The sequence below is a fragment of the Phoca vitulina genome, unplaced genomic scaffold (assembly GCF_004348235.1).
Source record: "Phoca vitulina isolate PV1807 unplaced genomic scaffold, GSC_HSeal_1.0 scaffold24, whole genome shotgun sequence".
Lineage (NCBI taxonomy): Eukaryota > Metazoa > Chordata > Mammalia > Carnivora > Phocidae > Phoca > Phoca vitulina.
This window is the reverse complement of record NW_022589727.1, coordinates 21,332,052-21,476,230: the sequence shown is the minus strand read 5'-3', so window position 1 is coordinate 21,476,230 and position 144,179 is coordinate 21,332,052. Positions and strand designations below refer to the sequence as shown.

The following is a 144,179-nucleotide window of genomic DNA, read 5'->3' as shown; positions in this document are numbered from 1 at the left end:
GCTTAACCGACTGAGCCGACCAGGCACCCCTACTCTATTCACTTCTTATAGCAACATCTATAACATGGAAAATAACTCTGTTTCCTTAATTCCCCAAAGTATCATTATCATAAAACAGAACTTTACTGAAGGTTTTGAAAAACTGAGAAGATCATGAATAACCATATTTTTGTTTCTTTAAACTTGATGCTTTAATATCTGCCCTCCATGCATTTGTTGGACATGCCTTATTCTGGACCACCCAGTAATATATTTGAGTTACCTTGACTTGGCCTCTTGACAGATTCATCACCCCTGCCTCCTAAAGAGGAGTCCTCCTCTTGGTCTGCTTTTCAAATACAAACCAACCAATCCAGAGTCCATACCCCCAACCACTTCCTTAGTCTGGGCCACTATCCAAAAGCCCAGGGAAAAAATTTAAGATGAACAATAATGAAGAAAAATATACATTATGATATATTTAAGGGTATTATAAAACTATATTTCCCAAAAAGATACTTACACCCGAGTGTTCACAGAAGCATTATTCACAATAGCCTAAAGAAGAAAGCAACCCAAATATACATCAGCAGATGGATGGATTTAAAAACGCAGTATATACACATAACAATATTATTCAGTTGTAAAAGGCATGAAATTTTGATACATGCTACAATATAGATGAACCATGAAAACATTCTGCTAAGTGAAACAAGCCAGACACAGGACAAATATTGTATGATTCCAATTATACGAGGTACCTAGAATAGGCAAATGCATAGAGATGGAAAGTAGAATAGAGGTTACCAGGGCCTGGAGTGAAGGGAACAAGGAATTATTGTTTAATGAGTACAGAGCTTCTATTTGAGATGTTGGAAAAGTTCTGGAAATGGATAATGATATAGTTCATTGTTAATGTAGTTAACACCACTGAATTGTACACTTAAAATGATTAAAATGGTAAATTTTATGTTATGTACATTTTGCATAACATAAAATAGCAATTAAAAATAACGAAAGAAATTAATCTGAACAATGTAATATTGGTGCCTTCCCTGCAGACAGACCAATGACCAATATGAAAAGCCCAAGAAACAAATCTAAGTATTTCTTTGAATTATTTTTGAACAAAGACTATATTTCTAATACACACCATATTCCAAAATAGGTTCCAGGCAGATACAAATCTTTTAAAATAAAGCACTAGAACAAATATGTAGAATAATTATATGAACTTGGAGCATGGAGATTTTTCCTTACTATAACAGTAAGTGGAGTAACCACAAAGGAAGAAGTAAATAAAGTTGACTATATCAAAATATTGCAATTTTGTAACTCAAAAAACATCATTATCATAGTTAAAATGTAAATCATAAACTGGGAAAATGTCCTTTCTATGTAAAGAGACTTTACAAAAAAAATAAAGCAGACTCTTCAGTAGAAAATTGGCCAAAGGATATAGACAGGCAATTTCCAAAACAAGAAAAGGAACAGGTCAATGATATATGGAAAAGTTTTCAATAGTTAAAAAATGTTCACTGGCATTGCTTAGTGAATTATGACAGAAAATCAGTGGAGAGACAGATACCCTCATGCTCTACTGATGGGAGCATAAATCAATTCAACCTTTGAAAAAGAACTGCATGGCAGACTATATCAAAAGTCTTTCATACAGCAATTCCACTTCTAGATACCTATTGTAAGGAAATTAATGATCAAGTGCACAAAGTAAACATGCAAGAATGTTCATTGCAGCAAAGTTTATAAGAATTGAGAAATTCTAAAGTGTACCCAACAAAAAGAGATTAATTGAATTAATTAAATAAATTATGGCACATTCTTACAATGGGATGCCATGCAGCCATTAAAACTATATGAAGAGTTTATGAATCAAACTTAAAATGTTTGTGATAAATTGCTAAGAAGAAAAAGGGCCACAAAAATGTTTACAGAGTATGCTTTCCTCTTCATAAAAATGAGTAAGTATGCATATATGCATATATTTGCAAGAAAAGGTATCTAGAAAGATATCAAAAGAGAAAAATAAAAGTGTATTACACAAACTTTATAATGACAACAGTGGATATAAAAAAGACAACACTCATCTAAGTTTCCATTTTTGTCAAAACAAAATCATTTTGTTTTCCATATTTCCATATTCCCTGATTTCTGTCTTATAAGCAAACAAAATTTGACAGAGTCATCATAACCACTGACAAAACCTTCCTTAGAATTCTACTGTGTCAGACACAAGGAAAAACCACTAAGAGAAATAGATGGATGGATGGATGGATGGATGGACAGATAGATGGACAGATAGTCACTCATAAATCGGCAAGGCACTTACTTTTTTTTAAAGATTTATTTATTTATTTTAGAGAGTGGGCACTAGCCAGGGGAGAGGCAGAGGGAGAGAGAGAGGATCTCAAGCAGACTCCCCACCAAGTGCAGAGCCCAATGCAGGGCTTGATCCCAGGACGCTGAGATCAAGGGTCGGACACTTAACCAACTGAGTCACCCAGGCACACTGGCAACTTAATTTTTAAGATCACAGTTCATAATAAGTAGAAATCATCATCACTATCACAATCAATTTCCATGGAGTTTTATCAAGATTCAGAAAGTGTGGTTGGGAGAGAGCAATGCGAGCTGTACCTTCCTGAGCAGAATTTCACAAAGGAAGTCTTTCCTACAACTGAAAAAAAAAGTTGACACAGCTATTGTTAAAACTATGCCAGAAAAATCACTAGAGGAAGCTGTGGGAAAGCAAGACCATGAGACTCCAGAGAAGTTACTCAAAGGGTGGCACCCTGTCCATCTGTTGTCATCCTACCAACTGGTCCAGCTTCTTCCCCAAACTGGCTCTCCAAGAAGTTGGCACTTGTTTAGCGAAGCTGTTGCAAAGACCACACTCATGGGAAATGGCTCCACTTGGTTTTGTATCACGATGTAGAACAAAAGACCTGTCCTATCCTTTAGAGCCTTCATGGGGTAATTTTACATCTTTATTTAGACGATGTCTGTCTCTGCAGCTAAATGGTAAGCAAGCTGAGCCTGGAATCCATCTATGTTTGCACACCTCCGAATCCCTAGCACAGTGCGTGACACAGATGGCCTCTCAACAGATAGGAGTGAGTGAGTGAAAAGCCAGGAAACTAGATCTAGACTGCTCTCCTTTACGTTTCAAGCCTTAATATCTTCATCTAAAAATAAAGGTTTGCCCATGACAAAGGATTATTGCAAGGACTAAAATTAAATAAGGTGTGTTCCATGGCTATCCCAGTAAATTCTTCATAAAAACAAATTCTCTCATACTTTCTCTTCTTCTCCAAGTTATAGTTGGAGCTCCATGACCTACCAGATATGTAACTAAATGCGATTGAATCTTCCATCTGTAAAATAAGGGATTAGGTGCTCTTAAAGCCATGTCCGCCCCTAACATTCTCTAAATCAATATAAACGCCCCAAAAATTGTCCCCGGGAGATGGGCTCACAATACATTCTGGTGGCTACAATTGGATGTAGCACTTAGAAGGAGCCCAAGGTGTGGAAATAATACAGAAAACATTAATAAAGGATAACATCAAACTTCAAACGTTCTATTTGGGGGTGGAAAGGGGAATTAGTTGTCAGAATATATGTATCTCAAACAAAGGACGATCATTAAAATCAGATTACTCATCAACAATGAGTAGAGTTTTAAGACTGCGATCTCTCTGCTCTGAGGCAGAGGGTTGGAAATGGTCTCTTCCGCTCTGACTCGCGGAAGAGCCGCCAGAGAACAAAAAGCCCCAAAAACTGATTCTCGCTGAGCCCATCCCCCACCACAGGGGGGCAGGACAACTCTGCCCAAACAAGGTTGCCTGAGTACCAGTGCAGCAGGCCCCTCCCCCAGAAGACAGGCTGGGAAAATAAGAGGCCAGCAACCCTAAGGTCCCAAGAAAACAGGTGCATCTTGCTTGGGTTCTGGTCAATAATTTGGACTCTATACATTCCCTCAAACACCCATCAACAGAATGACTAGGAGGAGGAGCCCCCAAAATAGAAAAGACTCAGAGATTATGACTTATTCTGCAGATTTACAAATGGATGCAGATATAACCAAGATGTCGGAGATGGAATTCAGGATAGCAATTGTGAAGACAATGGCTAGAATGGAGAAATCAATTCATGGCAACATAGAGTCTATAAGGGCAGAAATGAAAGGTGAATTGGCAGAACTTAAAATGCTATCAATGAGATCCAATCCAATCTAGATAATCTAACAGCTAGGGTAAATGAGGCAGAAGAACGAATAAGCGACCTGGAAGACAATATAATAGATAAAAAGGGAAAAGAGGAGGCCAGGGAAAAACAACTCAGAATCCATGAAAATAGAATCAGAGAAATAAGTGACACCATGAAGCGTTCCAATGTCAGAATAATTGGAATCCCAGAGGGAGTGGAGAGAGAGGACTAGAAGATGTATTTGAGCAAATTGTAGCTGAGAACTTTCCTAATCTGGGGAATGAAACAAACATTCGCATCCTAGAGGCAGAGAGGACCCCTCCCAAGATCAAGGAAAACAGGCCAACACCCCGTCATGCAATAGTAAAACTTGCAAATCTTAGAACCAAGGAAACCATCTCAAGGGCAGTTAGGGAGAAGAGATTCCTTTCATACAGAGGGAGGAACATCAGAATAATGTCAGACCTATCCACAGAGACCTTGCAAGCCAGAAAGGCCTGGCAAAACATATTCAGGGTACTAAATGAGAAGAACATGCAGCCAAGAATACTTTATCCGGCAAGGCTTTCATTTAGAATGGATGGAGAGATGCAGAGCTTCCACGACCGGCAGAAACTGAAAGAATATGTGACCACTAAGCCGACCCTGCAAGAAATATTAAGGGGGGTTCTATAAAAGGAGAAAGACCCCAAGAGTCGTATACAACAGAAGTTTACAGGGACAATCTATAAAAACAACATCTTCACAGGCAACATGATGACAATTAATTCATATCTTTCAATAATCACTCTCAACGTGAATGGCCTAAATGCTCCCATAAAACGGCACAGGGTTGCAGATTGGATAAAAAGACAGGACCCATCCATATGTTGCCTACAAGAGACTCATTTTGAACCTAAAGATACATCCAGACTGAAAGTGAAGGGATGGAGACCTATCTTCCATGCCAGCGGACCTCAAAAGAAAGCTGGGATAGCAATTCTTATATCAGACAAATTAGATTTTAAACTAAAGTCTGTAATTAGAGACACAGAAGGACACTATATCATTCTTAAAGGGTCTATCCAACAAGAAGATCTAACAATTGTAAATATCTATGCCCCCAACATGGGACCAGCCATCTACACAAGCCAACTGTTAACCAAAATAAAGAGTCATATTAATAACAATACGTTAATTGTAGGAGACCTCAATACTCCACTCTCAGCAATGGACAGATCATCTAAGCAGAAAATCAACAAGGAAACAAGAGCTTTGAATGATACATTGGACCAGATGGACCTCATAGATATTTACAGAACATTCCACCCTAAAACAACAGAATACTCATTCTTCTCGAGCACACATGGAACTTTCTCCAGAATAGACCACATACTGGGTCACAAATCAGGTCTCAACTGATACAAAAAGGTTGAGATTATTCCCTGCATATTCTCAGACCACAATGCTTCAAAACTGGAACTCAATCACAAGAAAAAATTTGGCAGAAATTCAAACACTTGGAAGCTAAAGACCACTCTGCTCAAGAATGTTTGGGTCAACCAGGAAATCAAAGAAGAACTTAAACAATTCATGGAAACCAATGAGAACGAAAACACATTTGTCCAAAACCTATGGGATACTGCAAAGGTGGTCCTAAGAGGGAAATACATAGCCATCCAAGCCTCACTCAAAAAAACAGAAACATCCCGAATTCACCAACTAACTCTACACCTTAAAGAACTAGAGAAAAAGCAACAAACGATGCCTAAGCCATGCATTAGAAGAGAAATAATTAAAATTAGAGCAGAAATCAATGAATTAGAAACCAGAAACACAGTAGATCAGATCAACGAAACTAGAAGTTGGTTCTTTGAAAGAATTAATAAGATCAATAAACCACTGGCCATACTTATCCAAAAGAAAAGAGAAATGACCCAAATTAATAAAATTATGAATGAAAGGGGAGAGATCACGACTAACACCAAGGAAATAGAAACAATTATTAGAAATTATTATCAACAACTATATGCCAATAAACTGAGCAATCTGGATGAAATGGATGCCTTCCTGGAAACCTATAAGCTGCCAAGACTGAAACAGGAAGAAATTGACAACCTGAAGAGGCCAATAACCAGTAACGAGATTGAAGCACTGATCAAAAACCTCCCAAAAAACAAGAGTCCAGGGCCTGATGGATTCCCTGGGGAATTCTACCAAACATTCAAAGAAGAAATAATACCTATTCTCCTGAAGCTGTTTCAAAAAATAGAAACAGAAGGAAAACTTCCAAACTCATTCTATGAGGCCAGCATTACCTTAATCCCCAAACCAGGCAAAGACCCCATCAAAAAGGAGAATTTCAGACCGATATCCCTGATGAATATGGATTCCAAAATCCTCAACAAAATCCTAGCTAATAGGATCCAACAATACATTAAAAGGATCATCCACCATGACCAAGTGGGATTTATCCCCGGGATGCAAGGGTGGTTCAACATTTGCAAATCAATCAATGTGATAGAACACATTAATAAGAGGAGGGAGAAGAACCATATGGTCCTCTCAATTGATGCAGAAAAAGCATTTGACAAAATACAACATCCTTTCCTGATTAAAACTCTTCAGAGTATAGGAATAGAGGGAACATTCCTCAAGTTCATAAAATCCATCTATGAAAAACCCACAGCGAATATCATCCTCAATGGGGAAAAGCTGAGAGCCTTTCCCTTAAGATCAGGAACACGTCAAGGATGCCCACTCTCACCACTATTGTTCAACATAGTACTAGAAGTCCTAGCAACAGCAATCAGACAACAAAAACAAATAAAAGGTATTCAAATTGGCAAAGAAGTCAAACTCTCTCTTTTCACAGACGACATGATACTTTATGTGGAAAACCCAAAAGACTCCAACCCCAAATTACTAGAACTCATACAGCAATTCAGTAATGTGGCAGGATACAAAATCAATGCACAGAAATCATTTGCTTTCTTATACACTAACAACACAACTGTAGAAAGAGAAATTAGAGAAATGATTACATTTACAATAGCACCAAAAACCATAAGATACCTCGGAATAAACCTAACCAAAGAGGTAAAGGATCTATACTCTAGGAACTACAAGACACTCATGAAAGAAATTGAAGAAGACACAAAAAGATGGAAAAACATTCCATGCTCATGGATCGGAAGAATAAACATTGTTAAAATGTCTATGCTACCCAAAGCAATCTATACCTTCAATGCCATCCCGATCAAAATTCCAATGACATTTTTCAAAGCGCTGGAACAAACAATCTTAAAATTTGTATGGAATCAGAAAAGACCCTGAATCGCCAAGGAGATGTTGAAAAAGAAAAACAAAGCTGGGGGCATCACGTTGCCCGATTTCAAGCTATATTACAAAGCTGTGATCACCAAGACAGCATGGTACTGGCACAAACACAGACATACAGACCAATGGAACAGAATAGAGAACCCAGATATGGACCCTCAGCTCTATGGTCAAATAATCTTTGACAAAGCAGGAAAAAACATGCAATGGAAAAAAGACAGTCTCTTCAATAAATGGTGCTGGGAAAATTGGACAGCCACATGCAGAAGAATGAAACTTGACCATTCTCTAACACCATTCACAAAGATAAACTCAAAGTGGATGAAAGACCTCAATGTGAGACAGGAATCCATCAAAATCCTAGAGGAGAACATAGGCAGTAACCTCTTTGACATCGGCCACAGCAACTTCTTTCAAGATAAATCTCCAAAAGCTAGTGAAACAAAAGCAAAAATGAACTTTTGGGACTTCATCAAGATAAAAAGCTTCTGCACAGCAAAAGAAACAGTCAACAAAACAAAGAGGCAACCCACAGAATGGGAGAAGATATTTGCAAATGACACTACAGATAAAGGGCTGGTATCCAAGATCTATAAAGAACTTCTCAAACTTAACCCCCAAAAAACAAATGATCAAGTCAAAAAGTGGGCAGAAGATATGAAAAGACACTTCTCTGAAGAAGACATACAAATGGCTAACAGACACATGAAAAAATGTTCATCATCATTAGCCATCAGGGAAATCCAAATCAAAACCACACTGAGATACCACCTTACACCAGTTAGAATGGCAAAAATGGACAGGGCAAGAAACAACAAATGTTGGAGAGGTTGTGGAGAAAGGAGAACCCTCTTACACTGTCGGTGGGAATGCAAGTTGGTACAGCCACTTTGGAAAACAGTGTGGAGGTGCCTCAAAAATTTAAAAATAGAGCTACCCTATGACCCAGCAATTGCACTCCTGGGTATATACCCCAAAGACACAGATGTAGTGAAAAGAAGGGCCATATGCACCCCAATGTTCATAGCAGCAATGTCCACAATAGCCAAACTGTGGAAAGAGCCGAGATGCCCTTCAACAGATGAATGGATAAAGAAGATGTGGTCCATATATACAATGGAATAATACTCAGCCATCAGAAAGGATGAATACCCAACTTTTACATCAACATGGATGGGACTGGAGGAGATTATGCTAAGTGAAATAAGTCAAGCAGAGAAAGTCAACTATCATATGGTTTCACTTATTTGTGGAACATAAGGAATAGCATGGAAGACACTAGGAGAAGGAAGGGAAAAATGAGGGGGGTGGAATTGGAGGGAGAGATGTACCATGAAGAGACTATGGACTCTGAGAAACAAACAGGGTTTTAGAGGGGAGGGGGGAGGGGGAATGGGTTAGCCCGGTGATGGGTATTAAGGAGGGCACGTACTGCATGGAGCACTGGGTGTTATACGAAAACAATGGATCGTGGATCACCACATCAAAAACTAATTATGTATTGTATGGTGACTAACATAACATAATAAAATTAAAAAAAAAAAAACAATGAGTAGAGTTTTAAAAATGTAATATTTCAATTGCATCAAAACTGGCCTTGTAAAAAAAACCTTTTTCCTCCTCCATTCAGCTACAAGTATGGCTTGTGTCAGCCCATGCACTGTGGCATTTGTTCACTGAACCATTGTCCTTCTCAAGAGATGGTTTTTCACCCCAACAAAAATAACTATGGATCACTGGTTCTAGGAATATTTTCTCCCTTGTTTTGTTCACAGTATGAATGACAGATTCCAGTGTATTTATTTCTTACATAAGCAAAAGCTGTCATTAATCTGAAATGCTCTATATTGCAAACACAAACTGTTGCTTCTTATTTTCACATTTGGGGCAACTATGAAGTTCTAATTCGGAGTTCATAATTTTCCTCAAGGAAGGATATGAGTAACAAGGGCAGGGAGGAAGCCTACTGATATTTAAAGTTTTTCTCCAGCTCCAACTGTTTATGTAACTTTAAAGGAAAAATATTCCCTTCGTATTTATTTCTGTAGCTTTTCTATAGCATCTATAATCAAAATGTTGAAAAAATTTTACATATGTTTCCATATTTCATAAAGGAAAAAAACATTTAACACAGACACACAATGCTTTTTCCTGTTTCCCCTGTTAAAGGATGGTTTTTTCTGTTAAACATCCCTGTGAAATTGAATCTAACTTGTAGTTTTTCCTTGTAAAGTTGCTACAGTATTAGTAATTTTCATCTCTATTGCTACATTCTCTCAGAATCTTGTATTTCTCCACTTAGATCACATACCCACATATTTTTGTAATTGCTTGTCTAATTATCTGACTAGAAAAATGTAATCTCCTTGAAGGCAGAGCACATTACTGGTTCTCTGAATATATGAATACATCACTTAAAAGAAAATTAACGAATAAATTAATTCAAAGGGAATATATAGGCAACTCTGTAAAATACACCATATCCTTACAAGAAGATTATATAATTCTTTATTGTCACACTTATGATCCAAAAATTCTAATGTGAATTTAATTTTTTCAGCTTTATTGAGATTTTATTGATATACAGTACATGGGCGCACCTGGGTGGCTCAGTTGGTTAAGCATCTGCCTTCGGCTCAGGTCATGATCCAGGGGTCTGGGATCAAGCCCCATATCAGGCTCCCCACTTCTCCCTCTCCTTATCCCTCCCCCTGCTTATGCTCTTTCTCTCTCTCAAATAAATAAATAAAACCTTTTAAAAAATGACATACAGTAGATGTAAGTTTAAGGGGAACAATGTGATAATTTGATATATGTGTACATTGCAAAATGATTACCACAATGAGGTTAGTTAACACCTCCATCCCCTCACATAATTACTTGTGTGTGTCGTGTGTGTGTGTGTGGTGATACTCCCTTAACAATTTTCAAGTATATCATACAATATTTTAAATATTGTATTTTAAATTATAGCCACCATGCTGTACATTAGATCCCCATTTATTCATCTTATAAAAGAGGTCTGTACCCTTTGAGCACCATCTCCCTGTTTTCTCTACCCCCTCACCCCTGGCAACCACCATTCTACTCTTTCTTTTAGTTTAGCTTTTTTAGATTCCACATACGGATGAGAATATACGTACGGTATTTGTCTTTGTCTGACCTTCTGACGTGATTTTAAATGTACCAAATAGAAGGCCAGTGGTTTCTAATACATTGGCAGCAAAGATGAAGCCTAAGATAATATTATAATAAACAGTTTCATCATTTCTTTAACTAAAACTTCAAAGTTTTCATTCCATATCTTGGAATTCCAGGAATGAACATAACTTCTGACATTAAACAAGAGCATCATTCAAGAGCATTATTCAACAAGAGCATTATTCACATTAAACAGGAGTATTATACCATACTATAAACATTCATAACATTCATACGCCTTTCTGGTAAATTGGAATAAAATTAAATGGCCTTCAGGAGCTTCTATGCTTGGCAACTGCTTAAAATCAGATAATCACAGACTGTTAGAATTAGAAGGGACCTTAGTGGTGTCCAATCCAAATCTCTCATATTGCAGCTGAGAACAGGCCCAGCGAGTGGGTGTCTCACCCAGCAACCTTCCAGCTCCTTTTTCAGGACCCAGTGCAGAGCTCCTGCCACCTCATGAGGCCAGCTCTGGCCAGCTGTTCTTTTCCATTCAGCCATCAAAGTCCTCAGTCTCAGGGAAAAAAAAATTTTTTTAAGATAGTATTTATTTATTTGACAGAGAGAGACAGAGAGAGCGCACAAGCAGGGGGAGTGGCAGGCAGAGGGAGAAGCAGGCTCCCCACTGAGCAGGAAGCCCAATGCAGGGCTCAATCCCAGGACCCTGAGATCATGACCCTGAGATCATGACCCCGAGCTGAAGGCAGACACTTAACTGACTGAGCCACCCAGGCATCCCAGTGTCAGGGAAATTTTAACCATCCACTGGAAAGAATAAATTAATGTAAAAAAATTTTACGTATAAATCTCAACAAATTTTGAATTTTGCCCTTACGCTTCCTTTCCAATTAAAAACAAAAACCATCATGGTCTTTAGACAAACAATAGTTTGTTCACTCAACAAATCACAGCCTCGACAAAGGGTTAACAGAATATCCAGTTACCAGATATATTACATATAAAGACCACCTTTGCGTGGGCCAATGGTATTGCTTCTGAGCACAGACATCAGTGATCAGTTACCTCCACACAAATATTCCCAGCCCTGAAATAGAGGGCGGACAGCATTCAGCTCCTATGGTGCAGCACCACCACCTAGTGGCCCATTTAAAGGCCTCTTTCTCACTGCCAAAAGTGCTGCACTTGGCCTTTGTAGGTTAGCGATCTTTTTTAAAGACCATCTGCACCAAGATATAGTCTTGAAACTACTTCTACCTTATTATAGGAAATCCTCTGACTCACAGAGTACAATCCACCCAGCAAATAGGAACCATCTATCATAAAGCCAAATGAGACCAGAAACAATTTATACTAGTGAGCAAGAACTTCAGCCTTCATATCTTTCACTTTAAATAACTCAATTATTTAAATTGCACTTTTTTTTCCCCAGCTGCTGCCTAACTGAAAGGAAGCAAAACTGAAATTGACAGAAGCAATTTGAAGTGTACCATTTCACAGAAACCTTCAATACGACAGAAAAGAGAACACAAAAATGAAATGGAAACATACTACATCTATGTACTTACCAAAGTTAGTATCTTGAGCCAAGGAAGCGCTTGGTTATTTCTGGATATAGTCAGGAAGGAGAAAAAAAATCAGAATTTTTTTCCAGGTTTACTTGGATGTTAATGGCATGCTGACCTTGGACTTGAGAGCACTTGTTCTTGTTCTATGTATTTACTTGGGCTCATGGTCTTTTGATGTAAGGCAAAATAACATTTTAAAAAAGCAAATGTCCTCTCCCTTAAGGACTGACGGTTGAGGAATCAAGCCTGAAAGAGCCTTTGTTGGATGGTAGATCCCACATCCACAGCCAAACCTCTCTGCTTTACATGCTTTATCTGCTGGGTAGCACACACATTTTATTCCGCATAAAAGAAGTTTGCCATTCTCTTAAGGGGTGATTACCCCCTGAGAAAGACCATAAGGTAACTTGGAACAACCTTTTACTTGATTAATGTAAGAGCGAATTTGGTCATTTCCGACCAAAAAATAGTAGAACTGCTTGAGTTAGTACCTTAAGGGGAGCTCATTAATAAGAAAGAAACCCGGCAAGTCCTGTATGTGCTTTGGTGAGTGCTGTGAATTGTATAAGGCTGATGAATCACAGACCTGTACCCCTGAAACAAATAATACATTCTATGTTAATAAAAATAAAATAAAATAAAATAAATCTAAAAAAAAAACCCAGAAACCATGGGTACAAACAACACTACAACAATGGAAGGGTCTCCCACTTTCCCTGTGTGTGTGACTCCTTCACACAACTGTCCACAATTATGTGATTATGCCCAGATGCCTCATGTCCAAAGTCACCTTGGGTTTTCAGAAACTGGAAGACTATGAAACCAGATCTGATTCTACGAGAGGAGAAGGTCTGAGAAGGTCCCTTGCACCTCCTGAGCTAATTCTTTATTCCCACATCTCATGAGGAAACAGTGTTCGCTGTGAGCTCAGGGAGCCTTGTTCAGAGTGAGATTCCCCAAGCTGCTCGTCCTTATTCCACATAGAAAGTGGCAGGTCAGAAACACAAAGCATTGCCTGAATTGTAAATGTCACTTAATAGTCAGCCACGGAGAGGTAAAAAGAAATCTTTAAGTTGTCAAGTGCAGAGGCTTCTAAGTGTGAACCACCAATTCTAGGAAACATTTCTGCAGTTAAACAGAAGCAAAGAGAACCAAGTTAGAAGCAGGAAGTAACTACCCAAAATATGAGTGTGCCAAAAAAAAAGGAAGGGTTTGGTTTCTATCATTGCTGTCCCCCTCCCACTTTAGCAGATAGCTCTGACTGGTTGGAAATTAACTTGTGTGAACACTCCCTGTACTCAGGAGGCCGGTGCTTCTTTCATGGTCGTGAATTGAGACATTTGCTGGAATTTCCTGCAGAAGAAAGGGAAGAGGGTATTTAGTATCTCCAAAAAAATATTTCAAAAACGAAAGCTTCTTCCTGAAAATTTCCACAACCTAGTTTATGAAAAAAGGAGCCACTTTAGAAGCAGAGGAACTCCCTTTGATTAAGGAAATCACCAATTTCAGTATAAAAATTAGAAAACAGCATCCATGTTTTTCTCAAGTGTACCCTCATACGATCGTCATACGACCATCCTAGGGGCTAATCATTCTTTTCTCATTATCATTCTTTTCTCAATAAGGACAATTTGTAAGAATATACATTTTGCTTCCAGGTGGAATTTCATATAGCTCTCTTTCATTCTACATTTTTAAAATGCTCCAGGGGGATTTTTATTTCCCCTTGGTTTTCCCTAGTGCCATAATGAAATGCCAGATTTCTTTCTGTGATGCAGCCTTGCTAGGAGAGTCTCGATGAAAGATAAAAAAGAGAGTGCTGAGGAGGAAAACCACCATGTGCCTGGCCTACAGCACATCCCACTTTTCATTCAAGTGGAGTGGCCCCGTGCTTTGCTGTCACAGCTCGCCATCTGTGCTTGTTATCGTGGGGAGGGAAAAGCAAACCAGTGTCAAGCAGTGGAACCTTTAGATGTTAGAAGAATGGGCTGGGGTCTCTTTTATATAAAAAGTCAATGATCTTGGTTGCTAAGGATACCTTTTCACAACAAATATGTAGAGAGACCTTGACAAATGGTTAGGGACTCTGAATAGAATTTTACAATGAGGCTGCCTGTTTCTTATTGTTTTTCTTACACTTGAGTGTTGTTTTTTTTAAAATGGTATGACAGTTTTAGATGGCATAACAAGCCCAGATTGCTAAAAAATAATTCCGGGAGTCTAAGAAACCAATCTTAATAAAAAACCAAATTCTGCAGCCTAACCTGCAAAACAGGAATTACTACATCTAGTGCTAGAATTTTCGGATTTTCTACACTGTTAAAAGTGAAGTAAAAACTGGAACTGGATTAACCAGACTGAGGGCCTGAAAAGCTGAAATTCACTAAATATCTGTTAAGTTGTTTCATTTTCTGCTACCTATCCATGGTCCAAGAGATAATTCCACACAAAATGAAAAGAAGGAAGGAGAGAGAAAATAATTATGATGCTAATTCTCTTTATATCTAGAAGATGGACTTTATTACTTGGACTATAAATTAAGAAATTAATCCCTGAAAAACCTGCAATGTCAAAACAAAAGAATAATAAGTTACAACTGCTCCAGAGTGGACTACTGCTCTGAGAACATCTATGTGAAACATAATGAGCATATGAAAAACAAATGAGAAATCAAGTAATGTATGAATTTCATGTATTAAACAGAGGATTCTTCAAGAAACACAGCATGTTGCTGGTACAAAATAGAAAAAGCAAGTTAAGAGTTTCAGAGGGGGAAGCTTTAGAGAACATATCACTTGTTCCCATCTTTTTTCCCCAGTTTTATTGAGCTATAACTGGCATACAGCACTATATAAGTTTAAGGTGTACAGCACAATGACTTGCATATACTATGAAATGATTGCTGGGGCGCCTGGGTGGCTCAGTCCGTTAAGCATCCAATTCTTGGTTTCGGCTCAGGTCATGATCTCAGGGTCGTGAGATGGAGCCCTGATTCGGGGCGGGCTCCACACTAGCAGGGAGTCTGCTTGAGGTTCTCTCCCTCTCCCTCTGCCCCTCCCCCCACTCACGCACATGCATGCTCTCTCTTTCTCTCTCTCTCAAATTAATAAATGTTAAAAAAAAGAAATGATTGTCACAATAAATTCAGTTAACGCTCATCATGTCATATAGATACAAAAGGAAAAAAATGTTTTGTTCCTTGTGCCCATCCCAGAACCAGGAATGTGCCAATCCCCTCTTGAATAAATGGAACCTAAAGTTCAGAAGATGGAGAGGTTTCCCTAAGGGACCAGGAAAGGGAGGAGCATAGTGGTCCTGAACCTATCTTCTTTCTGTTTCACATCAATATCAATTCCCCACACAGATCTCTCTCCCCAATGGAACACACACAGGTTTCCTTTGGGCCAAAAGGCACCTTCACAAAAATGGAGCCAACATTTAAAAATTAGAAGATCTCATACAAAACAAAGCTCAGCTTCCTGCTTCTTTTAAAAATGAGAAGATCTGGGGTATCTGAGTGGTCAGTTAAGTGTCTGACTCTTGGTTTTGGCTCCGGTCATCACGATCTCAGGGTGGTGAGATCAAGCCCTGCATCGGTCTCCATGCTGAGCATGGAGCCTGCTTAAGATTCTCTCTCTCCCTCTCCTTCTGCCCCTCCCCACTCACTCTCTCTTTCTTAAAAAAAAAAAAAAAAGTTAAAAATGAGAAGATCTGAAAAGACATCCAACAGGTATATGAAAAGCTTCTCAACATCACTAATCATCAAGGAAATGCAAATCAAAACCAGAATAAGATATCACCTCACATCTGTTGAATGGTTATTATCAAAAACACAAGAAACAAGTATTGGCAAGGATGTGGAGAAAAGGGAACACTTGTGCACTGTTGGTGGGAATGTATGTAAGTTGGTGTAGCCACTGTGGAAATCAATATGGAGGTACCTCAAAAAATTAAAAATAGAACTACTATATGATCCAGCAATTCCACTTCTGGATATATATCCAAAGGAATAAAATCACTATCTTGAACAGATATCTGCACTCCCTTGTTCATTGTAGAATTATTTACAATAGTCAAGACATGGAAGAAACCTAAGGTCCGTCAATTGATGAATGGATAAAGAAAATGGAATATTACTCAGCTATAAAAAGAAGGAACTCCTGCTATTTGCAACAACATGGATGGATCTTGAAGGCATTATCCTAAGTGAAATAAGTCAGACAGAGAAAGACAAATACCATATGATCTCACTTATATGTGGAACCTTGGAAAAGGAAAGGAAAGGAAAGACACAGAGAACAGATTGGTGATTGCCAAAGGCAGGGGGTGAGGGATGGGCAAAATCAATGAAGGTTGTCTAGTTATAAGATAAAAAGTTCTGGGGCAGTAACATACAACATGGTGAGTATAGTTAACAATACTGTACTTCATATTTGAAAGTTGTTAAGAGAGTAAATACCAAAAGTTTTCATTACCAGAAAAAATTTTTTACTATGGGAAGTGATTGATATTAACTAAAGTTACCATGGTAATCATTTTTCAACATATGCACATATCAAATCATTTTTTAAAATAAGAAGATCCGGTAGCAGTGAACAGCAACCCGACAGAGCTATGACTACCAAGAACTAGAACAAACCAACTAATTTTCCAAAATTTTCAACAAAGTCATTGCGCCTGGAAGTATCCACATATGATTGATTGACTGAGGGGAAACTTACTTTAAAAAAAAAAAGTCCAATATGAACTTCCTCAAGTTCTAAATACAAATGTGTTTATGGAATTGACCAAAACCTGTTGCAGTTTAACCGGTGAGTAGAAATGTTATGGTAGGTAGAATTCTAAGATGACCCCAAGATTCCTGCGCCTGTTGAACACACTCTGTACAAACTCTTCCCTACTGGGTGTGACTTGTAACTGAGGTGGAATAGGGACTCCCATGATTATATTACATCAGATGGCGGAAGAGATTTTGCAGATATAATAAAGGTCCCTCATCAGTTTACTTTGAGTTAATCAAAAGGGAAATCATCCTGGGTGGGCCTGACTTAACCATATGAGCTCTTAAAAGTCACTGAGCCCTTCCTGAAGGAAGAAATTTGGAGGATGAGAGAGATTCTCCTGCTGGCCTCACAGGGGCAAACTGCAGGGAAGGCAAGCAGCCTCTAGAATATGAGAAGGTTGCCCAGTTGGCCAACAGCAAGAAAGAAAGTATCCTACAACCATAAGGAACTGAATTCTACCAACAACCAATGAGCTTAGAAGACCCCAAACTCCACCGGAGATTGAAACCCTGGCCAAAACCTGATTTCCACTTTGTGAAAGCATAAGATCCAGTAAAAACATGCTTGGAATCCCATGAGATAATAGAAAATATATATATTGGCACAGAGCTCCTAAAACTTTTGTGACTTTCTAAGTAATAACAGCACTAGAAACATCTTTGTTCTGATATTTGGTCTTTGACTCCAGGAACAGAGCTCCTAAATCCCTTGGAATTTCAAGGTGACAGAAGTGTCTTTTGTTCTAATGAGATGACTGGGGGCTCCTGGAAGGGGGCTGGTCACCAGAAGGACCAAACCAAGAGAAGCAGTTTGGAATTTTCAGCCCCACGCCCATTCTCTAGAGAGAGGAGAAGGGATAGAAATGGAGTTAATGATTTATGCCTATGTGATGAAGCCTCCACAAAAATCCCAAAGTACAGGTTTCTGAGAGCTTCCAGGTTGGTGAACATGTGGAGGATTGGGGAGAGTGGTGCCCTCATAAAGATGGAAGCTCCATGCCTTCCCACATACCTTGTTCTATGCACCTGTTCCATCTGGATGTTCATCTGCATCTTTTATCATGTCCTTTTCTAATAAACTGGTAAATATTAAGAAAACTATTTTCCTGAGTTCTGTGTGCCACTCTAGTAAGCTAATTGAACCCAAAAAGGGAGTCATGGGAACCTTGGATTTATAGCCTATAGGTCAGAAGCACAGGTGACAACCTAGACTCGCAATTGGCATCTGAAGTGAGGATGGGGGGCAGTCTTGTAGGACTGAGCCCTTAACCTGTAGGGTCTCATGTCATCTCCAGGTAGATGGTGTCGGATTTCAGTTAAATTGTAGGACAGCCAGCTAGTGTCACAGAGAATTGCTCGGTGGGGGAAAAGCCCCCACATATCTGGTGTCAGAGGTGCTATGAGTGTGGTGGTCATGGGAGAGGAAAACAGACTCAACTCCTGACCCACAGAAACTGTAAGATAGTAAGTTGATGTTGTTTTAAGCTGCTAAATTTGTGGTAATTTGTTATGCAGCAATAGAAAAAATACACTCATTCAATCCTTACAACAGCCCTATGAGACATGTACTATTAATATCCCCACTTTACAAATAAGAAAAACGGGGCAGAAAGATTAATAACTTGCCCAAAGGATTTAAATGCCAACAGTCTGGCATAAGAGCCTACCCATTCGGGGCACCTGGGTGGCTCAGTCGTTAAGCGTCTGCCTTTGGCTCAGGTCATGATCCCAGGGTCCTGGGATCGAGCCCCACATCAGGCTCCCTGCTCAGCGGGAAGCCTGCTTCTCCCTCTCCCACTCCCCCTGCTTGTGTTCCTGCTCTCACTATCTCTCTCTCTGTCAAATAAATAAATAAAATCTTAAAAAAAAAAAAAAAAGAGCCTACCACTCTCATGCACATCATTCATCATCCTGCTAAAAATCCCCAGATCTTTACTACTCAGACACCTGTGGTAGATGCCCCAAGGCTCAAACACTACAAAACAAACTCCCAAAAGGATATCATAAATAAAATCAAATGACACACCATAGACTGGCAGGGGAAGTCTATAATGCATATAAATTACCAATGATTGGTATCTAGAATGTACTGAGAAACCCTACTAATCAAAGACAACAACAAAAAAAGACAAATAACCCAACAGAAAAATGAACAGAAGATATGAACAGGCAATTGTCAGACAGGTTAAGTCAAATAGCCCAACATATGAATGGGTGCTCAATCTCACTAGTACTCATGTAAATTTCAATAACTATAAAGTCCTAAATGGCAAGAATGTGAAGCAACAAGGACTTTCATGTCCTACTGGTGGGAGAATAATGTGTACAACCCCTTTGGAGAATGATTTAGGAACACTAAATTGAATATAAGAACGTTTTTCGAATCAAGAATTCCACTTGAAAGTACATGTAATAGAGAAACTCTAGCCTTTGTGCATAGGAAGAAGAATATGAGAATATTCACTCAGTCTTATTTGTAATAGGAAAACGAATTCAGTGCCCATCAACAGAAGAGTCAGTAAGTGGGATAAATACATAGGCTTTCCTCTCTCAATGTTATCTATCTCTCCACTAATTTAGGTCCTCCTCAAGGTTTCCAATAAAATTTGCAATTGGTTTTATAGTCTAACCTTAAGTTTAAATGGTTTTGATGTCTATTACCAGTCCTTTATGCCATGATCTCTCAATTCTTAAATTTTAAATGTTGGTTTAACTCTTGATGAACTTGATCATATGTCTAAGCAATTTTTTTTTCCATACAAGTATTTATCAGGGCTTTTGCACACATGATAACACCTTCCTTTAATTTTCCCAAACAAACAAAAAATCTGGCCAGCCATAATTTTCTCCAGCTACACACTTTTCTCTACAGGTGGTGTTAGCATCAGTCTGTTTTCTTCCAGTATCCATAGAAGTCTAAGCCCATGCTTTGTTCCTTTTAAAACATCTGTTTTTCTCTGCCTGGGCCTTTGCAGTATTTCCTCTCTGCCCATGTTGAAAGGATGAAATCTCTTTCAACTGACTAAGATGTGGTACTACATCTCTGTTAGATAGAGTATACAGGTCTTGAAAACAAAAAGTAGAAGCTGTTCCTGTCCCTGCAATTTTAGGTTCTCCTTGACCACTGAGACACTTCCTCTGAGGAATTAAGCAATAGTTCTACTGGAGCAAAAGCTCTGACCGCCACGGGAGCTTCTCATGCTAGTAGATCAGAAAGCAGAGTGGACGGGGCACCTGGGTGGCTCAGTCATTAAGTGTCTGCCTTTGGCTCAGGTCATGATCCCAGGGTCCTGGTATCGAGCCCCGCATCAGGCTCCCTGCTCGGCAGGAAGCCTGCTTCTCCCTCTCCCACTCCCTCTGCTTGTATTCCTGCTCTCGCTATCTCTCTCTCTGTCAAATAAATAAAATCTTTAAAAAAAAAAAAAAGAAAGAAAGAAAGCAGAGTGGAGCTACTATACTGGTGGAAGTAGGTGACCCAGATACTGTGAGGAAATAAGATTGCTGCTGCATCATCGAGGCAGGGAAGGATATGTCTGCAACTTAGGGATTCACCAGGCCACCACTTGCCATTTCCAGACCCCTCCAGGAAAGGGTTTGGGTTTCCCAATGGCCAAGCAACCTAGACCAGCAGAAAGATGAGCTAAGGGTGGGGAGAGTCTAGAAAGGTGGCAGATGAGGGAGATGGTGAATATTAGCTGCAGTTTGGGGACCAACTACAGCAGAGAAAGCTGCAGCATGAGCTTCCAACCATCCTGTTACAAGTGTATTTTTTAGAAAATCTGACTGGCCAATGCAGAAGAATTGGTGACAGTGGGGCAAGTATGGACTTGCCCTCGAGGCAGGACCCACATCTCCCTCTCAATACTCCAGTGCACACCAGTCCCATTTCCAACTGCTGGCACCCACTCTGTCCCCTACAGGCCAGAGGTGCCCCAGAAATGATGCCCCTGAACAAGCTTCAACCAGTGACTGACAGGAGATAGTGTATACAAACACACCCCAGTCTCCTTGCCCTTCACCTGAGGAAGTCTGAGCTTCATGTTCTATGCTATGTCCTAGTTCCACGGGTAGGAGTGAGCACATTCCTTGACTTATTTTTCTTCTCTCTCTCACATTGCCATCCATTACCAGTATTGCCTGGAATTATTTACCACATCCACCACTTACATTCACACCCTCATCCCCAGTCTTCTTCTGGGGAAATCCAAACAACACTTGAGCAGATTTACCATGAAGCTGATGAAGCATCAGGATCAGAACCCCTCACTGGAAGGGCCCCAAAAGCATAGTCACACAATCATATATTTTTGCAAAATTTACAAAAACAATCTAGTTTTAGAACACTTTTTTGAACCCCAAAAAGATCCCTTGTGACCACTGTAGTAAATCTCTGTTTCTACCCCCAGCCCCTGACAACCACTCATCTACTTACTGTCTCTATAGATCTGACTTTTCTAGACATGTCGTATCAATGGAATCATACAATATGCAGTCTTTTGCATCTGGTTTCTTTTATTTAGCATAATGTTTTTGATGTTCATCTGTGTTATGACATGTGGCAATAGTTTGTTCCTTTTTATGACTGAGTAGTATTCCATTGTAGGCACAGATCATATTTTATCTATTCACCAGTTGACAGACATCTGGATTATTTCTAGTCTGGGGACTTTACAAATAATGCTACAATGAACATTCATATATAAGTCCTTGTGTGAATATATATTTTCTCTTGGTTGGATACTTAGGTGAGGAATTGCTGGGTCACATAGTAAAAGTACATTTAACTTGTTAACGGTTTTCCAAAGTGGCTGTACTATTTTACAAGCCCATCAATAATGATTAACTTCATTTCTGTACCTGCTCCCATCTCTTTTAATCTAGAACACACTCTACCTCCTACCTATTTTCATGAAATTTAGTTTTTTAAGAGACCTGGCCAGTTGTATTGTACAATCTCCCATATTCTACATTTAACTTTGTTTTTTTTTTTTTTTAAGATTTTATTTATTTATTTGACACAGAGAGAGAGAGCACAAGCAGGGTGAGGAGGAGAGGGAGAGGGAGAAGCAGGCTCCTTGCTGAGCAGGGAGCTCGATGCTGGACTCAGTCCCAGGACCCTGAGATCATGACCTGAGCCGAAGGCAGACACTTCACCAACCAAGCCACCCAGGCGCCCATTAACTTTGTTTCTTTACAATATTGTTTGGTTTAACTTATTTTCTATTCTATTTCTAGGAACTAGAAGACCTAAAGACTTGATCACATTCAGGCTAACATTTTTGGCAAGTGGTAATGTGTACATCATATTGCATGTATCAAGAAGCACATAATGCCTGATTGGCCTCCTATTAGTGATTATAAAATTGATCATGGTGTTGGAGTTGTAAAAGCCAGATAGCATCATTTTTAAGGTATTTTTGCCCTTGACAGTTAGCAAGTAATCTGTGGCGTAATTCTATGCCTATGGCCAAAAAAACCACAAAAAACAAAAAACAATTAAGTGGGAGGGGATGTTTTAGGGAATTTACAAAATATTAAAATACAAAGTAATGATTAAAATTAAAAATGTAATATTTTAAGGAATAATATGTATACTTAGCATCTGGAATGAATTAAGTAGTGTAGTTGAGTCTGTATTTGGCCATGAGTTTTCTGGTAACCAAAACAATAAAGCGAAGACATTTAGTGCAAGGTCTCACTTCCAAATAGAATAAGGCACATAGGAGGGGCGGAGCAAGATGGCGGAGGAGTAGGAGACCTGGATTTCGTCTGGTCTCAAGAATTCAGCTGGATAGGGATCAAACCATTCTGAACACCTACAAACTCAACAGGAGATCCAAGAAAAGAATAGCAACAACTCTCTGAGCAGAAAATCGACCACTTTCTGGAAGGTAGGACGTGCGGAGAAGTGAATCTGAGGCGATATTCGGGAGGATAGACGGCGGGGGAGGGGGCCTCTGTCGGCCGCTTCTGGCAAGTGATAGAGCCGCGGAGCACAAAATCGGAACTTTTAGAAGTCGGCTCCGCTGAGGGACGTCACTCCGGTGGCTAAGCGGGGGGTGGAACCCTCGCGGGACAGTGTGGTCTCAGGACCCTCGGGGTCACAGAAAGACCGGGGGTGCCTGAGTGCGGCAGAGCTCCCAGGTATCGGAGCAGGGAAGCCGGCTGCAGAGACGGAGCCGAGGAGCGGGCTCTCAGCTTGGGGTGGCCATAAACCGTGATCCGCAGCACAGTCGGGCCACTTCTCCTCCAGCAGGGACCCAACAAGCGGCAGATCCGGGGAGACTGACCTTCTTCCCCTGGGAGGAGAGGCGTGGGAGCTTACCGCAGGGATCTGCGAGGTTTGGAGACTCCACCCGGGGTGGGGTGCCAGAGATAGAAACGCGCGGTCACAGGCTGGGTAAGCACAGAGTGCGGCCGGAGACCGGGGAGACGGGAGTGACTGACTACTTTTCTCTGGGGGCGCACTGAGAGCGGGGCCCCAAGTTCTCGGCTCCTCCGGCGCAGAGATTGGGAGGCCGCCATTTTCACTCTCGGCCTCTAAAGCTGTACGGAAAGCTTGCAGGGAACAAAAGCTCCGGAGAGCAAACCCGAGCAGATTACTTAGCCCAGACCGGGCAAGGGCGGGGCAATTCTGCCACCGGCAAAGACATTTGGGAACCACGGCAACAGGCCCCTCCCCCAGAAGATCAGCGAGAACAGCCAGCCAAGACCAAGTTTACCGATCAATGAGAACGGCAGAACTCCAGCGCTAGGGGAATACTGCACATAGAATCCATGGCTTTTTTTACCATGATTCTTTAGTCTTTCAAAGTTAATTTTTTTTTAACTTTTTTTTTTTTGAATTTTTCTTTTTCCCTTTTTCAACCAACATCTTATCAATCCCTTTTTTAAAAAACATTTTTATTTTTCATTTTTAGAGTCATATTCTATCCCTTCATAGTAGTTACCCGTATTTTTGGCATATATAATAAGTTGTTCTCTCTTTAAAATTTTGAGATAGTTTCTTCTAACAGATCAAAATATACCCTAAATCTCTAGTGTATGGTTTTTTTCTACTCCCCTGCCTGATCACATTCTCTCCCTTTTTTTTCTTTTTTTTAAAATCCTCTTCTTTCTTTTTTCAAACAACTTCTTACCAATTCCTTTTATAAAATTTTTTATAATTTTCATCTTTACAGTCATATTCCATCCCTTCATCATATCAACCCTTATTTTTGTACATATATAAGTTTTTATTTCTTTAAAATTTTGGGAGGCACTTTCTTCTAACAGACCAAAATACACCCAAAATCTAGTATGTGGCACTGATCTATGTACCAGCCTGATCATATTTGATCATATTCTGTTTTTTTTGTTTTGTTCTGTTTTTGTTTGTTTTTATCTTTATCTTTTTCTTTTTCTTTTTTTTTTTCCTTTTTCTTTTTTCTCTCTTTCCCTTTCTTTTCCCCCTGCTTCAGGTCTTTTCTGATTTGTTTAGAGTATATTTTCTGGGGACGTTGTTACCCTGTTAGCATTTTGTTCTCTCATTCATCTATTCTCCTCTGCACAAAATGACAAGACAGAAAAAATCACCTCAACAAAAAGAATAAGAGGTAGTACCGACTGCCAGGGACCTACTCAATATGGACATTAGTATGATGTCGGATCTAGAGTTCAGAATCATCACTTTAAAGATACTAGCTGGGCTTGAAAAAAGCGTGGAAGTTATTAGAGAAACCCTTTCTGGAGAAGTAAAAGAACTAAAATCTAACCAAGTCGAAATCAAAAAGGCTATTAATGAGGTGCAATCAAATATGGGGGCGCTAACTGCTAGGACAAATGAGGCAGAAGACAATCAGTGATATAGAAGACCAAATGATGGAAAATAAAGAAGCTGAGAAAAAGAGAGATAAACTACTACTGGATCACGAGGGCAGAATTCGAGAGATAAGTGATACCATAAGACAAAACAACATTAGAATAATTGGGATCCCAGAAGAAGAAGAAAGAGAGAGAGGAGCAGAAGGTATATTGGAGCAAATTATAGCAGAGAACTTCCCTAATTTGGGGAAGGAAACAGGCATCAAAATCCAGGAAGCACAGAGAACCCCTCTCAAAATCAATAAAAATAGGTCAACACCCCGACATCTAATAGTAAAACTTACAAGTCTCAGAGACAAAGAGAAAATCCTGAAAGCAGCTCGGGAGAAGAGATATGTAACCTATAATGGTAGAAACATTAGATTGGCAACAGACCTATCCACAGAGACCTGGCAGGCCAGAAAGGACTGGCAGGACATATTCAGAGCACTAAATGAGAAAAATGTGCAGCCAAGAATACTATATCCAGCTAGGCTGTCATTGAAAATAGAAGGAGAGATAAAAAGCTTCCAGGACAAACAAAAACTAAAGGAATTTGCAAACACGAAACCAGCCCTACAAGAAATATTGAAAGGGGTCCTCTAAGCAAAGAGAGAGCCTAAAGGCAACATAGACCAGAAAGGAACACAGACAATATACAGTAACAGTCACCTTACAGGCAATACAATGGCACTAAATTCCTATCTTTCAGTAGTTACCCTGAATGTAAATGGGCTAAATGCCCCAATCAAAAGACACAGGGTATCAGATTGGATAAAAAAATCAGACCCATCGATATGCTGTCTGCAAGAGACTCATTTTAGACCCAAAGACACCCCCAGATTGAAAGTGAGGGGGTGGAAAACCATTTACCATGCTAATGGACACCAAAAGAAAGCTGGTGGCCATCCTTATATTAGACAAATTAGATTTTAAACCAAAGACTGTAATAAGAGATGAGGAAGGACACTATATCCTACTTAAAGGGTCTATCCAACAAGAAGATCTAACAATTGTAAATATCTATGCCCCTAACATGGGAGCAGCCAATTATATAAGGCAACTAATAACAAAAGCAAAGAAACATATCGACAACAATACAATAATAGTGGGGGACTTTAACACCCCCCTCACTGAAATGGACAGATCATCTAAGCAAAAGATCAACAAGGAAATAAAGACTTTAAATGATACACTGGACCAAATGAACTTCACAGACATATTCAGAACATTCCATCTCAAAGCAACGGAATACACATTCTTCTCTAGTGCCCATGGAACATTCTCCAGAATAGATCACATCCTAGGTCATAAATCAGGTCTCAACCGGTACCAAAAGATTGGGATCATTCCCTGCCTATTTTCAGACCACAATGCTTTGAAACTAGAACTCAATCACAAGAGTAAAGTCAGAAAGAACTCAAATCCATGGAGGCTAAAGAGCATCCTACTAAAGAATGAATGGGTCAACCAGGAAATTAAAGAAGAATTTAAAAAATTCATGGAAACCAATGAAAATGAAAACACAACTATTCAAAATCTTTGGGATGCAGCAAAGGCAGTCCTAAGAGGAAAGTATATAGCAATACAAGCCTTTCTCAAGAAATAAGAAAGGTCTCAAGTACACAACCTAACCCTACACCTAAAGGAGCTGGAGAAAGAACAGCAAATAAAGCCTAAACCCAGCAGGAGAAGAGAAATAATAAAGAGCAGAGCAGAAATCAATGAACTAGAAACTAAAAGAACAGTAGAACAGATCAACGAAACTAGGAGCTTGTTCTTTGAAAGGATTAACAAGATTGATAAACCCCTGGGCAGACTTATCAAAAAGCAAAGAGAAATGACCCAAATCAACAAAATCATGAATGAAAGAGGAGAGATCACAACCAACACCAAAGAAATACAAACAATTATAAGAACATATTATGAGCAACTGTATGCCAGCAAATTAGATAATCTGGAAGAAATGGATGCATTCCTAGAGATGTATCAACTACGAACTGAACCAGGAAGAAATTGAAAACCTGAACAGACCTATAACCACTAAGGAAATTGAAGCAGTCATCAAAAATCTCCCAACAAACAAAAGCCCAGGGCCAGATGGCTTCTCAGGGGAATTCTACCAAACATTTAAAGAAGAATTAATACCTATTCTTCTGAAACTGTTCCAAAAAATAGAAATGGAAGGAAAACTTCCAAACTCATTTTATGAGGCCAGCATTACCTTGATCCCAAAACCAGACAAAGACCCCATCAAAAAGGAGAATTACAGACCAATATCCCTGATGAACATGGATGCAAAAATTCTCACCAAAATACTAGCCAATAGGATCCAACAGTACATGAAAAGGATTATTCACCACGACCAAGTGGGATTTATCCCTGGGCTGCAAATTTGGTTCAACATCCGCAAATCAATCAACATGATACAATACATTAACAAAAGAAAGAACAAGAATCCTATGATCCTCTCAATAGATGCAGAAAAAGTATTTGACAAAGTACAGCATCCATTCTTGATCAAAACTCTTCAGAGTAGAGGGATAGAGGGTACATACCTCAATATCATAAAAGCCATCTATGAAAAACCTACAGCGAATATCATTCTCAATGGGGAGAAACTGAGAGCTTTCCCCCTAAGGTCAGGAACACGGCAGGGATGTCCACTATCACCACTGCTATTCAACATAGTATTAGAAGTCCTAGCCACAGCAATCAGACAACAAAAAGAAATAAAAGGCATCCAAATCGGCAAAGAAGAAGTCAAACTCTCACTCTTTGCAGATGATATGATACTTTATGTGGAAAACCCAAAAGACTCCACCCCAAAACTGCTAGAACTCATACAGGAATTCAGTAAAGTGGCAGGATATAAAATCAATGCATAGAAATCAGTGGCATTCCTATACACCAACAACAAGACAGAAGAAAGATAAATTAAGGAGTTGATCCCATTTACAATTGCACCAAAAACCGTAAGATACCTAGGAATAAATCTAACCAAAGAGGCAAAGGATCTGTACTCAGAAAACTATAAAATACTCATGAAAGAAATTGAGGAAGACACAAAGTAATGGAAAAACGTTCCATGCTCATGGATTGGAAGAACAACTATTGTGAAGATGTCAATGCTACCTAGAGCAATCTACACATTCAGGGCAATCCCCATCAAAATACCATCCACTTTTTTCAAAGAAATGAAACAAATAATCCTAAAATTTGTACGGAACGAGGAAAGACCCCGAATAGCCAGAGGAATGTTGAAAAAGAAAAGCAAAGCTGGCGGCATCACAATTCCAGACTTCCAGCTCTATTACAAAGCTGTCATCATCAAGACAGTATGGTACTGGCACAAAAACAGACACCTAGATCAATGGAAGGGTACGTGCACAGAATAGAGAGCCCAGAAATGGACCCTCAACTCTATGGTCAACTAATCTTTGACAAAGCAGGAAAGAATGTCCAATGGAAAAAAGACAGTCTCTTCAACAAATGGTGTTGGGAAATTGGACAGCCACATGCAGAAGAATGAAACTGGACCATTTCCTTACACCACACACAAAAATAGACTCAAAAATGGTTGAAAGACCTAAATGTGAGACAGGAGTCCATCAAAATCCTAAAGGAGAACACAGGCAGCTACCTCTTCGACCTCAGCCACAGCAACTTCTTCCTAGAAACATCGCCAAAGGCAAGGGAAGCAAGAGCAAAAATGAACTATTGGGACTTCATCAAGATAAAAAGCTTTTGCAAAGCAAAGGAAACAGTCAACAAAACCAAAAGACAACCAACAGAATGGGAGAAGATATTTGCAAATGACATATCAGATAAAGAGCTAGTATCCAAAATCTATAAAGAACTTATCAAACTCAACACCCAAAGAACAAAGAATCCAATCAAGAAATGGGCAGAAGACATGAACAGACATTTTTCCAAAGAAGACACCCAAATGGCCAACAGACACATGAAAAAGTGCTCAACATCACTCGGCATCAGGGAAATCCAAATCAAAACCTCAATGAGATACCACCTCACACCAGTCAGAATGGCTAAAATTAACAAGTCAGGAAACAACAGATGTTGGCGGGGATGCGGAGAAAGGAGAACCCTCCTACACTGTTGGTGGGAATGCAAGCTGGTGCAGCCACTCTGGAAAACAGTATGGAGGTTCCTCAAAAAGTTGAAAATAGAGCTACCATACGATCCAGCAATTGCACTACTGGGTATTTACCCCAAAGATACAAATGTAGGGCTCCAAAGGGGTACGTGCACCCCGATGTTTATAGCAGCAATGTGCACAATAGCCAAACTGTGGAAAGAGCCAAGATGTCCATCGACAGATGAATGGATAAAGAAGAAGTGGTATAGGGTGCCTGGGTGGCTCAATTGGTTGAGCGACTGCCTTTGGCTCAGGTCATGATCCTGGAGTCCTGGATCGAGTCCCACATCGGGCTCCCTGCTCAGCAGGGAGTCTGCTTCTCCCTCTGACCCTCCCCCCTCTCATGTGCTCTCTCTCTCTCTCTCTCTCATTCTCTCTCTCAAATAAATAAATAAAATCTTAAAAAAAAAAAAAAAAGAAGTGGTATAGATATACAATGGAATATTATGCAGCCATCAAAAGGAATGAAATCTTGCCATTTGCAACGACGTGGATGGAACTGGAGGGTATTATGCTGAGCGAAATAAGTCAAACAGAGAAAGACATGTATCATATGACCTCACTGATATGAGGAATTCTTAATCTCAGGAAACAAACTGAGGGTTGCTGGAGTGGGGGGTGGGGTGGGAGGGATGGGGTGACTGAATGATAGACACTGGGGAGGGTATGTGCTCTGGTAAGCACTGTGAATTGTGCAAGACTGTGGAATCTCAAATCTGTACCTCTGAAACAAATAATGCAATATATGTTAAGAAAAAAAAAAAAGAAGACGATAGCAGGAGGGGAAGAATGAAGGGGGGGAAATCGGAGGGGGAGATGAACCATGAGAGACGATGGACTCTGAAAAACAAACTGAGGGTTCTAGAGGGGAGGGGGGTGGGAGGATGGGTTAGCCTGGTGATGGGTATTAAGGAGGGCACATTCTGCATGGAGCACTGGGTGTTACGCACAAACAATGAATCATGGAACACTACATCTAAAACTAATGATGTAATGTATGGTGATTAACATAACAATTAAAAAAAATTTTAAAAAAAGAGAATAAGGCACATAAATTCTTCCATAAAGGTGAACTGGACTCCAGCAAGAATTTCTCACAGGGATGCTTATATAAACACATTGAATAATGTAGTGGATAATTATTTTAGTAAGTATGAGAGCCTGGACATTTGTATACTTTGACTGAAGAACCAGCCTTCCGTATCTGAAAAGAAAATCTTCCTCCATCACACGTCAATTTTATAGACAGACTCTAAACAGTGAGAAAAGGGACACCTATCACTCCTGCCAGATCAATTAAAGCACCCTTAGAAATTAGTAAAAGGGGCGCCTGGGTGGCTCAGTTGGTTAAGCGACTGCCTTCAGCTCAGGTCATGATCCTGGAGTCCTGGGATCGAGTCCCACATCGGGCTCCCTGCTCAGCGGGGGGTCTGCTTCTCCCTCTGACCCTCTTCCCGCTCGTGCTCTCTGTCTCTCATTCTCTCTCTCTCAAATAAATAAATAAAATCTTTAAAAAAAAAAAAAGAAATTAGTAAAAGGACAGATTTGCCTAACAGTATTATTTGATTACTATTATAAAGATATTTCTAAGGGAACTATGATTACACACACACACACACACACACACACACACACACACACACAGAGCCAAGAACGTTATTTTCTGATCATCTCCTATAATACAGTCAAATAACTTAGAGACCCTGGAAAAGCAGATAAACATAATTTCCACAAATCTTTCTCACATTCTTCCTTTCTCTATTTATCTCTCTCTCTTTCTCTCTCTTCAGATGTCACAAGCAAACTTCTGGCAAGTGCTAAATTGCAATAAATTCACAGTGACAAATGACTAGAATGCCAGTCTCCTGTGTTGTTGAGTGGAGGATAATACATATGTTTTAGATCCTAGACATGCAGATGGCATGGTTGAAAGTGTTGCGGAAATTTAGGAACCTGATTTATATTCTTGCCAGAGACAGAGCATCCTACTTTCTCAGAGAAGCTAGCAGAACCACAATATTTTTTCTCAAAAAAAAAAAAGAACAAAAAACAGCTTCATGGGGCGCCTGGGTGGCTCAGTCGTTAGGCATCTGCCTTTGGCTCAGGTCATGATCCTAGGGTCCTGGGATCGAACCCCTGCTCAGCGGGGAGGCTGCTTCTCCTGTTCCAGCTCCTCCTGCTTGTGCTCTCTCTCTGTCTCTCTCTGTCAAATAAATAAAAATCTTAAAAAAAAAAACAAACCTTCAGATCTACTTACAAACTCAAAAAAAATGCATTGTTGATAAATCTGTATCATAAAACGTGGAATAAATTGCTTTGTCTTTTAAAGTGCTTTAAGGATGGTCTTCAGAGTCCAGACAATATTTTAATTACAACTCTAGTACCTGTTAATTAAGTAGCCCTGAGCAAGTTACTAATGTCTCCAAGTTTCTGCTTCCATGTCAGGGATAATACCTATTTCTCACAGTTGTTTTTTTGTTTGTTTGTTTGTTTGTTTGTTTGTTTTTAAAGATTTTATTTATTTGACTGAGAGAGTGAGTGTGAGAGAGCACAAGCAGAAGGAGAGGGAGAAGCAGGCTCCCCGCAGAGCAGGGAGCCGGATGCGGGGCTCGATCCCAGAACCCTGGGACCATGACCTGAGCCGAAGGCAGACGCTTAACCGACTGAGCCACCCAGGCGCCCCTCAGAGTTGCTTTGAGTAAGGAAAATACTGTAAATAAAGTGCTCAGCACTCTGTAAATACTTCATAGATGGCAGCTACTACTGCTGCTCAACCTGCTCAAGGCTCAGCTCCCTCCCTCCAGCCCCTCCTCCCTCCAGCCCCCCTGTCCCCAGACCCTCCTCCCTCCAGATGCCCCCCTCCACACCCCTCCCTCCACACCCCTCCCTCCAGCCCCTCCTCCCTCCAGCCCCCCTCTCTCCAGACCCTCCTCCCTCCAGACGCCCCCCTCCACACCTCTCCCTCCAGACCCCTCTCTCCAGACCCTCCTCCCTCCAGACGCCCCCCCCCCCCCCCCCCCCCCCGGCCCCCCCCCCCCCAGCCCCTCCTCCCTCCAGATGCCCCCCTCCACACCCCTCCCTCCAGACCCTCCTCTCTCCAGACCCACTTTGGCCCCCTCCCTGCAACCTCCCTGCAGCTCCTTCCTCAGGCTGAGGGAGCCTGCACCGTGGGAAGGAACACAGAAGTAAAGACAGTGTCTCTTGTTAATAGCTAAGGAATTCTCCTAGGGACTGGAGAAAGGCTCAGGCCTGAGGGTAGAGCAGAGCTTCCGACTGCTTCCCTTCCTTATCCACCTGTTTCACCGGCAGATCCAAGGACAGGTAGAGCTATTGCCACACAGAAAATGGCCAGACCAAAGCGCATTCCCAATGCCGAGCAAATGGCAAAACGGTGAGCAAGAGTCCGCGTCTTTCAGCTGGCCTAGGTCGGCTCCCTCGGGACTCTTGACCTTTTGCCTGCAGTCTGGGTAGGAACCCCTTCAGGAGGAAGTGAAGAAGGAAGGGTGAATTTAAGCGAGGTAACCCCGTGCACTAGTAAAACCTGCCTCACAATCAAACTAGCCACTCCTCTTCCCAAGGAACACGGGCCAGGCAGGCCCAGAGGAAGAAAGTTCCCCATCTGCGAGCTGCCTGGAACTCTATGGGAGAAGGGCTTTGTCCCTCTGACCTTTAAGGATCTCTCATTGCCTCAAAGCCCCCCGGGTTGTCAGTACAGCTGTGTCCTAGAGGGTTTATCACAATGAGTTAGTAGCAGAATGTGTTAACTCTTTGAGGTGGGAATAATTAGTATTGTTCTCCTCAAAGTTGAAATTTGTTTTATAAATACAAAAACTGTGACAACGTTCTTCATTCCTCAAGGAGAGTGCCAGTGGCATTTGGGGACAGACAATATTTGGTTGTGCTGGGATCCCATACTGGGCTAACGAACGATCAGATGGTCTTGCTGACAATACTTAGTTAAAAGTTTTCATTCCTTCTTTTAAGCCATTAGTTCCTGTTAAACAAGCCAAATGCTTTCATGATATTTGTCTTTCTACTTGTTATGGTCAGAGAGAATAAATTCCATTTACATAATAATTTTACATATTTAAAGTAAAGCACTTAGTACAGTGCTTAGTAAATTGTGAGCACTCAACAAATTGCTACCATTTTCTTTGTCAGTACCATTATCAGCTTTATTTGATGATTAAATATGTGTAAAAAGGAAAGTCAAAAGCAGCAATACTTTATACCATTTTGAACTTAAATTTCACCTGAGAGGAATCATTTTCTTTTTTTTTTTTTTTTTTTAAAGATTTTATTTATTTATTTGAGGGAGAGAGAGAGAGAGAGAGAGCACATGAGAGGGGGGAGGTTCAGAGGGAGAAGCAGACTCCCTGCTGAGCAGGCAGCCCGATGCGGGACTCGATCCCAGGACTCTAGGATCATGACCTGAGCCGAAGGCAGTCGCTTAACCAACTGAGCCACCCAGGCACCCCGAGAGGAATCATTTTCATTTTCCAATTCCTATATTAGCTCTCCAGTCTCCCCAAAACTCAGTTTCCTTACCTCCAAAATGGGGGTGATGGTATTGACAGTATGCGGTTTTTATGAGGCTTAAATGAGACTGTCTGTGAAGTATTAGTGAGTGATAGCAACTAAAGAGATGTTTTTCTTAGGTTATTTTAACAGATGAGGGGGGAAAACAGGGAAGAGGCAGTAAAAAAAACCTCAGCTTCTGAAATCTCCATGTTATCCAATTCCAAACATCCATGTTCATACTAATCACCTGGAATCTTGATAAAATGCAGATTCTCCTTCAGCAGGTGAGGGTGGGAAGATGGGCCCTGAGATTCTGCATCTAACAAGCTTCCAGGAAGAAGCTTTACAACCAGACAGACCTGGATTTGCGTCTGACTCAATGAATAATTCTGTGATAAGTTATCTTTGAGACTCAGTTTCCGTATCTGTAAAATGGGTATACATACCTTATTATTATTATTATTATTATTATTAAAATATAATATAATAATAATAATAATACACACCTTATATAATCAGTATGTTAATTATATAATATAGCATAATATAAAGCAATTGCCATGTTGTAGGCACTTAGTATAAATTCTGCTTTCCTACCCAGGAAGAAAACTAAAAAAACTAAGAAAAACTAACTAGAAGACTAAGAAAAGATTTATCAAACTAACAAGATTTCATTTCCGTGACAGAACTTTAGCTTTGTGGTATACGGTGTTGTCTGTTCAAAATATTTGCTGCTCCTCACTGCGGGAAGATTGTATCTCCTCATCTCAGTAATGTCAGAGCCCGCCACACGACTTAAGCAAGCCAAGGGTACAGGAATGGAAGTAAGTCGCTCCATTTGCAAGCCGAAGCTTTAAGAGCCAACATGAGGTTCCAACATCGTTCTTTCCTTCTCTCACTGTCCCAGAAAGGAGCTGCTCCTTCAGCCTCGATCCTAGAGCGAAGATGTGGTATAATAAAGAATTTGTGTGGTTGTTTTCCAGGCTTCCTGGCACAGAGCTTCTAAAACTCTTGGAATTTCCTGAGTGACAGGAGTGTCTTTGTTATCTAATGACGTGACTGCGGCAGGCACCTAGATAGCTTTCAGGATACCAGAAAGATCAACCATGTGACTAGAGGGTTGGAACTCTGGGTCAGCCTGACCTCCGGGAAGCAGAGGGGATCTGGAGACTGAGTTGAATCATGTGAGACTCTGGACACCGGAGCCCAGTGGAGCTTCCTGGTTGGTGAATGGGTGAACTGCTGGGAGTATGATGCACGCTGGCTCCCCAAGGAGAGGGCATGGCAGCTCTGCATTCCCTCCCAGCCCTTGCCCTAGGAGGACCCTTTAGAATATAACTGTAATCATAAGTATAGCACTTTTGGGGCACCTGGCTGGTTCAGTCGGAAGAGCATGCAACTCTCGGTTTAAGTTTGAGGCCCACATTGGGTGTAGAGATGACTAAAAGAAATAAACAAAATAAAGTAAGTATAGCCCTTTATTGAGTTCTGTGAGTCATTCTAGCAAATTATCAAACCCGAGAGAGTTGTGGAAACCCCTGAATTTATAGCCAGTCAGTCAGAAGTGTGGGTGGCCTCGGGAACCCTGAAGGGTGTCCAGTGTCCCCAGTAAGGACAGTCTTGTAGAGAAGCGAGCCCTTAACTTGTGAGGCATGACCCAATCTCCAAGCGGTGCCCATCAGACACGTATGGCAGCACACCCAGTTGGGGGCAAATCAGAATAGAGGAGACAAGTTGCTGAACCAACATATACCAGGAGGGAGGAATAAATCTTTGGTTTTGTGAACCACTGTGATCTTGGAGCTGTTTATTTTGGAACGTTAGGTCATCTAATCTGACTGGTACAAAGGTAGACAGTACTCAGATTTCAATCTGAAGGAATTACATCTCATTAACTAAACTGGTGAGTCTGGTGAGGAACGGGGTATACTACCCAGGGCATACCATGTGCTGTGGTGGCTCTTGCTTCTGGCTGCCCAGCACGTTTGTTCCCCCATTCCCCTTTGTCAGGTAACTGTGCCTGGCTCCAGCCCTAGACCCAGGGCTGGGCATGTTCCACCAGCCTGGCCAATCTTCATACCTGCACACAGTGAAGGGAAGGCATCACTGAGGCAGGCCAGGATCTTTCCCTGGAGCAGCTAAGCTGGGAGTGCAGCTGAGGCTTCTGGTGATCCCCTTTCTCGCCCTGTGGAGAACGCCTGTCTGCAGATGGAAGCCGAGCAGGGCCAACAGAGATGGAAGACAGACGTCCATTAGGAGAGACCTCGTGACCTAAGCCCTGGTCCCTGCAGCTCTGCCTTCCATCCGGGGAGCCAGCCCAGAATCCTTCTCAACTGCATGAGCCTTGAAATCATTGCTTTTCCTTAAGCTGATTTGAGTTGGGTATCTGTCATGATAACCGAAAGAATCCAGATGAATCGAAGCTAGCACTGAAACGATTCTGGCTATAAAAGAATTCTGTTGGATTTTTAATTTTATTTTAAATGATTGGTACTTGTAAGTTGATGGGTGCTGAATTCTAGCTAAAAGGAACCCTGGAATCTACCAAAGACAGAGGGCCAAAAAAATAGAAGAATGGCAAAGTGAACAGAAAGATCTACGACTCCTCCTGGCTGGGCCTGGCATCAGGAACTGTCATGTCAATATGTGGATGGTATGAGCCCTGACAAATAAGCCCTAGTCATCTCACTAGGGGCCAACTTTTCCAGAATAAGAAGTTGTTTTTAAAAGGACTAGAACTTAACAAATTTGTTTTTAACCTTAAGTTCCATTTGAGGAATGATTTCACAAGTTTAGGATTTATTTTAACACCATGACAGTTTTAAGTCAAGGAAAAATGAGCAGTTACCTATACTGTTGGCACGTAGCACGCAGAACGTGGGTTTGGCGTCAGACAGACCTCAGCTGAGATCCCACTTTGTTGCCTACCACCTGTCATGCCTGGGGCAAGTCTCTTAGTTCCTCTGAGCTTTACTTACTTTATAAAATAAAACTGATAACTACACTGTAGATGTAAAATACTTAGCACATATATTTAGCAGGTCATGTATTTTATGCTCAGTAACTGATAGCTATTATCATTATTACATCAAGTCATCTAGGCTGCTTCCAGACTATCTAAAATGTGTTACTGTATAGAATGGAATCCTCTGCCAAAAACCCTCTTGGTGGAAAGTTTCTTGTGGGATTGGAAAGATGCCTACTTTTTCTTAACATTTTGTCATCATTATCTTACCATTTGAGTTAAGGATGGTCAAATCCACTTTTGAAAAGCAACCATACAGAGAGGCAGAGTATATTTTAAAAAGAAAATGACCACTTTTAATTTCATCTCTAGTTAAATTTATTTTTTTAAAGATTTTATTTTTAAGTAATCTCTATACCCAACATGAGGCCTGAACCCACAAATCAAGAGTCACATGCTCTACTGACTGAGCCAGTTTAGCCCCTGATCACCAATTAAATTTAAAATTTAATCTTCAGAGTGCTTGGTTGGTTCAGTCGGTTAAGTGTTGGCTCAGGTCATGATCTCAGGGTCCTGGGATCAAGTCCCCGCTCAGCGGGGAGTCTGCTTTTCCTTCTCCCTCTGCCCCTCCCCCCTGCTCATGCTCTCTTTCTCTCTCTTTCTCTATCTAAAATAAATAAAATCTTTAAAAATTTTTAAATTTTCAAATATCTACCTCAAACTGAAATAAGAATGGCTGACTATTAAAGTTGCCAATTTTTTTTCAAAAACCAAGCCCTTTAAATAGAAATGAAAATATACAGTATTATTAGCTCATGACAATAAATTCACTTGGCCAGATGGTTTCCATGTGGAAACCCAGAGAAATGGCCCCTGAAAAAGCAGTCTCTCCACACCAGGCTTCCTGTGGTTGGTGCTTGGAGCACTCCAGTGCCACAATTTCCTAAAATTATTAAGCTTCTAATGAGGGTTTAGGAGGCTGTCACATTTGTTCCAGAGATCCGAGAGTTCTGAATGCATAGCATATTAAAGTAGGACTAAGCAGAAATACAGACTAAGAGAAATCACATGTTCTTGATGTTAACTAGGGTCATCCTGGCCATCCCCACCACCACTACCACTTACTTTCCCACATGAGTGAATAAGGAAAAATCTAAAACGTTGGCTCTGGGATTTTGTTTGGCTTGGTTTGGTGTTCTAAAATTGTTCCTGTGTAAACACATCTTACAAAAGCCCAAAAGGGAGTTTAGAGGTTGGGGGTCTTTGCCTTGCTTCCCTTCCTATCATGTTACCAAAAAAAAAAAGGAAGTTAGTCATTAGGAAATGAATTTCCAGTCACCTTCGGGACTAGGGGAAAAAAAAAAAAAAACCCTCATCATTTGCTTGGAGAGCTTGACGGGAATGATTCCACAGTTACTTCATTACTATTACCGCCAGGATCAGAGGTCTCACCTGGACACGTGGGCAACCCTTGTGAAGATGGAGAGGAGAAAGGACACAATAAGAAGGCAGCCAGAAGCAGCCATTATATGACTGGTGTAATGGAATTTGGTGAAGATGAGAATCTAGCGGAACAGCAGAAATCGAAGGAGGAATTACTTTAAGGAACCAAGTGGTTAGAGATAGCTATTAAAGAGAGTGTCAAAGAACTTCCAGAATTGGTACAGAATTCCCACTTACATGGGTATTCAAGTAAAAATTAATAAGGAAGCATTCGTGGGTAACTTTGTTTGGGTTCCCATGACCTGAGGGAACCAATGTTACTAGGCAGTTTTTTGGTGAAGAGTCTCATCAAAAGTGTTCCTATGATGGGGAGAAAATGCAAGCGTCGAAGACATCTTCAGCTGAGTCCTGGAATACAAACTATCCCTTCATACAAATTGAAACTTAGCAAGAAACAGCATTCCCTATGTTTTGTAGGCTCTGGACTTGTAATCAGAGTTTGATTAGCAAGAGATTTCTGGTGGTTTGTCTGTTGTGAAGCAGGTCAGAATGACTGCCGTTTGTCATAACAATTCACGGGGAAGGTGTGTGCAATGTGGCTGCAGACATAGGCCGGAGGCAGGGCATGCCCAACCCAGCTGGCCACATAAAGAATTTTTATCTTACTCTATGTGGCATGGAACCCATCGGAAGATTTTCAAACATTAAGGACTAGGTCATTTTCAAGTATAAACCTGTCTTGCAGCTACATCACTCCCTTCCATTCACTCAATGAATATTTTGTGAAAGTCTAATATGTATCCAGTCACTGTTGTAGGCTCTAGAAAGAAACTGCTGAACAAGACAGACAAAAGCCATGTCTACGCCAGCCTAGTTGTTATCTTTGAACAATTTCCTTAAAGGGAGCTCTTCCGGCACGTGAATAGAGGCAGACCAGATTTTAGCACCTTCACTCACGTCAGCTAGGCTCCCTCATCTAGTGCACACCCTGTGTAAATGTTCATGGTGGCCCTGGGCAAGTCACTTGACTTCAAAGGGCTTCTGTTATAGTGGAGCAGACAGACAATGACCAAGCAAACACAGGATAAGTGTAGAGGACGATATGATCAAGAAAACCTGAAGAAAGACTTCTATAGATAGGACGGTCAGGGACGGTCAGGAGACTTTCTCTGAGGAGAAAGTAAATAAGCTGAGACATCAAGTATGAGAAGGAGCCAACTGTGAAATAAGCTGTGGTAAGAATGTTGCAGCCAAAGAGAACAGCATGGACAGTGGCCTTGAGGCAGCGCCAAGTAGGAACATCCTCAGACCGGAAGAACAGCAAGTAGGTTGGTATGGCTGGAGCGCCAAATGCGAGGGGCAGAGCAGGAAGACATGAGGTTGAAGGTGGTGAGGTCCCTGCCTATAGGACTCTGGGCTTTGATAAGATTTGACTGCAGTCAACAATAACATATTGTACATTCAAAGTTTTGGTAAGAGGCTAAATCTCATATTAAGTGTTCTTTCCATAATTAACAAAGACTTCAAAAAGTTAAGGTTGAGGGACCTGTGGGACATGGATTTTTATTTACGGGGAGTGAGAGTGCGCATGGTGACTTTACATGTATCAGCATAGAAACAGTCATCGAACCCTAGTGTGGGAATGATACTCCCCGAGGAAGGCGAGGGAACTGCAGACAGAGCCTTCACGCAGGGCAGACTTTAAGAGGCCCAATGAAGGGGCACCTGGGTGGCTCAGTTGGTTAAGCATCTGCCTTTGGCTCAGGTCATGATCTCGGGGTCCTGAGATCCAGCCCCGCATCCTGGGATCGAGCCCCACATTGGGCTCCCTGCCCAGGGGGAGTCTGCTTCTCCCTCTCGCTTTGCCCCTCTCCCTTTGCCCCTCCCCCCCATTTATGCTCTCTCTCTCTCTCTAATAAATAACTAAATAATTTTAGTAAATAAATAAGTAAAATCTTAAAAAAAAAAAAAAAAGGCCCAATGAAGAAGAAACACTGTAACATCAGCGGGTAAGAGCTTAGCCTTTAAAAGGCAGATGACACTGAGTTTCTGTCTGTTACTCAGGGAGTTATTTAACTCTCTCTGAGTCTTGAGATCCTCATATAAAATGGGAATTAAAAACACCTACCTTATATATAAGGTTGTTCTGAATATTCAATGAGATAATGTATACAAACTATTATAGGGCCTGGCACTTAGGAGGGGCTCAATGAATGGCAAGCATCTCTCTCTCTCTCTCTCTCTCTCTCTCTCTCTCACACACACACACACACACACACACACACACACACACAGCATAAGCCTAAATAGGAAACTAAGAAGGAGTTTCTCAAGAGGAAGGAACATCTGGGAGAGTGGTGTCACCAAAGCCGGTTGAGAGAGCTGAAAAATGAAGGTGGTCAGAGGTGTTAAATGCGACAGAGAGGTCAAGACGGGCCAGAAAAGCATCCACTGAATCTGGCTGTGGTAAGTCTGGTGGAGCAGTTTCAGTAGCATGGTTGAGTTGGAAGCCTTTTACTATCATTTGAGGAATTCTTATACAATGTGGGACTGGAGATAGAGAACACACCCTGCTCTGTTAAGAGGGTTGGCTCAGACCAGAAGAGGAGGCCCAAGGCAGTAACCAAAGTGGAGAACAAGATCAAGTCTGATTCTTTGTCTAAAGATGTGGATCACTTATGTACGCATGATAATATGCTCTGGAGGAGAAGCTACACATACAGAAGACAATGATGGTTGATGTATAGGGAGGAGGTCAGAGCTCCTAGGATCCAGGACACGAGTGAGGGTGCTCACTTTTGTTGTGAATGAGGAGAGATGAATGAGTATAAATGTCGTGGACTTTTGGGGATGGGAGTCAAGAGTTTAGATTTCTCACAGTGTGCTAGAAGTTAGATTTGAGACCAGGGGGCAAGGAGTTGAAGGGTATGATTACAGGATTGACCTATAAAATTATAAAAGTAGGTGATTGGTTTGATATCAGCCTATAATAACTTTTGGATACTATAATTTTTAATCCATAAATGTCTTCATAGAGGAAATGAAATAACCCAAAATATAAAAGAAGACAAACTCGTCCAATACATTTTCGAATCCAGCTCTTTGGAGGGGAAAGCTTTAGCTTTGCTGTTAAAAAAAAAAAAAAAAAGTGAGGTTAAACCTAGAGTATGTGCAATCCAAAACCAGAGGCAAGGATCTCATTCCTTGAGGGTTCAAGGACGAGCACAATGACAGGAAAATTCCCTCCAACTTCTGCTCTCTTATCATTTTATTGTATGTTTCCTGACAACCTTCATGGCAGACACCCTTTCTGCCCATGGGTAGGAAATTCATAATCCAAGTCCATTCCCAGCTTTTGTCCCAACAGCCCTTCTGAACCAATACTGGCTCTCCAGTATTACTCATTAGTCATTTTAAAAATCCTTCAGAAACCAAAGAGGCTGTTGTGGTTCATTGCATAGTGACCATGACTTCATTTCAGCTCAACAGGTGCGGTGACATAAACAGCGAACACAGAGCAGTTTTGCAACTCTACTGGGAAACTCGGGAGATGGGCCTGAACATGATGATGGCGTTATTTTCAAGGTCACTGTCTCAATAAAGAAAAATTTAATCGAAGTAAGCAGACTCTGAGTAAGTTTTGGCTAACGTTATTGGCCTTCTCTCTCCAACAGGCTGAGCATGCCATAAATTATTCATGTGTGTTGATGAGTTATTCTGGTCGCTGTGATGAGATTCTGGCCACTGTGCCATGACCAGCTCATCCTCAATTTATCTTAACAAGAGAGCACTGCTACCCTGGATAGGGCTCCCTGTCCCTGGAGAAATTTTTCTGTATATAAATAAAAGCCCATGGAGAAAGTGGCGCGGGTCCCTGAGTCTTAAGTCTGGCCAGAGCCTGTGGACAGCACTATCCGTTTCTACCACAAGGTGGCGCTCGCAACCTCCGCTGTGCGGCTGAATGGCTGAATCGCGGCCCTCACCAGCCAGAATGAGGGGATGTTAGAGCAGAAAGGGTCACTTTCTGCAGCCCTGTTATGCCCTGGAGCCAGGGGTCCTGGCGTCAAGGTGTCTGGAGTCAGTGGTCTTGAAAAACGTACATAACAACCCCACCAGTGGCTTCTTAGATGTTATCTATCATGCTGGAACACTCCAAAGAAATCTTTTAACTCCTTATCCCTTACAAGGACATACATTATTTGTGTATGAGGCATGTGTAAAGCATGGGTGCAGGTCCTAGCAAGAATAGAAGCAGGAAAATGAGCAAAAAAAAGCAGTCCTCTACGGGGTCCCTTCAGTTTCCTCATCTCAAGAGGAGTTGAAAACAATTGATGGGGGTGGAATAAACTTAGAAATCCTAAAACGTGCTTCCCGTTTAGAATTTCTCTCTCAAACCCTAACTTTCTCCCCTGCCGCATCTCCACTCGCTTCCCAGGCACGAAGCTTCCTCTGGGACCTCAGCAGAGTGCAGGCACCAGAAGTCCTTCCTGATCCCAGGTCCCCCAGCCCCTCCTGGGCTGGGGGGCGAACCCCCACCACGCTCTGGGCGGTGCCTGTGATTCTTGGCCCCGCCTCCTGCCCCCTCCTTTGCTGATGCCCCGCCTTCGCAGCTTCCTGCGGCGGAATTCGGCCCCGGAAGTCAAACCAGAACTGAACTATTCTGCTACAAATTTCTAGCTTGGGCTGCGCCACCAACACTGACCCCACAACCCCATTTTCAGCTCAGGTTGGTTTCTTTTCCATTCGCCTCAGAGGTGGGCCGTCATCAAGCCCAAACTTCACCTCCGTGTCTGTGAATGAACCTGTGTCCTCTCTGTGTGCCACGCGCTGTCCTAAGAACATTCACAACAGTTCTACCGGGCAGGAAATAGTATTTGAAATCCCCATTTTACAGATGAGAAATCTGAGGCACAGAGATCACAGACCGGGGAAATGGCAGAGACAAAATTTGAGGGCGTGTTCTTATCACCCCTGGTGTGGTTTCTGCTTAGAAAACAGAAACTATCAGGGGTGAGTCCCTCCATGCCCGCCCCCCTCCCCAGGTCTTCACTTACCTGCATCTCCACTTGTCCTTGAATCCTTCCCTTTCTACCCGTAATCTTGATCCCAATTTCTCTCGGTGTCCCAGAAGATTCGCTCTGCCAGTTATTGTTCCCTTATCCCTCTACTGGAAGTATTCCATGGAAGCTTCTGATAAAACCTTGTTTGCCAACCCCAGCGGCTGCTCCAGAGTCCTCTCCCTGCTAAGCCGCCGGGAAACACGTTTTCACTGTCAGCCATCCCCCTCACCTGCAGCCTTGCCCCCTTTAGTTTACGGGGCATGGCCCTCCCCTGACCTTCTACTTCTACAGCAGATATTCTCACTTGTTTTTTTGTTTCAAGGCAGGTGCTGAACTCCTACCTCAGACCACACAACTCAGAACTCTTGGCTCAGAGGTTCAGGCATTCGTAGTTTTTCAAAGCATCCCAGGTGATGTGGCTGAACAGCCAGGTTAAGAACCACTGCTCCCAAGAAGCCGGACACAAGAGGTAAGTATGCAGTGATTCCATTTACAAGAGGCACCCGGATGGTCAAATTCATGGAGACGAAAAGTAGAACAGGGGTTACCAGGGACTGTTTTCTCCACCTGAAACGTTCTTTCCTGCCTTCCTGCCTGGCTAATTCCTACTCATGCCTCAGGCTCAGCTCAGAGCTGGGGTTGGGCTGCGTGGAAACTCCACAGTCTTCTCTCCCTTGGAAATGTCATTTGTTCTGCAGCTGGAGCTCTTGCCTACATATTATTCGTTCCCAAATCTACCTCCAGCCCTCCAGTGCTCCTGAATTTTGACACAAATTCACATTTCCCACAGGCTGTCTTCCACAAGATACTGCTTTCCTCAGGCACCTTAAAACCTACATGTCCAAAACTCAAGTTATCATTTTCCTCCTTTCCACCCTGCTTTTCCTCCTGTGTTTTCTACTTCAACAACTAGCATCGGGGTGCCTGGGTGGCTCAGTCGGTTAAGCGTCTGCCTTCTGCTCAGGTCATAATCCCAGGGTCCTGGGCTCCCTGCTCAGCAGTGAGTCTGTTTCTCCTCTGCCCCTCACGTGGCTTGTGTTCTCTCATGCTCTATCTCTCTCAAATAAATAGATAAAATCTTAAAAAAAAAAAACTAGCATCAGTATGTACTGTGCATTTCAAATACTTAGTACTGTACTCAGTAGCTATTATTATATGAGGATTCATAATATAATTAGCAATAGAATTATAGTAATAGAATTATGACCAAGACTTTAGAAACATGGTGAAGCTGGTGGTTAAGTGCCTACCACTCTATAGCATCTCTATGTAAGATAACTTTTAAAAAAATCAGTCTCTTAAATATCATGGTAGAAAAGAAAAAGTTTAATGATGTAACTAACATGTTTATACTGGAGGCCATGTACCATGGTTGATTATCCCCAGAGCACCATTAGTTACAGTGTAGAAAACCTCCTTTGAAAAGTGGAGATTTGGGTGCCTGGCTGGCTCAGCTGGAGGAGCATGCGACTCTCAGTCTTGGGGCCATGAGTTGAGCCCCACATGGGGTGTAGAGATTACTTAAATAAATAAAACTTTAAAAAAGAAAAGTGGTTGCCAGAAGACCTAATGAAAGGTAGAAATAGCAAGATATATCAGATATATAGAGTGAGAGGATGAACCAAGGGTTGAGCAATTTTATGTCTCTCTAATGAGGATGTGCTATAGATTATAGAAGACTCTCAAAATACGTATTAAGGAGTCACTAACTAAACAAAATTAATGTGACATTGTTAAAGATGAGCCCTTATGAATGGATAAACAAGATGTGGCATAAACATACAATAGAATATTAGTCAGCCTTAAAAAGGAATGAAATTCTGACACATGCTACCAGGTGGATGAAGCTTGTAAATGTTATGCTAAGGTACATAAAGTATGCAAAGTAGTCAAATTCGTAGAAAATCGTAGAAATGGAAAGTATAATGATGGTTTCCAGGGATAGGAGGGAGCAGGAAATGAGTGTTAGTGTTTAAAGGGTACAGAGTTATAGTTCAGGAAGATGAAAAATGTCCACAGATAAATAGTGGTGATGGTTGCACAACAATGTGAATGCACTTTATGCCTCAGAACAGTACATTTTTTAAATAGTTCAAATGGTAATTTTTTATACTATGTATATTTTACCACAAATTAAAAAAAATCTAAAAGCCATTAAGCTCAATACTTAATAATTACAAAGTTTCCTTAAATACATTTTCCCTAATAATAGGTGAAACTTGCAAAATTTTTATTTCATTAATAAATGTCATTTACTCCAAGATGGAATATCAGTAAGGAGGGATAGCTGTTAGGGAACAGCTTTCAAATATATCCAAGTTAAAGTTGGAAAGAAATAATTAAAAACAAGATTATAACTTACATGGAAGAAATAGTTGCAGGAGGAAGATGATAGTTCTTTCAAAGAATAAGGAAATAAGGGACATTTTTTTATACAATGTCTTCGTATAAAAGATATATATACAATGACTTTATTTTATAAAGTCAATTAGTATAGAAATTGTAATATAAAAATCTGTCCCTACACTTCTACCATTATACAAATGAAATATTTAATTTTGAGGGTCATATTGAAAAATGAAGAATTATGAATATTAAAATTGCTATTACTATTCTCTTTTTGATTGAATTCTCTCCTACTGGAAAACTTCAAACCAAAAATATTTCCCAAAATAATAAAGCTTAGAATGTCCAATGTGTTCATTCCCAGCTGCTCTTGTAGAAGCTTCAGTGGAGACAGTTGTCCCAGAACATCCGTGGGCTTCTCTGTGTCCTCCAGACCCCCTTGCCATCGGGTTGGGGCAGGTTACTAGTTCTGGCCAGTAGAAAATAGCAGAGTGACGTTCGTCACTTCCAGGCTGGAGCAGCTCAAAGCCAGTGTGCCTCACCTTCTCCTGTCCTGGTGACTTTAGCAGCTAAGAAAGTGACAGAATCGCAAGATGAAGGAATTCTGCATCCCCAAAGTGCGGCCCACAGACAGGCCTGGTCAGCCTGCCCTGGAACTTTTGTGAGAAATAAATTTTTGTGTTTTGAGCCACTGAGATTTGGGGGTTTGTTACCATAGCATAGCCACCTGATCCTGGCTAATACAGCAGGAGGACTACAGCTGATAAAGCTGGAATCATTATTAGCTTCCCTTCTTGCAAGAGTTGGTTTTACCTGTGACCACTTTTAAAGATTCCAAAGTAGCCCTGCATTAAATACTATGAAACACTAGAGGGCACAATTGAGTTGTAGAAATTTTTGGCCACTATCGTAAATGAAGCAAGGTATGGAATCTTGTAAAAATTAAACAATGCAACAGAAAAATGAGTGGTGAAAATCATTAGTTTTTGAAACAATTGTCTTCTTTATAAATCTGTTGGCTACATTTCACCATTTGAGAAGTGAGTTTGCGGGGCACCTGGGTGGCTCAGTCGTTAAGCGTCTGCCTTCAGCTCAGGTCATGATCCTGGGGTCCTGGGATTCAGCCCTGCATAGGGCTCCCTGCTCCACAGGTAGCCTGCTTCTCCCTCTCCCACTCCCCCTGCTTGTGTTCCCTCTCCCGCTCTCTCTCTCTGTCAAATAAATAAATAAATCTTTTTTAAAAAGTGAATGTGCAATACTTTAATTTTAATACAAAACCAATAAACTCCCAAAATGCATAAAGCATATATATTTACAAATATGAATACTTACCTTGTGGAAAACTAGTGGGAGTGTTCTCAGGGTAAGAGAAGAGTTCGTTTCCCATCTGTATTTCTTTTTTCTTCAGATATGCCTGTCTACCAGTGATGACCATTAGGCCATGGAATCCGTATGTTTTCTAACCTGGTTACTTGAGAAAGCTGAAGTTTCTAAGACCCAGTTATTATAAGAGGTGACCAGATGTTCCAAACATCAAGCTGTGACAGGAAGCTCCCCACCCACTCCAAATGTCATGCTGAGTTCTGAGCAGACTTCCCTTTCCCGTTTCCTTTTTCCCCTCTCTCTAATTTTTTTTCTTCAAAGTCTATTCAAAAGCTGCTGCCAAAACTGTCTTCCTCTATTGTTGTTCTGATGACATCATTCCCTTCCCCAACACCCCCTTGTCTTTAGTCTCATGGTCAAAGCTTGCCTTCATTTCCTTGGACTGCCTCTGTGCCTGCCTGTACTTCATTTCCCCCTTATTTTTGGCTTCTCTTCATCAGTTGTACACAGGATGTCATTTTTGATGTCCCCGTGTTGAGGTATCTATTCATCTTTACTTCTAACAAAGAGAGTCTTCCCATTCCTCTATCCCAGATGCCCCCCTTTCTCTTTTAAACCCATTCCATTTATATATGCATTGCTCAAGAACATACTGAGCACCTTCGGCCTGCCAGGCATTGTCTGGGCACTGTAAGAGGGGGTATAAACATAGTAGAAGTACCAGGAAGCCATTTAGGTTGGGTCTTTGTGAATCCAACTGGAATTCACTCTCCTTTAGACACTAAGGGGACAGAATTGCAGGAGAAAATTATGCAAGGATACCAAATAACTATCCCACCAGAGTGGCAGATTTGGGGTAATTCTAATTATTTTATCATCTTGTCAAGACTATAACTTCAGGGGTGCCTGGCTGGCTCAGTCAGTAGAGCGTGAGACTCTTGATCTGGGGGTTGCAAGTTCAAGCCCCACGTTGGACATAGAGTTTACTTAAAAAAATAAAAAAGACTATAACTTCACTTACAAATTTGAGTCTTAACTTGGGGTTAAGGATATGAATCCCTCACCAAATCACAAAAACTCTTATTTCCACTGCATACCAAGCTCCTATTAAAAATTTTTTAATTGAGTTTAAGATCACAGTAAACAGTATCATATCAACAGGAAAAATATATTGCAGTAACATAGAAAAAGGCAGCTGTGTCAAGCCCAAGACTCATATGAGAAAAGCTATCATCTAGAGTATATGATTTTATTTAGTAAACCAAACTACCTTAACTAATACTCAGGAGTATAAAATTAGTTACTATAATTATAATCTCCTGTTATTGATGTGATATATAAAAGGTTTATTTTGCATTCCTATTAATATACAATTTTGAGATTTTAACATGGGATAAATACTGCTTAATAATCACATTAGAGGAAAATCACTTTCTAATTAAAGATCATGCTGATATTTTATACTTAGGAATTTGGAATTTAGTCTAATGAAGTTTGGTTATTAGAAAGCACACTAAGTTAACAGTTTTGAGTTCAGTCATTAATTTGATGTGTAATGGTTTGCATACTAATGTTTGGATCTCTCATTTCTCAGTTTCCTCACCTGTAAAACAGGGATGGTGACATCTACTTACCCAGTCTTCAAGATTGTTGTAAGAATCAAATAGTTAAATAAAGTGTTATTCAGTGTAAAGTATTATTATTACATTTATGCCACTGAGATTTAAAGATGTTGTGATACAAATTATATACTTTATTGATTGAGTCAACTAAAAGTTCATGTTGTTGTTTATGGAAACTGTTTTAGACATACAGGTTTCTAAGGCAACATAATTAACAGATATGAAGTAAATGAAAATACCTGCCTTCTGCCGGTACAACTTCTCCAAATGTTCCATTTCAAATCAAATTAGCATTTGTTAATAAGAAAATATTAGTTATTCTCAAACTGTGTATTTTTATAGTTACAGAATTCAAATACCCTAAATCATATTTTTCCTATATAACAATATTAACTATTCCTAAAATTTGTATTATGTACTTACTATGTATCAGGCAGGATACCAGGAATTAAAAATAGAAATATATAGGAATGGTAACTGCCAGGGCGAGTATTATTATTCCACTTGAGTGTTTAAAATTAAAAACATAATTTGGCCTTTTAAAAGAATACTTATGTGGGGCTCCTGGGTGGCTCAGTCGTTAAGCGTCTGCCTTCGGCTCAGGTCATGATCCCAGGGTCCTGGGATCGAGCCCCGCATCGGGCTCCCTGCTTGGCAGGAGGCCTGCTTCTCCCTCTCTCACTCCCCCTGCTTGTGTTCCCTCTCTTGCTGTGTCTCTCTCTGTCAAATAAATAAATAAAATCTTTAGAAAAAAATTAAAAAAAAAAAAGAATACTTATGTGATAGAATCAAAGGAGTAGTAGTGGTATGCCTCATTCATTAAGTTTTTATTAATATTTTTTCTTTTTTTTTTATTTTATAGTAACCATCACTTACTCAGTGACTACTATGAGCCATGCACTGTACTAAGTGCTTTATGCACTCACTTTATTTCATTCTCAAAACAACTGTATGATGGAGGAAAAATTATTATTCCCAATTTATAGATAAAGAAACTGACACAACAGAAGTAACTTATCAAGATCCCACATCTAGTAACTGGCATTTGACCCCAAGCAGAGGTGTTCTTCACCACCATGCTGTACTATTTCAACAAAAGGAACTGGTTTAAAATCCACATTTAGAATTAAATGTATAGACCATGACATTTTAATGGAATAGATTTGGAATATTCAACTGGTCACGTTACTTGTGAATAGTGAAGCTTCGTGATGGTTAATTTTATGTGTTACCTTGCCTGGGCCATGCGATCCCAAGCTTTTGGTCAGATATTATTCTGGGCATGTCTGTGTGGGTGCTCCTAAATGAGATTAACATTTAAATTAGTAGAGTGAATAAAGCAGATTGTCCTCCCTGGTGTGGGTAGGCCTCGTCTAATCAGTTGAAGGCCTGTCCAGAACCAAAGGGCTGGCCCTCCCCCAAGTAAGGAAGAATTGCTCCTGCCTGACTGACTTCAAACTGGGACTTTTCCCTGTTTTCAAACACAACTAAAACATCAGCTTGTCATGGTTCTCAGGCCTTGAAAATCATACTGAAACTATAGCGTTGGCTCTTCAGGTCTCCAGCTTGTTGACATACCCTGCAGATTTTGGAACTTGTCAGCCTCCATAATTGCATGAGCCAATTCCTCATAATCTCTCTCTCTCATTCATCTCAATACATATACACACATGCATGTGCACACACACACATATGCACATATGTATCTTATTGGTTCTGTTTCTTAGTTTCTTTGACTAATACAAACTTAAAGGCCACCCAAGAAAATATCCAAAAAACCAAGGAGAATGGAAAAATAATGATTCTGTAACATTTTACAGTTCATGTCTGAATAGGATAAAAACAAATGGTCTGTTCCAGTCATAACTCTATCACTTTCTAGTTGTTTGATCTTGAGTAATTCACTTAAACTATCTGAGACTCATTCATTCATTCATTCAATCACCACATACTTTCAGAAGGCACTGAGTGTACTTTTAAGCACTAAAGATATTGGGGTAGATAAGATAAAGGCCCCACCCTTAAAAAATTCAGTAGAGGGAGAGCTGGAGGCATTTGATAGAAACATCCATGTCTAAAGTCAAGAGTCGTGTATGTTGAATCATCAGACTCCTTGATCTCCTATCTATCCCCCACCCAAACTTTACTGCTGGCATCGCTTACACTCCATCTCCACACACATTTTGGGCTCTGAAACTCTGCCTAAGTAATCTTCTTCCCTTTGAGAAATGTCTTTTCTCAAGACATTTCAAAACTGCCTAGTAAGATCTCCCTCTACTCTAATTTCCCAAAGCTTTTATTTTCTATGCTCTTCATTAGCATGTATCAGATATGAGCTATTACTCATCTTTGTGTATAATATTCTAGGTGTTAATTTTCTAAAAGCAGAATATATCCTTTTATTTCTTTGTTTCATTCAATACATTCTTGAGTAACAATAATGATTTCTTCTATTGACTAGTGATGAGAAACTGGGGAATCACCTCTTTTCAATGTTAATTTTTCGTAATCTACACAATGAAGAAGATACTTGATAATGGGAATTCTATGTAAAGTATCTTTTGTTACCAAGAGAGAAAAAAAAAAATAAGTAGGTTACAGATAGAATAATCTGTTCATAATGTCATTATGACAATAAGGAAATTAATCAACTCTGTTACTGAGATTAGATATTTTCTGTCCATGACAAATATCCAGAAGTATTCCCTTATGTAAGGATTATAATCTATATTCAGTAGTTAAATTTTAATTTTTGAAAAATGCTTAAGCCAGATACAATTTACAGTTCAAATTTATTGATATGTGGTTAAGGAACTGAGCTCTCTAAGAAAATTGGGAGCACCTTTTAATTTGTGGAGGCAGTGGAGAAAAGTGATTATGAATCAGACTCAGATTATAATAGTGATGCTACCTGTTATAAGGGCACAAACTTGGACACACTAGCCTTACGAAGTCTCACAATGAAAATTCATAAATTAGAATTTTATTCTATTTTTATTTGGTATAAATTGAAAAGGATATTCATCACAGAAGAATATTTCTGATTCCCAGGACATCTGACCCTCATTAATACCCAAATTTGTAGGACTGATATGAGGGATTAAATGAGCTATCATGACGTGAAGTACTAGTAATTTGTCTGGTACTTAGTGATTGTGAAATAAATGGTACCTGCTGTTAAGAAGAGAACAATTCAAAATAGAGTCACTTGTGCTAAGCCTACCTAAGTACACCAAGACTTGACACCCAACCTACTTGCAATTTCAACCTCTCCTAGGAATGTAATCTTGAACTAGTCAATCTGGAATTTCCTGGCCAGCAGTAGTGAGGTAATCCGCCCGACAGACCCCTTCCATCCTCCAAAGAAAAGTAATTCACTCTTTCCTTGTCCCTGTCCCATCTGTTTATAAAAGTCTCCCAATGGGGCATCTGGCTGGCTCAGTCAGTAGACCATGTGACTCTTGATCTCAGGGTTGTGAGTTTGAGCCCCACGTTGGAGGTAGAGATTACTTAAAAATAGAATCTTTTTAAAAAGATCTTAAAAAATAAAAATAAATAAAAGTCTCCTATTTTGTTCAGCTCCTCGGAGCTCCTCTCTATTTGCTAGATGGGCTGCTGCTTGATTCAGGAATCACTGAATAAAAACCTGTTTGATCTTTAAATTTACCCAGAATGGCCAGAAAGCTTGTATGTGGCTCATCACACTAAGTTCTCCGTACTAGTTCTGCATTATTCCTGCGTGGCTAAAATCTCTGTTAAATGTGTTCTTTTTTTTTTTTTAAGATCTTATTTATTTATTTTTGAGAGAGAGAGATAGAGCATGAACGGGGGAAGGGTACAGGAAGAGGGAGAAGCAGACTCCCCACTGAGCAGGGAGCCCAATTCGATGCAGGGCTTGATCCCAGGACCCCGGGATCATGACCTGAGCTGAAGGCAGGTGCTTGACCGACTGAGCCACCTAGACACCCTGTCTGTTAAATGTGTTCTTCCTCTGCCTTGAAGAAGTTCATAATCTGACTTTTCCAAAATAGGTTTTATAGGTTAGAAGTTTCTCTCTCTGTTATGCTTTATACAAATGCTTTTACTTTACATTATTTATGTTCTTTGTGGGGATCATTATCTCAAGCATTGCTCCAACCGTATAATTTTTTTTTTTTTTAAGATTTTATTTATTTATTTGACAGAGAGAGACACTGCAAGAGAAGGAACACAAGCAGGGGGAGTGGGAGAGGGAGAAGCAGGCTTCCCATGGAGCAGGGAGCCCGATCCCAGGACCCTGGGATTATGACCTGAGCCGAAGGCAGATGCTTAACGACTGAGCCACCCAGGCGCCCCTCTCAGGGTATGATTATAGAGGTTTGGATTAAAAGAAACTCAACCAGGAGTCTCCCTTCCTCTTTAAGTTCCATAATGAATTTGCAAAATTCCATCTAAATAGCTACATTGTTCCTGGCCCATTAGGCATTAGCAGCAGGATTTAAATTTAATAATTCACAGTGAAGCATTAAAAAGGAAATGTGAAAAATGTACATATGATTGTAAATATAAAAGAAATATTCATGATTTGAGCTGAACCAATGGTAAAAGAATAATAATGGTCCCTATAGTTAAACTAAATTTTTTAAATAGCTTATAATAGTAACATAGATCCCATAGCAGATGGAAACCAAAGAATGAGAGTATTATATTTATTTCAAATAATTGCAACAACAGAAAACATACTAAATACATGTATACTGGGTACGGGCTAGAGGGGAAGAGCAACACTTCAGGGCTGTATAGTGGGAAAAACTAGTAGGTGTGGCTCAGAGAATCTGAGGCTTAACTCAGGATGGATCTTTTAATATCAAATTATTTTAACTAAGTTTCAGTTTAAAGGGGGGAGTAACCTCACAGATGGTGGAGAAGACAAATGTAAGTGAATTAGCATATAAATCAGGGCAATTGCCTGGTAAAGAACAAACACTCAACAAATAATAGTTTCCAATTTTTTTTTCTATTTTGTGTCTTTTTTTTTTTTTTAAAGATTTTATTTACTTATTTGACAGAGAGAGACACAGCGAGAGAATGGGAACACAAGCAGGGGGAGTGGAAGAGGGAGAAGCAGGCTTCCCGTGGAGCAAGGAGCCCGATATGGGGCTCGATCCCAGGACCCTGGGATCGTGACCTGAGCCAAAGGCAGCCGCCTAATGACTGAGCCACCCAGGGATCCCAATAGTTTCCAATTTTTATTGCCAAGAGATTGGAAGCTCCTTGAGAAGCAGGGACCATGTCAAAATAATTATTGTGTTTATTAAATTAGTAGAAGAGTGAGTATGTATGTGTGCCTCAGAATATAGCTATCAGCAAAAGGAAAACGTAGGAAGACAGAGAATCTAGCATTTGTTGCTGTTGTTTTAACTGCATTGACTTCAGCCATTCATTTAAATTCTGTTTCTTATTTCTCATGCATCTTATTATCATTTGCCTTTTTTAGACGCTAATTGGGACAATTTTTTGAGATGTGGAAAGACACTAGACATTTTTGTGACCAAATTCAACTGAACTAAAGTTGAAGAAATCTTTATATTAACAGAATGAAACAAAGGAATTAAAGGAGTTTTGTTGTTGTTGTTTTTGTTTTTTCTTAAGGGAAGACTATTGCAGAGAAATCTCTCTCTCTCTCTCTCTTTCTCTCTGTCTCTTTTTAAGTGAAAATTTTCTGCTACTCGGCCAAAACCTTTAAGATCTATGGAGGGCACTGGTCTGAAATGATATGTTGACTATCCCTCCCCCACCTCTTAATGCTTTCTCAAATGTGGTTTTGTTAATATCAAGGAAACTTTTTTCCTTTTTTTAGGTCAATATTCACCACCTAAAATATGTAATTTTATAATATTAAGTGGAGAAGAACTACAAGATTGTAGATCAATTTAAAACTTTAAAGTTTTTTGCCAGAATTCTTAATAGAATGACATAGTGGTTAAAACTGGTTGGCTCTAAAATTAAACCATTTGGGTTTAATTTTCAGTTCTACCACTTCCAGCTATATATTTTTGTCTTAGTTAGGACATTCTTTTTCCTTCATTTTCTTTGCCTATAAGACAGGAGGGTTTACAATAATTGTACTGTTTCGTACTTTGCAGTGAGGATTGTTAGTACATAAAGAGTTCAGAATAGTTTCTGATATACTGTATGTGTTCAAAGAATGTTACCTGCAAGTTTTACAAGATCAGATAGAAATTTTGCTAGTACCAAATCAAATAGTGTAAATTGACAGATTTTTATAGGAGAGACATTACAAATCAGCTAATACAGTGGATTGCAAACTTTTCATTGTAACACACAGTGAAAAAAATATTTTACATCATGACTCAGTGTATACACATCTATAAGGGAAACGAGTTTGACAAAATAATACTTATTATATGTGGCTCACACTCATATTTCTTTGTTTCATTTTCTAAAAGATGTTGGTTGCCATCTACTAAATTGTTTTGCTACTTACTAAGGAATTACAGCCCACAGTGTGAAAAAAGTTGATCTAGTAAAATGCCTTCACTTTACAGTAGAGAAAACTGGAGTCTTAAGAACTTGGGAAACTCATTTAAGATTATATAGCTAGAAAACATGATTCACCACATTAATGGAATAAAAGATAAAAATTATATAATCCTTTCAATAGATGCAGAAAAAGCATTTGACAAAACCCAACACCATTTCATGATAAAATCTTTGAACAAATCAAGAATAGAAGGAACATATAATAAAGGCTCTATGTGACAAACCCACAGCTAACATCATACTCAATGATGAAAAGCTGAAAGCTTTTCCTCTGAAATCAGGAATGAGACAAAAGTGCCCACTCTCACAACTCCTATTCAACATAATACTGGAAGTCTTAGTCAAAGCAATTAGGCAAGAAAAATAAGTAAGTGTAATTTCCAGTGGAAAGAATAGAATATGGGGTCAAGTAACCATCTACTTGGAAAAAGAGAAAAATTAGATCACTACTTCCTATTCTGCATCAGTATCATACATATTCAAATGCACTGAATATTTTAATGTAAAAGGAAATCACAAAAATAGTAGAAAAATATATAAATAACTTTAGGATTAGAAAGGAAATTTTAAGACTGCCAATTTAAAAGAAACCAAAAAGAAAGAGATTGATAGATTAAAATACTTTTCAATTTTTCTGTATTAAAGGAAAATTCACAAATAAAGTTAAATGGCACATGAAAACATGGGGGAAATGTTACCATTGTTGATGAAAAATAAAGAATTCAAACATTCAAAATATAAATAATATTTACAAATCCATAAAGAAAGAACAATCACACCTAATTGTAAATTTGGTAAAGGACAATTCACAAAATTAGAAATATGGATAGCCGGGGCGCCTGGGTAGCTCAGTCGGTTAAGCGTCTGCCTTCGGCTCAGGTCATGATCCCACGGTCCTGGGATTGAGCCCTGCATCAGGCTCCCTGCTCTGTGGGAAGCTTGCTTCTCCCTCTCCCAGTCCCCCTGCTTGTGTTCCCTCTCTCTCTGTGTCTCTCTCTGTCAAATAAATAAATAAAATCTTAAAAAAAAAAAAAGTTTAGAAATATGGATAGCCAATAAATGTGCACAAATTTTCTAGGCAAATTTTCCTTTCTTCAGATGGACAGTCAGATTCCCAGTGTCCTATTCTTTCCATTGGAAATTATATTAATAGTGTTTTATTTCCTTATATTTATGTACTTTATACCTTTGATCAATTCTATGTAGTATAAATGGTGATGGATATGCTAACTGACCTTATTGTGGTAATCATTTTACAATAGATATGTGTATCAAATCATCATATTCTATACCTTAACTTACATAATGTTGTATGTCAATTATATCTCAGTAAAGCTGAGGATGAAGATTACATAGCTACATAAAGGCATAAAATTCTGGGACCAGAATTTCTTTTGAGGTATAATTTACATACCATAAAATTCACCCTTTAAAATGTATAATTCAGTGGTTTTTAGTATATTCACATAGTTGTGCAACTGTTACCTTTTTCCAATTCCAGAATATTTTCATAACCCTAAAAGAAACCCCATACCCGCTAGCAGTGGAACCAGAATTAGTATTTACTCCCAGACCAAAGATTTTCCACTGTCAAAGCTTTATATGAATTTCCAAACTGATTATCTTAAGGTAAGTAAAGTTTAACAAGGGTTGATATGCCTAAGTGACCAAATTTATCAAATACATGCTTGGACTTTACGTGAGTCTGTGCCATTAACCATCTTAAGATTTTACGTAAATTTCTATATTCTTTTTTAAAAAAAATATCTACCATATTCTTAAGGGTACATGACAAACACTTAAGAACAGAGCCTATGTATTCTAAACAGACTCAGGAAATGTTTTGTTTTTTGGATGTATAGCTCATCATCTCAAAGGAAATGAGACTTCTAGAGAGTATGTGAGACTTGGAGCCTTTCACAAAAGGAGGAATTTTTTTTTCTATTTCAAAGTTTTCAAATAAAATTCACAACTAGACAATAGGTCCTTAAGAGGTCTAAGGAGAATCTATATATTTTCTTGAACAGGAGTTCAACTAAATTTTAAAAGTGCCTCACTATAATATAAACCAAAATTTTCACTCTTATTTTTAAAATATCCATTCCTTGGTCTCTGGCTTTGCTTCTATTTTAACTAGGTTGGAATTAATTTCACATAAAATGAACATGAGTGCCTATTTTCTATTTTATGCCAAAATTACTAGGTTTCTAAAAGAAAAATCTCTTGTCACATTTGGATTATTTAAATAGTATTCTCTAAAGTGTGAGTCATTGTATATTTTTTGGTTCTTCAGTGCAGAATTGTTGATTCTTTAGTAAACACAGTTTCAAGTATTCATAAGGACATAGGCCCATACAAATTAATGATTCAGAACTCAGGGTTCAAAAAATTTGAAATGGTTGTAGATTAGTCCACTATAAAGAAATGAAAATGATGATAATGACAATAAAACCAAAAAATAATTTTAAAAATATAGTAGCTAGTTCTTTTAAGCAAAATAAAAAAAAATTAATCAAATTAGGTATAAACTGTAAAAACTGATTTTTAGTCTCTAATGAAAATTTCCAAAAGAAAACTATATATTTTAAATTAAATTTGGTAGGATATTAATTCTTTTTTCTCCAGAAAAAAAAAAAAACAATAAAAGCTTTGAAAAACTATTAATATTTACATTCCTTGGATTTCAACACAAAGAAAATATCCTACCATTAATTTCTAGTTCTCCAAGTCAAGTCCTAAGACCTTTTCAATACAATATAAACTAAAATATAAAGAATTCATCAGGAAATATTGTATAGATGCTTTATGAATGAATAAAATTTTAAAAATATTAAACAACCTTTCCTAGTGTTGGGTTATTAACTGTGTACTGACTCTAATCACTGAGTTATGGTTACTAGGGAAGACTTAACTACAATTACCTAGCCTTGGCATATTAAAATGTAAACTTTAACATTGACTTAACCTATATATTTTGTATTTGGCAAGGTGATTATGTTGTACATGTATTCAGTTCTCAGACATTTGGTTCTCCATCTGAAGACCATGGTTTGGGGGAGGTATCATTGGAAGATTGACAATAGATGCCAAATTCTAATCTCCAGAAAGTTATGCTTAATGCATGTTGTTTTTTCTGAATTGAATTCATTCTTTTTAGGCTAGTCTCATACATCATTTTTTTTAGTTTGCCGCCAAACCTTTCTTAGAGATACAAGATGATAAAATAAAGAATTTCCTACAAATCTGTAGAATTCCACATTTCTTATTTATAGATTCCTATTTATACAAACAATTTACTAATTTAAATTATTCCAGAACTTGGAGAAATAAATGCTGTTTTCATGGCCATTGAAATAACATTTAAAAATAATTTCCTTTTTGTAATCACAAAGACTTTCAGTAGAATAGGTTTTAGAACCTTTCCTCTTATTAGTTGTGTGCTGCTTAACCTCTCCAAGCCAGAGGAATCCAATCTGTAATCGGGGATAATATTACCAACCTCCAGGGTGATTCAGTGAATGGTGCGGGTAAAGCAGTTGGCATACTTACAGAGAGGGTTTAATAAAAGATAGCCATTGTTATTCTTGTTATCAATCCTGGTATCTGTATTGCCAATCTCACCGATTCATTCACATGACCTAAAACATTTCACCAAAGCATAGATCTTATTTGTTGCCTATGTTATTCCCTTAGAAAGAAGAAAATTAAGCAGCTATTTTAAGTACTCAAAAGCCCTATTTATATACAAATCAAAAGGAGTGTAAATACGCTTTACTAAAGGATTAAATGCATTATGGTTTACATTGCATAATAAAATCTGGTCAGATTTTAATTTGCTCAGATTTAATTTACTTTTCACTAATGTGAAAAATAATTATCTATACCACTGAATATACAAAAAGATTTAGCTTAAAAAGGATATTAAAGGTTTTCAAAACGCATAGATTTATTTTCAACACATTTTTTTAAACAATGCCAACCAGTGTTAGCTTGTAAAATATCTAATTAATTAGCCCCTAATACTAACCCTTTATGTTTCATAATCTGATGTCAGTTAACTTAAGAGATAAGAGCATGCCTGATTTATAGTTTCTTTTCCAAAACTTTGATGTAGGTAAACATTCTAACTTCTTGCCTTCAAGCGAAGTTATGTTCTACTTTTCATAACCCATTTATAAAGATTTCCAGGAAGTGGCAATCTGGTAGCAATTTTAGTCGTGCTTAAACTCAATGTCGGAGACACTGACATATTATGACCACACACCAGCTTAGTGTACCAGAAAAGTAAGGGCCAAACACTTGGTAATGGCTACAGGAATTGCAAATATAGATCTTGGGAGGAAATTACAAGCCTGTAGGGCAGAGATATCAAATGAGTTTCAACATCTAACACCAATTTCAGGTGTTTGGTGCCTGAATTTTTGTGTTGGGGATTTTGAGGATGGGAGTTAGTGCTCTGGGAGAAAGGATGTGTACTATGCTGTGATCTAAGAGCAATGCTGCCCTGGGCAGGCAGGATTTGCCAGCTCTGTTCTAGGTTTGGGGTTTACATGTGGCTCAAGGCAGTTAGAGTCAGCCTTGGGGTCCTACAATATCTTATGCCTGCTTTTCACTATGCATCTTCTTCATCCTCTCTCTGAAAACCAGTTCTGCCATCCAATGCCCACCCCCGCTATGTGCATGAGACAGGAGATGTTTCCCTTAACAGCATTTGAGTTTCCTGTCGGTAGTACAAACAAGTAGCAGAGACTTAGTGGTTTTTATTTGCAAAGAACAGAGGTCTGTACTTAATTTAAGCAGAAAGAGAATTTTCTTTTGGAAGTTCAGAGAAGGGACAGGAAGATTGGTGGAGCACACTCAGGCAGGAGCCAAGGAAGGCAGGGCAGAGTCCAGGTCCTGCCATAGGGATGGTCTGCTTAGGATGCAGGCACCATCAGCACTGGACACTTGCCTACAGCTACTGGACTCCCCTACCCCTAGACATCAGTCGTCTGCCACTGGATTCTCAATACCACAGCCACCATGAATAATCACCAAGTCACCTTTGCATCACTCCCTCAAAATTCAAAATTCCAACCTGAAGCCTGGGAATAGTGGCGCTCAGATCACAGGGCTACACTCCTGCTGTCAGTAGAGAATTTGTTCTCAGGGAAGAGGAACTCGAATTAAACAATAGCCTCAGAAGGTGTCCACCTCATGCTATATTCTGCTAGGCGGAAGGCATGTGAGAAGATGTCATGCGCCATCCAGCTTAGAAACTGCTGACACAGAACTAAATTGAGAGTGTGAAAGTTTAAAGTTATAGGTAAGACTACCTAGGATTAGGCACAGTGGGTACTAGGAAGAGCTAGAGCAGAAACTAGGGGTTTTGCTAGATATAACAGGCCTGGGACCAAACTGCGGGAGAAATAGAAAGAACGTGAGTTAGAGAAACAAACCAAGAAATGACCCCAAAGTAGATTCCAACCCAAAGACCAGACTTCCAAAAAATAGTCCTGGAGCTGGGGGGGGGGGGGCACACTGGGCACAAGGTGGAATTTGATTTTAGACGGGGTAGCCAAGTTTAGAAGCTGGAGAGAACAACAAAACGGCAAAAAGATGGGCTGGTTTTGCTGAAGCTGATATAAGATTGACATTTGTTACATCTATTCATTGTAGGATGTATCCTTACACATCCAATGAATTGGTTCTCTTAGGCCTTGGCCAGTTGAGGCGAAGTAAAAAGTATACTATGCAAGCACCAGTCCTTGAGGCAATGAAGGCAGCAGGAGCATTCAGAAAGTGATGGGTTATTGCACCTCTCCTTAAGCTTGGCACAATGAGCCTAACATTCAAGGATGAATACTTTCCATTTGCCTAATTTTCCAGATCTTTGTTTAGAGGGGTCCTCATATTCTTCCTAATGGGGCCTAGGAGCTGTTTTGGCCAGGTGGAGAAGCGAAGTCTAACATGCTATAGGTAACTTTAGGCATCAAGTGGACATGAGAAGATCCAGGCTTTGAGTGGTTAGCACAAGTCCAGTGGGAGGCATTTTGAGGGCAGTTGTAATGGGATGGTAATTAGAGAGCAGAGACCACTGCATGCACCCCATGTAGGACTGCAGGCTTTCTAGTTATCAGGAAAAGAAAATCATCATCACAGCCTCAGTGATGGAAGCAGCAGGTAAATTTATCCTAAACACAAACATTTCCTGGCAAAATCACATGTTCTAGGGTGAGATTGAATGTGCCCCAGCTAAACTTTGAATCTTTTTAACTTTCAAAGCATTCAGTAAGCATTAATAAACTTGAATAAATGATACATTTCACTTTTGTAGGGACTTAACATATCTCATTACTTTTGTTTCAAGCATTCCCCTAGCTTCCTCAACCAGCGGACTCTCCCAGGGATTCCAAGACTTATCCCTTCTTAACACATACATACCAGACCTCTCTATGCTGTGTGGGAGGAACACAGGGGTGCACTTGTCTTCCTGAATGAACAGATTTTCACTTAAAAGCAATTTCTATTGTATCAAACTCAGCAAGACTTTAGAGATTCTCTTTCTCACTTTTTTGTTTGTTTTTGGTGGTGTTAGTGTTGGTTTTTGGTTGGTATTTGTTTTTGCTGGTTTTGGTTTGTTGTTTTAAATATCCTTGGAAATAAGTGAGCCATTGAGTCTAAGATTGAAGTCTCCAGATTATTTACAGAGTAAAACTTGACATTGTAGATGAATTTTCCAAAAGACAAAACAGGGAATGAGGTAACAAAAAGAATCGAAATGAGGGTGAATAGAAGAAAACTTAGTAAGTTAACAGAACATGTAGGAGATTTTGACACCCTTTCCCACCTTTAAAACTCCATATAGAACATTTTCAAAGCCACCTCATTCCTTAAACTGGGGTAAACTAGTACTTTAGAGTTCATTGTTTGAGTCTGCCAGCTTAGGACAACAAAAATATATTTTATCCAGAAGTTTAGAAAAGTAACAGCTCAAAAATTTATTTCCTAGTTTATTTTTTAAAGATTTTATTTATTTGTCAGAGAGACAGAAGGAGGGAGAGAGCACAAGCAGGGGAGTGGCAGGCAGAGGGAGAGGCAGGATTCCGGCTGAGCAGGAAGCCAGAGGCCGGACCCGATCCCAGGACCCTAGCTAGGATCATGACCTGAGCCAAAGGCAGACGTTTAACCTACTGAGCCACCCAGGCGCTCCTATTTTCTAGCTTTAAAAAAAAAAAAAAAAAAAAGCTGAATATAAATCTACATGAAAATGTTTAATCCCCAATACAACTAAGGGCAAATGAAATTTTAGTAGCTAAGTCAAATTAAAGCACCATGCCATATTATGTGTACCTTTTTGTTAATGTGAATGCCTATGCCTACTTTTGGTTCATTTAGTGAGCTGAAGAAAAAAAATTTCACCCTTATATGCATATTCTAAGTTCCTAGAGTACCAGAATACTGACACATATGATAGTACTATTTGTCAAATATGATTCTTAATTTCGCTGAAAACCACAAAGGAAACCAGCAGACCCACATTAATAGTTCTGATCACCCCACCAAGGAGGAAATACAGAGAGGAAGTTAATCTACAAGTCTGATAGGGCAGAAGTGATTTTAGCAGAAGAGCCTCAATATTCAGCCCGTTCCGACCACTGACTAACCCTTATCTTTATCCCAGTTCCTTCTGGATCCTCTCCCTTCCCCTTCAGGCACTGGCTACTGGGCAGACAGGAAAGGTGCTTGGATTCGGGTTAGCAGAATTCTAGTTGTGGCTGCCTCACTTTCGGGGTCGCAGCCTCAGTTTCCCCAGCTGTCAAACAGGATATTAATACCTGTCCCTCACTGGGAAGTTGCCGGGATCATATAAGAATACGTTGTCTCCAGATAAGCCAAGGCCACCATTACTGGGAGAGTCGCCAAGAGAACTCAGCTTCGGTTCCCTCTCCCGGCAAGGCTGGTTCGACCAACAGTCAACAGGAAGCTCCAGGGGTTGGGACAGGATCCCTGGCTCGGAAGGAGGCCAGACGCGAGCGTTTCTGGACGGTGATCAGGCTGGTGATGAGAGCGTTAGGAACGCCCCCCTGGCTCGTGCGGCTGGGCTGAGATTTTACTATCAGCGACAAAGGGTGCGGAAGCATAGTACTAAAAAGCAAACAGTCAACCAAAATAACTCAACCCTGTCCTCCCCCACAAAAACAAAGCCCCAAAGCCTTCGGCACTACAGAACGGGGCGAAGGGAACGGAGAAAGGCAGAGGGGGCGGAAGCTGCGCCCCTCACTCCCTCTCCAGGGGCAGGCGAGTGTGCGGCCGTAGGGTCCGCGGAAGGGGAGGGGGCGCTGTGGGTCCGCTCTCCGCGTGCCAGAAGCGCCTCCTCCTCACGCCCCCTCAGCCTGCGCCGCCTCGGGAATCCGCCCAGGACCCCGCCGCCATGTTGGGTCCGGATAAGTGACTCGGACTAGCAGCCGACGGGGACCGCGGCGGGACGGCCCGCAGCCGGCGAAGCGCGCCGGCGCCGGAAGGCGGGGGGCGCTCGAGCCCGGGCGGGCGCGGCGCGAGTTCCGGTGAGGAGGCCGGCCGCGCGCGCAGGTAGCCGCAGCCCCCACCCTCGCCCCCGCCCTCGCCCCCGCCCCGCCCCCGCCGAGGAGGGGCGGAGCTGGGAGTGAGGGCGGGCGCCGCGCGGAGTGGAGGTGGAGAGTGAGGCCGAGGGGTGGGGGAGCCCGGGAATTCCCTCCTCCTGAAGTAACGAGTGCGGGGCGGCTGTGCCGTCGTCGCTGCAGCCGGGCGCTCGGGACGAGGAGGTGGAGGAGGGAGAGGGCCCCGCGGGCCTCGCCTCCGCCCGCCGCCCCCTCCTCGCCACCCCGAGCCGCGACAGCGGCGACTCATGAGAGCGCGGCTGGAGGGCAGGTAAGGACCCGGCGGGGCCCCGCGGGCGGAGGCGGCCGACCCCGGCCCGGGCAGCGCTAGGCCCCGGCGCCCGCCCGCGCCCAAAGGCGCCGGCGCTCCCCGCCCCCGCAGGCTCCGAGTCGGGAAGTTGGGGAGAAACTTCTCCCCTCCCCCGTCCCGGCTCGCCCGGCGGGCGTGTCTCCTTCCCGGCGCTACCTGCTGGCCCCCTGACGCGGTCTCCGCCCCGTGCAGTCCTTCCCGGTCCCGCCCAAGTCCGACTTAAGGTCCTTGGAGCGGTACGCTACCTCCCATCGGTGCCTGGGGGCGAGATTAATTTTGGCTCGCTTGGCCAGACTGAGGGCCGAGAGCGGCGGCCCCTTTCTGTCCCGGAGCTTGAGGGTCTCCGTGTTAGCTGACGCCGGGTGGCAACTGTGCTGGGAGAGCGGACGTGGGTGTGTGTGGGGGCGAGTGGGTGAGCCTCTCGCTTTACTCAGTTTGATTGAAAACCGCAACATGTTAAAGTTTTCCTTTGTTTTGGGTTGGGGGTTGGGAAGTCTGCCATTCAGCATCCACTTTTACAGTATTAAGCCACTCCGCCTCCCATTTGGTTCGGTTCTCTGTCCACATGTTACAGAAAATTCTGTTTTAAAGTGTTTTTTTCTTCTTGATAATTGCTTCCAGCTTTTGCTTTATTGGGCATGGGGCAGTGTCGTTTTAAGAAGCGCGTCGAAAACCAAGTCCGATGTAGGGATTGCTTCAATTTTTGTTTTGTGGTGAGTGGAAAATAAGTCCAATGCAGGGACCGCTTTAATTTTTGTTTTGTAGGGAGTGGGACACAACATATAGTTCGGATTTGGTTGAATTTTCTGCGTAATTAATTTAAACAGTCATAGAATAACATACGTTCTAACAATTTATAAATTATTAAAGAAATGTCTAATGGAATCGCAACTTTATGTTCATGCCATTATGTATATGTGTTTCGTGGTGTGCTTTCAAATACATGATTTCACATATATGCATATGATTGTAGTATATTCGTGTCCTTGTAACTGTAGGATTGCAGTGCCGAAAGTATCTCGATAATTCTGAGTATATTTAAACCATCTTGTTAAATTTCTTTTTTTTTTAAGGTTTTATTTATTTATTTGACAGAGAGAAACACAGAGAGGGAACACAAGCAGGGGGAGTGGGAGAGGGAGAAGCAGGCTCCCCACGGAGCAGGGAGCCCGACGCTGGGCTCGATCCCAGGACCCCGGGATCACTACCCGAGCCGAAGGCAGACGCTTAACGACTGAGCCACCCAGGCGCCCCCATGTTGTTAAATTTCTAAAGTTAAGTTACACACTAAGGAAAATATTACTAAATGTGTGCATGTAACTGTGCACTTTAGGCATAGTATCCTGGTAAATCTGATATCTTAATCTAATCTAATATCTAATTTAAATAAATCTAATATCTAATAAAACCTAATATAATAAAATCTAATATCTAATATCTTAACTAGGGCAATGGCATACAGTGGACAGAAAACATTTTGAATGGGCAGGTTATGAAGGAGTGTCTTGTAGGAGAAAGAGGATCTTGTGTGCATCATACATGATTTTCATATATTCTGTAAGAAAGTTGTATTTCACTAAGCCATACGTATGTTTTGTTTTACTGATATGTGAGGCCCCTGTCATAGTTGACACTTAAGAAAAGGAAGTTTAATTATTTTAAATTTTGGACATTACCTAAACCTCAGTGGAGATTTTGAATGCTGGTTGACGATTCATAGGGTCCTAAATTTGAAAAACAAAACGAAACAATTGCCTTTGATCTGAATCTAAATAAAAGTTCATATCCATGTTTCCAGAATAAAAGATAAAAAGGCTCTTAAAATATGTACTCTGCAGTAACCACCATAATGTTATAATAGCTTTTAATTTTGCAGTATGTTTTTGCTGACTTCATAAACCACAAAATTGACTCCTTTCTATTCAACCGAAAGTGAAATTATGGCTTTGACCTGTCTTCCTGGGATAGGTGGAATTTGTCTTATGGCTGAAGTATAATATTAATACATGGCTTAAGGTTGTTTTTTTTTTTTATTTTTTAAATTCAGGAAAATCTCAAGCTGAAAAATCAACTTCCATGCAAATAAATCTCCTTCCTGATATGAAATGTTAAAAGAATAAATGTTCTAAGCTAATAGCAACAATCCAGTATAAGTGAAATATTACCAACCCATGGTATAAGATTTATTAGTGCAAAGTCCACATTTGCATATTTTTAGGCAGTAATTTGTTAACGTGAGTAATTTTTTTATAAACATATGTAACTCTCAATCTAGTGTTCAATGTAGGCATCATTTATTAGTTCCTTTTAGCATTATATTAAGAAGAGGTACAGACCCAGTTACAAAATAAGTCACGCGAGTGTAAGGTACAGCATAGGGAATATGGTCAACAATATTGTAATAACTTTGTAGGGTGACAAATGGTAACTAGACTTATGTTGGAGGGGTTTGTTTCATGATGTATAAAAATATCAAGTCACTATGATGTACAGTTGAAACTGGCAGTGTATTCTATGTCATTTATACTTCAATTAAAAGAAGTGCCTAGGGACGCCTGGGTGGCTCAGTTGGTTAAGCAACTGCCATCAGCTTGGGTCACGATCTCAGAGTCCTGGGATCAAGCCCCGCATCGGGGCTCCTTGTTCAGTGGGGAGCCTGCTTCTCCCTCTCCCTCTACCTGCTACTCTGCCTGCTTGTGCGCGCGCTCGCTCTCTCTCTCTCTCTCGGTCAAATAAAAAAAAATAAAATAAAAGAAGTGCCTAATATCAAAAAATTTAAAAGAAGTACTAAGCTCTGGTGTCTGGGAATGCAAACTTGGGAAATAAAACTATATTAAAAAAAAAACCTGGAAGGAAGTGATTTCTGTAAAAGTAAAGATAGAGGAGGTGGGAGGAAGTTGTGATTGGGACCCAGCTTCTGCAGTGGTTACAGAGTTTTAACCTGGTGGTGGTTGCAAGGGTGTGCCTTAGTATAGTCACCAAGCCGTACATTTGTTCTGTGTGCTTTTCTGTATCTGTTTTAATTCACATAAAACTTTTTTTTTTCTTTAAGAAGCCTGTGTGTAATGTAGTATATAAGGTGCTTGGGTAAAGAACTTAATATTTAGTGACTGCCTTTAGAACACTGCCTGGGCTATCCTTTGCAAACAGGATTAGACTTATTAAATCATAATTGTCATATTCCGGCTAGTGTTTGTCACTACTTTGACATATAAATAACATGTTAATTATGTTAATATTTTGAGGGAGAACACCAGATTTTACTAACTTTAAATCCTCCTAGCTTATATATTGTAAATGGTAAATAGTTGGTAGTCAAAATGTTTATTAAACTAATGGATACTATTCTGTCATCAAATATAAAATACAGTTTATTTTTCATAAAGTTATGTAAATGACAAAACTATTACATCAAGGTAATAAGTCTTTTAACCATTTTTTTTTTTAAAGATTTTATTTGAGTGAGAGCGTGCGTGTGTGTACACACTCGCGTGCGCGCGCTGGGGGAGGGGCAGAGGGAGAGGGAGAAGCAGGCTCCCCACCGAGCAGGGAGTCTGAGGCAGGGCTCCATCCCAGGACCCTGAGATCATGACTCAAGCCAAAGGCAGGCGCTTAACTGACTGAGCCACCCAGGCGCCCCCCATTTTCTGTTTTCTGTAACAGTAATTCTTTGGATCAGTAATTTTGGCCTTAGTTTTGATATTCTTAAGGATATAATGAAATTCTCAGCATAATAAGTTTTCGTTTACTTAAGCTTTATGAAGATGTGCCATATGGCTCCTAACAGAAGAGTATGTTTTGTTTCAAGAAAGCAAATGACAGTATGGTGTTGGAGTTTGAAAAATGCTGAGAATCATTGTATTATGCTTCTTGCTTTATGTAATGGCTTGCTGTTTTAGTCGTTGATTTTGTTGCTTTGCGTTGTCGTAACGTAGAGTTAAAGAAGAGATCACGTCTGTGCCAGATTCTTATATCACAGGAACTTTTAGTCATGTTATAAAGGTGATGTTTGCGGCGCTGGCTTTGTTATATGAATATTTACAGGAAGTTTTAGTTAAGATCTTCCATTGTTCAGAGCTCTACGTGGCTTAGGTCACCTTCAGTTCACATTTAAACAGGTCTGTAATACAAATCCAGAATTCTTCCAGAGAAGTACAACTGCTTTTCTTTAAAGGTAATAATCTGTTCCTATTAAAGTATCTTGGTATCTTATTGGTATTGTGTACAGCAGTTTGTGTGTGGTTATGGTAGGGTATGTATTATCGCTTTTTTTCCTTTCAGCTGCTCCAGTGCCACAATTAGGCTGAGTATTGCTCAGCTGCAGCTGCTGGGTGATTATGAACCATCCAGCTCCTGTCTAAACTCAGAGGCGGATTTAGCAAAAGGAGCTATAGTAACAGCAGAGGGTGAAAGAGAAGAGCCAGTGCTGCTGCCAGTATCATTTTAACATGTCTCTATGCCAAGGAATTGTTGGCTGCAGCAGCACTACTGTTGTCTTGGAACTGGCAGACTTGATGGCAACATATCCCGGTCTGGATTGAGTTTACCTGATGTTACTCTTTAAAATCTTGAAGCTCACTCCAGGAAAGAGAGAGAATCCTGTAATTTCAAAGTACAGGAGAATACCGATGGACTGAATTACAAGCCTCAGTGCCCAGGATAGCAGCACCCTTCAGTTTCTCTTGCCTGAGTGTCTATACTGCGACTGCAGGGTCCCTGAAGTTTATACCATATACTCCATGCTGCCGCAAGCTGTGTCACTTAGAAGTGCTGCTGCTATTACTGTTTGTGGAATGGCAGGAGAGCTTATATGCAGGTTCTTTGGACATCCTACCTTTTCCGAGGAAGTGGAAGACCCTCAAGAGGGATTATTTCTAGAACTACTTGCACATGGTATATCCCCTGTGTCTGCCTGAATTTTGCAAGTAGGAACCCTAGATTCTTTTCTTTTGTTCTTTATTCCTGGGGTATGAGAAGATGCACATCAACAAACGCAGATACATTATCAGCTATATATGGCGAGCCCCAGACTGGAAGATGCCACAGGCAAATTTTGCTGCTTCTGAAATGTTACTCATTTTATAAACATGCTAAGCAAAGAGCAGCATCTTTTCCTCTTTTTTACCATGACTGTCAGAAAATCTACAGAGACAATTCCTTTTGCTAATTCTGGCTTTGAAACTTAGTTTGGGGTTGGCTAATTTGGGGTGGGTAATAGGGAGCATTGGGAGAATCAGTGCTCCAACTTGTATAACCAGAAGGAAGGAAGAGGTACGGAAGACCGTACTCCTGAATGTTAACAAGTGCACATGATCGTTGTGGCACATACTTAGCAAAACACTGGTATATTGGCTCCCATTTTTGTGCTCCCACAAAACTCCTCTGATATGAAAGCACATTCTCCTTACATTGTAATTATTTCTTTCCATTACTGTGATACATGTGGCAAGGAACTGTTTTATATGAATCTTTGAGAACAGTCTCCAGTAGAATAAATGCTTAATAAATTTTGAGTTGTATACAGAGATGTGGTTCTGTGTATTTTATGACTATAATATACAGACTTTTGCTACACATATTTTAAAGATCTACCTCTAAAATTTTATAAAACTTAGTGCTTTTCCATAAGCTAATGTTAAAACAAATTCTTTAGATTTTTACCCTCAAAGTTTTGTTCTAGAAAATGATTTTATAAAACAGTTTGTAAACACTTGCAAATGTGAATTTAAAGGTCCTTTTGATATTTCTAATAAACTGGGAACTCTTTGTAGTGAAGTTAAACTAGTCTTTAATACAATTTATTTTAAATGTTTTTTACTGTTTTTTTTTTTAAGATTTTATTTATTTATTTGACAGAGAGAGACACAGCAAGAGAGAGAACACAAGCAGAGGGAGTGGGAGAGGGAGAAGCAGGCTTCCCGCTGAGCAGGGAGCCATCCCAGGATTCCAGGATCATGACCTGAACTGAAGGCAGATGCTTAACGACTGAGCCACCCAGGCGCCCCTGTTTTTTACTGTTTTAATGAATATAGAAAGCCCAAGCTATCCACAAAAAAAAAAAAAAAAAAAAAAGGAAAGAAACCTAGATTTTTCTGAAATACATTTGTCATCCTATCATGTTACTAGTGACAATCAATATTATAATCATGGCTTACGTTCATATCTTCCAAGGACAAAAAGAAAAAAGTCCTGATTTTCTTGATGTAATGTGTGTAAAAGAATATGTATTTTATAGGATATGTCTGCTGTTACTGGGGGTGTGGGTGAAGACAGGAAGTACTGGGAGGAAAGGGCTGACCACTGAAACTTAAAGATTGGTTTCAGCCTATGTTCCTAGCAGTATGTAAACTATAGATTTTCTTTAATTATGGAGGCTAGTTACTTCTCTCATTTTTTAATGTAACTTACAGTTTGTTAGCATTAAGTAGAAGTGGGAGTGGAGTGGAGAAAGTTGGTGGCTTTTGCTGCATAATTTAATACTTATAATTGTTCTTTGGCAAGTTTATTTCTTACATTTGTTCTCATGCAATTTATATTTTATTTTATTTTTATTTATTTATTTATTTTAAAGATTTTATTTATTTATTTGACAGAGATATAGCAAGAGCCAGGAGCACAAGCAGGGGGAGCGGGAGAGGGAGAAGCAGGCTTCCTGTCGAGCAGGGAGCCCGATGTGGGGCTCGATCCCAGGACCTTGGGATAATGAATGACCTGAGCTGAAGGCAGACACTTAGAAACTGAGCCACCTAGGAGCCCCCAATTACTATTTTACAGATAAGAACATTTTTAGAATAATAGCTGTCAGGACTTTGAAAAGGAGCAGAGAAGGCAACATGGTATAATAAGGAAAGGACTAAAAGGTAGAAGGTCATCTGGATTTTAATGCCACTTTGGACAATGAAGAGCTATGTGGCCTTGGTCAGTTCAGTAAATGCCCTATGCCTCAGTTTCATCATTTGAAACAGGAGGTAGTTGGGCCAGATGGTTTCTGATATCCTTTCAGCCTTATATAAATGTGTGGTTCTGTTACAGTTGAAGTTTTTATATTGATAACATTTTAAGGAAACGTTTCAGAATCTAGAATTTGAAATAAATAACAGGTAAGTAAAGGTTGTAGTAAAAACCTGACCCATAGACTTGGCACTGGACTTTGCTCCAGCAAACGTAGTATTATTTCATTAAGTGGATATTTATTAAACCCATGGCGTAACAAATACTGTGCTAGTTTTTATGTTATAAAAATGTAGCATGACTGCTGCCTTCTAGGAATTCACAGTTGGGTGGGACTGGCTATGATTAGGAGATTGTTACAAATTTTGTAGATTGGTAGATCTTTTTAGTGTGATAATCTAGTACAACACTTCTCTGGTTTTTGATGGTATTACTGTGTGATACCTCTGAAACTTTAATGAATCCCTTTGCACTAGATACTTGTAGCTTCAAGCAAACTGAATTCTCTAGGCAGGAAGACTTGATTTTCTAGACAGTTCATTACAGATATGTGTGACACATATGCAGGTTCCATAACACTTATATAGAAGTTTTACTATAAGAAGGCACATTTGGGGGCACCTGGGTGGCTCAGTTGGTTGAGCGACTGCCTTCAGCTCAGGTCATGATCCTGGAGTCCCAGGATTGAGTCCCACATTGGGCTCCCTGCCCAGCAGGGAGTTTGCTTCTCCCTCTGACCCTCCCCACTCTCATGTGCTCTCTCTCTCTCTCATTCTCTCTCTCAAATAAATAAATAAAATCTTTAAAAAAAAAAAAAAGCACATTTGAAAATAAGGCCTTTAAAAACCATTTCAGGGGTGCCCAGGGTGGCTCAATTGGTCAACCATTTGCCATCAGCTCAGGTCATGATCCCAGGGTCCTGGGATCAAGCCCTGCGTTGGGCTCCTTGCTCAGCAGGAAGCCTGCTTCTCCCTCTCCCTCTGCCTGCCGCTCCCCCTGCGTGTGCTCTCTCTCTCACTCTCTCTCTGTGTCAAATAAACATTTCAGATTTATTTAGCAGTAAAATTAAAAAGATAAGGGCTTTATTCATCGAAGCAAATAGATGTGATGTCAGTTAACAGATAATCATGACTGTTTGGATGATAGCTTTGCCACATTATATCAGGAAAATAGCCACTAACATTAAAACATTTAATTTTTTTAATTGATAAAAACACAGAATAATTGTTCTGGATTTTTTTCTTTAACACATTTAGTTACTAGTTAGAACAAAATAAGCATAGACATTAGAAAATGGTTAGCTTTTTAAGGTTTGCAAAAAAGATCTTGTAAAAAAAAAAAAAGGAAAAAGAAGAAAGCCACTAAAATTATAAGTAGTTTGTGTTCCCAAAGTTTGTCAGTTGGGTCTTTGAAAATCAAAATCTTTTCCCAGAAAAAGTCTTTCCTGGAAGGTTAGCCTTTTTGGTTAGATTTCTAGGCAGACCATTAGAGTTTATAAAAATTTAACAAACAGTTATAATAGTGTTTCAGTTTGATTTTCAGGTTTTTGTTTTTTTAAATCTGAGCTCTTTGAACATATGAAATATTTGGTCCACTAAATGCTCTGATTATATAGGGGATGACCCCATTGCCTTGCCAGTTACACTGTCTCCTCACCTTCCCAGCTCTTCACCATTTAAAAATCACTCTGCTATGAATTTCATATTAGGATGCCAGGAACCCTCCCAGTGATGCCTTGCTGTTAAGCTGAATTTAAGTACAGGAGGGTCCCTAGTTTCTCCCACGTGCTTGTTCCAGGCACTCTAAGCCTACTTCCTACTCTATCCCTATAGGACAGTGTGAGGAATGGGAAAGCTTCAAAAGATTGGAAATGAGAAACAAAAATGAGGAAAGTAGAAAAGTGCTTGGGAAAATGAGGAATGAATGTAATGTGGAAGTTTATAATTTCCTTCTTTGTGCCTTTTTTTTCTGTTTCCCACCCATTTACTTGTCATAGGAATTGGTTATGAAGGAAGAAAACCTGTTTTATGGCAGGTGCTGTGCTACATGTCTAGTTCATATGCATTATTGCAGTTAAATATTTGAAATCCTTTCCAAAATAAAATTGTGGATGAAATAGGCATTTATTACATGTGAAGAAACTGAGGATCAGAAAGTATATGTAATTTGCTAAGGTCACATGATTAGTGATGACTAGTAGAACTGAATTTATCTGACAATAAGCCTGTTCCCTATAAGGCAACTTCCTTAGGGATAAAGAGCAGTGATAGAAAGGAGGGTTTATCTTTTTCCTTCTCCCTTAAACTGTACATTTTTATTGGGGCTGAGAATTTTCAACCCACTTACACTTCTCTTTTTAATTGATGTAGCTTTGCCGTACTTACTTCATAATGGGAATCAAGGTCAGATATTATATGAACTGAAAAAGATGGGTTATTACACTAAATTCTAGCAAATGCTTTCCTTTTGTAGGTTTGGCTTTGTAATGGAAAATTGATATACTAATTCTAGAGCGCTCTTTATCTTTTTATAACAAGATGTTCAGCCCAGATTAACAAAGAGACAGTGTTTGGATGTTTTTCTAACCAAGCTTCTTCTTTTTTTTTTTTAATCTAAATTTAATTCATCAAAAGAACAAAGCAGGCAAAAGATGGGTATTACACTAACTAAACTGTAGCAAATGCTGTCCGTTTGTAAGTTTGGGTTTGTAGAGTGTATAGGGACTTTATGTGTATATAGTCAGCTCCTCTCTCTCTTTTCCTGTCACTCCTCCTCCCCTGAATTGAGTTTATGCTCAAATATGAGTCTTCTGAGTCAAAAGCTGGCTCAAACTTCTATTGTGCAACATTGCCTTTATTTCTACTAATTAAATCATTTTTTCCTAGATGAGTTGGTAGAAATAGATGGAAGGTCTGCATTTTCTGAATGGTCCTACATCGCATTTTGGATATGCTGCGGAAAGAGAGCATACTTTTTAATTTGCCCTGTCAGATAGATGGCAGTTTCCTACACCTTGGTACAGACTCATCAGCCATTCAAAGCTTTCCTTCTTTCTGGAGGATACAGTAGGATTCTTCCATGCTGGCTAGTCCTATGAATCTTATTGTTATATGAATTCCTTAATCTCTGGATGGAAATCTCATCTAAAGCTCCAAATGGAAATTTTGTTTATTACTCATTTACCACTGTGTCAAATTCTATTGACAAAGATTTCCTTAGCCACCTTAGAAGCCTTTTCTTCTTTGGCTTCCTTTTATTTCTTCAGTTGTATCTAAGAATGTACCCTTTGTCCTCTTTAATAAGCTGGAGCATTGTTTTCTAATGAGAATGCTAGGTTGATTATCGTAGCATTATTATCCCACATAGAATATAGCTCCTTCATACATCACTCCAACAGTTCCATCATTGCCCATGTTTATTAAGTCTACGTAAGTGTTGGCAGATAGGTTTTAAACTGTTGCACCAAGTCTAAATGATGGGAGTGGCTGCTGCTAGAATGTAAGCTCCATGGAGGTAAGGAGGGATCTTTGTTTTGGTTACAGAAGTTATCTCAAGCATCTGGAACCATAGCACAATGTTGGCACTTATTAAATGCTCTAAAATGTATGACAGTGTAACAGTCCGCTGGCAGTGTTTGCGTCTCATGGGCATGGGAGAAAGAAATGTTAACAAATAGCTGGCTCCTCATTGGAAGCTCATGCTGTAAACACAGCTGCTTTATACTGCAGGCTCTTTGGAGTGGCAGGCCTAGGGCTAAACTAGTGGCATCAGTGCTCAGGGTGATTTTTTTTTTTTTAAGATTTTATTTATTTGACACAGAGGGGGGGGGCTAGAGGGACAAGGGGGGGAAACTGTAGAGGGGGAAGGAAAAGCAGACTCCCCGCTGAGCAAGGAACCCGATGAGGGCCTCGATCCCAGGACCCTGAGATCGTGACCTGAGCCGAAGGCAGTCGCTTAACCTACTGAGCCACCCAGGTGCCCCGCTCAGGGTGAATTCACATAAACACTGTACTTGAGTCTGATGGAGAAATTAAGGTTTGATTTAGCAGTGACTTGTGTTAAAGACCAGTAAAAAAAAAAAGTATGTGCAATAAGGGGATTTCTTTTCTTTATATCTTATTCTTTCTATCTCTAGCAGCTGTGTTTCTTAAAAACTCTGACACACATCAGTTCCTCTTACATTATGTTGATGTAAATGAGTTATAGGTATGTATCTGGTTGCAAGTAGACTAAGAAAAATAGTCTGTGGTAGGACTACCTTACAGTGACAGCCTTAGAAGGGGAGAATGAATTTTTGGTGGAAGAGTAGTTGCCTTTGCCCCAGAAGTGGAGAGAAAGTAACCTGTTAAAGTTAGACATCTCTGTGGAAATATATTATTTAGTTGTAGAAACATGGTTAGAATATTTGAAAGTTGTGGATAAAGACGATATCTTTTTTTTGTTTTTAAAGTAAGCTCTACGCTGAATGCCCTCATGACCCCGAGATCAAGAGTTGCATGCTCTACTGACTGAGCCAGCCAGCTAGGTGCCCCCAGATGGTATCTTCTTAATTTAAGACAACATATTAGTACAGAAGCAAACTAATTATGATGGAAAAAGTCAGACATCCCAGCACCTTTCTGGAAGTTTGCTTTTTAGAAGCAGAGCATCTGGAAAAATATAATTTCATGTTTTAGGTGGTAAAGGAAGCTATAAAGATAATTTGCTGTTTTGAACTTAATTAGGACCGGTAGAAAAAAGTGACATACAAATTATAGAAAGAACTTTTGGAGATAGGGACCATGTTGTCCTGGGTTTATATTAAAAGTAACAGGAAAAGTAATTTTGGACAGTAAGAAGATGTATGCCCTAGACTTTAGGAAACATATTTGAAAACCAGCAAAAGTCTTTGATTTCAGATTCTGATGTGCAGTATTCCACCTAAAGGAATGAGAAGTCTAAAAATGCCCCAAACTTTTTTATACAAAGAGCTTGGGAAGCACTCTGATGTGGGAGGGGGTCAGAGGAGAATTGTGGATTGTATCTGCATTTATGTAGTCCTTTTAGTGATTGAGAAAAGATAGTAATTAGCCGTAGCAAAGAATTTGGTGGGGATAGTAGCAGGTGGAAATTTTGATGGAACTAAAGCCCTACCCCACTCCCTCCTTCTCACCTCATTACTTCTCACCCCCTTAGCCACTCCTGCTGGGGCTTAGTTTTTGTTTTTTGTTTTTTTTAATGAATAGAACTTAAGTTAGAAGGAGGAACTCATAGTAAAGGTCAAGTAGAAGAGAGGGTCAAGAACCTCTTAGGATATTGTCAGAAGATGAATAGGATTTTTAGAATGATTGATGCCTAGAAGAATAAAAACTAATGACAATGTAGATGATTCTTAGAGATAAATTCAAAGCTGGAAGTAAGAAGGAAGCCACAGATCCACAACTTAGGGAAGGTGACATAATAGATAACGGGAAATGCCTAGCATGTCTTCTTTTCATCTCCTGACTTCTGTAACATGCTCTTGAAGTTAGAAAAGCTAGAAAAGAGAGTAAGAAAGTAGATAATAGTTAAGAGGGCATCTGGCTTCAGTTGATTTCAAGCTTCTTAGTCCAGAAGGATTCTTTCTGAAGGTAACTGAAAGACATTTCTCATATTCCCGGGGCCTCGGTAATAGAGAAATCAATGGAGACAGGTAGACGTTTCCAAAAAAAAAAAAATTTTTTGATTAAACGATACCTTAAATGAGGTTTGTTTACTCTCAGGCCTGTTTCTGGGCTTTCGTTCTTGTCCAGATATTGTTTATTCCTGTGCCAATACCACGTAGCCTAATGATTAGGACCATGATAACAGCAAGAAGAGCAGTTAACATTGAGTACTGCCTGTGTGCCAGTCATGGTAAAAAATACTTTAATATATTTTAACTAATTCATTTCTCACAAAACTCTATGAGTTAAGTATTTTTCTTTTGAAAATATTCTGACATTTAGCCATTTTATTTCATGAAAGGATTCTTTATAAGAAAATACGGAAATGCTGCACAAATTTGTGTTTCATCCTTGTCTACAGGCTGTGCTAATCTTTGTATCTTTCCAGTTTTAGTATATGTGCCGCCAGAGTGAGCACTGAGTATTCTTTTAAGTACACTCCACACCCAGTGTGGAGCCCATTGTGGGGCTTGAACTCACGACCCTGAGCTCAAGACCTGAGCTGAGATCAGGAGGCCATCGCTTAACGACTGAGCCACCCATGCACCCCCAGATGTTACATTTATTCATGTACAAGCTAGGACTACAACCAACTCTTAACTTCAGAGCCCATTCTCTGAACTATGAAGTTGTGATTACTAGTAGGACAAATCTCATTTTTCTTTTTCAGAAATTTCCTGGCTATTATTATGCGTTCACTTATCTATATGAGCTTCATTGTGATTTTGATTTAGATAATGTTAATTATGTAGGTTTATTTAGGAAGAATGGACATCTTTTAATAATAGCTCTTACCATCTAAAAAGTTATAGGTTTCCATTTATTGAGGTTCTTTATAAAATTACAGTTTTATTTTTGTAATATAGACTCCAAACATTTTTCCTTAAACTTATTTGTAGATATTATTTCATGTGTGGTTTGAAAAAACCTTGTTACTTGGAAATAATTTCAAAGTTACAGAAGTGTTACAAGAATAGTACAAAGAACTTCTGGATTTCCCTCACCCAGATTTACCAGTTGTTAACATTTTGCTACATTTGATTTTATTATTCCCGCATTGTGTATATGTGTATGGATATTCCCACTCTTTCCACCCCCCCACCATTTGAAAATTAGTTGCAAACATCATGTCTTATTACCCTTAAGTACTTCAGCCTGTATTTCCTAAAAACAGGGACATTTTCTTACACAACCACAGTACGATTATTAGATTTAGAAATTTTAATGACGCTATTATACAGTTATCCAATATACAGTTGGTAGGTTGAATTGTATTTTCCTGAAAGATAGTTTTAAGTCCTAACCCCCAGTACCTGTGAATGTGACCTTATTTGGAAATGGGGTAGTTGTAGATGTAATCAAGTGAAGATGAATTCATACCAAATTAGGGTGGGCCCTACCTTATAAGAAGAGGAGAATGCCATGTGACAACAGAGGCAGAGATTGGAGTGATCCAGCCCAAGCCAAGGAACCTCAAGGATTGCCAACAACAATCAGAAGCTAGGAGGAGGCAAGGAAGGATTCTGTCCAGAGTTTCAAAGGGAACATGGCCCTGCTAACACCCTTGATTTCAAAATTCTAGTCTGAGAGCATAAATTTCTGTTGTTCTAAGCCTTTTTTTTTTTTTTTATAGCAGCCCTAAGAAACTAATGCAGCAGTCTGTAATCGGCATTTTCCCAGTTGTCTTCGTAATTCCTTATGACAAAAATCCAGAATCTAATCTATTGCAATTAGTTATCCTATCTTTTTGGTCTCTTTTAGTTTGAACAGTTCTTCAGCCCTATCTTTCAGATGTTGGTATTTTTGAAAAGTCAGACTACATGTTTTGTACAGCGTACCTTAGGATTTGTCTGGTGTTTTTCATGATTAGATTAAGATTATGAATTTAGGGCAGCAATGCTATATAAGGGGTATTGTGTCCTTCCTAGTATAGGCCATGAAGAGGCACTCTATGTTAGTGTGCCCCATTATTGGCAATATTAACTCAGGTAAGGTGATACCTGTCAGGCTTCTTCACTGTAGAGTTAGCATTTTTCTCTTTTAAATTAATAAGTAGTATGTGGGGAAGTACTTTTAGCTTGTTTATCAGTGAGTCTTGCCTGAATTGATTATTGTAACATTGGTTGCAAAATAATACTTTTCTAGTTCTATAATTCCTTCTACATTTATTAGTTGAGATTCTGTAAGAGAAAACCTTTCCATATTCCTTGTTTATTAAAATGATTTATAGACTTTTTTTTAGTCAACAAGTTATAATCCATTAATCCTTATTCATTTTTGAAAAAGATTTTGTTTGAGAGAGAGCACACACGAGCCCGGGGAGAGGGAGAAGCAGACTCTCTGCTGATCAGGGGAGCCCGGTGTAGGACTCCATCCCAGGACCCTGAGATCATGACCTGAGCCGAAATCAGACCCTTAAACAACTGAGCCACCCAGGTGCCCCGTCTTTATTCATTTTGATGCTCAAATTTGTTCTGTTTTTGGCCAGCAAGATCTTCAAGATGCCTCCTGTGTACTTTTGATATATTTGATATAGTCCCATCATTTTCTGAGTACTACTTTATTATTATTATTTTTGGTGTGAGATGTACTGGGCTCATCTTGTACTTACCTTGCTCCTTATCCAAGGAGCATTGATTCCTTTTAGCCAGGTATGTGTGATTTTGAATGCTTTGTTTTTAAAGTATATTTTTATAACTGGCTATTTTTGGTATATAAAAAAGCTATTTATATATTTTATAATTGTTCTATAGAAATCTCTTATTTCTGATGGTTTTTCATTTAATTCTCTTAGCTTTTTCTGTATAAATAATCATTATGCATAAATAATTATTCTAACCCCAACTCATTTCTAATATTTATCCATCTTATTTGGTTCTCTTGTCTAATTACATTGGTTAGTACTTTCAGAACAGGTCAAAATGTTGTTAGAAATTTAGTAAGACTGTTTCTAGGGTTTGCCATTAAGCCATGATGCCAGACTTTATTTGAGCTTTAGCTCTAGATCTAGAGTAGAAGGATTTTTTTTTTTTTTTTTTTTTTTAAGATTTTATTTATTTGATAGAGACACAGCGAGAGAGGGAACACAAGCAGGGGGAGTGGGAGAGGGAGAAGCAGGCTTCCCGCTGAGCAGGGAGCCGATGCGGGGCTCAATCCCAGGACCCCAGGATTATGACCTGAGCCGAAGGCAGACGCTTAACGACTGAGCCACCCAGGTGCCCCATAATAGAAGGATTTCTATTTCTGTGTCATGATTTATTTTATCAAGTAGGGGTGGATGCTGACTTAATTTTTTTTCTTGGGTTTTTTTTTTTTTTAATGGCTTTTCTTATTTTTTAATATGAATTAATACTATGAATAGATATCCTAATACAAAACTGTCCTTAGATTCTGAGAATAAATTACATATTTTTTTAGTAGAGAAGCATACAACAGTGGTTATGAGCACTGTCGAGTATAGTAGTGAAAGGAAAAAAAAACACAAGCTAAAGGAAAACTCTGTTTCCTTTGTACAGTACCCACAGAATATTCTGGTCAACAGGCATATGGGGTTTTTCCCATACCAGCTAGTTTTCCAACACCAGCTGGGTGTTCTTCAGTTCAATTCTGACACTATTTACCTGGAGTTAGCGTTAGATCTCACAGATTAAGGGCTCAGTTTTTCAAGACTGCTCCCCCACCCCCAACCTCAGGTGCCAGTTGTAAATAGTGGATTCTCGGGTTACCCACAGCTTATGTCCAACAAGGTTATAAATTGGGAGTTCATGCAACTCCCTCCTCAGGTTTGATAATCTGCCAGAATGGCTAACAGAACTCAGGAAGACAGTTCACTTACTAGATTAATGGTTTATTATAAAAGAGTACAACTCAGGAACCACCAGGTGGAAGAGATGCATAAGGCAGAATATGTGGGAAAGGGCATGAACTTACAGGTAAGCCACCCTCCTAGCACCTCCCTGGGTTCACCAATCTGGAAGGTCTCTGAACCTTTTCAGTTAGGATTTTTATGGAGGGTTCTTTACATAGAAATAACTGGTTAAATCATTGACTGTTGGTTATTAGCTTAACCTCAGCTTCTTTTCCCTTCCCTGAGGTGGGAGTGTGTGGTGGGGCGGAAAGTCCCAACCAACTAATCACACATGGTTGGTCCTCTGGTGACCAGCTCTCTACACTTTGGGCTTTCCCAAAATCACCACATTAACATAAACTCAGGTGTGGTTGAAAGAGACTTAGTATGAATAACAAAAGGTATTCCTTTCACCTTATTGCTCTTACCACTTAGGAAATTCCAAGGGGTTTTAGGAGTTCTGTGCCAGAGCTCCTTGGCTCTAGCATTTTTCTGGCACCTATTACTCTGTTTTGTGAATCGTTGGGAAGCAGGTATTTTGATAACCCAGAATGTCTGTTGAAACAATACTACAACCAAGAAAATTGAAATCTCTAAAAGACAAATGGCCTGGACTTCTCTCTTAGGTTAAATCTTTATATCAAAAGATTAGAAAAATCAAAGGACAACTTAGATATGTTTTAAAATTAGGAAGTAGAAAAACATGTATTATTTTATATTTGCACTGCATTTTCAGGACTGTCCTAGACTCTAGATCTGAAAAACAAAAAATTATATTCAGTGATCAAATATGGTGGGAGAGGAGAGAACACTGCTGCTGGTCCTTGGTGGTTATAGAATATTAGGGGATTTTCAGTGCAGTTACTTATCCAGGAAAACTGATTAGCTAGTGACTAAGTAATGCTTATATTTTCTAGCAATTCAAGAGAAGATTCTTGAGGGTGGGAAGAGAGAGATTTACCTCACTCAGAGCCTTTTCACTAGATCTTGCCCTTGTTCCCCCGACTTTTTGGCTCTGTTGGGATTGGGCTATCAGCAAAAAAAATAAGAAGGAAGCTTTTTCCTGAATGCTTTGGAAGAGATTAAAGAGCGTAAAACTAGTTTATTCATGTAAGTGTCAGAAAATTTAATTTATCCATGAAATACATGCTTTTTTTGATGGATTTTTGGGAAAGGTTTGAAGTATTTTTATGCTTATTGATTTCTTTAGGTCTCCTGTCTTTAACTGAACTACTTTTATTAATATCTATTTGCCTAGTCATCCTTTTCATCTAGTTTCCTTTGTACAGTACATTATTTATTTGTCAGAGAGAGAGAGTGCGCACACGTGCACAAGCAGGGGGAGTGGCTGGCAGAGGGAGAAGCAGGCTCCCCACTGACCAATGAGCCTGACGTGGGACCCTGGGATCATGACCTGAGCCGAAAGCAGATGCTTAACCGACTGAGCCACCCAGGTGTCCCTCATCTAGTTAAAATTTTATGAGCAAGGTGTTATACAGAGTTCCCTTTTATCATCATTTCAAATCCTCGATGGCTCTAGCACTTTTCTTGCACCTAATACTCTGTTTTTTATTTTGTTTTTTGATTAAGATTAAATCTAGCAATTTATTTCACTGATTTTTATTTATAAACCATATTGGAATGTTTTTATTATAATAGTGAAAGAACAGAAAATTAAAAGAAAAGTTAATGAATTAGAAACAGAAAAAGAAATCTCAGTATGATTTACAAATAATCCTCTTTTGGGTTTTTTTGGTTTTTGTTTTTTCCTTGTTTATTTCCTTTTTGGTAATAAGTGTAAAGGCTATGCTCTGAATATAGCCTTTGCTGAAGCTCACTAATGTGGTAGAAAGTTATTCTTTTTATTTTATAACTTAGTCTGTTTCCTCTTTGACATAAGAGTATTGGATCATGAAAAACTTTATTCATCTTATTTAGGAAAACTTGAAAACTTTTTTTTTTTTAAAGTAAACTTTACACCCAATGTATGGCTGGAACTCATGACCCTGAGAGATGGAGTCACATGCTCTGCCGACTGAGCCAGTCAGGTGCCCCAAACAGAACATTTTTGTGTTGCCATTTCCTCAGATTTTATAGCATATATTCTGTTGTCAATACTCACTAAATGATAAAAACATCAGAAAATTGTTTCCAGTCAGAAGTAAGGTATTCATGGGCGCCTGGGTGGCTCAGTTGGTTAAGCGACTGCCTTCAGCTCAGGTCATGATCCTGGAGTCCCGGGATCGAGTCCCGCATCAGGCTCCCTGCTCGGCGGGGAGTCTGCTTCTCCCTCTGACTCTCCTCCCTCTCATGCTCTCTGTCTCTCATTCTCTCTCTCTCAAATAAATAAATAAAATCTTTAAAAAAAAAAAAAAAAAAGAAGTAAGGTATTCATGTATATGGAATTTTAAATATCTGTTCCCCAAACCAGAAATATAAAATGTAGAACATAATAATATGACAAGTGTTGATGTAATTCAGTTCAAACTTTTTTACATACTTGACCTGAGCAAGCAAATACTGCTAATATTGCTGTTAAGATTCTGATAATAGGGCACCTGGGTGGCTCAGTTGGTTAAGCGACTGCCTTCGGCTCAGGTCATGATCCTGGAGTCCCGGGATGGAGTCCCGCATCGGGCTCCCTGCTCGGCAGGGAGTCTGCTTCTCCCTCTGACCCTCCCCCCTCTCATGCTCTCTCTATCTCATTCTCTCTCAGTTGAATAAATAAAATTAAAAAAAAAAAAAAAAAGATTCTGATAATAGCACAAGATAGTATTGGGGAGTAAAAAAAATTCTTGTTGAATTCTCATAGTTTTCCATAGTTGGAAACTTCCACTCCTGTATATGAGAAACCTTAAAAATCAAACGTGTTCTTTTTTTTTTTTTAAAGATTTTAGAGAATATTTTATATACCCATAGTTACCATACATATGTTTTTAAAAAATGATATCAGGATTGAAATAGTAGAGCACAGAGGTAAGGAATAGTTCAGAAATATTGTACCAGTGTTCTGGCTTTAATTCTTAAGTCATGCTAAGGAACTTGGGACTGAGAATAAGTGATCATTCTTAGCTCAGGGGAAAAGGCTCATCATAAAATCTGAAGGTAGAAGGAAAGAAAACATCAACTTTTCTTTAATTAAAAACTTGGTCTCCTTTTAATGCAACACCTTCATCAGACTAGAAAAAAACCATTCATACTATTTCCACATTAATTTTTTACTTCAAAAAGTAAAATCAGGCAACTTCATATTCTTTGGAGATTCAAATTGTAGATGGAATGAAGTTCTTCAGAACATATGTCATGCGATATATTTGATTTTATGATACAGATATGGTCCATGGAGCTCAATTATATAAAAATTTGATATGTCCAAATACTTTTTTCCCCATAAAATTCAGTTTATTCAAGTATCTATAATATTTCTATATGGAAAGAGTAGCTGTTGCTAAATAATGAACAGTGCAGGAAACTAATATTATCAATTGCTGTTGCCTCCCTGAATTGCTAAGATGATGTCTGGAAATGGTCACCATGCATTTTGCCTTTCTAATGTAACTGCTGTCTTCTCACCCACTTTATACTGACATTTTGAAGCTAGAGCAGTTTTTGAAGTCATAGCATTATCAAGTCTTTACAGCTTAAAGGGGATATAGGTAACTAGTAAATTAATATGATATATGTTTACTATGGGTTGAATTTATTTTTTTATCTTATGTGCAGTGTTTTTTTATCTACACTCCCTTCAGTTAAAGAAGCCAGATTCAGACATTAATTTGTTGGCTAATATTTATCTTTTGGGTCCAGTCGTAAACGTTGATTGGGAAAGGACCTGTAATTCATTTCAACAAACTTTAAAAGAAAAAAAAATATGTCTACTTCAGGCAAGGCACCATGTTACTTAATTAAGCTTTTTAGGAGATAAAAAGGAAACTCTGTTTATTAGTTTCCTGTGTATTAAATATACTGCTACTGTAGACTTGGAAGAGATTTTGTATTGGAGGTTTAAAGTTCAATGGCAGATCAAGAGAAGAGAAACACATGTTCAGGGAAGGCGTGGTGGAGGTGGGATTTGAGTATGTTTTGAAGGATAAATAAAATGGACATTCCAGAGGGAGAACATAACATGAACAAAGACACAAAGAAGATGGCAAAGGCAAGATAGATGCTTTCTGGTTATAGGGTGCTTCTAGCACAGAAATGTATGTGCTTCTAGCATAGGAATAGGGGTCAGTCATGGGGCGCCTGGGTGGCTCAGTCGGTTAAGCGTCTGTCTTCAGCTCGGGTAGTGATCCTGGGGTCCTGGGTTCGAGCCCCACCACGTTGGCTCCCTGCTTGGTGAGGAGTCTGCTTCTCTCTCTCCCTCTGCCTCTCCCTCTGCTTGTGCTCTCTCTCGCTATCTCTCTCTCAAATAAAATCTTAAAAAAAAAGGAATAGGGGTCCGTCATATACTTAGTGGCTTTCAAACTTCATTGTTGCTACTCATCACCTGGGATGTCTGTTGAAATGTAGGCTCCTAAATTCTACCTCTAGAAGTAATAATTCAGTAAACCTGGACTGAGAGCTAGGAATCTTCATTTTTACTAAATACCTGAGGCTATTGTAGGGACACGTTTGTACAACTTGAGGCTTTAAATGTGTTCATTTTGACCCTGGTAAACCACTGGAGCTCTGAAGTTTTAGTGCCTCATTTGCTGTATGACCTTGGACAAGTTACTTAATCCTCTGTGTATCAGGTTCTGTATCTGTAAATAAGAAAAGTAACAGTAATTGATTTTTAGGATATTTTGAGGCTTAAATGAGATAAACCATTTTAAGTACTAAGCATAGTGGCTACAATGTAGTAACTGCTCAGTAAGTGTCATCTGTTGTTTTGTAGATTCATCTAGTTAAGAGAAATGTATTTTTTTTGCTAGATTATAATTCAGTTCATTAGTTATTCTACCCTACATGCTTCATCAGACTACTTCTTGGTGTATTACCTTGTGTTCAGTTACTTTGTTTACTCCTTTATTCATCAAAACCCTTTGAAATGTAATAATAATTTAATGCACATTATTAAATATACATATAAAATATGAATGTCATGACTACTTGTTCTTATTTGCTCACATTGATTTTTGTTTTATTTATTTTTTAAGATTTTATTTATTTGAGAAAGAGAACGTGTGAGTGAGGGGAGGAGTGGAGGGAAAGGGACAAGCAGACTGCACTGAGCTCGGAGCCTGAAGTGAGGCTCTATCTCAGGACCCTGAGATCATAACCTGAGCTGAAATCAAGATTGGACACTCAACCAGCTGAGCCACCCAGGTGCCTGATTTTTTTTTTAGTAATTGGCAATGAAATACATGGTTAGCAAATTCAATACTTTTTCTATTCAAGGCAAAACAATATAATGTAACAATTCATTTGAATGAATTTTAATTCATTTAAAAATGCAAAGGTAGTATGGATATTGTTGAATGTTTTAATTCATTTAAAGATGTAATTTAAAAATAGAACAGGGTCGTCTGGGTGGCTCAGTCGTTAAGCATCTGCCTTCGGCTCAGGTCATGATCCCAGGGTCCTGGGATCGAGCCCCGCATCGGGCTCCCTGCTTGGCAGGAAGCCTGCTTCTCCCTCTCCCACTCCCCCTGCTTGTGTTCCCTCTCTCACTGTGTCTCTGTCAAATAAATAAATAAAATCTTTAAAAATAGAACAAACAAGAAACTATACTTTTATTTTTTTAATACAAGAAACTATACTTTTATTTTTTTAATTTTATTTATTTTTAAAGATTTTATTTATTTATTTGTCAGAGAGAGCACAGGCGGGGGAGAGGCAGAGGGAGAAGCAGGCTCCCCACTGAGCAAGGACTCTGCGATCATGACCTGAGCTGAAGGCAGATGCTCAGCTGACTGAGCCACCCAGGCATCCCAAGAAGCTATACTTTTAAAAACATTTTAAAAGTATGGCATTTTAGATTTTTCTTTTAAAAGTTTATTAGAGGGAAATTTGACAGTATATATCACAACTTTAAAAAAGCATAACTTTTGGCTCATAGAAATCTTTTCTATCAAAGTGTTCATATACAGTCAGTTGTCATTATTTACAGTAGTTATGTTTTAGAAAGTCACTGTGAACACTGAATTAGTGAATACTGACTCATTGCTCCTAGAGAAGTTACAAGGTTAGGTTCCTTTGAGCCTCTGGTTACAACGTTTCTGTCAACTGATCAATTCGTAATCTCGTTCCACGTGTGCTTCTGTTCAATGTGTGACATCTTATTTAATGTATACTGTTGATTCATTAACACTGAACTCACAAATAGCACTCTAACTGATGTCCAAGTGAAGCTTATATAACACATTCTCTGTAAGGCACACTTCAGCCTTTTGGTTTAAGAACCCTAGACAGCACTTCAGCACTGACATCTGGGGGCCATTTTAAACAGTGACATCACCAACAAAACACACACAAAGTGACACTAGATAGACTGCAGAAAGGACACTTGTTTACAGTATGAGAGCCTTGTTTGACCTGAGCTGGGGACATGTAGATCTGGCAACTTAAATTTTCACAGATCTGCACATATCTGCAAATGACCATAAAAACGCCATGAGCATTGAGTTAGGGGTGTTTACAGATAAATCTTAGTAGAGTAGGCTAATTCACAGATAACTCCCTCAAATTAAGTACTCTTTTATCAAGCACCCCTCCCTCTGCAGGGAGGGGATAAAAAGGAAAAAATGCCTCCATGTTTGGTGTTGTAACAAAGAAGGAAGTCACCCATGTACTCACCCAAAGTCTCCCATCTTTAAATCCCTGGTAATTTTGGTAATTGTTCTGCTGAGACCAGTTTCCTGTCGAATTCTCGTTAGGGTACACTTGAAGAACAGTTGGGTCCAGTGTTATCCAGACAGATTTATGCCAACCACAGCCCTGTTACCAGGATTCAAGCCTTTTACAATGCTTCTGTCTCCTTCCAGCCACTTAGAACAAGGCCAGCTTTACTTGTTTCTCCTTCTCCCCCAAAGGCTAGTGCTTCAGAGGTTTGATAAGGAAGAGGAAGATGGTATCTCTTATTGGCTTTATTTCCCTCTAAGACCTAGTTAGATGAGTGAGTTCATTCAATTGACTTTGTTCTACTTTGAGAGCTAAATAAATTAAACCATTCTTCTAATTTAGAAAAGTTATGTTCCTTGGTACCTAATTAACATATGATACATTTTGAGCCAAAACATGTTCACTATCTAAACCATAACAGATCAGTATAATTTTGGTAGCATATTTATTACAAATACAGGGACTGTGATAGGCAGAATGATGGCTTCCCCCAAAAATCCATATCCTAACTCCAGGACCAGTGAATGTATTAGGTTACATAGCTGAGGGGAAGAACAGTTGTAGATGGAATTAACGTGGCTAATTAACTGATTCTAAAGTAGGAAGAGTAGCCTGGATTATCCAGGTGGGTCCAGTTTAGTAACAAGGATTTTTAAGAGTGGAAGAGGAAGGCAGAAGAGTCAAAGAAATTAACAGGCAGAAGCTTAGCCAGGCAGTGTTGCTGGCTTTGAAGATGAAGAGACTACTCCATGAGCCAAGGAATGCAGGCAGCCCCCAGAAGCTGGAAAGGACAAGAAAACCAATTCTCATAGATTCTCCAGGAGAGAATGCAACCCTATTGACACCTTGATTTTAGCCTAATGAGGCCCATGTCAGACTTCTGAATGGTAAAATAATAAATTTGTGTTGTTGAAATCTACTAAGTTTGTGACAATTTGTTATGGCAGCAATAGAAATAGGTAATTTGTTATGGCTGAAGTGGAAGTAGAAGTAGAAAACACTGACACAAAATCTGAGTTCATTCAACTTCTGGCTTTGTCTCTATTACTAGTTTTGTGACATAGAACCAACTTACTTAATCTCTCAGGTTTTAAATTTCCTCATTTGTAAAACAGGGATGGCACATATCTTCAATGGTTACTGTCTGGATTAAATCAGTTAGTGCATCCAACACCTTTTTACTTTATATACATATGTTATTTAAATTTTATTTTATTTATTTATTTTTAAAGTAGGCTCCACACCCAGTGTGGAGCCCAACGTGGGGCCCATTGTGGGGCTTGAACTCATGACCCAGGGGTCAAGACCTGAGCTGAGATCAGGAGTCCGATGCTTAACTGACTGAGCCACCCAGGTGTCCCACATCTGTTATTTAAATTTTAATATGAGCATGGAGGAAATTTGCAGTTAAAAAGAAAATTTTAAAAACTTGCTCTTCATACAAGAAGAAACTAGAAATTGTGTTTAATAAATGTCCTATGGACACTTACAATTGCAGGAAAAGTTTTGGCCATATATGTGACAAAATGTGTCTCAAAATAGGCATTTTTGCAAATAAGAAATTTGGGAAGACTCAGTTAATTTAGCATTCCTGTTTTCTTTAGTGTGAGTAACATGTTTATTTTGTTTATTATTAAAGGAAACAGCTAAAAAACTTTGTTAATTGTGTATTAAAAATATTAATATCAGGTGAGAAATTAACCAGTAAATGATACGTATAAAAGCTTAGAAAAATCTATGTAGAGGCAGGGAAGTAGATATGTTAACTCACTTCATCTTATTCATATCAGGTGAAAAATTAACCAGTAAATGATACTACATATAGAAGCTTAGAAAAATCTGTGTAGAGGCAGGGAAGTAGATATGTTAATTCACTCTTACTGTTTTATGCTGATTTTTCCAATTGAACTTAGTTGAGCTCTCAGATACAGTTTTGTTATAACCTTGGATCTATACTTATTGCTAGAGAGCTGTAAAATGTTATGTGATGATTTTTCCCAAATGTTTTTTCCACTTTATATAAGGTTTTCTATTCAGTTTGGAACAAGATATGAGGAAGGCGTTTAGAGTGTGCTAATTCAGATTTTAAAAGGTGTTTTTGAGATCTATTCCCACTTCTCTCTGGATCTCTAGCTAGAAGTGTGCTGTATAATTTGAAATTTTCTTAGAATATCCTTAAATACTTTGTAGTCTGTCTTGCATCATTAGCTGTTCAGATCAGAAGTTCAGGGAGTTAAAAATAAAGAGAATAATCCTTTTTACATGTTTCATGTTGATAACACATTTTCCATTCATATAAAACTTAAAATCAGAGACGTGTAACTTAAAACTTGACTAATTACTAATATATTCTTATTGTAGCTAATTCACTTAAGTAAAAATAATTCTTGTGAAACATTAATAGCATTTACTTAACGGATGGAGTAGTAAGCCCCGAATGTTTTGATTGCCTAGACTCCCTCATTTTCTTTTTTTTTTTTTTTAAAGATTTTATTTATTTATTTGAGAGAGAGAATGAGAGACAGAGAGCATGAGAGGGAGGAGGGTCAGAGGGAGAAGCAGACTCCCTGCCGAGCAGGGAGCCCGATGCGGGACTTGATCCTGGGACTCCAGGATCATGACCTGAGCCGAAGGCAGTTGCTTAACCAACTGAGCCACCCAGGCGCCCTAGACTCCCTCATTTTCTAAGACCTTCCCCATCTGCCATGTTTCAGTGGTGATCCCACTGGCCTGAGGGGTCTGGGCTAGAGTCTTTAGGAATTTGGAGTTCATACTTAGTATCCCTCTCTCTAGCTCTAAAATAAGGATCTATAACTCTGGAAGTATTGGCAGCCTTGTTCTACCCTGTAAAGAGTCGAAAAAGCTATTCTGCCATAGGAGAGAAGAATGACACAGATGAACAGGGTAGCAGAGGTGAAAGATGGAGAGAGATGGAAACACACACATGAAGGGAAAGGAGGAGAGAGATCGATAAATAGGAGAGGAGGAGATGAGGAAGAAAGGGTTGGAAGGGGGGCAGACAGAAGGACCAGAAAAAAGAAAACAAGGAAACGTACTTTCTTATTATTTAAGTTCCTGGTTCTAGTTTTTCCCTATGAGTTTGAATTCCACGAGAACGTCCTGTAGGCTTTATAAAAATTCTCTTTTTTTGGGCACCTGGGTGGCTCAGTCGTTCAGCTTCTGCCTTCAGCTCAGGTCATGATCTCAGGGTCCTGGGATCGAGCCCCACATCAGGCTCCCTGCTCATCGGAGAGCCTGCTTCTCCCTCTCCCTCTGCTGCTCCCCCTGTTTGTGCTCTCTCTGTGTCTATCTCTCTCTGTCAAATAAATAAATAAAATCTTTTTTTTTTTTTTTTAAGATTTTATTTATTTATTTGACAGAGAGAGACACAGCGAGAGAGGGAACACAAGCAGGGGGAATGGGAGAGGGAGAAGCAGGCTTCCCGCAGAGCAGGGAGCCCAATGCGGGACTCGATCCCAGGACTCCGGGATCATGACCTGAGCCGAAGACAGACGCTCAACGACTGAGCCACCCAGGCGCCCCAGATAAAAATCTTAAAAAAAAAAAAAAAAAATTCTCCTTTTTGCTTCAGCTACCTTTAGTCAGATTCTGTCCTTGTAGTCAGAAGAGTCTTTACCAATGCAAACACTTGCCTTTGTTTATGTGTTAGCTGCTCTCTATATAATGTCAGTTAATTGTCATAACCTTACAAGATAGGTATTACTAATCATAAAAAAAAACAACTTAGGGTTTAGGAGCAATTTAAGTAATTTTTTTTTTTTAAAGATTTTATTTATTTATTTGACAGAGAGACAGAGTGAGAGCACAAGTAGGCAGAGCAGCAGGCAGAGGAAGAGGGAGAAGCAGGCTCCCCACTGAGCAGGGAGCCCGATGCGGGGCTCGATCCCAGGACCCTGGGATCATGACCTGAGCCAAAGGCAGATGCTTAACCGACTGAGCCACCCAGGCGCCCCAGCGATTTAAGTAACTTGATAAAGGATTACATAATAAGTGACAGAACCAGGATTGAAATGTAGGTCTAACTCCAAAGTTCTTACTCATTCACTCTAAAAATATTGGATATCAGCTCTGGGGTAGATAGTAGGCCAACCTGCAATAAAGACAAAAAATTTGCTGTCCCAGAGTTTACAGTTCAGAGGAGGATAGAGACAAACAGTCAATGACAATTCAGGGTAGTAAATGGTTGGGGGAGGAAATAAAATGTGCTGTAAGAGCACTTGAGAGGTCATGGAAGATTCCTCAAATGTTTAAGGCCTGAAGGTTGGGTATTCGTAAGTCAAGCGTAAGGAAAGGTAGGTTTTGCCAAGCGTTTGTGAAAAGAACATGGTGCATTTGAAGATCTAAAAGAAATTTAGTATGTAGGGAGCATAGAATGCAGGAGGTGAATGGAAAAAGATGAGCCTGGAGAGGTAAATAAAGCAAATTATGCAGGGCCTTCTGTTTCATATTAAGGTGTTTGGCCTTTATTTTGAGAGCAAGAGGAGGTTAGAGCCATTGAAGTCTCCTAATGTTAACCTTTAAAACTGTCAGTTATTTTGACCAGGAAAATGGGTTTATTTAGATATAGCAGAGCATTGCAATTTGGGACACCATGAGCAAGTTGAGATCAAAGGAGAGGAACCTTACTTTGTAGAGAAAAGGAGAAAGTTGGAAGTTGAACAAAAGTCCTTTAGAGGAAATTGGGAGTTCAGTGGTGATGGTTTCTCATAGGCGGAGTTGTGGTATTCTTAATATCCTGAGCTTGTTGCTGTAGGCAAAGAGAAATTCTTCTCTTCTCCTATTGAAGGAGTAAAGTAGGCTTCTTCCCTTTGGGAATGTGAGGTATGTCTCTCCCTTTTGGTACCCACAATCTCAAGTCCTTCTAGCCTCCCAACTCCATTTTAAATGAGGTTCCCTTTATTTAGTTTCACAGTCCTTATCACATTTTCTTTGTAGAAAACACATCTTCACATTGCAACCGTAAAAGACTGGAGAAACTGTAACACTCGAAGTATAGAGGTCAGTTAAGGAAGTTTTTGCAGTAGTACAGACAGTAAATGATGAGTAGCCAAGTGAAGTAGTAATTGGAAAAGTGGAAGAACTTTGGAGATTACAGGGTAGTATGGTCAGGTCCTTGTGACTCATTGAATATATGGGGTATGAGTTAAAAATGACTCTCAGGAGTCTGACTAAGGCAGTATGTACTTACCATTGATTGAAACATGGGTGACAGAGAAGAGTGGGTTTTGATGGGAAAGATGACAGGTCCCATTTTGGAGATGGTAAATTGGAGATTCCTGGACGGTGTTCCAGGGGCTGCCCAGCTAAAAGAGCCTCCTATAGTTAGTGGGTATTTTGGCAAAACTAGAACTAATCTTTCATTTTCACCCTTTGTTTCTGGAAGAGAATGCCTGCAGGTATATATGTAATAAGTTTTTATATTTTAGAAGATCTGAGAGACTTCTTCTATTAATTTAAAAAGTAAACCATGTTCTCTTGCAGCAAATTGCTAGAAAGTCATTGCTTGTCTTTGCCATTCTACTGTATAATTACCATTATTCTGTAGACTGTAGAAGAAAAAAGAGGCCTATTTAAAAGCAAAATTGGTATTTACCATATCCATTTACCTAGTAGATACCCAGGCAATTATATTGGCATTGGTTTTGAATGAAACAGGCTAAGAAAATTAAACAATAAACATTTAAGTATCTAATATATACGCAAACCATACTTTTTTATTTATTGAGGACAGGATAGAATTTTCTTAATGAAAGTTAAAAATTAAATCTTAACATTTGGTAATTAAAGTTTTGAAGCAGACGTTTAATTTGTATCAAATTCTAACAAAATAAACTACATGTAGTAATATATCATCTTGCTTGAGAAAGGATATTAGGTAGGAAAATAAGCTAAAAAAGGACAGTGTTTTAAAAGAACATGTTTAGGGGTACCTGGGTGGCTCAGTCAGTTGAGCGTCTGCCTTCGGCTCAGGTCGTGATCCCAGGGTCCTGGAATTGAATCCCTTCTCAGGCTCCCTGCCCAGTGGTGAGTCTACTGCTCCCTGCCCAGTGCCGAGTCTGCTTCTCCCTCTCCCTCTGCCCCTCCCCCTGCTCGTGCTCCTGCTCTCTCTCTCAAATAAATAAAATCTTAAAAAAAAAAAATAAACATGTTTATTGTGTTCGCTTTGGCAGCACATATATTAAAAACATGTTTGTAACTTCTAAATTTCAAAACAAAATTTTTTGGAAAATGGTTTTTAGATATACATAATATGCACAAATTAAATTCTTGGGTATCAATTAAAACTTATTAAAAAAAACTTTTTTCTTACTCCTATTACTAGAAATATTAGCTTGAGTATGAGAGCCATGTGTATAGCTTCTGCTAATTCCTGAGAAAAGGCTCGTGGTTGAACAGAATACAAGACCTGCACTAAGAGGTATCAAAGATCAGAAAGGTTCCTGTAACAGATTAAACTGATTTCTTATTGCCTTACTTCCCAGCTCATCTCCAGCTATGCTCCCCTTCATGTGATTCGTGTGACTTATTTTGGTTTTTGAAGCACATTTGACTACTCCTTGCTTGTTACTTCTATTGCTGAAAGCTTCCTCTCCTCTTCTGTATTAATTTCATGTGTATAATTGTATATTCAATTTATATACCAATTAAACTTCAAAGTTTTAAATCTATTGGCTAAAACATACATTGAAACTCAGGGTATTGCTACAGCGAAAGCATGGTGGGAATAAAGTAAAAGTGGGAATTTGGGGAAAATTAAAAGACTTTCAGGTCAATTTTGTAAACTTTCTAAAAATGTGTATCTAATTTCTCCTGCTCTTTAGTCTTAAAGTAATATCTAATTATTTACTGTGATTTGAAGGTATAAAATCTTGGTAAAGGACAGTAGTAGATAAAGTGTGAAAATCTGAGAGGATAAAAATTTTTAAGAGAGGGGGCGCCTGGGTGGCTCAGTTGGTTAAGTGTCTGCTTCAGCTCAGGTCATGATCTCAGGGTCCTGGGATCGAGCCCCGCATGGGGGGGGGGGGTCTCAGCTCAGTGGGGAGTCTGCTTCTCCATCTGTGCTCTCCCTCTCTCAAATAAACCTTTTTAAAAAATCTTTTTAAGATAGGTATAAAATCAGCTTATTTTTTTCAAAAGTTGAGTGAATTTGTAGAGGGAATTATGCCTAATAAATATTTACATGTGTCTTTCTACCAACAAACTGTTTTTAATAATTGCCTAAAGTGGCCAAAGGTAATTAACTTTTACCTGGTATCTTCATAATTCAGATCTGTTCCATGTTGAATATAATAATTTTTTTAAAATCTTGGGGCTTTACATTAAGTTGTGATTTTTATTACCACAATTCCTAATATAATACATTTTAAGTATTCTTTACAACTTTTTTTTTTTTAAGATTTTATTTATTTGATAAAGAGCGCACAAGCAGGGGGGGAGCAGTGAGAGGGAGAAGCAGGCTTCCCGCTGAGCAGGGAGCTGACTCAGGGCTTGATCCCAAGACCCTGAGATCATTACCTGAACCAAAGGCAGATGCTTAACTGACTGAGCCACCCAGGTGCCCCTTCTTTACAATTCTTTACATATTTTTAAAATCAGGTCTTTCTTATGGCTGATCCTATGCCAGATTTCATTAAAGAAACCATAACCAGATTTCATTAAAGAAACCAAAGAGGAATTTAGAATGAATGGGCTTACTTTTTCTTTAAGGTCAATTGTTTATCTAAAATGAAAAAAAAAAGGTAGAAAATTGCTATCACTGAGCACTGCAAGCTCAGTTTTCCATTGCTCACATTTTCTGTTCTCCTTTGACTCTTGGAAAATTAAGTTCTTTGTTTGCTTTTACAAGACAAAGTGCACGCCCTTTAGTAGTCTGCTGTTTCCTCCTTTCCATTCTGTTTTCTGTTCTTTCCTAGTCCTGCCTGCCCTTTGTGCTTTATGCTAAAGGGAGGAGATTTAAAAGTGAAAGTTAAAGAAAAATCATCCCTTATGTTTATGGTCTATAGAGCACTGTGACCTGTAGAGAACTGATCATTTCATATCTTATGATAAATTCTATAAATTTTTTTTTTTGATTTCTTACAGATTTAAAGCTTAGTTGTAAACTGGAGCCATCTGCGCAAAATGCCAAACTAGGGCTCCCTCCACCCCACCACTGGATACAGCATATAATGTAATAATTGCTTAGCTTGCTAGAATTAGTTTACAGATACAGTGTACATTTAAATTTTTTTAAAGGTTCAAAACTATGTTAAATTGAGAAATATTAATCACTATTACTAATAATAAAGCAATATGATCATGGTGCAGAGGTGTGGAGTACTGTTTTCAGTTAGACTTGGGGAGTGAAGCTGACTGCCAATAGTGTTATCATGTTTGTAACATTTTCTAAAGGGCTAGTATTTAATAACTTATCAAAGAACAGAAAATGGTATACAGAAGGCTTCCCTAGAGGCTCTGTATGGGTTTTGGAAAGAAGGTAACCTAGAACTCAGACGACTCAGCCTCATCTCCTTGAGCAAGTCAACCTTCCCAGGCTTCAGGTTCCTTATATGATGTAGAGATTGTCCCTACTCTTTTTTTTTTTTTAAGATTTTGTTTATTTATTTGTCAGAGAGAGAGAGAGAGCACACAAGCAGGGGAAGAGGCAGAGGGAGAAGCAGGCTCCCTGAGGAGCAGGGAGCCCGATGCGGGGCTCGATCCCAGGACCCTGGGATCATGACCTGAGCTGAAGGCAGTCGCTTAACCAACTGAGCCACCCAGGCACCCTATCCCTACTCTTTTGCTGGTAACATATTAGGATTATTATGGAATCAGATTAAGTAATAAAGTACTTTGGAAACAAAGCATTGTCAAAGTATAAAATATTATTAAAATGAAATACCTTAACACATGGTGCAGTGTGCTAATGATTGAGCTAGATGCATTAAGAAGTACATCAAATTTGTTCCAGTTCTATTAGTCACACTGTTACAGAGCAGGTTCACTATAGGTAATTCTGATATATGACCATCTACATATATATAAAGTTGAAAAACATTTTTATCTGACTTAGGTAATTGATAAGTTAGGAAATGGTTGGAAAACCTGCAAGTATTTATAGAACTCTTCCTATGCTTGGCCCTTTTGGGGGAAACAATTTGTTGGGTTGTTGGATAGAATTATTCAGAACCAAGTAATTTATTCTTTCAACAAAAATGAACTGATGTCCATATATATAAAGTAGTTTGTGTTAATTAGAAGGAAATATAAGATCCTTGTGACAGGGGTGGCTGGGTGGCTGGGTGGCTCAGTCAGTTAAGCGCCTGACTCTTGATTTCAGCTCGGGTCATGATCTTGGGGTCGTGAGAACAAGCCCCGTGTTGGGCTCCACATCAGCACAGGTCTGCCTGAGGTTTTCTTCCTCTCTCTCCCTCTGCCCCTCCCCCTACTCATGTGCACACTAGAACGCTCTCAATAAAGTCTTTAAAAAAAAAAGATCCTTGTGACATAAGCTCTGTTCCCTGTTGCTATTTATTCTGGCCTCCTCTTTCCTTTTATTTTATGTTATACTTAAGCACTGAACTACTTATGGTTTCAAAATCCACTTTGTTCTCTCTTGTCTGTGGGATTCTGAACATCCTGCTATTTCTGCCTAAAACACAGTCTCCGATTTGTGTAGTTAACTTCTTTTTTTTTTTTTTAAGATTTTATTTATTTATTTGACAGCAAGAGACAGCGAGAGAAGGGAACACAAGCATGGGAAGTGGGAGAGGGAAGCAGGCTTCCCACAGAGCAGGGAGCCCGATGTGGGGCTCGATCCCAGGACCCTGGGATCATGACCTAAGCCAAAGGTAGATGCTTAATGACTGAGCCACCCAGGTACCCCTGTGTAGTTAACTTCTAATTGGCCTTTTTATCTTCCCCAGCCCATAAGCCTGTGTTTTGGAAGTTTAAGTGATGGGAAAAGCAGGTTAGGAAAGTAAATTGGGGAAGTTAACCTGGAATACATTAATAAATCTTTATAAAGTCTTTATAAATCTTTACTTTGTAAAGATTATTAGGTAGTCAACATGTTAGAACCTCTTTTGGTAGAATTAGAGGTTGAGAATCACCATAAATTGCAGATTATGAAGCAGAGTTGTAGAAATGGAGGTGATCTGAAGACAGACAAAACAAGCATTCATTCATATGTTCTTAGCTTTGTTCTAGGAGACATAGGTGAAGGGGATAAAAATGTCACTCCTCTGGTATTTAGAAAATACAGAGAATGCGTATAGATTATAAAAAAAAAAAAGACAACCCTATAGAAAAGTGAACAAGTGTCTTGAACAGACATTTCACAAAGGAGACTGGCCAATAAACATGTAAAGGCGCTCACTTTATTAGTAATTGTGAGTGTAAAGTTCAAATCACAATGAGAGAGCACTACATGTCCGCCAGACAGATTGAAAATGCCAAGTACTAGTGAAGATGTGAAGCAATGGTAACTCTCATACTTTGCTGTTGGGAGTATAAACTGGTACAGCCACCCTGGAAAACTGTTCAGCAGTGTATACTCTGACCCAGCAATCTACTGCAAGGTGTATTTCCAGTAGAATGGTTGCTGGCAGTACATTTCTTGATCTGAGTGATGAGTTACATTGGTATTCAGTTTCTGCTAATTCATTGAGGTGTACATTTGTTATGTTTACTTTTCTGTGCATGTGTTATACTTTAATAATTTTTTTTTTTCAATTTTCCTATTCTTATATTCTGGAGAAGGGAGCCATCATTATCAAAATCATCACCATGAATGAGTAATATATGCCAGGTACTGTTTTAGGTGCATTACAGATAACTCATTTAGCCCTCAACAACTCTAGGAGGCTTACTTTTAGTATCCCCATTTTGTAGTTGAGGAAACTGAGGCACAGAAAGGTTGAGTAACTTGCCAAAGCTGACACAGCTAAGTGGTGGACCCAGACTTTGAACCCAGATATTTTGTCTCTAAAGTCTGTGCTCTTAACTACTATGCTGTACATCCAATAAACAAATAAAACAGTCTGTGCACTTAACCCTTATGCTTTATATGGTGATAAATGGCATCAAGAAAAATAAACCAGGTTAAAGGAGAATAGGCAGTGTTCTAGGGAGTGTTGTATTGCTGCTTCATATAGGTTAGTCAGAGATGGTGTCATTGAGAAGGTGACAGCACAAAGATTTAAAGAAGCTGAGGGATAAGCTATGCAGGTACCTGGTAAGAGCTTTCCAGGCAGAGAGAGGAAAGTGCAGTGGTCTGAGATGGCCCATCTGACGGATAGGAAGAAGTCTGTGGCAGAACTGGGGCAGGTAAGTAGTAGGAGATGAGGTTAGAGAAGTACCTGGGGCTACATAGTAGGCAGAGGACTAGGGGGGTTGTGTCCTAGAAACCAGGTGGAAAGCATTTTTAGGAAAAGAGATGATCCCTGTGTCCAGTGTGGCTGACAGCTCAAGAAAGATGAGGACTGAAAATTGACTATTGCATTAGCAATGTGGAGTTAATTGGGGACCTTAATTGCAGTTTTAATGTAGTGGAAGCAGCAAGCACAGTCAGAAATCCAAAAACTTTAGACTACATTTTAAGCAAATATGAGAAATGTAGGGAAGTTGGAATAAATTTTGCTAAAATAAAGTTGGTAAAGAATGGTAAAATTGGTAAGGAATGGTAAAGTTGGTAAAAAAATAAAGGTGGTAAAGTTGAAACAGACAGGATTATCAAAGGCCAAAGGTTTGAAGAAAGAGAATGCCTGAGTATCTGAAATATCTGGTCGCATTTCTTGTTGTTGTCACTACTTTAATCCTTTATTTCCTACAGGAGTTTGAAACAAAAGACAAATGTAATGGCCCTGGTGTTCAAGTACAATAATTTACATTCTTTTGGGGGATGACAGGACAGCCATATGAGAAATAGTAAAGGGACCATTTTACTTCTCTGCTCCTGAGAACTTGCCTCATCAACAAAACTCTTAATATTTTAGTTCCACATTTTTTCTTGCCCATTATCCAGGGAAGATGAGAAAGTAGTTCAGGTGTGATGAGGAATCAAGGTAAAACTTTGCATATACATTTGACCCTTGAACAGTCAAAAATTCATGTGTAACTTTTGACTCCCCCAAAACTTAACGACTAGTAGTCTACTATTAACCAGGAGCCTTAACAATAACAGAAATAATCAATTAACACATATTTTGTATGTTACATGTATTAAACGCTGCATTCTTACAGTAAAGAAAAAAGAAAATGTTAAGAAAATCATAAGGAAGAGAAAGTATGTACAGTACTGTAAAAAATCTGTGTATAAGTAGACCTGCGTAATCAAACTTGTTCAAGAGTTAACTGTATTGGGGCGCCTGGGTGGCTCAGTTGGTTAAGCGACTGCCTTCGGCTCAGGTCATGATCCTGGAGTCCCTGGATCGAGTCCCGCATCGGGCTCCCTGCTCGGCGGGGAGCCTGCTTCTCCCTCTGACCCTCCCCCCTCTCATGTGCTCTCGCTCTCTCATTCTCTCTGTCTCAAATAAATAAATAAAATCTTTAAAAAAAATAAAAATAAAAAAAAAAAAAAAGAAGAGTTAACTGTATTGGGGCACCTGGGTGGCTCAGATGGTTAAGTGTCTGCCTTCGGCTCAGGTCATGATCCCAGGGTCCTGGGATGGAGCCCCACATCGGGCTCCTGGCTCAGTGGGGAGTCTGCTTCTCCCTCTCCCTCTGCCTCCCCCACTGCTCATGCTCTCTCTCTCTCTGTATCTCTGTGGCTCAGATGAATAAACAAAATGTTAAAAAAAAATCAACTGTATTAACCTGATTCTAACACAGAAATTTATTTCAGTTTGAAAGGTTTTCACTTTAAGTACATTTTGCTAAAATGGGCATCCATATAGCTAAAAGCAAGAACTTAACACTAAACAGAACAGACGTAATGGTACCTTCTAGACTCACAGTCTCTTAAGGAGAACCACGGGGTGAGCACCTGATGGCCAAACCATAACTGGTCAGCAAGTTAGGGCTTTTGCTTTTACTCTCCTTCATATCAGTGTAAACTCAGAAATAGGCAAATCAAGCAGTGGCTGTGGGAAATTGCAGGAACCTGGAGTAGACCACAAATGAATCAAAATTATAAGTAGAAGTTATGAGGTAGGGAACAGCTATTCCAGCAGAGCAAATAGTTGATTAAAGCATCAGGAATACTGAAATAGAGATGCTGAATCCACATATGGTAGGGAAGTAATAAGCTCCTGGCAATAAAGCAGTGATAATCTACTGTCAAGATACCCATTCAAACTGAAACAACAGCCTTTTGGGATTAATCTGTATGATCAGATTGTTCTATAGTTTCTGACTTTTAATGAGATTTTTAACTTCTCCCCATTACTATTTTTTTTTCTTTAGAATAAAACCCCTTCTTGAGTTCAAAACAGCCTGCCGAGCTTTAAGCTATAAATTTTAGACTTACCATGTGGGCACATAAGGAAATGATACTTATTTAAAAATTTTCTTTCTTGAAAAATTTGTTTTTAAGATTTTATTTATTTATTTGACAGAGAGAGGCACAGCAAGAGAGGGAACACAAGCAGGGGGAGTGGGAGAGGGATAAGCAGGCTTCCCACTGAGCAAGGAGCCCGATGCGGGGCTCGATCCCAGGACCCTGGGATCATGACCAGAGCCGAAGACAGACGCTTAACGACTGAGCCACCCAGGCATCCCCTTTCTTGAAATTAAAAGGAAAATCCCACAGAGTACTTTAACCAATTACAGTAAAACACTTAAAATGTTCATTTGTTTGAAAATGATCATTATTAAAGAATAAATCTGTTATATAAACTGAAGTACAAATTTATTTAGAAATTAATACTCTCTGCACTTTAATGACATTAAAACCAGGGAATGAAATGTTTTTTTCTAGGGATTAATTTTTACGAACATTAAAAACTGAAAATCTGAACAAAATATATTAAACAACTGTTTTCAGATGTTGGACAACAGCAGTGCAGGACTGTGATCCCTGAAATAAGGGAAACAAACAAGTCAGCTGTATGGTCACCTAATCACCCCAACTTCCTGCCTAGAGGCACAGTCTGAATTACAGAGCAGAGAGAGGAATCTTGGGCAAAGGACAGTGGTCTCAACAAGTTGAGGAGACAGAGATCAGAATTCATGGAGGCTGAGGCAGTTGAAAGTTACAGGGCAAAATTACAAAAGAAGGACACTATGTAGGAAAATAATTCTAAAAGCTTCTGTAGGAGTCTCTCTGACTTTTTATTTTTCTCTGAATTCTGGAACATGTGTGTAGAATGAAACTATAAAGCCAGGCAAAGGTTGACCAGGTTGATATGAGCTAATAGCCCTTTGAGGTCATAGACGGTGGGGAGGCATTTGAGTTTTTTCTAGCTAGCAAAGTCCTTGTTGATCATTCAGAACTTTTAATAGAAACGCCCAAGGGCTGTGGTACTAAAGTACGTTAATAAAGAAACATTATGAACAACTTTATGCTAATATAAATTTAACAATTTGGATAATTAGACAAATCTCAAAAGCTATAAGTTACCAAAGTGTAACAGAAATTGAGAATGTGAGTAGCCCTGTATGTTATAGATACTGAATTGGTAATTTATTTCACTTAGCATAATACCTTCTAGGTCTATCCATGTTGTTGCAGATGTCAAAATCTCATTAGTTTTTGTGACTGAGTAATATTCCAGTATGTGTGTATCTATCACATCTTTATCCATTTATTTAAAAAAATTTTTTAAGTAGGCTCCACACCCATCATGGAGTCCAACACGGGGCTCGAACTCATGATCCTGAGATCAAGACTCTGAGATCAAGACCTGAGATCAAGAGTCAGATGCTCAACTGACTGAGCCACTCAGGCACCCCTATCCGTTTATCTATTAATGGACACTTAGGTTGCTTCTGTATCTTGGCTATTGTAAATAATGCTGCAGTAAACATAAGGGTGCATGTAGCTTTCTGAATTAGTGTTTGTTTTCTTTGGGTAAATACCCAGTAGTGGAAAAAGTAGATCACATAGTTCTATTTTTAAGTTTTAGAGGGACCTCCATACTGTTTTCCACGGTGGCTGCACCAATTTCCATTACCACCAACAGTGCATAAGGGTTCCTTTTCTCTACATCTTCACCAATACTTGTTATTTCTTTCTGATTTAATCATTCTGACTGCTGGGAGGTGATATCTCATTGTGGTTTTGATTTGCCTTTCCCTGATGACTAGTGATGTTGAACATCTTTTCATGTGTCTTTTGTCTTCTCGTGTGTGTCTTTGGAAAAATGTCTACTCAGTTCTTCTGCCCATTTGTCAACCACATTTTTGTTATTTTGGTGTTGATTTGTATAAGTTCTTCATATATTTTGGGTACTCACCCCTTATCAGATATGTAACTTGCAAATATCCTCTTCCATTCACTGGGTTGCCTTTTTATTTTGTTGATGGTTTCCTTTGCCGTGCAAAAAAGCTTTTTATTTTGGTGTAGTCCCGATAGTTTATGTTTACTTTTGTTTCCCTTGCAGGAGACCTATCCAAAAATATGTTGCTAAGGCTGATGTCAAAGAGATTACTGCTTGTGTTGTTTTTGTTTTAGGGGTTTTATGGTTTCAGGTCTCACATTAAGTTTTTAATACATTTTGAGTTTGGTTTTGGGTTTTTTTGGGTTTTTTTTTTTTGAGGGTTTTTTTGTTTTTTGTATAGTATAAGTGGTCCAGTTTTATTCTTTTGCATGGAGCTGTCCAGTTTTCCTGACACCCTTTATTGAAAGACTTTATTGAAAGACTGTCTTTTCCTCCTTTGTCATAGATCAATTGACCATATAAGCATGGGTTTATTTTTGGGCTCTTTCTTCTATTCCATTGACTAATGGGTCTGTTTATGTGCCAGAACCATACTGTTTTGATTATTATAACTCTGTAGTATATCTTGAAATCTGGGATTATGATACCTCAGCTTTGTTGTTCTTTCTCAAGATTGCTTTGGCCATTTAGGTCTTTTGTAGTTCCATCCAACAAATATTAGGATTCTAATTCTGTGGAAAATGCTATTGGCATTTTGATAGGGATTGCATTGAATCTGTAGATTGCTTTGGGTATTATAGACATTTTACCAATATTAATTCTTCTAATCCATGAATATGGTATACTCTTCCATGTGTGTTGCCCTCAGTTCTTTTCATCAGTGTTTTATAGTTTTCAATGTACAGGTCTTTTACTTCTTAGGATAAATTTATTCCTAGTTTGTTCTTTCTCCTTTCTTTCTTTAGTGTAATTGTAAAAGGGATTTTCTTAATTTCTCTTTATGCTGTTACTAGTGTGTAGAAATGCAACAGATTTCTGTATATTAAATTTATATCTTGCAACTTTACTAAATTCGTTTAGTGAGTAGTTTTTTGGTGGAGTCTTTTTTTTATTTTTTTATTTTTTTAAAGATTTTATTTATTTATTTGACACAGAGAGAGACCGCGAGAAAGGGAACACAAGCAGGAGGAGTGGGAGAGGGAGAAGCAGGCTTCCCAACGAGCAGAGAGCCCAATGCAGGGCTCGATCCCAGGACTCTGGGATCATGACCTGAGCCGAAGGCAGACGCTTAACGATTGAGCCACTCAGGTGCCCCTGGTGGAGTCTTTTAGATTATATATCATATCATGTCATCTGCAAATAGTGACAGTTTTACTTCCTCCTTGCCAATTTGGATGTATTTTATTTCTTTTATTCTTTTTTTTCTTTGATTACTGTGGGTAGGACTTCAAGTACTATGTTGAATAAAAATGGTGAGACATGGACATCCTTGTCTTGTTCCTGATGTTAGAGGAAAAGCTGTCAATGTTTTCACCATTGAGTATGATGCTGGCTGTGGGTTTTTCTTATACGGCCTTTATTATGTTGAGGTATGTTCCCTCTAAACCCACTTTGTTGAGAGTTTTTTTTTTTATCATGAATGGATGTGGTATTTAGATTCTTTTTCTGCATCTATTGAGATGATCATATGATTTTTATCCTTCATTTGGTTACTGTTGTGTGTCACATTGATAATTTGCAAATATTGAACCATCCTTGCATCCCTGGAATAAATCCTACTTGATTATGGTGAAAGATCCTTTTAGTGTATTGTTGAATGAGATTTGCTAATAATTTGTTGAGGATTTTGCATCTATGTTTATCAGGGATATTGGCCTGTGGCCTTTTTTTCCCCTAGTGTCTTTGTCTGGTTATGGTATCAGGGTAATGCTGGCATTGTGGAATGTGTTTGGAAGCTTTCCTTCCTCTTCTATTTTTTGGAATAGTTTGAGAATAATACATATTAACTCTTTTTTTTTTTTTTTTTGAAGTATAATTGCCATTTATCTATTTTTTTTTTCCCCTGGAGAACAGCTTTTCTTCAGTTCTTAAGGATTTTAGCTCCTTACGTGGGCTTTGGTGGAGATCGTGGGGCAGCACCCGTAGGTCTAAATCAGGGTGGGGGTGTTCAGTCCTTCCATGCTTCACAGGAGCAATCCCTGACCACCTTGCTGTGAATGGCACAAGTCATGCAATAATATAGTTTCACATACAGCTTGGGAAGCACATAGGCATCAAAGACAGTCGCTTCAGAAATGTCCCTGATGGCGGTGGCCTCTACTGTGGTCTGAATAATGAACTTCTTAATGGCCTTGTTCTTGGGCACGCAACGGGCACGGTTGGTACAGTGAATAGGCCCCATGTAGCTTCAGTCCTTTTTGGCATGACCATTATTCTTCTCTCCTTGGTCATCTTGGAAGCAGGACCCTAGAGAGCTAAATATTAACTCTTCTTAAATGTTTGGTAGAATTCTCCTGTAAATCCATCTGGCCCCGAACTTTTGTTTGTTGGGAGTTTTCTGATTACCACTTCAATTTTGTTACTAGTAATCAGTCTGTTCAGATGATTCAGTTTTGAAGATGGAATGTTTTTAGGAATTTATCCATTTCTTCTTGGTTTTTCAATTTATTTGCATATAATTTTTCATAGTCTCTTACAATCCTTTGTACATCTGTGGTGTCAGTTGTTACTTCTCTTTCATTTGATTTTATTCATTTGTGTGCCCTCTGTCTCTCTTTTTTCTATCTGTCTCTGTCTCTTTTTATGTCTCTGTCTTTTTTTTTTAAGATGTGTCTAACAAAAGGTTTGTCAATTTTACCTTTTCACAGAACCAACTCTTGGTGTCATTTATCTTTTCTATTGTTTTTTAGTCTCCATATCACTTATTTCTGCTCTGATCTTTATGATTTCCTTCCTTCTACTAACTTTGGGCTTTGTTCTTTTTATAGTTTCTTTAAATACAAGATTAGGGGTTTTTTGTTTTTAAGATTTTTCTTGTTTCTTATAGTAGGCCAGGATTATTATAAATTTCCCGCTTAGAACTGTTTTCACTGAGTCCCAAAGATTTTAGACTGGTTTGTTTTTATTTTCATTTGTCTCCATGGATATTTTTATATCCTCTCTGGTTTCTTCATTGACCCATTTGTTGTTTAGTAGTGTATTGTTTAGCTTCCACGTGTTTGTTCTTTTCCAGTTTTTTTTTCCTTGTAATTGATTTTTAATTTCATACCATTGTAATTGGAAAGATGCTTGATATGATTTCAGTTTTCTTAAATTTATTGAGACTTGTTCTGTGGCCTAACATGACTTATCCTGGAAAATGTTCCATGTGTACTTGAAAATGTGTATTCTGGTTTTTTTTGGATGGAATGTTCTGTACATATCTGTTAAGTCCATCTAGTTTAATGTGACGTTCAAAGGCACTGTTTCCTCATTGATTTTCTGACAGGATGATCTCTGCATTGATGTAGGTGGGATATTAAAGTGCCCTAATATTATTCTAGTTAGTGTCAGTCTCCTTTATGTCTATTAATATTTGCTTTATGTATTTAGGTGCTCCAGTGTTGGGTGCGTATTTACAATTGTTACATCCTCATGTTGGATTGATCCCTTTGGCATTAGGTAATGCCTCCTTTGCCTCTTGTTAGAGTCTTTTTTTTTTTTTTTTAAGGCTATGTCCTCATTTCTTTTCTTTTTTTTTTTTTTTTAAGATTTGATTTCTTTGAGAAAGAGAGAGAGAGCACAGAGGGAGAGTGAGAGGGAGAAGCAGACTCCCCACTGAGCAGGGAGCCAGATGTGGGGCTCGTTCCCAGGACCCTGAGATCATGACCCAAGCTGAAGGCAGACATTTAACTGACTGAGCCACCCAGCTGCCCCTACAGTCTTTTTTTTAAAAGTCTGGTTTGTCTGATATAAGTATTGTTACCCTGGCCTCCTTTTTTGCTCTTATTTGCATGGAATATCCTTTTGTGTCTTTAGGTTTGAAGTATATCTCTTATAGGTAGGTAGCATAGATGGGTCTTGGGTTTTTTTTAATCCATTCTGTCACCTTATGTCTTTTGATTGGAGCATTTAAACCATTTACATATTTACATTTAAAGTAACTATTGATAGGTAAATACTTATTGCCATTTTGTTAATTGTTTTCTAATTGTTTTTGTAATGCTGTTTCTTCTCTTGCTGTTTTTCCTTGCAGTTGATTTTCCTTAGTGTTATGCTTAGCTTTCTTTCCCTATATTTTTTGTTTATCAATTATAGGTTTTTGGTTACCATGAGGTGCATACATATGGCGGGTTTTTGAGAGGGAAAAGAAAGACTTAAAAGTGTTGAGAATGTGGAACAACTGGAATTCACATTTAGTGCTTGTGAGGATACAAAATGGTACAGCTGCTATGGAAAACGGTTCAGCAGCTTCTTATGGTAAAGGGTATGCTTAACTTTATATGACCAAGTGGTTCCATTCTTTGGTATTTATGGTGGTGGAGTATGAGCTGTGTACCCACACAAAGTCTTATACAGGAATGTTCATAGCTACTTTATTATATTAGCCCCAAAGTGGAACAACCCATATACTCATCAACAGGTGAATGGATAAACAAATAATGGTATATTCATATAGTAGAATTCTATTTAGAAATAAAAATTAGTGAACTACTTATCTATGCAGCAACATGGAAGTATCTGAGACAGACAGTGCTTGGGGGGTGGGGAAGCCAGATGCAAGAAACTGCATATTTATGTCAAACTCTAAAACTGGTAAATCTTGAGTTAGAGAAAACAAATTAGTGGGTTGCCTAGGGCTGGGATTGGGACTAATAGGAAAAGGGTACCAACGAACCTTTTGTAGATGACTGAAATGTCCTATATTGTGATTGTATTATTGGTTGCACAGTTAAAAACATTTGCTGTAAGTCATTGAACTGTATGCTTTAAATGGGTGCATTTTATTGTATGTAAATTACACTTCAAAGGATTTTAAAAATATTTTAGGAAAAATTTCTAATAGTGTCTAAGAGAAGAAATTTCCATAATTTTAAGTATATATTTCTCAAAAAGCCTTAAAATAGCAGTAGTATTCAAAATAAGAGTTAAAGTCTTTCAGCAAATATTCATGTACATTATACTCTATCAAATATCAGTATGAAATAGTTTGCTTAGAATTTTAATTTTATCTTTCTAGGGTATGAGATTTACAATTTTAAGGATCTCTCAGATTTCTGTAAACACTTTGAAAGAAGTTTGGGATCTATTTTTGTCAGTGTATTGAATCCTGACAGATTGAAGGGGATTAATATATTAACTATCGTCCTGTGATTTATCATTTAAGATCCTTCCAGCTGCAAGTTAACAGAGAACCAGACTAAAACTGACTTACACAGTAGATATTTCACTAAGATTTCTGGAACTAAAGTGTGTTCTAGGATTATAGTAGGGTTTTACAGTTCAATACCTGAGCAATATCATGAAGGACCCAAGTTCCTTTATCTTTCTGCCTTACCATTCTTGCTCTGCTGGTATCCTCCTTTCAGATGAGTGCTTTGTCATTCCTGGATGGTTGTCTCAGATTTAGGCATCATAGATGATAACATTGAGGGAAGGAAAATGGAATATTCCTGTTTTGTATTCTTTTTTATAAGTGAGGAAGACTTCCAAAAAGCCCATGATCATGGCTTACCCAGTTAATTGGAGAAAGGGATAAGAGCACACTAGTAGCTTGAATCAAACATTATTTACAACCTAGGGTTGGACAGATGAAGGATGTGAGGGCGATCTGGCTGCGACATCTGTCACCCCATTGATCGCCAGGGTTGATTTGGCTGATCTGGCTGGCTAGGTGGGTGTCCCCTTCCTCCCTCACCGCTCCATGTGCGTCCCTCCCGAAGCTGCGCGCTCGGTCAAAGAGGACGACCTTCCCCGATAGAGGAGGACTGTTCTTCGGTCAAGGGTATACGAGTAGCTGCGCTCCCCTGCTAGAACCTCCAAACAAGCTCTCAAGGGTTGGACAGATGAAGAAATTGGCAAATAGAAGGAAGGTAAACAAAATCAGATAATCATTTTTTATTAAAGTAGGGAGGAGAATGGCTGAGTAACCCAAGGGTTTGCTGTATTAGATTACACTAAGACTCTGAAGGACAGGTTTAGTGAACTAGACAAAGAAATAGAAAACATCTTGATAAAAGTGCATGTCCCCAACTTATGAAGGTGTTGCATTCCAAAAATTCTCCATATATTCATGGCCTAGTCATTAATTTATTACTCAACTTAATGCAATATAGCTTTTATCTTCATGACACTGTAGCAGAAATGCTCTTGCTGAAGTCACCAGTGCGCTCCTAATTACCAATCACCTGGCCTTTTAAAATCAGTTGAGGGGCGCCTGGGTGGCTCAGTCCTTAAGCATCTGCCTTCAGCTCAGGTCATGATCCCAGGGTCCTGAGATCGAGCTGCTCAGCGGGAAGCCTGCTTCTCCCTCTCACACTCCCCCTGCTTGTGTTGTGTCTGTCAAATAAGTAAATAAAATCCTTAAAAAATAAATAAATAAAATCAGTTGAAATACTACTTGACTTCATTTTGGTCTGTGGCATTATTAGCCATTTTCTTCTTTCTTTCTTTTTTTATAAAATACATCAAGCAAAGATTTATATATCTATTACCTACATTTAATACATTATCATTTCTCTATTTGCTTCATGTTTCTTTTAAGAAAAAAAAAAATGCCACAGATACAGTTGGAACTTCACCCCATTCCACTATCTTGAGGTTGATGATTATCTTTTCCAACCATGTTTTTATATTTATGGTAGTACTCCCAACTCTAATTGCTGCTTCCTAATTTCTTTGCCTGTGTATCCGTTATCTGTAGGTATCCTGCACCATTGTATTAATTCTTCATTCTCCTCTAAATCTGTACCTTGTGAAAATGTTTTTGTTTACTTTTTCTGGTTTCTGCCTTTTGCTAACATATTATCAATCCTCTACAAGACTTTTCAACATGATGCCCCAAAGGCACCTAAAACTAACATCTGAATGAACTCATGTCCAGAAATACCTGCTTCTCTCTTCTCTACCTCAGTTATGGTATTACTCTACACCCAGTTCAAACTAGAAACTTTGGAGTCATCCATCCCATAACACACACATCATAATTCTTTTAAAGTGTTCAGTAAATACTGGGGAATGAATAAATGACTCCTTTTTCTTCATATCTCCTCTACTTATACCCAACTGATCATCCACACTTCAGTATCCTACTTATATTTACTTCCTTAGTATTTTCCCGTAATCTTTGGCTCCATGGTGTTTCTGCTTCTGTCCTTTCTTGTATGGGGTAGTGCAGGTTTATAACTTGAATAACTGCCATTCTTCCTTTCTTTCTGTTCTGTAATTCATACTTCTACCACAGTTATTTTTAAACACATATTTTCTCCTGCTGTTCACTTTTTAAAAGTCTTAAATAACTCCCAGTGCTCCCTCGATAAAATCTAAAAGAATTCCCTGTATGTGTAAATTGTCCTCTACCTTTAGCCTCTGTCCCACGATCTCATAGATACCCCCCATATTCCTGTCACAGAGAAAGTTTTCTGTTCCCTAAACACCCCATGCTTTTCAAACATCTAAGCCGTTGTGCACACTTTTTATTATTCCTGCAATATCCTATTTCCTCTTCCCAAAATCTCCAGCTCTTTAAGACCTAGCTCAGATGCCACTGTTTTGCAAAATTTATTTCCCCAAGCACTCAAGGCAGAGCATATAACTTCTTTTGTAGTCTCGGGGTGTTTTATACATACCTCAACTCCAGCATTTTTCACATTTTACAATACTGTACCTGTTTCCTACATTTGTGTGCTTTTTTTTTTTTTTAAAGCAAAGGGTCCATTTCTTGACATTTCCAGCTCTTAGTGTCTAATAAATATATGTTAATAAATATATATGTGTATGTTAGTAGTGTGAAACTTGGAAGACGCTTTCCCTTATAACTTAAAAAAAAACTTTTTAAAAAGATTTTTTTTATTTTATTTATTTGTCAGAGAGAGTAGGAGCACAAGCAGGGGGGAGTGGCAGGTAGAGGGAGAAGCAGGCTCCCTGCTGAGCAAGGAGCCCAATGTGGGACTTGAATTCAGGACGCTGGGATCATAACCTGAGCCGAATGCAGACCAACTGAGCCACCCAGGTGTCTCCACATAAAACTGTTTTAAATGATGTTATGTTTCTAGGACACCCCCTAAAAATCTTTTTAACTCACGTTGCACCTGAAGTTTAAAAAATGTAAATCATGCCCTACATTTGTAATAACATTTCTGAAGGAGATGGGCAGCAGTTTCCTTTTCTCCACATCCTTGTCAGCTCTTACTTCTTTTTGTTACCATTTTGACTGCTAGGAGGTGATATCTCATTGTGGTTTTGAATTTGCCTTTTCCTGATGACTAGTGATGTTGAACATCTTTTCATGTGTCTTTTGTCTTCTCATGTGTATGTCTTCTTTGGAAAAATGTCTACTCAGTTCTTCTGCCCATTTGTCAACCACATTTTTGTTATTTTGGTGTTGATTTGTATAAGTTCTTTATATATTTTGGGTACTAACCCCTTATCAGATATATAACTTGCAAATATCCTCTTCCATTCACTGGGTTACCTTTTTATTTTGTTGATGGTTTCCTTTGCCGTGCAAAAAAGCTTTTTATTTTGGTGTAGTCCCAATAGTTTATGTTTACTTTTGTTTCCCTTGCAGGAGACCTATCCAAAAATATGTTGCTAAGGCTGATGTCAAAGAGATTACTGCTTGTGTTGTTTTTGTTTTAGGGGTTTTATGGTTTCAGATCTCACATTTAGGTTTTTAATACATTTTGAGTTTGGTTTTGGGTTTTTTTGGGGGTTTTTTTAAGGGTTTTTTTGTTTTTTGTATAGTATAAGTGGTCCAGTTTTATTCTTTTGCATGGAGCTGTCCAGTTTTCCCAACACCCTTTATTGAAAGACTGTCTTTTCCCCAGTATATATTCTTTCCTTCTTTGTCATAGATCAATTGACCATATAAGCATGGGTTTATTTTTCTTCTTCTATTCCATTGACCAGTGGGTTTGTTTATGTGCCAGTACCATACTGTTTTGATTACTATAACTCTGTAGTATATCTTGAAATCTGGGATTATGATACCTCAGCTTTGTTGTTCTTTCTCAAGATTGCTTTGGCCATTTAGGTCTTTTGTAGTTCCATCCAACAAATATTAGGATTCTAATTCTGTGGAAAATGCTATTGGCATTTTGATAGGGATTGCATTGAATCTGTAGATTGCTTTGGGTATTATAGACATTTTATTAATATTAATTCTTCTAATCCGTGAATATGGTATACCTTTCCATGTGTGTTGCCTTCAGTTCCTTTCATCAGTGTTTTATAGTTTTCAATGTACAGGTCTTTTACTTCTTAGGATAAATTTATTCCTAGTTATTTATTTATTTATTTATTTAGTGTAATTGTAAAAGGGATTGTTTTCTTAATATCTCTTTATGCTACTTCATCATTAGTGTGTAGAAATGCAGCAGATTTCCATATATTAATTTTGTATCCTGCAACTTTACTGAATTCATTTATTAGTTCTAATAGTTTTTTATAGTTTTCTATATATCATATGTCATCTGCAAATAGTGAGAATTTCGCTTCTTCCTTATCAATTTGGATGCCCTTAATTTCTTGTCTGATTACTGCAGTATAGCTACATTTTAAATGTTATATAGTCAAGGTTGTAAATGTTCACCCTTTGAGAGTTTATGAGGCGGTTGTCTTATCACTCACCTACTTCCTTTTGAATGCCACATAAGAAAGGAAAAGCTATAAAATTAGAATGACCTTTAAAAGTAAGTGAATTAATGAAATCTCCATTTAGTGCTCTCACAGGAAGTGAATATAGTAATGCAGATTTTGTAATATCGGTAACCTATTATATGAGTCACATTGATAAGCTGGATAGTGTATAAGAGATAAGTAACTCTTGATTTTTTAAGAAATGTATTGCCAGTAATTTGGGGATAGGGTGGGAATTAGGCCAGTAAGCAAAAAAACAAGATACCAAATGGAATAAGGTGAGGGAGTCCCATATAAAAATCTCCCCAAAAGTACATTGGAGGTTTTAAGGAAGACGATATTTTGCCAATTATGGGGAAAAATGTCAATGGAAAAGTAGCATTTGTGATGATCTTCAGTGATTGGATAGAACTTTAGCAGGTAGAAAAGTGTTAGGTGTAAAATCCTCACAAACTTGGGAAAGCACAGGGCATATATACTGGGGAAACAGGAAAGTGTGTGTATGTAGATAAGCATGAGGAAATAATAGGAGATAAAGCTGGAAAGATAGATTGGGATCAAATTTGGCAAGCATTGGGAGTGTGACTGTAGATAAGGAAAAGTTACAGAGCTACCTGGTCCTATATATGGTAGCTGCTAGCCACATATAGATACTGAGCACTTGAAATGTACCTGGTCCAAATTGAGATGTACTGTAAGTTTAAAATACTAACAGATTTCGGAGACTTAGTACAAAAAAAAAAAAAAAAAAACTAGAATTTTTTATATTGATGACATGTTGAAATAATTGTATTTTAGATATACTGGGTTAAATAAAATATATTATTAAAATCAGTTTTATCTATTTTTATTTTTTTAACGTGGCTGCTAGAAGATTGAGAATTATATATGTGGCTCAGATTATATTTCTACACAGAGGGCTAGTATAGTTAGAAGGAGTGCAACTGATATTTGCTAGTACTTACTATGTGTCACATATTGTCTAGAACTTGTAATAAGTTTAAGTTAATCCTCATAGAAAGTCCTATGAAGTAGGTGTTATTATCCCCCTTTTTCAAGTAACTGGGGTACAGAAAGGTCGAGCAACATACCTGAAATCACTCCACTACTGAGTAGGAAGCCAGGAGTCAAGCGTAGGCCTCTCTGGTGTCAGAGCCAGTGGCTTTCCCAGCACACTGTGGCATGTTGTCATTGGACCATTAAAAGTGGTTGAGCTAGAGAATGACATGATTGGAATGATACTTCAGCAGAATTGTAATAAAGATAAATGAGGACAAGAAACTTTGTTTTTAGCTGTCTGGTTTTTTGTTTGCTTTATTAATGTTACTCTTTTGCAGGAGAAAAATTCCTTGTTTAAAGTGAAGTTTTGAATTGTGTATTTTTGAAGTATACTTTATATTAACCACTTCTCAAAATATTTGCCTGTCGCCTTATAGATTTGATAATGGGCTGCATTAAAAGTAAAGAGAACAAAAGTCCAACCATTAAATATAGAACCGAAAACACTCCAGAACCTGTCAGTACAAGTGTCAGCCATTATGGAGCAGAACATACTGCAGTGGCACCATCATCTTCAACAAAGGGAGCATCTGTTAATTTTAGCAGTCTTTCCATGACACCATTTGGAGGATCCTCAGGGGTGACACCTTTTGGAGGAGCATCTTCTTCATTCTCAGTGGTGCCAAGTTCATATCCTGCTGGTTTAACAGGTGAGATTTAAATGGACAATTCTATTGTCAGCTTGAGAACGTGACCTTAGGGAGGCAGCACATAAAGTTTTTTCCTGCTGTAAGAAAAATAACTTACTGGGGACTTTATAAGTTTATGTGAAAATTAAAGCTTCTAACATAAAAATTAAAGTCTTATGACATACATGATACTGTTCTGAAAATTTGGTGATAATCTGGTGCTTATCTACTGGTTATACCATTAATTATTTCATTAATTCATTTTTCGAGTAATTATTAAGTGCCTACTATGTGGCAGGCACTGGGGATATAAAGATTAAAAACATGTACCCCTCCCTCAAGAATGTTAATGTTACAACTTTTCAGGTTTATAAAGTACTATCCAATATTAAAGTATTATAGTAGTTACTTAATATTAATTAAATGGCACTGTTGTGATGATAATACAGTTTTTCTATCAGATACTGATTTAAAAAAATTAAAGTCCTGAGGCTCAGAGTTAAATTTTTTTTTCAGAGTCACAGATAATCAGGAGAGCCCAGGTTTAATGTCCTGTACCACAACTCCATTTATTACATTATGATAGCCTTTCAGAGAACAAGAAGTGACAGCTGACAACCTTTCATGGAGCTAGAAATGCTCTAAAAAAGTAGTCAGAAATTTTAAAAAGAGTTCTTTTATGGGGTTTCCAGATCAGGATACTTTTTTCCTTGAGTAACAAAACATAACTGGCTTAGAAAAGGTAGGGTGAGCTCTAGGATTCCTTGATACAGCAATAGTTTGTTGATGTCATCAAGGACTCAAGCCCTTGATCTCTTTCCAGTAGCCCTTAGAGTATCTTAGGCTTGGCAAAACAGCTTCCAGCATCAAATTGAGCAACGCATGTCCTTACTACCAACCAGAGGGGGCAAAAAAGGAATCTATTCTATAAGCTTGGACTATAAATTTGTCCTTTCAGTCTGCTTACCTCCAGACCAGTAATAGTGCTAGAGGAATGCCATAAGTGAATTCTATGAGACTGTTCATTTGAGGAGTTATCGTCATCAAAGGGTCAATTACAGTCTTAATTCTAACCCCCTAACTCTAAATAGTTCAGTAATAGATGGCCACAATAGTGTCCTCAGTCATCAGCCAAGTTTAAGTTATTTTCAGGATTATATGTTTGGGAAAGACAGTAATCCAAAATGATGCAAGTAAATGTTGATACTTAAGGACATACTTACATACCTAAACAGTTTACTTATGTGAGAAGTCCATTCGTGGTATACGTCTGTTAACACAGATGGAGGCTCTGTGTGCTACCTGTAGAGAACTGTAAGCAAGAGAAACAAGGTTTTTGTCTTAATGGAGTTTACATTATAACAAAGGTTGGACAATAATTAGTGAATAAACAACTCAACAGGATGATTAATGGTTCTTAAATGCTATGAGGGAACTGACCAGAGTGATTGGTGAAAGCCCTTTAGAAGATCAAGGAAAGCCGTCTTGAGAAGAAAACATTTGAGCTGAGGTTTGATTGTTTGATTGATGAGAATGACCTAAATATGTACAGAGCTGGGAAGAGCTTTCTGGGGAGAGAGAACACCAAATGCAGAGTTTCGGAGGTACCGATGAACCTGGCGGTTTTGAGGACTAGTGAGGACACCAGAGGGTAGAATTGTATAATATGAGATTGAAGAGTCAGGATTACTCAGGACCTCGTAGACTCTGGTAAGAAGTTGGGGTTTTATTCAAAGGCAAGAAGAAGCAATTGAAGAGTTTTTAATAAAGGATTTGCATAATTGAATTTCCTTTTTAAAAACTTCACTCTGGCAACTAGCTGTGTGGAGAATGGATGTAGGGAAGCAGGTACAGAAGTGGGTTAGGAAACTACTTCTCTAACAGTCTCAGCAGACTCAGCCAAAGATAACAAGGATTTGGATTAGGGTGGCAGCAGTGGAATTGGAAAAGAAAGTAGATAAAGAGGTATTTTAGAGGTAGAATAACGGTGCTAGTAAAGGGACTTGGCTTGAGTACCTGATTAGATAATAGTGTCATTTGCTTAGTTAGACATTCAAGTAGAGATGTCAGATAGGCAGTTAATACATGACTGGAACTCAGGGGAGAGCAGTAAATAAGCTGTTCTCTTCCTTTGTTTGCAGGTAATAGTTGTTTGGTGTCCTTATCTCTTACGCATCTGTGTACAATTCTATGTATGAAGTTATTTTTGGAATTTATAATTCATATCAGCCATATCATTTAATTTTTAAGAAAAGCCATTTTTAAGTGTTCATTATAATAACTACTCTTATTAAATTCTTAGTTATTGCTACTAAGGATCAGTTTTAAGGATGGACATATTCACCCATTGTTTATAAGAAATTGAGATGATCAGTGCCAGTTTGTAGTACTTGTTAATACTTTTTCTGCCAAAGAATTGATTTGAACTTTGTGTTTCCAAGTCAGAGATATTGCTACTATGAATCAAAATTAAATTTGTTTCTGTAGGTGTATAGAATTTTAGAATTTGTAGCATGCAGTAGTTTCATAGAAGGTCTTCAGAGAGCGTCTTATTAACTTAAACTCCAGCTGCCCAAGTCTCCATTCAGAAATAGATTCTGGAGATTAGGAAGAAAATTATGCTTAAGCTTTTTTGCTGACATTTTTTTTCTCTTATGTTAACATATATAATTTACCTTATTTTTTGGGTTTTTTTTTGCTCCAATAGGCGGTGTTACTATATTTGTGGCCTTATATGATTATGAAGCTAGAACTACAGAAGACCTTTCATTCAAGAAAGGTGAACGGTTTCAAATAATTAACAACACGTAAGTGTTGGGAATATTTTGTGAGGGAGAAAGACTGACAGAAACCTAGTCTTCATGCTGAAACCACTTAGCTGGTTGATTCAGAGATGAGAGTGGTGAGGCATGGGTCTCTGCCCACTGGGTTGGATGATGCATTTGGTTTCTTTAGACACATGGCATAATAACTACTTCTGTAGCCAGAGTTATGACTTCTACAAATTGTGCTGTAGTGTGTGGTTCTTCCATAAACAGTAGAGATTTAAGAGTGAAGACTGAGGGAGTATATGCAAGTTAAGTATATTACTTTAAAAGAAAGTCTTTATAAAGAGAATTCTTTTTTCCTATTTAAGTATAGGATGATTTAAGGTTCTTCTTTCTTTCTTTCTCTTAACAAAAAACAAAGGAAAAAGGCCAAGTAGGGAGCCCCTGCAATCCCAACGTGACCACATTAAGTTGCTTTTTCCTTAGTTGACTCTTAGACTTTTTGTTTAAGACTTTTAGTCTGAGATGACTCTTAGACTTTTAGTGAGCCACTAAATAATGAAAGTCATTTAGTGGCCCACTAAAAATTCAGTGTTTGAATTGAAAATTCAATGCTTGTTATAGAAAATAGATCCCATATATTATGGTCTCTTTACTTCCAGTCATATTTCCTAACATTCTTGCTCCCATTTGCCATCCATTATTGTTCCAGAATATAAAATATGATCATTACTTTCTGCTTTAAAATCCTTTTTCAGTAGCTACCAGTTGTTGTCAAGATAAAAGAAAAGCAATAACAATGGTAGACATCAGCCATCCAGCTGCTTCCCCTTCCTCATTTAACCGTCCAGCCATACTGAATTGCTTGTAATTTTGTGAATACACTGGGTTTCTCACCTTCCCACGCCTTGACACGTAGTTTCTTTTTTCTGGAATGTGACTTCCTGTCTCCATTTCTTTTTCTTTTATCTGGCCAACCCTGTTCATCCTTCAAAATTTATATTCCTATGTCATTTCTCAAGGAGGCCCTTCTTAACATTCTTCCTCTCCTACCTGGCCCACACCCCATCTCCCGCTATATTAGGTATCTGTCTTACATGTTGATGTAGCACCCCGTGCAAACCTCAATCATACTGCGATCACTACTTCGAATTATAATTTATTGTGTGCTTGTCATTCTTTTAGACCAGTGGTTCTCAACCTAGGGAAAAGTGCCCAGGAGACATTTAGCAATGTCTGGAGACAGGGTCCCTCCACTGTTTTCTGGTGGGTAGAGGCCAGGGGTATTGCTGAACATCCTGTAGTGCACAGGACAGCCCCCAACAACACTAGCCCAAAGAGTCAGTAAGGCCGTGGTTGAGAAATTCTGCTCTAGGCTGAGTTTCTTGAGCTTACAGACAGTCTTTTTACCTCTCTTCTAGCATACCCTCTCATAAAGTCTGTCACTTAAAGGGTATTCAATAAATGTTTGAATCATGAATGGTTAGCACAAATGCAAAGTTTTAAGTTTGTGTATATGAGAGTGCTTAATATATACTAGGAAGCTACAAACCAAGTGTATGAGAATAAATATTTGAATTGCCAAAGGATTTTTCATCTCCTTTTCTAGAGAACAAATTCCCCTCGATCATTTATAAAATTTCAGTTTAGATAAAAAATATTTTCAATACTTTCCTCTGGCAAAGCAAAACATGCATTCAATTTTTAGTGGCAGAATCCATATATATCTTCCTCATTAGAGACTGATAATATTTGCTTCTTTCACATTAATTTTGGAAAAATCAGGGCTTATGTATTGCAAACTACACCTAGTTCTCATGTTCTGAATTGATTTTAGTCTTGTTTAAATATTTATGGGTAACATTTTTGTAAATATACTTTATTCTAGGAATTAAATTTTTTATTCTTGTCTGTTGCAAATATTTTGTATACATTTTTAGGGCATCCTGATACTTTTCCTAAAATGACTAAAAAGGAACATTATGATTTTATGTATGGTTAAAAGCATTTGACAGTAAAAAAGAATGAACTACTGATAACATACTACAGCATAGGTGAACTGTGAAAAAATTATGATAAGTGAAAGAAACCAGTCCAAAAGTCCACATTATTGTATGATTCCATTTATATGAAATGTCCACAATAGTCATATCCATAGGAACAAAAAAGATTTAGTGTTAGGCAGTGTTGGGGGGAGGCGGGTGGAGGAGTGGGGAGTGACTGTTAATGGGTATAGGGTTTCTTGAGTGGGGGGTGATGAAATGTTCTAAAATTGATTGTGGTAATGGTTGTATAACTCTGAATATATTAAATCCATTAAATTGTACATCTTAAAGGGGGAATTTTATGGTATGCAAATTATATGTCAGTAAAACTTTTAAAAAAGAAAACATCCAGTTGAAACTGAATAATTTAAAAGATTTACCTCCCAAACTGTTTTAGTCAGTATAGTTTATTGTTTTAGGTTGAAGATAGTTATGTAAAGAAGGGATCTTATAACTAAAATTAAACTTTTTTTTTTTCGTTTGGAGCAGAAATATGTATGCATTTGTGATTCCCTTAATTCAAGTAACCTGTTTTTAAATATTCTTTTGAGTTTAATTTTTGATCAAATGAATGCATTAAAAAATGGAAGTTAAACCTCTTTTCTACATAGATACAAGGCAACACTGCAGTAAATTGTGTTTTGAGCAGTCATCTACCTTGTGGTAATTGTTGTTTTATGTGTTGCAGGGAAGGAGACTGGTGGGAAGCAAGATCAATTGCTACAGGAAAGAATGGCTATATCCCTAGCAATTATGTAGCCCCTGCAGATTCCATTCAGGCAGAAGAGTATGGCACTACTTCATATTTTATTAATTACTTTGATTTTAAAAATGTTTTAATGCACATTCTACTTAGCCACAACTTTACACAGGCACAATTACATACCAGTCTTAATACAGCTAATATATCATATTAATAGGAGATGTTACTTGAAAATTAATAATTAATGCCATAGTATTTGCTTACAGTAGGATCATAAATGAATCTGCATTAATAATACTATTTTGCCTATATTTTGCCTTTATATTTTGCCTATATTTTGCCTATATTTTGCCTTTATATTTTGCCTATATTTTGCCTATATTTTGCCTTTATATTTTCACTTCAAAAAGTGTATGAACCCATTTTATATTCTGCAGACTCTTTCATTTCAAAAATTTACCTTTGGTAAATAGTATTGTATTTACAACACTGATAGTATTGTATCAGTGTTAATTTCTTTTTTTTTTTTTTTTAAAGATTTTATTTGAGAGAGAGAGAATGAGAGAGAGAGAGCACATGAGAGGGGGGGAGGGTCAGAGGGAGAAGCAGACTCCCTGCCGAGCAGGGAGCCCAATGCGGGACTCGATCCAGGGACTCCAGGATCATGACCTGAGCCGAAGGCAGTCGCTTAACCAACTGAGCCACCCAGGCGCCCAGTGTTAATTTCTTGACTTAGGTGCTTGCTCTGTGGGTATGTAGGAGAGTATCCTTGTCTTTAGGAAACACACACTGAGGTATTTAGGGGTAATGTTTCAGAATGTTTGCAACTTACTCTCTATCAGTTCAGAAAAAATATGTATACAGGGAAAGCGAATATAACAAAGTAAAATTTTAACAGTTGAGAAATCTGGGTGGAGGGTATATGAGAATTCTATGTGCTATTCTCACAACTTTTAAAAAATTAAAATTCACCTTCAGTGACATATTTTTTTAGGTCAAACCAAGAGTATCTGGGATTCATAAATACTACTTTGTTTTCATATCACAACACTTAACATAGTACCTTGCACATAGTAGGTGCTCTATCAATGTTTGTTTGCTTTTATGATATGTAATTTGTTTCCATAATTCTGTTCTGCTTGACACTTGTTACTTCCTGTTTTATTCTGTAAGCTTCTGTATTAAACCAGAACCATGCTAATTTAGAGTTGCTAATAATTTGGATATGGTTCACTTGCACCTTAATGAATACAGATGATCACACTGTTACTAGAGAACCACTTCTGTTCTTCCTACTAGTCTTAACATTTCCATCTGTCAGTGACTGAGAGGTTCTCTGTTATTGTTGCCTTTCTCCATTTACTGATCCTGTGACTTGCAGGTAGAGTTGAAGAGACTGGTTGAATAGTCAATACATGGAAATACTAGGACAGTAAATTCTGACAGTAATATTTGTTATAATTCTATTTAATAAAGACCCTTTATTATGTTTTGCTGTATTTTTAAGCTGTGTAGCTCTTTGTTGTCATCCTTCCATTCCATTCTTACTGATCCTTATTTATAATCTTTCTGACCCTTCCACATTTCTAACTCAGAACACTATTTTTTCCAGATGGTATTTTGGCAAAATGGGGAGAAAAGATGCTGAAAGATTACTTCTGAATCCTGGGAATCAACGAGGTATTTTCTTAGTAAGAGAGAGTGAAACTACTAAAGGTAATTATAATGTAATATAAGTATAAAAATTTTCTTGGACAATATTTTGAGAAAGATATAGAAAAAGTATTTGTTTCCCCCACTAGGTGCTTATTCTCTCTCTATTCGTGATTGGGATGAGGTAAGAGGTGACAATGTGAAACACTATAAAATTAGGAAACTTGACAACGGTGGATACTATATCACAACCAGAGCACAATTTGATACTCTGCAGAAGTTGGTAAAACACTACACAGGTATGTGAATGTTTCGCAGGTAAAAATTATTTCTTGATCTGTTTTATGAGAACAGAATCTCTGTCTTTATGTCTCTTAAGGTTTAGTTTGTTACTTTACACACAAGAATGTGCTCGATAGATGTCTGTTGTATTCTAGTTTTAAAATTGAGGAGCAGGTAGTATTTATTACCTGAATTAGGTTCTTAGATATGCTAAAATCTGACTACCATTATTTGATTCCTTATATCTTACTGGCATAGTATTTACATTGGAGTTTCATAGTAGCTAAATACCAAGATAGATTATGACAATAAATAAAAAAGCATAAAAACAAATATTTTTTAGGGACATTTATTAAGTGGGTAAAACTAAATACTTAATGGAAAAAGCTCTATCAGATGTCCCTTTGGGTTACCTTCCTCTGCATGGCTGGACCACGTAAAACTTCCTAAAGTATAAATCCAATGAAATTTAATCTGAAGATGCATTTTTTTTGTCCTGGAAAATTAACCTATCGCAACTGTAGACATTCTTCTAGTCTTTCAAGGACCTTTGAAAGGTATTCAGTATTAGATTCTTGTGTCTCAAAATTTTGCCTTGCCAATTTGATACATGAATGTATCTAAAAGTTTTTAAATTATTAATACTAGGGGAGGGGAAATTTCCATGGCAATCTCTTCTTCAGTGACAGCTAGCTACAAATTTGGTCTGTTAAGTCAACCACCAGTCTTGACATTGATCAAACATGTTACGAAGCAGTTGCATCAGTTGTAATTGCACTTTTTAGAATGTTGATTGTGTGGTTACTTGTTGAACATGGGAGGGAACATGTCTTATTTATAATAAGAAAGATTGTGTAAGCAGGATTCACAAGTCAAGCCATAGTGAATTTGGGATTTCCTGTTTTTGTGTCTCCCTTGTTTGAAAACCAGTCTCTTAAATGAAGAAGTTTTCTCCTTAATTTTTGGTATGCTTCTTACATTAGTGGTTATTAGGAATAGCAGTCAATAGTAGCATTCTCTTTGGGAAGAAACAAAACACAGTGGTCAAAAATAGAACTTTGGGGGCAACCAGAACTATGGTTTGAATCCCATCTCCATCACTTACTGTGTGACATTAAGAAAGCCGCTTAAGTTTTTTAAGACTTATTTATATGAGATATTTGTAAAGTACTGAATTAGCACAATAGCTGAGACATAATAAGTATTCAGTAAATTATAACTTCAAAAATGTATTTAACAAAAGGTGTTTCACCTCTTGTATGTTTTGCTTCTTATATACCATACAGCTCCCTTTTTGGTGTTTGTGCTTGTAGAGTAAAACTGAGAGAACATTTTGTTTTTGTTTTCTTCAATTTAAACTTCTAAAACATTAATGTACTAGGTGTACCTTAATTTTTGTAATTAATCATTTTACAGTACAGTTTATTCATTTATCTAGAACATGCTGATGGTTTATGCCATAAGTTAACAACCGTGTGCCCAACTGTGAAACCCCAGACTCAAGGTCTAGCAAAAGATGCTTGGGAAATCCCTCGAGAATCTTTGCGACTAGAGGTTAAATTAGGACAAGGATGTTTTGGTGAAGTATGGATGGGTAAGAAGCCTGAACTTTTGTTTTTTTGTCATTTCTTTAGCCATAGATTAAAATTAACCATAACTTTAGATAAGATATATTGAAATATTTAAGGTAACTGCTGCTCATTGAGGTTTGGCTTAAAATCTCTTAATATATAGATTAAAATAATAGATTGTGTTTCTCTAGGAACATGGAATGGAACCACGAAAGTAGCAATCAAAACACTAAAACCAGGTACAATGATGCCAGAAGCTTTTCTTCAGGAGGCTCAGATAATGAAAAAATTAAGACATGACAAACTTGTTCCACTATATGCTGTTGTTTCTGAAGAGCCAATTTACATTGTCACTGAGTTTATGTCAAAAGGTATGTGTATATTAGTTTCTTTTAGGGTATTCATGTTGATAAAATTTTTTTTTAATCTTCATTTCTATTTTTATGCATACAAATTTTTATTGTCTAGTGTTCCCTAATTGAGATTTTTATGTAGACATTGAAAGGAGAAAATCTGACATTTTGTGTAATGGAATAGTGATTAGTTGCAGTTATTCCAGAGGATAGTACAAAGTTTAAAAGGAGAATTAAGCCAGCTCAATTTATGTTGAAAGTAAGTAGGTTTTTTATTCCATTTGACTAAAGGAAGTGGAATAGCTAGGAAAGTGAAAAAGTATTTCTACAAATTAAAATAATGCAATTAGAAACATATTTATATCTTTATTCCTAAATCAAAGAAATCAGGTAAACTTAATGAAATCTTATTTTAGTATAAAAACAGTCTCCATAGTCAGGTTCCTAGAAACTTTTTTCCACTATCATTCACTAAAATTTCTCCATTCTCCCAAATTCCAGACCCCAAGGTGGGATCTTTAGTAACAGAATTGGTTAGGGTCAGGATAAAGAGAAGGGACAGATGATGCTTTAGAAGAGGAACTGGTAAGCACTAAGTATGTTGATAGTCCTCCTTTTGCCCTCTCGAACTTTATCTTTTTTCCCCCCAACTCTTAATGAGTCACTCATCCATAATTAAAGCTACTGATTATGTCATTCCTCTCAAGTAGTCCCATTTTGGCCAACAATGTAGTTCCATCTAGTGGTGACAGGGCCAATTACAAGCTACATATTTGCTGTAGGAAATCAACCCCCCACCTCCCAAAGGAATAGAAAAGCCAAAAATTAAGAATTGAGGTAGCCTCCTAATTGATAGCCAAACCATGTGCCCCAAGGCACATGGCACTTTTTGGAAAGAATCTCTGCTGCAAACAACTGCCAAATAATCCCTTTCAGAGTACATTGGATAAACTATATAAGAAGGGGAAGAGGGACAAGGAGGAAGTTTAAATCAAGATATTGATAGCATAAGAATATAATGGAGGTAAAGCTAATGGTCCATTTAACTTTGTATATTGATTTCAAGAATTATTTAATTGGGGGAACATGATAGACATCTTATGTTGTCAGATTCCTGGGTTAGAATTATTTCTAGATGGGAGATTTAGAATGCAAGATCACAAATGACCCTTCTGGTTTTAAAACTCCATACTTACCCATTTTGTTTCAGGTACTTAGCAGTTGATCCTCAATAATACATTCAAACTCACTGCCTCGTGTGCTCCCAGATAAACCCACTTTCCTTGCTAGACAAGTCTTCTTACTGCTTGTGGTTTCCATGATTCTGTTCAAAGTCTTTCATCTGGAATTTTATTTCCCTATCTCTCAAGCAGGCCATCAATCATATTTCCTTCAGATTATACTTAAGTCAAGTATTTGAGGCCATCCATTAATGTCCGTGTCTGTCATGATCATTATATCCTATGAAATGTTTATAATCAGACTATTCTGCAAATTTTTAACAACCAAAATGTATGAATACTTCTAATTTACAGGACACTCTGCTAGTCAGTGTAGGGTATCAAAGAAATTAAGCACCCAAATAACTTATATTGAATTTGCAGAGAAAAGACCTGACCTTCTGATGAGTTAATTTTCAGTATAAAAGTAAATATTAGCTCACTGTAAACAAATAAGCTACAAGGCCAAAGCATAATGAATTTCCAGGTGTTTAACACATTCAGTAAGTATAGAAATGAGGAAGAGGTCACATAGGCTGGAATATATTGAGAAAAATTAGTAGAAAAGTCAAGTCTTAAACTGACCTTTAAGGTTATAAAGGCTATGGATGGGTAAAGGGAAAGGTATGGGTATTTCTGCAGAGCTAAGTGGATATGAGGAAATGGGGAACAAAACCATGGGAAGTAGAATGTACAGAAGGCAGCTGGTTGGAAATAAGGCTGGAGAGGTATGTGAGAAAAACTTAAGGCTCCTCTGAATTGATTTCACTATTACTTATTGAGTACCTGCCCTCTGCCTGGGTGATGAATGAGCTTCAAAGGGTCCATGAACTTCCCCTGAAGTTATGTGTCAGATTTTTGCATATTTATGTATGTTTTCTGGGAAGAATATAACTATAAGGCACATTTGATGGGGGCGGAGGTAGGATTTGTTGTCGTTGGTTAAAGATCAGAGAAAAGGAATTGTCAAAATGACACCAATTCCAATCTTAGATTTCTGTGTGTTGCAGTTTTTCACTATTTTAGTAATTATCTATTGTTACACTGAAAAAATGTTCTTCTACTTAATGTATCAATCATGGCACCTTAGATTCTTTAAAACAAAAGAACTGTACCTTCTATTTATTTCTGTATACTCTGCATTGCCATGTGGAGTATTTATGTGATGTCAATTTATCTTATAGGAAAGGAAGTGAAGAAAAGAAGTGTCTCTTCCTCTGTTTAAGGACAATTACTTTACCTGTGTTTTTGGTCATTCCTTTAAAAAGAAAACCCTTCCTAGGTCTCAACATCTGCTTTTCACCTTCTGCTCTGCTTGTTTGCTTCCCTTCTCCCTTTTTTAAAAATCTTCACTTCCTAACCAGCCACTTACTCTTTTTTAAAACTGTTTATTTAATGTCAGCACTTTTCATAGATTTTTTTTAAATTGTGGAATATTTCAGACATACAGAGAATACCATAACAACCATGTCCCTACCATCCAAATTTAACTAATGTTTACACTTTGCCATATTTGCTTCAGATCTCTCTACTAAGAAAACAAAACATTACAGATCTAATTGCATCTTTGTTTTTACCCCTCATTGAGCCCATTCTCATTTGAGCCTTCTCTTCAGGTTCTTTTGGGCCCATTTCCCTTCCAGAGGTAGCCTTAATTTTGAAGTTGGTGCCTACCTTTTCCATCTGTCTTTCATATTGATGTACTTTTATTGATACATATTTACCTATTAATATTTGTATGTTTTTAACTTACATAAATCTGACTAGCTTTTTTTTCATTCAACATTATGTTCTTGAGATTTATTCATATGGATAAGGGAAGATCTAATTTGTATATTTGTAACTGTTGGTTGAGATTCTGTATGAGTATACCATTGTTTATTCATTCCTTTCCCAGTGAACATTTAGCTTGCTTCTAGTTTGTCACTGTAACAGTGAACGTCCCTGTGCTTGCCTCTTCTTGCCTATATGCAAGAGTCTGTAGTGCATTGGATGGCAGCAACATTAACATCACCTGGAAACTCAGAGATGCAAACTCTGGCCATAGGGCCCAGCAGTCTTCACTTCCCCACCACCTTGTGTAATAATGGTCCATTCGGTGCCATTGATCCCATTTATCACATTTCTCTGGAAAATATCTCCTTCTCTCCATTCCCACTGTCATTGCTAGATTTTAACATAATAGTCTGTCTTTCCTAGGCTATTTTAGGAACTTATAAACTTAATCCTTTTATGCAGTTTTGGCCCAATTTCATTTTCCATATTATTATTGGAATGATTGCTTTTTAAACATAAATCTGATCACATTGCTTCTCAGTATAAAACTTCATGTAAAAAGGTTAAAGTCCATTGATGCATTGCCTTCTGTTTTCTCTTTCCTTCTGTAGCCTCTTCCTCATCAGTTCCCATCTTTGTACCCTGTGTTCTTGCATAGGAAGGACTGTTTTCAGTTCCCTGAACTTTGATGTCACATACAGTACTGCCTTTCTACTTGTTAATCTCTCTTCCTAGAATTCCCTGTTGCCCCCATTCTTCCTTAGAAACAGATATCCTCTGTAAAGCCTTTTCTGACGTCTCCATAGAATTAACCATATCTATTGTGTCTGTAAAACTGTAGGTTTTACAGTAAATTTTATAACACCTACTGTGCAATATTTGTTTTTGTATATTATTTGTACAGTTCCTAGATCTATATATTATACTTTCTTACTAGATCACGATCTCTTCAAGCTCAGGGACCGTGACATATTTATCTTTGTATTTTGTGTATCTTTCATAGTGCCTTACATGTAGTAGATCCTTCGTAAATATTCAAATGGGCAGATAAAGGAACAAACACAATACCATGTTCCATCTGCAGTAGACAGACCAGAAGAAATATAGATATTCTCTGACTTTGAATCTCTGTAAAGGAAGAGATTACGTCATAGCTCTCCTTTGTTTCACAATCCTGTCGTGGAAAGGGCTTTCTTTTTTTTTTTTTTTTTTTTAAAGATTTTATTTATTCATTTGACAGAGAGAGACACAGCGAGAGGGAACACAAGCAGGGGGAGTGGGAGAGGGAGAAGCAGGCTTCCTGCGGAGCAGGGAGCCCGATGCGGGGCTCGATCCCAGGACCCTGGGACCATGACCTGAGCCGAAGGCAGACGCTTAACGACTGAGCCACCCAGGCGCCCCTGGAAAGGGCTTTCTTTGTCTTGTTTTGTTTTATTTTGAAATACTTTTAAACTTTAGAAAAGTTGTAAAAATAATACACAGAATTCTCATACATATTTCAGCCATATTTGCCAATTGTTAATTATATATGTATCTTTCAATACGTAAAATATAAGGATTTTTCCCAGAACTGAGGAGCACATTGCAAATATTATGTTCCCTTTACCTCTAAATACTTCAGTGTTTGTCTCCTAAAGACAAAATTGGATACAGTTCCATTATCTGATATCAGTCTGTCCATATTTCACATTTGCATCAGTTGTCCTGGTGATGTCCTTAATTAACAGCACTTTCCCCCAATCCAGGATCCAGTCCATGGTCCTGGATTTCTTTTAGTTGTCATTTTTCTTTGGTGTCCTTTAATCTGGAGCAGTCCGTCTCTTAGCTTTTCTTGTCTTTGATGACATTGTTATTTTTGACAAGAACAGTATAGTTGTTTTAAAAATGTACCGTAAGGGGCGCCTGGGTGGCTCAGTCGTTAAGCATCTGCCTTTGGCTCAGGTCATGATCCCAGGGTCCTGGGATCAAGCCCTGCATCAGGCTCTCTGCTCGGCAGGAAGCCTGCTTCTCCCTCTCCCACTCCCCCTGCTTGTATTCCCTCTCTCGCTGTCTGTCTCTCTCTCTCTGTGTCAAATAAATAAATAAATAATCTTTTAAAAAATAAAAAAAATGTACCTTAATTTTGGTTTATCTGCTGTTTTTTCTTGATTAACTTCAGGTACATGGTAAGTTTTTAACCAGTAATACAAGAATAGCAAGTAGACTTTTCTAGCCTTTCTGTTAGCTGTTATTCATAGTACTTTGCTGTTCCATGGTATCTTCTGCTAAAATTAAGAGAAGTTAATTAGACTAACACTTCCATGTCAACTCAGCCACCAAGGTCTATTTTTAAGTACCCCAAGATATTCCCAGTTGTCTGTGCTCTTGATTCAGATTGACTTAAAAATATACAGGTATCTGATACTGCCTTTTGGATCAAAATTGGAATTGCTGATCTTGATCATAGCAAAGAAGGAATGCCTACAATCTAATGAGATGATTGAATTTTCCATATGTTATCAGAGAAGTTTTTAAAAAATTTCAGTTTAGGGATCTCTTATAGAATATTAAAGATAATTATTCAGAAATTCCAAAGCTGCAATAAATATTAAAGAATGACAAGTTTTAAGTTTTGTATTGTGATGTGGTGATTTGTTTGGAGGTGGGGGAATGTTTATTTCAATCCTAATTTAAGATTTGCTTATTTTCCATGAACATTTTTCTCTCTCTTATAGGGAGTTTATTGGATTTCCTGAAGGAGGGAGATGGAAAGTATTTGAAGCTCCCACAACTGGTTGATATGGCTGCTCAGGTATTTGTGTATCTGTACATGCATCAGTTTGCATTGAAAGTATACATAAAAATGTAAAATAATCATAGTAGAGCTGTTGTTTATATAGTGAAATCATGGAATTTTAGAGTTGGAAGGAACATTAGAGATAATCCAGTCTGATTTCCTTATGTTACAGATAACGTAGTGTCTAAAGACCCTGTGGTATCTAACAGATTCATATAACTCACTAATATTAGAACCAAGCATGTAATTCCCAGTATAGTACTGTCGTGTATCATGTGGACTTTTAGAAATCCATATGTATTTATATTTCAGCAGATAAATTTTAATATAACAAGTGGTTGCTATTCCAAAGAAAATTTTGGAAATCTAAAGTATATGCTGAACTTTCTATTTAATATAGTCCAAAACAAGAATGAAGATGGCAATATACACTTAAAAATGGGCTATTTTTACTCTTCTGAATTTTTGTTTTTATTTAAAATTTTTATTACCATGTACTAGCAATTTTATATATTAAAATTTTTTTTTAATTTTAGTTGACACAATGTTACATTAGTTTTAGGTATATAGCATAGTGATTCAACAAGTCTGTACTTTATACTGTGTTCACAAGTGTAGCTACCATCTGTCACCATATGATGCTATTACAACATCACTGACTGTATTCCCTATACTGTGCCGTTTATTCCCCTGAATCTTTGTTTTTAAATATGAGTGAAAACTACTAAAAGTTTCTATTCAGAAATGTGGTAGGTGTTCGAGGCACCTTTAGTTGACATGTTGGTTCTAAGACTGCTTTCTTGGTGTGAGCATCCAGATGTCCATGGAATCTGAAAGTTTAGGGAAGCTTTATTTTTTATTTATTTATTTTTTAAAAGATTTTATTTGTTTATTTGACAGAGAGAGACACAGTGAGAGAGGAAACACAAGCAGGGGGAATGGGAGAGGGAGAAGCAGGCTTCCCGCTGAGCAGGGAGCCCGATGCGGGGCTCGATCCCAGGACCCTGGGATCATGACCTGAGCCAAAGGCAGACGCTTAACGACTGAGCCACCCAGGCGCCTCATTAGGGAAGCTTTATACCAAGAAACTGTCCATGTGAGGCTTTAGCATATGCCAAGCCTAGTCCATGGTCCTGTGTTCAAGGCTCTTAAACACAACAGTAGGGTTCAGCAAACTGTTTTTGTAAAGGGCCATATAAATATTTTAGGCTTTGTGGGCCATACACATCTCTTGTTTCTTCTCCTGCTCTCCCTTTTCTGACTCCCCCTCTCCCTCCTTCCCTTTGTATCATATGTCTTTTTTTTTTTTTCCTTTTCAAGATTGCTGATGGTATGGCATATATTGAAAGAATGAATTATATTCACCGAGATCTTCGGGCTGCTAATATTCTTGTAGGAGAAAATCTTGTGTGCAAAATAGCAGATTTTGGTTTAGCAAGGTTAATTGAAGACAATGAATATACAGCAAGACAAGGTAAAATTACTTTTAGTAAATGCTTGTAACCTAATGCTCAGTGGATTTTCTTACCATTCTTTTGAGTATTCAGGGTTTTGCAGAATAAGAATCACTCTAGGTCTGTTCAGAACAGTCATAGAAACATCTTATTCATCATGTATATAAAATACATGATGCCATGACTTTATGATACTTATTTCCCTCAAGGAAGAACTTGACTTTGTGTTTTTTGTGTTATAGCAAGCAGTACACTCCTCTTTTTTTTTTTTTTTTTTTACTATTTTTGTCATGCCAACAAATAAGCATTTTTAAATTCCTTTTGTTACAAACTTCAGAACCATCCAGATTTTACTACACTAAGGATCAGAAAAGGTATTTTTGAAGTTAATAAATTGAGTAATGGCATACAATTTTATAAAGGACTTGGAAACCATCTTTACACCAGATTTATAATTCTTCAAATTTATAATTGTGATAAATAAAGATGTTTGGAAGATTGACACTATACAGAGGGAAGGGAACTTGTGGAAATTAATATAAGGTTGATTCTTCTGTTTGATGTCTGTTTTTGCAAACTTTAATTCAGTACATACTTACTGAACATACATATATACAATATATGCATATGGAAAGAGTATGCGGTTTTGAATCCCAGTTCCATCTTATTACCCAGAGACCTCAACCAAGTTACCTAAATTTTTTGACTGTGCCTCAGTCTCCTTACTTACAAAGACTAGATGGTAATATCTCCTCTTAAAGATTGTTGTGAAACTTTAGTGAAATAAAGTATTGTGCCTGACATTACCTAACATAATAGAGACTCAGTAAATATTGAGCTTATATTTTAATAAGTGAAATATATATATATGTATGTATATAACTATAAAGCAAATTATTGTGTAATTGATGTCAAAAGAGTATATGAAAAGTACTGTGGGAAAGAGGAAAGAACAGGAAGGACTTCACAGAGGGGATGGCTCAGAGAGCAGGGCTTTGGAGAAAGAGTAACTTTTTTTTTTTTTTTAAGATTTATCTGAGAGAGGGGGCACGCAGGGGGAAGGGGCGGGGGGGGGGGGGGAGAGAGAATCCCAAGCAAACCCGCCCCCCCCCCCCCCCCCCCCCCCCCCGCTGAGCACGGAGCCCCACGCAGGGCTCAATCTCAGGGCCCTGAGATCATGACCCAAGCCGAAATCAAGTGTCAGATCTTAACCGACAGCCACCCAGGCGCCCTGAAAGAGAGTAATTTTGACAGGCAGAGATTGAGTAGGTTCCAAAACAAATCATGACATAGGTTGTCGATCCTGCTTGAAAATCTTCAGTCACCTTCCACGCCTACGAAGAAAGAGGCCTTTAAAAAAAAAAAAAAGATGCCTTGGCATGCCACATCCCCTACTCTCTAGTGCTGGCTTACCTTTAACAAATGTTTGTGCTAGGCATGAGGGCACGGCTAGGAGAGCTTGGTTTCTGCTGTCGAGGAGCTCATTGACTAACGTCTAAGACTGAATTGTAAACAAACTATTTCAATACAGTCTAGTAAGCCCAGCATAAAGATTAGTAAAGATTTAGTTAGTAGACCAAAAAATTTTTTTCTCAGCTGTCGACTGTTATCATCATTTCATAAAAGAAAGCATTTTAATACTATCCAAGTAGGAAGGACATAATCTCAGGATAAAGGACATACCTATAAATTAATAAGAAATATAAATTAATAATACCTATAAATTAATAAAAATTGTTAATTGATATGTGATCCTTTTTCTCTCTCTCTCTCTCTCTTTTTTTTTTTCCCTAGCAGACTGTGACTTTTTGTCAGTGACCACATTAGTACACAAACCACTGGGAACTGTTGCCTTAAACTAGGTTCTCAACCAGGAGTGATGTTGTTCCCTCAGGGGACATTTGGCAATGTTTGGAGACAGTTTTGGTTGTTACAGCTGGGACAGCTACTGACATCTAGTGGGTAGAGGCCAGGTATACTGGTAAACATCCTACGATGTACAAACTGGCCCCCCACCAAACAAAGAATTATCCAGCCCCAAATGCCAGTCGTGCCAGGTTAAGAAACCCCCTTCAACACAAGGCTTTCTTTTCAGCCTCTATACTTTTGTATAGTTCCCTCCAGCTGAGTATCTTCCTGTTCTTCTATAATCCTTAACTTTAAAAATTCTAACCATTCTTTAAAGTTTAACTTAGCTGCTACATTTTATTTTGTTTTATTTATTTTATTTTATTTGAGAGGGAGAGGGGGCGAGAAGGAGCAGAGGGAGAAGGAGAGAGAATCTTAAGCAGGCCCCACACTGGGCCTGGAGCCTGAGATCATGACCTGAGCCGAAATCAAGAGTCGAACTTTTAACTGACTGAGCCACCCGGGTGCCTCTAGCTGCTGCTTTTTAAATGAAAGTTTTTGTGACTGCTTGTGAAAATTGATCTGCTTTTCTGAATATCTAAAGAACTATTTTATAACGTTGTATATATACATAAGTATATAAGACACCTATAATCTTATTTTCACTCTAAATGTCTAAGCTTCACAAAGGCTGTGTTTTTATGTCTCCCATAATGATTAGCAAACGTCTTGTGCATAGGAAGCATACACTAAATATTTGAGTAAATATAGGCTTTTAAAATTAGAATCCAACAGAATGGGCCCTCATCAACCAACAGTTAGCTATAGCTACTAGGTGTTAGACTTCCTTAAACGTTATAGAGCCTATAATCATGTTTTTAGTTGCTTATTAGAGTTTCTACCTCTGGTTTTTTTTTGTTTGGTTGGTTGTTTTTTGTTGTTGTTTCTGTTTTTTAAGTAGGCTTCACGCCCAGTGTGGAGCACAGTATGGGGCCTAAACTGATGACCCCAAGATCAAGACCTCAGCCGAGATCAAGAGTTGGATGCTCAACCGACTGAGCCACCCAGGCGCCCCTCTACCTCTATTTTCTTGAACAGTTTTCTGTCCCCACCAACATTTCTTTTTCTTATGTCATTGATTTATGAGGAAGAAATGTGATTTATTTTAATATAAATTTTAAATTTTAAAGAATTTTTCCCATGTATCTTGTATTTTTGAAGAATCTGACATTGATGACACAATAAAGGTATTGACAAAAGATTAGCCCTGCTTACACCATATTTACAAAAATAGATTTTTAAAAACAATTTACTTAAGCAGGATTATCATTGTTTTAGGTGCAAAGTTTCCAATCAAATGGACAGCTCCCGAGGCTGCACTATATGGTCGATTTACGATAAAGTCTGATGTATGGTCATTTGGAATTCTGCAGACAGAGCTGGTAACAAAGGGCAGAGTGCCATATCCAGGTAAGCTGGCATTTCATTTTAGCTCTTGGTTATTCCACGAGCCTTAACTAGAGTTTATTAGGAGCAAAAAATGCGAGGGGGAGAAAGGCTTTTATTTCTTCTCTTTTCTCCCTTCCGTCCTTCTCTCCCTCTCATTATTTTGGCATTTGAGAATCATGATTCTTGAGATGGGGTAAACACATGAGGTGTGACCCAATTCACCTCAGCTTTCTCAGTTAGGACATTTTCCAAATGGGCCTTTAATCTCTACTATTCTCTGAGGTAATAAACATATCTTAAATATCCTGGATCATCTCCCCAACAACCCCCCCCCCCATAATTGAAGGTATGCTTAGCCTAGCGTAACACAGGGTGAGCTACTAATGAAAGCAGGATTACAAAGGAATACAAGAAAGGAATTGTATTTAATAACTTGAAGAAAGGCAAACAGGAAGCTGTTTCAGGGAAGTGCATCGATATAGTTACCAGGACCAAACTTTCTTCTGAACTTGTTTGGAAGTTCTTTCAGACATTGTCTTGCCACTGTCCCTCATTAACCCAAATTTGGTCCTTGTAAACTGTTAATATCAGAAAGTATCAGTCCTTCAAAGTAGTACTCTACATTCTCATTAATCAAATGGGGTTGGCTTTTGAAAGCATTAGTGTTAAAAGTAAGGTTTTAGGTGGAATGAAAAAAAATTAGACCTGTTGAAACAGATTAGCATTTTCTAAGCTCTTGATATACTTGACATTTAAAATTTATTTTTTTGTTGAAAGAATCCTTTCACTAAATAAACTTACTATACCTTGAATCATTTAGTGGCTAGGGGGTTTGTTCTGTTTTGCTAGTGATGTTTGGGATCACTCTTCCTAATATTTGGATCTTGTATGTTAGGTATGGTAAACCGTGAAGTGCTAGAACAGGTGGAACGAGGATACAGGATGCCTTGCCCTCAGGGCTGCCCAGAATCCCTACATGAATTGATGAATCTTTGTTGGAAGAAGGACCCTGATGAAAGACCAACATTTGAATATATTCAGTCCTTCTTGGAAGACTACTTCACTGCTACAGAGCCACAGTACCAGCCAGGAGAAAATTTATAATCCAAGTAGCCTTTTATATGCACAAATCTGCCAAAATGTAAAGAACTTGTGTAGACTTCCTTATTTTACATACAGGAATCAAAAGAAGAAAGTCTTCTTCACTCTGCATGTTTTTAATGGTAAACTGGAATTCCAGATATGGTTGCACAAACCACTTTTTTTTTTTTTCCAAGTGTTAAACTCTAAAATACCAATGATGAATTTTCCAACTTATTTCAGGGTCCAAAGAAAGTATAGTTATGATATTGATTACAGTGTGAGTGATAGCATGACAATGAAAAGCAACAAGGCTACTTCGTTATAAATCACTTCCTTTCTTTTATTCCCCAAACTCAAGAGTTGTTAAGAGAAAATTATGTATCATTATAGACAAAACTTGGGAGATAAAAAGTTATACCATAATAAAATCTAAAGTTAAGGAACTTTATGGGACCAAACAATTCCATTCCAGTTTTTAAAGATTTTTTCCATTCATTGTTCTCTCAAGTTTTTTTCTAAGTTGAACAGTTAATATGCAATCTTATTAATATCTACCTTCTTTTGCATGGAAATGCACCAGGTTTTTAGAAGCAAAAAGGAATATAAACAGCATCTAAAACCTGATTAAATGTTAGATGACAGTAGTGACATTTGAAAGTATAATGCACTATGTTAATACTCATACTCATGGAACTGGAAAGTAGACGAAATTTTTCACTTTGATTAATCATTTTCTGAATAGCTCAGTTTAGAATAATGAAGGTAACTAGAAAGTGAGGTAATCTTTTATAAGGCATTGATTTTTTTTTTTTTTAAGGCACTATATAATTGAAGTTGTACTGTCCAATCCAAGGGAAAAATCTTTTAATCTTCAGATAGCATGAAAAAATAAGACCCAGTATTTAAACAGTCCTTTTTAAAAAAATAGACTGGTACTGTGAGATATTTCTAGTATGTACTTACGGTGATGGGTGCCACAAATATAAAATATCACTAGATCAGGGACTCGAATGCACTTTTGCTCTTCCTGAATATAGACTGACAGGAAAATATTTAAAAGAAATATGAGAAAAGAAAATGTGAAAATTTTATAGGTAGAGGGATGGAATGTTATGCTTAATGTTCATGTTAAGGAGTGACAAAATGGCTTTGCTGGCACTCACAGCTCCTCACTTAACTGTTTTCTGAGATTTTAAGAGTTACAAGGTATGACTAAAACTAATCTTAACATAAACACTGAGCGTTACAGCCTCAAACAGCTAAGTTAAGGCTTCCCACTAATTCCAGTGATAACAGCTTTTATGCAAAACATTTTTAGAACTCCAGTTTTCAAATCTGTGTTGAAATCTGCATTAACTTTTTAAATATACTTAATGGTGATCATTTTTTCCCTTTTTAGAATTTAGTTGACTTGGGGAGGAAAATTTAGTGAGAATAACAGCAGCACTGGAAGGGGGGGGGGGGACAGGTTTTTTGCCCAAAGTGTAGAAGTGAAACTCAAAAGTTTTATGTCCGACTCAAAAAGAAATTCCAAAATATGAATTTAAATAGTTGGTTTAAGTGTAGCAAAGGAACTGAATCTGACTAATGTCTGGTATTTATGTCTTAAAATATTCTCCTTTATAATAAGTCACACTTTTAAAGCAATACATTACGTTCCCATATTTTAGAATTATAATTCCTTTTTTTTCTGATCAACATTTATTCAAGAAAAGTGGTTGAATCTAAGTAAGATCAGTGAGCTTTGTTGTGTACTTGGCCTGTTCACAACCCCTAACCCCAAGTTCCACTGTAACCTTGAAAACCAACAGCCCCTGTAACTATAATTTTTAACTACCATCACTTACCTGATTTCATCATTAAGTTTAAAAATCTGTGCCATGGTAACTATGTTGAAATTCAGACAATTTAAAAATGTGACAAATGAGCTTCATGTAAGTTGGTAATAGTTCTGGTACTAAAAGTTGTTGAGGTTTCTAATGTTTACCAAACCTGTTTAGTATTGAATCTCTCTTCCAAGAGGGTCTTCCTAAGACTGCTGTCATCATTTACCCTGAACATGTACAACCTGGGACATCAGATTTTTAAAGGGCTTTATGTGAACTATGATATTATAATTTTTCTAAGCATTTTAAAAAGGATAACAAAATTATGTACTAATTGTGTTCAGAAAAATAAGTCAGGAAAAGTTGATGGTATTCATTAGGTTTTAACTAAATGGAGCAGTTCCTTATATCAATTGTATAGTAAGGAAATAAAACACTAATTTAATGTGTAGTCAGTTTAAATGGTTATGTATTTTTAAATTGCCAAGAGAAATAAACAACTTTGTACATTTGAAGATTTTTTTTCCCAGCAGCTTTTCATCTTCAGTGTCTTAATGTGGAATTTAACCCTCACCAGAAAAGGAAGTTGGCAAAAACAACCTTTCTAGCACAAACACTTTTTTTTAATGAATAATGGTAGCCTAAAACTTAATATTTTTATAAGGTATCATAATATTGTTTTGTGGATAATTGAAATAAAAATTCTCATTGAATGCACCCATTTATCTTTTCAGCCACTATTCATATTTTCTCATCGATTTTTTAAAAAATTGTTATTTATAGCATATTCTGAATTTGTTCTTCCATTAGGAAAAAAGTGTTCAGTTACGACTCTTGAGCAGAGTTAAATCAATTCTTTATTAAATTCAGATCATTATTGAACTCATTCTATGTGTTTAATATCCCATGTCAGGTGAGTGACATTTTTACAAGTTGTCTTTTTTTTTTTTTTTAATTATACCAGCAACTGCAGTTAATGTATTGTACAACAAAACCTAGGTAATTTGAGTGAAGCTATTCACAGTGAATATGTGTGAAGGATATAAAATGACCACTTTTGACCATAAGGGACTTAATTTTCTAAAAATGAAAAATATGTGAGCCTTACTTCTGTGTGTATTTTACTCTTCTATTATAGGTATAATGAAAATAAAATTTTACTAAATTATGAATGGCCAATCTAAAACATTTATTTTCAATAAGGTAATATCATTATCTTTTACTATTATCTAAAATAATTAGCTTTGTTTTTCCCTAATGATTTCAGAACAGTACATTTAACCAACAAAAACATCATTTAGTAAACATTTGTTTAATATTTTTATATAGTGTAGTAATAGTTCCTCAGTTTAAGAATGTTTTTCTAGTTTGCTGTTTGCCTTTTAATTTTGCATGTAATTTTTTCTCATTTAAGTTGTACATTTATATGTTGTAAAATCTCCTTTATTATACTTAAAAAGTCTTTTGCATACCAAGATTAAATGTTCATCTTCTCTATTATATTTTATGCTTTCCTTTTTTACATTTCTCTTTAAGTTATCTTTTAAGTTATCTAGGTATAAAATGTGACTTAAGGGTCTAGCATAATTTTGTCCCGTATAGTTAATTTTCCCAGCACCATTTATTGGTTAATCCATTCCCATCCCATTAGTTTGGGTTCTTTATTATGCACATACCTACATATCTGCTTTGTTCAATTAACTTGCCATTCTTCCATCAGAATAACACTTTTAATTGCTAATCACTTGATAATGCAATTTTTTTAAAGATTTATTTATTTATTTATTTGACAGAGAGAGAGATAGCGAGAGTAGGAACACAAGCAGGGGGAGTGGGAGAGGGAGAAGCAGGCTTCCTGCCGAGCAGGGAGCCCAATGTGGGGCTTGATCCCAGGACCCTGGGATCATGACCTGAGCGGAAGGCCGGCGCTTAACGACTGAGCCACCAGGCGCCCCTTGATAATGCATTTTAATAATTGAACAAGTTATCTTTGCTGTTCCTTTTTTGGGCAAATTCTTGATGAAGTTTAAACTTTATTTTTCATATTCCCCAAAAATTCAAGTGACATTTAGGATTACATTATGCTTATAATTTGATAAGAATTAACATCTTTCAAATCAGTCTTCCTAGCCTGTTTATGCAAATCTTCATTTACATCTCTTAGTAAAGTTCTTCTCTAAGACTTTTCTCTGTGGAGTTGGAAGCTGAGTCTCATCTCATCTCATTATACTGCTCTAAAGATGCCACCCAGGTCACTTCTGGAGACCAGGTCCCCACTTTGTTACAAAGAAACCAACTTGTAGAGATGAGGAAGATTGTGCCCCAGGAGCATTTGTTTCCCTAAAATCAGTTCTTCTCTGGCCCTTCCTCCAGTTTTTCCTTTTTTTGTTTAAATGACATCACATTGAGTTTCTGTCACCAGCAACTGCAGTCCTGATTAATTAACATTCAAATTGTCAATACAGAAAGGAATACTTATTAAAATAAGCAACACATGCTTCACATCATCTTTTGGCCCCTCCACATCCACTCTGCTGAAGGCCAGCCTGTACTCATCACTGGGTTCCCTTACTTTGGATTCCTGTTGGGGTAAGCCAGTGAGGAGCTCTAGGAGAAAATGGGAGGAAACCTCAAAGGTCAAGGTATTTATTTCCCTATATCTTCCTTTTGAGGTTGGGTTGCCTGTGTCCTTCAACGAAGTTTCCTTTCAATACACCTTTTTTCTCTTTTTGGGGAGTGATAACAGCTCTCATCCCTTATCTTTTCTGTTTTAGGAGTAGGGTGCTTCTAATTTTGGTTACTGCATTAATCCTGTGATTCTCCTATGCTGCCTGCCCTTTTGTAAATATCTTTGATTCATCTTAATTTGAGTGTACTGTTTCCAGCTGGGACCCTAACTGATGTTCCTCATACTACTAATAACTGTATCAGTAGAAAATACCAAACTTATATTATTACATCAAAGTGACAGTTGATACAAAATAGTAACATTTTTGGTAACAGTAGCAACATACAATATTAAGTGTAAAATTACTGTAAGACTTTATTACCTGGAAAGAACATACTAAATTTTTAAATTGAGGTACAATTAACATACAACATGTTTCAGATGTACACTATAATGATTTAGTATTTGTATATATTTTGAAATGATCACAATAAGTCTAGTAATGTCTGTCACCATATGTAGTTACAGAATTTTTTTTTCTTCTGATCAGAACTTTGAAGATCTCTCTTAGCAACTCTCAAATATGCAACATGGTATTTTTAACTATAGTTGCCAAGCTGTACATTACATCCTGATGACTTACTTATTTTATAACTGGAAGTTTGTATCTTTTGATTCTCTTCACCTATTTCCAACCCCATCTCTGTCAGCCACCAGTCTGTTCTCTGTATCTGTGAGCTTGGTTTATTTATTTGCTTTTTGGGTTCCACATATAAGTAAGATCACACAGTCTTTCTCTTTTTCTGACTTATTTCACTTAGCATAATGCCCTCAAGGTCCATCCAGGTAGCCTCAACTGGAAAAATTTCTTTCATTCCTTTTTATGAGAGAATAGCATTCCATTATATATACACATTTTATCCATTCATCCATCAGTGGACACTTAGGTTGTTTCCACATTTTGGTTATTCTAAATGCTGCAATGGAGATGCATAGACTTTTTTGTGTTAATGCTTTTATTTTCTTCAGATAAATACCCAGAAGTGTAATTGCTGGGTCATATGGTAGTTCTGTTTTTAATTTTTTGAGGAACCTCCATACTGTTTTCCATAGTGGCTGCAGCAATGTACATTCCCACCAATAGTGTATAAGGTTTCCCTTTTCTCCACATCCTTGCCAACACTTGTTACTTCTTATCTTGTTGATAATAGCTATTTTATCAGGTGTGAGGTGATGTCTCATTGTGCTTTCATTTGCCATTTCCCTGATGATTAGTGATGTTGAGCATCTTTTCATGTGCTTTTCTTTGGAAAAAATGACTATTCAGATCTACCCCTTTTTAAATGGATTATTTGTGGGGTTTTTTGTTTTGTTATTAAGTTGTAGGATTTCTTTATATGTTTTGGATATTAATCCCTTATCAGATATATGACTTGCAAATATTTTCCATTCAGTAGGTTGCCTTTTCATTTTGTTGATCATTCCTTCTTGAATGAGCTTTGGTGTTTGTTCATAATCTTCCCTTACTATCTTTTTAATGTTTATTGGATCCGTATGGATACTTCCAGTTTTATTCCTGATCTTGGTAATTTGTGTCTTCCCCTTTTTTCTCATTAGTCTAGCCTGTGGTTTATCAGTTTTAGTGATTTTTCTGAAAGAATCAGCATCTTCATTGATTTGTTCTACTTTGTGTGCATGCACATGAGTGTGTTCTATTTCATTGATTTCTGATCTTTACTAATCCATCCTGTTTTATTTGCTTTGTTATTTTTGTGGTGTAGTTCCTGTTCTTTTTCTAGTTTTTTTAAGATGGAAGCTTAGGTCATTGATTTCACATATTTCATCTTTTCTGATCTGAGCATTTAATGCAGTAAATTTTCCTTTAAATACTGCCTTAACTGCATCCCACATATTTTGATATGTTGTGTTTTTATCCATAATTCAGTTCAAAATATTTCCTAATTTCCCTTCTGAGTTCTTTTTTGACCCATGTGGTATTTATGCTGTTTAATTGTTAAATATTTGGGGATTTTCCAGATTTTTTTTTTCCTCTCTTTTTTCCCCAAGATTTTATTTATTTATTTGACAGAGGTAGCGAGAGAGAGCACAAGCAGGGGTAGGGGGAGGGAGAAGCAGGCTCCCCGCTGAGCAAGGAGCCTGATGCAGAGCTCGATCCCAGAAACCTGGGATCATGACCTGAGCCAAAGGCATATGCTTAAACCAACTGAGCCACCCAGGTGCCCCCAGATATTTTTCTTCTTTATGTTTATTTGTATAATTTCAACCTTCTTAAATGTATTAACTATATTAAAATTCTGTTTTGTGGCCCAGAATATTCTACCTTGATAAATGTTCTATGAGTACTTGAAAATATTATGCATCTTGCTTTTGTTAGCTGGAGTTTTCAGCAAGTGTCAGTTTGGTCAAGTTGATTGTGTAGCTTAATCTTCTATATTCATATTGCTTTTCTCCCTATTTTCTATCAGTTACTGAGAGGAATGTTAGAATCCTCAACTATAATGGTAGATTTTTCCGTTTTTCCTTTTAATTCGGTCTTTTTATGTATTATGTAGCTCTTATTAGGTACATATACATTAGGATTGTTGTGCTTCATGATAAATTGACCATTTTATCATCATTAAATGTCTCCATTAACCCTAGTAATATTCCTTTGGCTAAAACCAAATTTCCATCTGGTATCATTTCCCTTCTCCTTAAGAGCTTCTTTTAATATTTCTAGGGGCACAGATCTGATAGCACTGCATTTAAAGGTTTTTGTTTGACTTCCTTTTTGAAATACGTTTTAGCTCAGTTAAGAATTCTTGGTTGACGGTTTTCTGTAGTACTTTACAGAAGTCTCTTCACTCTCTTCTAACTTGCATTATTTCTGACAAAAAGTCTGTTGTCCTCAACTTTATTCTTCTATACGTAAAGGGTCTTTTCTCCCCCTCTGTATTTTAAAAATATAGGCTCTTTTTTCTTGGTTTTTAGCAATTTATTTATGATATGTCTTTGCACAACTTTCTTAAAGATTATTCTACTTGGGGTTCTTTGAGATTCTTGATTCAGTGGGTTTACAGTTTTATCAAAGTTGGAAAATTTGGGGCTGTTATTTTTCAACTTGTTTTTCTTCTTCTGGGACTTCAGTTACATGTATGTCAGGCCATTTAATATTGTATCACAGGTCATGGATGCTTTGTCCTTTTCTTTTTTCTGTTTAATCTTTGTGCTTCATTTTGGATAGCTTCTTTTGCTTTGTCTTCATATTCACTAATCTTTTCTTTGGACTGTCTATTCTGCTTTCAATCCCATATGGTGTATGTTTTTTATCCCAGAAATTCTAGCTTTCATTTTTTTTTCTCATTCATACCTCTCTTCATTATGCTTACATTTTCCTCTACCATCTTGAAGGTTTTTATCTGGATATTAGGACTATTGGGTCTGTTTCTATTGAACTTTCTCCTGTATGGGACTATATGTTTCTACTTTTATATATGCCCAGTGATTTTGGTTGGGTGCTAAACAATGTAAATTACAGTTTTGGGTTGCTGAAATTTTTTAAAAATTATTTTAAATAACGTTGAATTTTGATTTCATGCACATTTTCTACTCTGGCTGGTGGGGACAACCTCTAGGGATTGTTTTGTCTGTTCTTTACTTGGATTCAGTTCAGTCCTTTCAAGGTATACATTAAAGCTCTGTTAGGTCCAAAGCAATCTTTAATCTTAGAAGATTTGATCTCTACCCTGCTGAGGATTCTACCTAATGTTCCATGTATTATTACCAAATCTTTACTATCAGGGACAGGTACTATTCCTAACCCTGTGCAACTGCCAGTAATTTTTTTTTAAAGATTTTATTTGAGAGAGAGAGCAAGTGCATGTGTGCGCAAGAGAGAGCAAGCATGAGTGGGGGAGGGCAAAAGGAGAGGGAGAGGCAGACTCCCTGCTGAGCACAGAGCCTGATGCAATTTGGGGCTTGATCCCAGGACCCTGAGATCATGACCTGAGCCAAAGGCAGGCACTTAACCGACTGAGCCACCCACACACCCCCACCCCCACTGCCAATAATTTTCTTGCCTGTTCTTTCTAGTGGCTCTTAAATTTGAGTAGTTTTCTCTCATTCATGTGCCTATCAGTACTCAACCAAAGTTTAGAAGGGGTCCTTCTGTTCTCTCCCTCTCAGACTATAGCCACATTGGCCTCCACTAATATAAATAAACACTAATTTTTGTCTCCTCAACTCAGTAACACTGCAGGCTCTGTTTGTCCCTCCCACCCCCTTTGCGCTGTAGCCTGTAGACAGTGAGTTGGGACAATTGCAGGGTTTTTTGTTTCCTTCTCTCCGGTCAGTCTTGTTCTCCCTATGGTCCATTGTCTGAAGTCCTTTCAAATATTTGAGCTGGCTTTCTGGCTAAGATGGTAGTATAAATCCTGTCCTTTTTACTTTATTTTTCCTAGAAGTAACAGAGCTATTAATTATAGTGATTTTTTTTTTTTCCTAGGGTCATTAATTAGAGGGCAACATTTGGAATGGCTGGGTAGGCCTGTCCTGGTATAATAAGCTGATAACAATACTAACAGTTTTCCAAAGTTCACAGTTTGCCTTGGGAGAGTCCTAGATGGAATCTGGGGGCTGGTGAGGAAAGCAAGCAGATCCTAAAGTAAAACCCTGATCACCACAAGGGCAACAGAAAATGGAGTAGTTTATTCTGAAATTTACCCCTGGGATCCAACTCTGAAAACTCAGAAGGGACACAAGCC

General features: G+C 38.3%; 2 protein-coding genes and 1 non-coding gene across 4 annotated transcripts; 1 reads left to right on the top strand and 2 right to left on the bottom strand.

Moving 5' to 3' along the window:
• Positions 1-63,371: 63,371 nt before the first annotated feature.
• Positions 63,372-138,248, top strand: YES1 (YES proto-oncogene 1, Src family tyrosine kinase). 2 transcript variants are annotated; one of them, XM_032421276.1, is made up of 12 exons: positions 63,372-63,432; positions 113,690-113,962; positions 116,649-116,748; positions 119,443-119,541; positions 121,070-121,173; positions 121,260-121,409; positions 122,831-122,986; positions 123,155-123,334; positions 129,027-129,103; positions 130,409-130,562; positions 133,729-133,860; positions 134,735-138,028. In XM_032421276.1, the coding sequence occupies exons 2-12, from the start codon at positions 113,698-113,700 to the stop codon at positions 134,941-134,943; spliced, it is 1,626 nt and encodes a 541-aa protein (XP_032277167.1). In that variant the 5' UTR covers positions 63,372-63,432; positions 113,690-113,697; the 3' UTR covers positions 134,944-138,028. The 2 variants fall into 2 exon arrangements, with proteins under 2 accessions (XP_032277167.1, XP_032277166.1); XM_032421275.1 differs by lacking the exon at positions 63,372-63,432 and adding an exon at positions 63,496-63,750 and having other exon boundaries at positions 134,735-138,248.
• On the bottom strand, positions 76,739-76,842 carry LOC116642891. The gene has a single exon (XR_004301421.1). It is a non-coding gene; the product is annotated as a U6 spliceosomal RNA (small nuclear RNA).
• Positions 104,497-104,958, bottom strand: LOC116642768 (40S ribosomal protein S26-like). The gene has a single exon (XM_032421277.1). The coding sequence runs from the start codon at positions 104,815-104,817 to the stop codon at positions 104,584-104,586; it is 234 nt and encodes a 77-aa protein (XP_032277168.1). The 5' UTR covers positions 104,818-104,958; the 3' UTR covers positions 104,497-104,583.
• Positions 138,249-144,179: the final 5,931 nt, after the last annotated feature.

What these genes read in the sequence shown, in the direction of transcription:
- LOC116642768 (XM_032421277.1), bottom strand. Translation starts at nt 104,817, where the DNA reads ATGGGGCCTATTCACTGTACCAACCGTGCCCGTTGCGTGCCCAAGAAC.
- YES1 (XM_032421275.1), top strand. Translation starts at nt 113,698, where the DNA reads ATGGGCTGCATTAAAAGTAAAGAGAACAAAAGTCCAACCATTAAATAT. An exon ending in GATTCCATTCAGGCAGAAGA is followed by an intron (nt 119,542 to 121,069) that starts GTATGGCACTAC and finishes TATTTTTTCCAG; the next exon opens with ATGGTATTTTGGCAAAATGG. An exon ending in TGAATATACAGCAAGACAAG is followed by an intron (nt 130,563 to 133,728) that starts GTAAAATTACTT and finishes TCATTGTTTTAG; the next exon opens with GTGCAAAGTTTCCAATCAAA.